We start from the raw sequence: 121896 nt of genomic DNA on the forward strand, positions 1-121896 counted from the left end.
ATATTATACAGGGCAAATCAATAGGAATACGCACATGAAATCGTTTTCCCCATCTCTTCCGATCTTCATAGCCATGCTCTGTTGTTGAGATTTCAAGCATATATATTGCTTTTGATTGTCAATTTCAACAAGAGCAGTGAGTAGTATACTTTAATATGTAATTCCAATTGGTCCAATGAACACACCCTTTCCCATTTGACATAGATTTCCAATAATACGAGACGTTAAATATATGAAGGTGGGGTTATGGGGGTTGAGGGGGGGGCTGTGGACATGACAGAGGGAATAGTTTATGTAAAAGTAAGAGGGCCTGAAAGAGACCAGAGGCCATTCAGCCTCTGATAAAGATCCTGCTAGGATCGAAACGTTAGGTCCTCTTACTTTTACACATTCTCTTACACAGGCCTTTTACTACTAAAAGCATCCTTTTTTATTATATATTTGGCTGATTAACTTGTTTATTCTAACAATTGCTGAAACCTTTCAGAATTTGGAGAATAAATGTTAAATCTGTATATTTTCTTACATTTTTTTTTTATAATTAATATTTGGAAAGATGTTACTGAACATTAAGTTACTAACACCATCTGATGGACTATAGCCTTCCAATAACTCTCATACAGCTTACTAAAGCTTCCCTTCCGCTGAGCAGAGAAGGTAAAAACATATGTAAAAATTCCAATTTAAGACTTTTACAGTAAACGATTCAAAAAAACATGTATGCCTAAATACAGCTGGATAGTACCGTACTTAGAGCGCTGACGTATCCGGTCGATGCATTCCAAACAAACAGAGAACATAACTAATAGCGCAAATATTTTCCAAGAATTATATTTTTTTGGACTATAGGCTTGTATATAGGCCTATACTGTATACACCTGACTTGTTGACGTTGATCAGTGTAAGACTTTTCATTTAATTTTTGTAGTTCATAAATAATTCAAGTTTTCATTAGGATTGGTATCAATTAATTTTCCTTTTTCTATTATGTCAATGATATAGATGTGTTGCAATAAAACTTATCATCCCACCCCCCCCCCCTTCTATTTGCCTCTCATATATTCTTTATATCTTTCTTACACCATATCAAATATAAGTTATAAATCAAATAGTTGCTTGAATGTGCTAAATTAATTATGGCCTTGAACCAATACTATATGATTGGCGGCTTAAAGGGTTTTGATCTTTCACTTCCTACAAGTGATGAGATGGGACTATATACTTGTACTCTCCTCAATTCGGCCGCGGAAGACCCCTTTCGCTCTGGTAATTAAATAATAGCTGAATTATTAAGTAGATCGGGAAGGTTATCTGTCACCTTATGTGCATGTCCGAGGCTAACACACGAAGTATGACAAGTTTGGGACGCACAATTGGGAGAAAAGGTGACAATTTTATTACGCGTAATTAATACCCTCAATATGGTCGAATTTCATACACAATGATAAAAAACGAACCCCGTGTGTTTTGTTTTCATCGTGCATACTTTATTAAAGTATAAAGTGTTATTTCTATTAAGTTTAACGTGGGTGTTAAGCATGATTTCACCACGCCCGCCGTTGAAGGTAGTACACATAGTGTCCTCTCGGAATCATTATGACGTATATATAGATAAATATATATATATATATATATAGATATATATATATATATATATATATATATATATATATATATATATATATATATATATATATATATATATATATATATATATATATATATATATATATATATATATATATATAGTTTGAGACAAAATAGTCGAAATTGTAAGACTCACACTGACTTGCATCTAACTTGCTAGTAGTGTACAAATAAATGAGAAACGTTTGTTAAGTCCTAATGAAACTATACTAATTGTATTACAGAATAGTGTATACTAGTATATACTAGGCTGTATGTTGTAACTAGGTAGCGGTGTATCAATGGTAGGAGGCTATGTAACCTGCAATTACTGCACGGTGCATCTCAAGAAAGTCAAAGGACTCAGAACCTCAGAAAGTCTTAGACTAAACTAATGAGAAATAAGCTATGTTAATATTCACGGTTGCATATATATTGAACTTATCAAGGAAGCGTCCTTATTGCTGAAGGGTAACCAACGAAAGTTAAATATCGACAGCGCATACTGTTGACACTATTACTTTATAACAGGAAAATTTAAGACAACAAATATGTCGTATTTCATATTGACAACCGCATAAATCATTTAACAGAGCATTCAGTGAGCTTAATGACTTAAAACACCTTGTAGACGGGTTAAATACATTCAAACGTTCACCGTCTCCAATTTATTGCACCGTATATTTTAACAAGTCTTACCTGACCTCCACCCCCCCCCCCCCAACCCTGTCGAATAATTTCTGGAGATAACGTATTTTGTAATTTCATTGGGTCCTAGAAGCCAGATACAGTTAAAAGATCGGTGTTAATTTATGTTAATCAAACGGGAAGACTCAATATAATTGACATAAGACGGTGTTACAAAATGCTTAAAATGTAAATGTGTGAAACTGTGTGTGGACAATGGTGCTTGTTCTGATATTTGACATTTTCCTTTCCGGAAAACCATTATTGTAGAAAATATATCTTTTTCCTAACAATTCCTTAATTAAAATCAATAATAAATTTGGTTATTGCCTTACGTTGTTGCAGAAGGAAGCAATATACTTTGTTAAAGATTTTAATGACTTCTAATGTAAACGGTTTATATTATTCCTGCATTTACTATACGTTGAATGGTATTACTTATATAGCTTCCCGTTTACTCTTTACTTTGGTATTAACTTTAGGCAGCTAGTTTGTTTTATTTCAGCTTCATTTAATTGAGGGTTGCTCGGTAAGCCAGAGCATTTCTTCCCCGATGCCCTCAGTCTCTGAAATCTTTGAAGCCATTTGTAGAACTTAATGAGGATAGTGATAAATAATGATAACAATCTATACGTCTTATTAAACGCACTTCATATTACCGTATCACTTAGTTTATCTAAAAGGTCTTGTGCCCACGAGCGACCTCTATAATTGGAGAACATTCCAAAAGAAAGATGAAATTCATAATCTTCCTGCGATCGCAGTAAGACACAAAACATCTCAACTTTTTGTTCATTTTCCGTATTTACATAGATAGACTATATATATAGGCATATATTGTAAGCCTATATTTATAGGCCTATATATAGGCCTATATAATATGTATATATAAAGGCCTGTATATATATATATATATATATATATATATATATATATATATATATATATATATATATATATATATATATATATATATATATATATATATATGTATATATATATATATATATATATATATATGTATATATATATATATGGAAAAAAGTGTGGATACCTGTGTATAAAATATGTATAAAAATGTTCAAAGTTGCAATTTAAAAAATCTCGTCTGTTTTTCAAAACAGAGTTTGAAATATTAGAATTCCCCATATGGTTTGTAAACAATTGGGACAAAACTTTTAGAACTTTGTTTGAGTTCTTTGACTGAGTTTGCCCTCAGTCTTGATTACATCAGCTTTGGTTTCGTAGAAGGCTTTAAACATCCTATTAATTTTCTTCTGCTACACGGAAAAGAATATTTCATTTTTAATTTAACAAGATGATACAGACCACCGGATTCTACATGTGTTTCTTCTTACTATATAGAAGTAGAACATTTTACTTTTAATAAGAAGAATTAACATTAATCATCATTCTGTATCCGTCTTATATATACTTTCAAGAATTATGTTTTTATTTTAAGATTCTTTCTATCTGTTTAAATATGCAGGATATAGAATTTCATTTTATAAATAAAATATCTTCTTGTTCGTTTTTTTGTTGTTTTGGTAATCTTGAAATTCACGTATGAAATATGAACAAAATGGGGGTTATATATATACAGCTCAAAATAAGATTGCTCTCGATTTTAAAGTACATTCGAAAAATATAATAGAATACTTATTGTCGTATCAATATTAACATTATCGTATTCTAAGGGTTTTTTAATGGTGTGTGGGGGTGTGTTGGTTGGTTTTAGCTTTTGGACATACATACCCTTTCACTTATATCAAAGCTTTATTCAAGACCTGAGAAGGTCACTGCAGGTGGACGTTTGAGGTTTTAGGCCGAAAGAGAACATTTATGTTAGGACAGATGAGAGACAGATCTATATATATATATATATATTTAAATATATATACAGGGTTATAGGTAGGAGATTGTGAGTGCTGGTTAAATAAATTTGCGAAGCGTAGCGAGCGAAGCTCTCGCATCTCACGGCCGGGGGTCCAGGGGCCCGCTTAAGGGTGATTTTTGCTACTTTTCAGATTTACAAATTTTTTTTTCAGATTTTTTTCAGATTTACAATTGGTAAATAACAGAAAAAGGTGACGTTATTAGCATGTTTTACGGCAAGGGAAAGATAAAGTTTTTACTTTTGTTGTATTTCACAAGCATTTTACTATTTTTTTTTTTTGTGCCGGCCAGTGGACTGTTTATTCACTTCCAATGCCGGCCGGCAGGCGTGAGTGGCGGTTACCACCGGCCGCCGCCGGCCAGCGTGGCTATAACCCTGAATATATATATATATATATATATATATATATATATATATATATATATACATATATATATATATATATATATATATATATACATATACATATATATATATATATATATATATATATATATATATATATATATATATATATATACATATATATATATATATATATATATACATATATATATATATATATATATATATATATATATATATATATATATATATATATATATATACGTTTGGGTATCATTTCAGTATAGGTGATATTGTTGAACAGATGTATTTCCGTCGTGTAATGCCTTGGTATTGAAACTATTTCGATTGATGACCCCAACTTTTTTTGCGGCCCTTCAGTGGCGGATGCAGCCGCCTAGGAAAGGGGTTTACGGAGAGGAGATATCCGCTTCCCTTTGACAAACTCTTAGACTAATTAAAGAAACCAGTGCAACTGTTTTAAGTCAGGTCATTTTAAGTTGAAGGGTTGCCGCCAGGTCTTGATTTCCACAAATATCAGCAATTTCCATATTACGTCCCGAATTATTTGGCGACATTTCCAAATATTTTCGCCACCCTATAAAAAGTGTCGCGACTCACACGTTGAATACCACGGGCGTAATATATCCCGCCACTTAAAGGGATGATACATGTATTTAAACCGTGTTCAATGTTTCCCGCCACCTATATCTAACCAACAAAGTTTCTCACTATTTCACTCTTCATTGCTGAGGTCTTTGTATTCCACAATATCACCAAACGAACAACGCAGATGATTGGGCACCATCAATGTTTAGGAGGAGGAACAATACTCGTTTCCTGTAACTTGTGAAGCTTTTGCATATAGTCATCTGGGCGTAGGTGGGGCGTCATCCAACCACCCCCCCCCCACCACCCTACTGTGCCTCTGCCTGGCTACAGGTCTCAAGCCAAACTAAGTTTCCGTTTTTCGAATTTACAATTCACCGTACATGTGATGTTACACTAATAAGCTCCCTCAGGTTGACGGAATTTATAATTATGGAGTTATGTGGGATCATGTAGGGTTGAATTATAATTAATATATAATTATTCAGTCTACTCAAACATTAAGCTTAACAAAGCTTAACTTCTCAGTGGGAATCATGCCATGAGGGTGGTAATAAAATATTTGTTATATGCATGGATGAATATTGCATGGACTTAAATACTATATATAAATGTTGTGGGCACCAAAAAAAAGACATACAAAATAACAGAACAGTTAAAAAAATAAGGAATAATAAATTTTCTTTTGGACAGGATTTAGGAAAGAAAAATTATCACTGTAATGCATCTTGCAAAGGTTTAAGACGGTGATAAGATGTCACTTCAGATAAGTTTACATAGTCAATGAATACCCAGTGAATTTGATGTAGTAATATTTCCTATATATGTATATGACATAAACTTGTATACAGCGTTTCATGACAGCATATATCCGCCTCTGTAAAAAAAAACCCCCATTAAAACACTCAATTCATATAGTCCGAATTTGGGTTCGGGCTGCCCTGGATTTATCATGTCCCGGATCTGGTTTGGCTGTGTTCGGACATCCGGCATTTCTCGGGCTAGGCCCGATTAGGCTGCAGTAAGTTAGACACGTCAGGTACGTTGGCCCCGACTACATCCCTGACTGACATTATAAATTAGGCAGAACTTTGTGCCGAAAGACATACTTCCTGGCATTTGTAAGCACGTTACTCTATTACGATGAGAAGTATAGAACCATGGTTATCTATAATATTAGATATGCAACGGAAATCAAATCCATTTAGAAAGTTAAAAGAGTTTGTAATTTTTTTATTGGTGTAAACCTAAACTTGTTAGTCTGGAGCCACTTTATACAACAGCTCCTTGAAACCATCAGCCAACATTTGAGCCGATTGAGAAAACTTACAAACCTTACTGAGTGTGTGAACAATCATATTAGATCTCTACGGTCATCTACTGAGCGATTGTGTTGTAATCTTATATCGAATTTACATAAGCGTCCTAACTTTAAAACGAGGGCGCCGCAAACCTTCCGTTGAAATAATTTCGTTTCATCTTCAGTGCAACAGTATAGCCGATTCCGTTTCCTGTGTGTAATATCGTATCTATATAGCAAATTCGCTTTCTGTGTAACCGAGGGCCTCTCTTAATGTATTTTGTTTAACATGCTGTAATGGAAACTCTTTTACAGCATTTGACGTCAGGCCTGTTGCAGTTTATATAGGCCTACCATGTATGTATTAATATTATATAGTTGTCTGACGTCATCTGTTCACCAAATCATGTCACGTATCTGTACAGTTTGCACTGAGTTGTTTATTTAGCTACCTTATATCATGTAATGTTTGTACTTTGTCTAACTTCCGTTTTCTTCGTTCTTATTTGCTCCTTTTTTCTTTCTGTTTTTTTTTTTTTTTGGTTTGGTGGAGGGGGTATTTTTTGGTATTACATTATTTTTGTTCAACTGCTTGCTTTCACAAACACTTCCCCTTTTTGACATCTTGAGGGGAAGCCTACATATGTATAAACACGCGCACACACCCACACATACACACATACACACACACGCACACATATGTATACATATATATAACTAGATATATATATATATATATGTGAATATATAAATATATATATATATATGTGATTGTGTGTGCGTGCATGTGTGTTTGTTGAGAGCCTTAACTGGATCTAACGCTGATAGAAAGGCCCTAGTTATTACGTACCGTTATACAATATACAAAAATAAATTAAATAACCTCATTAATGACATGTTATGACAAATTTAAACTACATACTCTCATTTTTCCAATGAAAATGATTAACCTCGTCCTTCACAGTTTTGTCGATTTGTGAAGTGAAAAATACACCAACAGTCATAAAATTAGGTTAAAATATATCATTAAACTAGGGCCGAGCTGACGTGACTGTAGCTGATAAATCAAGTAGATTTCATGCCTTTATATAAATACAAATGAGAATCAGAATAATTGAAATATTGGATTCTAAGCTGAACAGAACATATATATATAAGATGCGATGATTTTTACTAAATTACAAAATGCGATCAGTTTCTATAGGCCTATCAATTTCCTTATAGGTAATATACGTCTATAATATACTATGCGTTATGCTGTGTGTCACGCAAGCGATGCCAGCCAATTTGGCGTTTGCTAGGCGTTTTCGAGTTAATGATTAATTACTGAACATTACTTGGGTGGCTCTCTCCTTATATTAATAGTTGGGTCATCCACAGCCGATTCATTTGCTAGTATACAATACTATTGTACTGTTACATGACAACAATTAACGATATTATTTTATCAAAATATATCATTGTACCATGTAATAATGTATGCAACAATATTATTGTGGATGTTTTATATTTTGTTTTATTATGATCCAATATTGTTGTATGATACTATGTGCATCGTCTAATATGCAATAATATTATTGTGAATGGTTTATATTGTTTTATTATGATACATGTTGTTGTATGATACCTATTTGCATCGGGTGTCAAACAAGAGGTATGATTGACCCTCGTTTAAATGCAATGTTAATATTTGAGATTCCGGAAAAGATTATGACTTATGGAGATTTACATATAACAACGTATTTTGATGCAATAAATATGATAAGAGGGGCATATCATGAACTGCAGGTAGAAGATAGACTTATTTACATACATCAAAGACAAGGTTTAATAACATGGAAGGATCTCTAACGTATAAAAGGCTTGAATAAAAATGAAAACGTATACATTAGACGTATATATATATATATATACGTCACCAAAAACAGAACTAGTATTGTTCGATACAGGTGACAAACGCCAACAGTGGAATTACGACCTTCCTTACCGGTTTCGAACCTCTGGACATACAATCAGCGTCCATGGCCTTGTTGGTTAGGGTGTCCGCGTACAAAGCGGGAGGCCCAGGTTCGAATCCCGGTGGAGGCTGGAAGTTTTTTCACTGTTCTTGATTTTCCAACTCATTACGATTTTCATTTATATATATTCATTTGCCTTTGTCGTTTACCTCCATTTCATTAACAGAAAGTCTGTCCAAAGTATCTCTTTCGAGATCCGGCTTTAGGATTCACAAATGATTTTCGAGTTGGTTAGCATCATGTTTGATCTCTAGAGTAAGGCAAATTATGTCACCAAAAACAGAACTAGTATTGTTCGATACAGGTGACAAACGCCAACAGTGGAATTACGACCTTCCTTACCGGTTTCGAACCTCTGGACATACAATCAGCGTCCATGGCCTAGTTGGTTAGGGTGTCCGCGTACAAAGCGGGAGGCCCGGGTTAGAATCCCGGTGGAGGCTGGAAGTTTTTTCACTGTTCTTGACTTTCCAACTCATTACGATTTTCATTTATATATATATTTAAATTATGAAATAAAATTAGTAACATTTTATTATTAAATATGTGATTGATACTAATATTGAAAATTCCGTTCTTTCCGTTGGTATATAACCGACTGGGCTCGTTACACGTTGTCGTGTACGATCAGCGAAGACAGTAAAAGCGAGGTGTCAACCAGGCCCTTGCAATCAGTTATGTAACTAGTCATGTTATGCCGAGTGCAACGACACATTATACGTCCCTGGTATTACGGTTATCATTCTGAGGCGATGGTTTTGAAACGTTTGTACAGTTTGCATGTTATATTAAAGACTTGGCAGTTGGATATATCGATTACTAAAGGAGGTATACCGTATTAACCCGACCGCCATCCTCTGTCCAACATGTGATAAAGATTACGGCCATCAACAGCTTGCCCGAGCAGACGATCTGAAATGATTGTGTCCGGCCAAAATAGTATGACAAATTTACTAAAGATCAACACAGCCACAAAAGAAAAACACTTTACGATCGATTTCGTCCTTTTGGGACTCGTCAGGTGAAGGTAGGAATCAAGCCCCAGACACTCTACTGCGTATACGAATGAACGCCAGTAATATCTCAGCAGTGGCCGTGGTGGTATGGACTTAGGTCTGTAACACAAAGGTCTTTATATATAGCCTATATATACATATATACATAGCCTATATATCTATCTATATATAGTAAATAAATAAAGAACAACACATCAGAAAAATTCCACTTCACGACCGGTTTCGTCCTTTTGGGACTCATCAGGCGAAGGTAGGAATCGAGTGTCAGTACCACTCGACCACAGTGATTCTACTGGTGTGTGAATGTGTATAAACTGGCTTTGTATAACTGTTATTGAGGGCGTATTACCCAAGTGCTATGATTGTACAGAGTGCACCCCTAGTACTTTGGATCTGACAATTAACCAATGAAGTGATTGTAAAGTAAAAGTAATGTGACAAACTTTAGGAAGAACGTAAATCAACCGAGCCGCTCCATTAAGAACCATTTGAACTCTTCGAAGCTTATAATCAGGTAAACCAATCATGAGTGCATTACAGTAGTCAATATGGCTAATTACAAAAGCATTAATAAGAGTGTTAGTACAGTCCTTATCCAGGAATTTTCTGATCTGACGAATATTATAAAGCTCATGGTATGCCCTAGAGCAAACTTTTCCAATATGAATGTCCATTGACATGTTGCTGTCAATGATAAACCCCAAGATTTTTTTGCACTATTACATGGCTTAATATCCACGTTACCTACTTTGATCATCTGAACCCGAGTCTTAGCAACTTGTTGACGAGTACCAATTAAAAGAAACTCAGTCTTGGAATCAATGATCAATAGCCTATTGCTGAGCATCCAATGTCTTATTTCGAAGATAAGTGATTGCCAGAACAGCCCGTTCCTCGGATAACAAAGAACCAGCATTGAAAGATAAATATATCTGTGTATCATCAGCATAACCATGTGCGTTAGGGAGGTGTTTAGAGACAATGACAAACAAATGAGAAACATAACAAAGAAAAAAGAATAGGACCGAGACAGCTGCCCTAGGGTACACCACAATTCAAAGAAAACTCTTTCCATGAGATATTTTCTATAGATACATGCTGTTTTCTGAAAGTCAGATAATTACCATTCCATTTTTGGGCATTATTAACACTACCAAATTGGGTACGCAATATGTTAACAAGAATATTATGGTTGACGGTATATATATATATATATATATATATATATATATATATATATTCTTATTATACAGTACTCCTTATTTGTCAATTATGTGTCATATCTATTTTCTATGTTTTTATTTAATAATTTCCTTAGGAATCATGCACTTGGATTTTCTTTAATTTATAGGAATAACGAAGTCGACTGACCCCAATGATTGAGATAACCTGTAGCATGTTTACCCATACTATATAGGCTACAATGACACACTTTCAAATGTCGTTCCGTATGACAGTAATTATGTATTCCTTTTAATTTAAATTATCATACATGGGACTCTCTATAATAAAGCCTTTTATTTGTTTATTTTTTTAAATAACTTTAACAAGACATATGCAAATGTTCAGATTTATACTGTAATAAAATATGATAAAATCATGCTCCCCCACTGATAATGTACGCAGTAGGTGGAATAAACATCTCCATAACAATTCACTTGCAGTATCGGTTATCTGTATACAAAGATTAAGACTTCCAAGGTGCACGGAAGTTCGAGACGTGAAAGGAGGCTGTGTTCGTCAGACAGCTGATGTGGTATGAAGCTCCGAGGGCGGTAGCCTGCGTGCTCAGCTATTCCATATACCGCCTACGGCGGCTAGATCAGGGGTTGGCAAGAAATTGATTTCGCAGACCTCAGCAAATTTTGGTCTGGACTATTCTTTCATTCCAATGTCCTTGGCGGGGGGTGGGGGTAACAATGTCCTTGGCGGGGGGGGGGGGCAAGTGGTGTTGGGCGTGGCAATACAATTTGACTGGGGGATCCCACCGCTGGTTACGCAACCTGTAACCAAAGGTAAATATCGCTTTTGAACCACCTTTGTTGAGCATTTTCAAACAATAAATTCTTCTGGTAAGGGGCCCAGATATATACCCATTCACTTTCTCCAACTTTTTCGGAAGCTTCTATACGCTACATCCTTAACTTCAAGTAAATATGTCACCCAACAACTAGCAGCTAAATGTATGTATTAAAACCAGCACACGTTATAGCATTTGCTTGCATATAACAAGTGCATGCCGGTGAACTTGGTTTACTAACGTGTAATTCATCATCTTGCTTCATTTTCTGTATAGTAGCTATAGGCTATAATTTCTTTGTATTGTTAACATCCACTCCCCCTTTCAACGTCACACAAAACATGAAAAGTAGCAAAACCTTGCTTACACACCTAATTATAGCGTAAATATGTCTCACGGTGCGCCATTTTTATTTTAGATTTTGACAGTATTTTAGCGGATGACCCCAGAACCCCACCCCATCCACGCACATATGAGACCGTGGACCAAATCCCTTTAAAGTGAACATCGTGGATCCACCACAGCGTACATGCAACATTTAAGGTCCAGCAAGCCCACATCAACAAAGTATAAAATATTTTTGTCCGTCCGTCGGCGAAGAAAATAGGTGAGAATGCTAACACAGTGTATCACCTCCATAATCATAATGTGCAGAAATTAGTACTCAGACAATGGCGCTACGGTAATTAGGTGAACATAGAGCCGTATATAGACAAATATATGGCTCTGAACAGGATCGTAAGTACGAAAGCCCATTAAAGCCAAGTTTATTTTGTTTGCCATAATGAGCTTCCGTACGTAAGTCTTCGCTTTACCGCCGCGGTGAACAATGGCAATTTGTTGGTCGCCGTATCCCCACTTTGTCTTCAACTTATGGTAATTTTACTTTGGTGGTACGAAGTTGGTCATAAAGTACTTTTTATTTCACTAAGAACTGCTTAAAGACACATTTATGATGCTTTCTGTGGGTTAGTGCTTATAATTCTAAATAAGACATCAAACTTCGAAACCCGTACGTGGTTCCTCTACTAATTTCAAGAATTTTAGACTAATTTAGTTGATATGGGAAAAGATTAAAGATTTTTGTTTTTTGTTATTGAATTAAATTAAATTAAATTACATTAAATGTCCCGTTATGTTAACAGATCCATACGATCACATCACATCATTTGTGCTGCAAGCGGCCCACCTCAATATCTGTCCTTAATTTCTCACCAAATTCCCATACAAGAATGGCTTATACCGTATCTTTATAGTATTTCAATCATATGTGACTCCATATAGAGACACATATCATATTTATGAGCATTAATCATACTTCTTTTGTAAACCATTGTTTTTGTGATTGGTAGTTAAATGTATTGTTCTTATTCAACCGCCGTGTAACCACTAGTTAACCTGGGTATTGTTCTCAATAAAAATCTGTATTATAGCGCTGAATGTATGAACAATAAAAAATGATCAGGCAAGTATAGGTTAAAAAATAGCTATGGTATTCTGTAAGAAGAGGATTTACGTGAATCAAAACAAAAGAAACTGATAAAGGAAAGAATACGGCACATAAGGCCTCGGAGTTAAAATGAAGGATTTAGCTTCTGCTGTCATTGAGTGGTGATGTAAAACTGTTTAAGGCTTGTAAGTAGCTATGGGGCTCAGACCTCCATCCCCATCACGGAGAAAGCTGCAACGTTATCATGCACATTTTTATTCACAAGAAAGGGACCAGAATTTTTTTAAATCAAATCAGCGATCTTTGTGAAGAACAACACCACAGACAGCTAAGATATGAAATCGTGCTCCGATTTGAAGATACCTTAGAAGTTTACAAGTCGTGTCTGGGAGTTGCCAGTTTGTAAATCTGTGATGTCATATAGTGCCACTAAGAAACATTTTCTTTGCTCTACGTTTGTCTTTTCATATTTGCAAGGTCGAATGTTAATAGTGTTGGCACTGAAACCATTTCCGTGATTAGTTGATAGTAAGAGGTTCCGTAGTTTAAAGTCAGCATCTGCAAAACCCAACTCCATTTACAGAAAATAAACAATGTAATAAATAAAGAAAGTGAAATCAGTAATTGAGGCACACGTGGCTCGATGATGTCATATTTAGACTTGATCAAGTCAAATCAGGTAACACCAAAGAACTATGGGTAACACTTAATCTGTGATATCTCCCAAATGGAATAAGACTTTGTTAGCTGTTAGAGAAAGTTCTACATGATGTCATATTTAAATTTGATGAAGTCTTGTTTTGGCCGTACGTGTCAAGTGACACTTACTCTGTGATTTTTCCCAAAATGAGTAAGAGTTTGTTAGCTCAGTATTTGTGGAAGTTTTACATGACTGTTATCTCCATGACGTAACCGATAAAGATAATCGGGTTTGTTTGCCGTTTAACTCATCAACGTACAGCCTAGTTGCCTGATTGGCGTTCCATTGTAGATAGGCCTAGGTAAACAAAGATTTTGTCTGTGTGCCTTGGGTAGCAAGGCCCAATCTCTTCACATAAAAATCAAGATCCCGGTTACAGTAGCGCTCCTGGTTAGTGGTCATAGATCAATGAGATTTAATTTCGGCCTAAGCCTAAACCACTTAGCATATGGAAGATAGGCCTACAGTATGCTAACGGACTAGCCAAGGCCTAAGTAATAGTGATACAGCTTCACACACTGATCAGTGACAACATTTGTACAGATAGAGATAGGCTAGGCCAAGCCTAGGTTCACTGCAACTGTACTGTAGTGCTGATCTAATACTCATAATGCACTGATACAGTGACACTCATAATAATAATAAACAATAAGTAAAGAACTAATGCGACTCATTTCAAAGCAACTATTGACACTGATGTTCTGATGGCCTATATTTCTGTAGGCATGGTACAAGTTTGCAATTAGCTGGGAATTGACTGACACAGTAACTGGATCAACTAGTGTAGTACTAGTAGCATGGTGACTTCGAAGTTCGGACACTTAAGACTTAAAACACCCCAAAACTAAATCTTCTGGTATAAATCACCGGAAAATAAACTTCATATGGTGGGAGAATTGTTTTATAGTACGATACACGGCCAAACTTTCTTTCCTGCAAACTGTTTTCACGTTGTATTCCAAGAAGATTCTTCGTGATTGTGGAACTGGTATTTCTTTGCTAGAGTATTGCGAAGTTCGGACACGCAACCCACAGTGTGGCGCTGGTGATAAAATTGGTGGCGCAGTTGCTTTTTCAGTAATTATAACTTCATATATCTCGGTCATTTTATTGACTAATATGTAAGTATTTTCTTGCACACGGGCCATTTTGGAGAGAAAATAACTGTAGCTTCGTACTTTTTGGTGAAATTTGGCTCTTAGGGTGTCCGAACTTCACAGTATGCCGAACTTTGCACTACTGACTATAGTAGTAGTACTAGCCTAGTTACAGTATGCTAGGCCAAGACTAGATTGAAATATTTTGTTTGAATGCCTGATTGGTCCAGCCTTATAATGTAATATCAAATTATAGGCTTAAGTTAGTAGCCTTAGGGTATTCTATGCAAAACAAAGCAACTAGGCCTTATCTGCTTGAACTGAGGTAGTTCTGTTGTTCGATGTAAAAGATATCATAGAGATATGCCTAGGGGGACCTAGGAATACATAACTTATATTCTGAGGCATATTAAGGCAACAGATTAGTTTTATAAGTACGTATGTTTATGTGCAAGGTTGTGCTTATAACTACTGTCAATGTTATTGTGTATTTGGGATGAGGGGTGAAAAGGGGTAAGGATTTACACCCCACCCCTGGATTTGGGGCTCATTCCTGGGTTGTTATCTCTCGTCATTTGGCTAAATAAGGGTTTCATCAGGAAAATTTATCGTATGATTGAGTAGCTAGGTACCCCTTTTTTAATCCACCATTGGGGAAATAAGCGCTTATGCATCCATTATTTGACTGAAGATCGATTAATTAAGTAAGACCACCGTAGATATTAAGACAAGGATCAGTATTTTGCAAAGTATCCAAGTTATGAGTAAACCAAAAAACTGCCTGACTTCTTGACTTAATCATATTGACCATTGCACTTCCAATATGAATTGATCATATATTCTTGATGGGCTCCAAGACGGGAAAGTCCTTTTTACAAGGTCCTTCCAACTTCAGCACAAAACAGGTGTACAAAAGTTCACAAAAATCAGAAATAAATGCTAACAGCACTGCACACCAATGATACACTGTACTGTACAACTCCAATAACCTCACAACCATGCAGTTCCTCATCATTAAGATTCCAATGATTGTCTAATTTTGCCTTGAAATCATTCAATAAAGTTGCAGAAACCTCAACCTCAGGTATAGAGTTCTATGTATTAACAACTCTCTATGCAAATATCTATGCATTCCGTAGATGTACTGTACTCAGTATACATCAGGTATGCAAGGGCGGCGGAACCGGGGGGGCACAGGGGGCACGTGCCCCCCCACTTTTCCTCAGGTTAAAAATGTGCCCTTTTTCTACATAAAAATTTAGGTGTCTCAAGTTAGCAAGAGGCCAAGGAACCAGAATGAACACTCGGGAAGGGCCGTTTTCGGCCATCTGAGGGGTTTGTAAAACCAAAAAATTTCTTCTACGCTCCGCGCCAACCGATGGTGGCGCTCCGCTCAGATAGTACGTGCATACAACTTTGCAAATCCTGGATATGCCCCTGACTTTTAATGAATTTCTGTGGGTCAAACTCAAAGCTATTTCGAATGGAAAAAAATTGTTAAAATATTAACAAGAAATAAACTCTAATTCGAAAGATTCCTACATTGGCAACTAGCATGATTTCACCTCATTTTGTCTCAAAAGAAAACTTGTTCCTTGTTTCCAAATTTGCACATTGGATATTGCAGTGCTAGTATGCATAGAGGGGGGGGGGGGGGGCGTTGATAGAGTAATGTGTATACGCAAATAAGATAATACAATAAAAGTTATGAAGGGTACTAAATATAAGGCTACATCAGTCCAATCGAATTTCTGCAAAGTGCCCTTTGATGTCGGTGCCCCCCCAGATTAAAAGTGCTTCCGCCGCCCTTGCAGGTATGCCTTCTGTCAATATATTTTTTGTTTTGAAAGACTAAATTTACACATTTCCAGTGGGAAATGAAGTTTCATGCTAGTTAAAATGGTAATTTGGCCAATTTTTTGGCTGTATTGCAAGATACAGTATCTACAGTATTTTTTTTGCTGCTACAAATTTAAAACGTCTTCCACTCGTATGTACATGATCTCTAACAGTTTTCAAGTGTTTTTCAAGTGTAATCACCTATCCTATCAAAATAGTCACTTTCACAATATGGTGTCATAAAATATTCATTTATCAGCCACATATTGTAGATTGTTATCATGTTGATTATGAAATCAAAACTTGAGCTTTTGTCAACACCTTGACATGCTTGTTGAGAAGAAAAAAAAGGAAGGCTTACTTCAGCATGACACTTAACCTATAGATCTTGTTTCTTTCTCCGTTGTGATTTTTTTATTTAAGGTATAATATTCCAATTTTTCTTTGCTTTGCTGTATTTGCACTTTATGTTCATGGTTTATAATAAAGACATCTTAACTGTTGATTCTTTTTGATACAAATTGAAGAAGTATGTACAGTATTCATGTGATGTTTTGTCTGAGTTATTGTGTACATAGATGAGAGGAGGGGAGTGGAGAGGGGGGGTGGGGTGAGGGGGAGACTATTCTACAATTTCACCTTGTATAGTTAGGAAGAATGCAGACTGCTTTCTTATTGTACAGTAATGTAGAATGCAGACTGCTTCTTCCTGTAGACTAGGGTTGTCCACCTACGGCCCGCAGGCCACAGTCCGGCCCACCGCAGGGTTGCGTCCGGCCCCCCAGAGATGCTCTACAGTGCGAAATTTAGCAGATTTATTGATAACAATTTGAAGCTATATAATCAATCATTCGAACTTTCTGGGTCCAAAAAACTGCATACAGGTCAGTTTGTGTGACACTCTCTCAGCGGAGGGGGGAGGGGTGGGGCGGCTGGACTTTATCCATCTGTTTTATCAGAAAGGAAAATAGATCAGTGCGCTCCGCGCGCAGTGCTCACATTTTGTTGCCTTGGGCTTCGGGCAAAAAATCGAAAAATCAAGCGTAGGGTTCATGCGGCCCCCTCCTTCATCATAATCATTCCATGTGGCCCTCCTCTGCAAAAGGTTGGACAACCCTGCTGTAGACAAACATTAGTATAAGAGACAACAACTATCAAACAAATGATAGCAGTAGGGGATGATCTAACATATATATATTATATTTATTACCCACACTAAGACTGACCTGCAGTAGGGTATGATTTTACATGTACATATTATATTTATTACCTACACTAGGACTGTTTGACTTTACTGTCTACCCAAATGAATTTTAAAGTTTGGAGAACTCTTTAACAAACTGCCTGGCAAATAAAAAAGCCTGTAGGTAGGTCATGTGCTTCATAGTTCATACAGTAGGCAGACTACAGATACTGTAAATGGTAGTTTTGGGATGAGTGTAACTACAAATAGTGATAGCTTAGAATTAATACAATCTGTGAAATAATAACTACCTTTCCTCTTTCAAATCTTTCTTTACAGATCCTAACATACTTTTCTTGCTCTCTGCTGCTGAGAAGGAGATTTTCATTGATCAATCCTGTTATAAAGGACAGTACAGTGATGGTACTCAGGAAGTGTGGAATATTCTTCATCTCTCAATAGAAGTGTCTAAAACTGCCACTGGACGTCCTTCTCTTAAAGGTCAAATGCATCGGTTCTAAATGTGAACAGAGCTATCAAACAGTACTTCTTTTGCTCTCCCGAGCGCTACATGATGAACAGGGGTTGCATTTGAAAGTTTTGTTTCTGCATGTAAAAGCTGATATTATGACAAAAAACACAAAACATAGTCAAAGCAGATTTAAAGTGAAGCCAAACGATGCAGTATACAATACATTCTGATTTATTCTGAGAAGACAACTAAGATGAATGAAGAGCTAATAGTCGAGTCAGTGAGAAAAGACGATTCAGAGGTAGGAGATGGAGGTATCACCAAAAAGGATGTCAACTATATATCTGAGAAAGATGACATCAGCCAACTGGGTCAACAAACAAACATGTCTGCCATTCAAGAAGGTGAGGACTAGCTATAGCACATGAAACAATTTGAGTCATAGATATGGATGATGTTAAAATATATTTGAAGGAAATCCAGAATTTAATGTTATTGGCCTACCTCTGAGTGGATATGTGTGTACTATGTTTGTGATTTGTTATTTCCTAGTCCAGTTATCAATTAATAAATTTTGATAGCTTCTCAACAATCAATGTTGCATTTGAACAGTTACAGTCATTTTGGGTCAGTCTGTTTGGCTTGGTGAAACACAAGAACTTTGCCAGAGAGCAGAAACTCATTTCTGTTGATAAGTTGATCAAATTGCCTGATTTGCTAAAGCTGAACCAATCTGAATGGATGATTAAGAAAAATTCCAACCCCAACGCCCACCACCTCAACACCCACTATCCCTAACCCTTCTCAATCCATGACCATTCTAGACCCCCCCCCCTCCATGACCATTCTTGACCTCCGTTCATGACTGCACTAGACCCCTGTCCATGACCATTTTAGACCTCTGTCCATGACCATTCTAAACCTCCGTCCATGACCATTCTAGACCTACGTCCATGACCGTTCTAGACCTCCATCCATGACCATTGCAGACTTCTTTCCATGACCATTGCAGACTTCTTTCCATGACCATTCTAGACCTCCATCCATGACTATTCTAGACCTCCATCCATGACCATTCTAGACCTCCGTCCATGCCCATCACCACAATGTTAACCTTTTGACTTCCTCTCCTGAAGTTGTAGCATCAAATGGGAACACCATCTTTGAGGACTAATTCATTCCTAATGATTCCTTTACAGAAAATGCCGGCAAGTCACCGACTTCACTGAAGAAATCAACAATGTTACCAACACCAGTCAGTGAAGAAACCATCACAACACTAAGCAGAGCTTTCATGCAGGCCTTTCAGCCTCATTTTGAGAATTCCAAAGAGTCCTTACATGAGCTGATGTGAGTATAAGGGTTCCAAAACAGATCATCAAATATTTCAAAATATGAAGAAAAAAATTATGAGGTGAAAGCCCACATCCTTTACAGCATGTTTTATTGAGAATATGTCATCTTGGGGGAGGTGAAGGGGGGGGGGGGGGTGGAAGAAGAGAGTAATTGACACCATCAATGACAGTTTGCTCTTCTTTACGACCTACTCAACCTGCAGTAGAGTATATTGTAAAGTATGAATTAATTTGATACATAGGTCTGCATTAGTGCAAGAACCTTACTGATCCCTCGAAGTCAAGAATGACCAAACTGAAATATTGCAGGGAATGTTACCGCTGAATGTTCTCGCGTAAATTGAGGGAACCACCTCTTTAAACCCATCGCTTTTCTGAGTCGGTTCGTTCTTTTAACCTTCCACAGACGCAATCAAGAACTCTTGTTGGACACGGTCCAGCAAGAAAATCAGAAATACGAAGAGAACCACATGTTAGAAGACGTAGATGAAACAGTAAGTGGCCTGTGTTCAATTTATTTTAATATATAGGAACATAGCTGTGAACGTTTCTTGTTGTACAGTAAAGCTTTCAGTAGCTCTCCACAGTGAATTTCTGTTTATATATATATATTGTAGTTTTATTTATAACCGTTTTATCAGTTGCAATGGTTGAAATAAAGTTGAATGAAATTAAAATGTTGAATGAGAAAAGGGTTGGTAATATCTTTGTGGATGGTCAGTCAGTGTTCCCCTCTACTGTCACATTCTTGTATTATACCAGTGCTCAGTTGAAGATGAAGGTGGGGGGACATTACAATCTAAGATACCTACAGCTGGGGGAACTGTGGGTTCAAGTCCTGGCTGGCTAAAGTAAGGATGTTATTTGTTATGCCGGAGAAATTCACAGCTTTCAAATCCAAATTGGTCTTCAAACTTAAAAAAGAAATCCGAATTGAGCTTAAAGTGTAAATATCCACCTGACATGAAGTAAAGTTAAAATAAAATAAAACTGTTAGCAAACTGCTTATCCACTAGAGAGCCTGTGTAGGAGAAAGTGTAAAAGTAAGTTGGCGTGACGTTTCGATCCTAGCAGGATCTTCTTCAGAGGCTAAAGAAGAAGATCCGGCTAAAGAAGAAGATTCGCCTTTGAAGAAGATCCTGCTAGGATCGAAACGTCAAGCCAACTTACTTTTACACATGAAGTAAAATTAACAGCCATTCGCCTTCTCAAACACCCCGATGTAAATTAATTGCCGTCCTTCCAGTTGGACATTCTTGTAGTAACTAGGTATCCTAACCAGTTTGGAGTCAAGTGGCAATATTAAATTAACACAGGTTTTGTGTTCAAGATTATTTGCCATAATTTGGATGGCTTTTGACCGTTAAAGGAATGAGTCGCCCTAATATGAAAAGGAATGAAGAAAACAGGGTACTGAGTCTCAATAGTGACAAGCATAAGAAATAAAGAAACACTGGAAGCACCACAAGGACACCACCACGTGACTTAAGATTCCTGCAGCCAGCATTTATTTCCTTGATGTCAAGTGGCATTATTTTACATGATAAGTTTCCCTAAAAGAAAATTTATGGCTTTTTTGCATCTTTGTACAAGTACAGACCTTTTGTTAGCTCCTTAATTAATTTCTTATACCAAAAGGTATTTAAATAGCAGAGATAAATTGATCATTTATGAGTCGTTTTGTTTCCTTCTTGCAGCTGTAATCACTTTTATGTGTTTCACATCTTACTTTTGTCTGATCATGTTTGCAGATGAAGAAAGCCAGACTTTACCAAACGAAGCTTGTAAACATCCGTAAAGAAATGATTCACCTCCATGAGCGAGTGGGAAAGCTAAAGGTCAGTTTTATTTTGTGTGATGATGAACCTTCCATTGCCTGGCAGGGAACATTTCAATGGAAATTTGTTGGGTTGCAGTTTGCTGTGGTACTGGGGTTGTAGCTTTTGGATTTTCTGACCAAACCCATTTAATATTCACAAAATAATGGATAACCCTTTGTAAAGGTTCTAACAACCATTTAGCAACTCGTAATATGGAGTTTCAAGTTTTTAAGTTCAGTAGAGAAAAATATTGTTTCCCATAAATTTAATGTTATGTTTTTGTACTTTTTGGGGAATGAAAGTAGCAGATTATGTTCTACGTCATCTCATAATTATTTTTATAACCTGATGTTACCAATGATATGGCCTTAAAGCAGTTTATTAATTTACAATGTTTCTGCTATAAGAATTCAAGGCATTTTCCCTATTGATAAAGAATTTTCCTTAAAATTTTGCTAATGGTGAAAAGATAATCTACCTGACAGCATAACCGATTACTTAAAGCAGGAACGAGACCTTAACTTAGCTCCAGGAATCGTGCTAAGACGAGTTAACAGTGTTTGCACTTAGCGGTTATCAAGCAAAATGCTACCCACTATGTTAAATGAGAGGAAGCTTATAGAATAAGAGAAGAAAGGGCTACACACAAATTATCATCATTTTGGGGACAAAAGTATTCTCCTTGGGTATTGAAGGATATAGAAGCACACCCAACTATCACATATGGCTTGTATGATAGAGATCTTGTAGATGAACAACTGCCTACATATCTAAGGAAAATCTTGTTCTGCTTGCCGGGCGGGATCAGAGTTCAAATGGGGCAGAGTTTCTGGGGCAGCCGGACACTGAGAAACCCTATGGTAAAGAAATCGTACAGACATTTTCCTGTGTCGTCCTGTTACCGTGGGATTGATGTGCCTCTCGCAATTCGATTTTGCAACAATTGCAGTTTCTTTCTTCATAGAAAAGAGCCCTAAAGCTTCAGAACCAAAGAATGAAGGAGAACCTGCACCGAGAGCAACAGAAAGAGCGTGAATACGAGGAAGACAGGTTACTGAAGGCCAGACCAGCTTCAAGTCAACCGGGTCAACCCCCACCATGACTGATGATGATGGCAAAGACAACAGAGAAAGGATAGTGCAAGACCTGAAAAAAGGCAGAACCAAATGTCTGTAACTAATTTCAGCAGAACAGCCTGCTCACTGTTAACTTCCTTCACTTGTGCATAGAACTAAAAGTGGTCGATGGTAAAAAAGTTAAAACTTGCTTCTAAGTGTATAAGAAGTTTGACATTGTTCTGTCTATAGCTTTCTATTACCAAATTGTAGATGATGTTAATATATAAATAGATATTGGTTTGGTTATTAGAAATGCCATGTTTTATGATGCCTTTGATAAATGAAGCTATTGACAGCCTTAACGAGTTACAGGTTAAAGTAAATACCCGATGAATGTTGCCATACATAGTATATAGTCTCTGTGCTGGCTGGGTTTTCTCAACAGCTGTATTAAGGTTTTCGAGTTATCATCACATTGATAATGACTTCGATGTTCTTCGTGATGTTAATATCTGTAAGACTAGAACCAGATTTTTTGATGGTCCTTAGAAAGTTACCAGTTTTTCTTTCAATGGCAAGTGGGGGTATCTTTGATAAATGTGACTTAATTTGTATAAATTGTGAATACTACTTTTTTTTGGCTGCTTGGTATAATAATGTAATATAATATATTGTTGACAATGTCAAAGCAGCTTTGTTTTTAATATGCCTTCACTGATACAATGTTATGTTATCAAACGACCGGATACAGCTGAAAGTGAGTAACAGACACACTGATAGATTTGCTTTCATGAGATTAATTTATCATTTAATTAATCATTTACCATTAGACGTATTAGTAAATATGACACATCATGATAACAGCGTAAAGTAGCTCATTTTATTTGACTGCAGACTACAGTAGCTCTACTAATACTGGCAAAACCTACACCATTCCTAATTTATGATCAATGAGTGACGTGACATTTTGTTATCAGCCGAAGTACCTCTTATTTGACAGACAACTCATTATTACACTTACCTTGCCATTGAATCTTCTAGAAGTTGCTTCACATCTTGAAATAATGAGGAATATTGCGATTTATGTTTGCTCTGGAGGTATGTTCTCTGCGGTGAAGAAATGATATATTGAATTTTTCTTTAAGAGAGATTTTTAGCAAATTTACAAATGAAGGCTAAAATGGCAGGGAATAAACACATTAAAACATTATTCAGTGTCATATATAGCAAAAATTGGTCAAATTGCTGAAGTGCAAAAGATGTTTAGCAGGGTTTTAAGAGACCAAAGTCCGAGCCTTCAGAAATGCTACATTAAATTTGAACACTAAATTATGTCCCGTTTATTATGTAAATATATGTACTTTGTTGGTAACTACACAGAAGATGCACTTAATTTGTAATTGTAATTTGTAATTTGTGTGTGTGCTATTTGATAAGAAATTAAGACAAAACTGCATAAGAAAAGTGTACAAAATGGTGCAATTTTATGTAATCAAGATAGTTATTGTCTGCAACTTTAGCTAAGAGATATTTGATGTGCCATAAACCTGTGTTTCATAAAACAACAAAAATGGGAATATATAAATTTTGATCAGCTGCATTCCATTTGTCACTGGGCATTAATTAATAATTTCCTAAATCGTTAATATTTGGTTGTAATCGCTATGATGTATACTGTTCATTTTGCATAGCCCAGTTTAAAACGCAAAAGTAAGTAACTTCACTAAACATCGCCTTTGAAGACGCTACAGTAGGTCTATTATCTACTCTTTGGTTAGTGACAGCCTTAAAATTTACTTTATATTTAGGACCCTCACCTCACTGCCAGCACCCTAAATGGAATGACAACCCTTAATTTACCAGCAAAATCTTGACTTAGACAGAAGCATGACTTTACTGACATGACCCAAATTTATTGGTAAGACCCTGACATCAGTGATAGGACCTTTTAATTTAAATGTGACACTCAACAATTGTATTTGAAGGGGGTGGGACTGGGTGAGGGCATAGACCTCGCCTCAATTGTCAGTTGGGGGATTTTGAAGGAAGGATTAGACTCCTTCAGGGTGCCGTTCTATCAAGGTTCATGCCCTGACCAAATTCAGTATATAGCGGTTTATCATACTTGTAACCCCCTCCTTTGCAAACCATTACCACAGGAAGTTTTTTGTAAGAGGTGTAGTGAATCGAATGATTAACTATGCATAACTTAGCGAAGTTAATCACAGGAAATGAAATGCACAGTTTAGCATCCAACTTGGTGTGAAATGTCTGTATATTTTGGTATCTTGTATTAATTGTTTCTACATATAGGACTGCAGTTTTCATATTTTCACACTTTGGTGTAACATTAAAATTGCAAATGAAAAATGTCAAGTATTTTGCACTTAAGTTTTGCACTTAAGTCAAGAAACAGTTCAAACTTGAATCTAATTTGTGGTCCATCATGGAATATCGCATTCTATTAAGAAAAGAGGTTTATTTACATTCACTTATCACATTTAAAAAACAAATTAGAAATGCTAAATAACGAGACATCGATTGAGCAGTTTGCCTTGATTGTTGAACATGTCTTTGGTTATACAGTATGTGCAAATCGGTCGTCATTTACAAGCATTAAAATTTGAAATTCACAATATGTTACCGTTGTGTCGTTTATTGTTTTGATGACTCCTAAAAGCTTGTATGACAGGTCATAAACAAGTTCACAAACATGGTATGCTGTCTTCACCTACATTCATCATGCACGCAAACTTCTACCCTTTCCATATCCGCCATGACAATGATGGTACAGGTCTTACTTAATTGTCAGTTGTCATCACAATAGAGGACAAGGTGTCAGCGGTGGGGCTGGTACAGGCGGATGTGCCATCAGTTTTGCGAAGACAACCTCAAAAGTGGCTCTTTTCATCATAACAAGGCAGTGACCTCTTTTGGTACCAAAAAGTACCCTCTTCTATTTTGTTAATTCAAAGTGCCCTTTCCTTATGGGAAAAGTGCCATTTCGTTGGGAAATTAAGAAGGGGTTAATAAGGGTTTGGTGTTGGAAATGACGAACAAGTGTGAATAAAATGTTCTCTGTAGCAAAATTAAAGGTACAGAAAATGTAGAGTCCATGTTGGTAGGTTTTGAGTTATCTTTGTGGTTTGCCGTCAAATCAAAGGCCCCCTGCCTTCGCAGTTAGTGTGCCCCCCCCCCATCAACCAATGTATACGTCAAAAAGGGCATTCTGAGGCATCAATTAAGGTCTCTATATATGTAGCTCTAAATGCAAGGTTGCGCTGATAGAAATACTACGTGTGGGGTTGCAAAGTGGAAGGAGGGTGTACAATATACCCTCTTACAGTAGGCCTATTGGTCTTAGTCTTCACCCACTAAAAGCAGAAATCCCTACTAAATCTTCCCTCCCCCGACTCACCGGAAGGTGGGGACCACCCTCGCCCCACTTTGCTCACACCACTGTCATGTATTTCATTATAAATGCTGCCAAACCATTACGAATCTCGAATCCAATAGCTGTTCATATTTTTAATAGTTAGGCAACCTAAGCTTGCTTCTGTACTTAATTACCGTATGGTAGGTAGGCCTTTAAATAACCTAGTACTACTATCGTATTTCTTCAAGTTTGCGTGCTCTTTGCATATGACGCCCGGTACCCTTTAAAAACAACACCTTCAAAATAAGTTTGTTGAAAATTGTTGGCCTGTGGGTTAATAACCATAGCGATACCATTGTTTTTGGTGTGGACCAAAGGTCAACAGAGGTCAAAATGAGACATTGATAACATGATATATTTCTAAATAATTGTGACTTTGACCAAAGCTTAAATGCTAATGACATATTGCTATTATATGATTCGCATCATGTTCAGCAGGCTTTGATTGGGTTATAATTGTAACATTTTTAAGTTGAGGTCAAGAGAGATCAAAATCGGAAAATGAAACATTACTACTACGGGTAGAGTTGGCATACCTTGACATGTGGCTGTGCTATAATGAGTGTAAGATCCTAATTTAAAAACAAAAATTAGTTTTATGTGTACATGGTTATTGTGTACCTCATGATAAGTGGGTCGATCACACACTTGTTTCTAAAATGGAACTTACAATTCTCCTGACGAGCAGTACGTGCCTTTTTATTTTCCTTTTTTCTACATATACGAGGCTAAATTATCGTTACGCCATGCGTTTCGCTTTTTTTTCTAGATGTTGTAAAAACAAATTAAAAACTAGAGATTTGTTCCTGTTATATGTCAACAGAGGGTATCTTGATCAAATGATCCCACTTGGACAAGTCTTTGAGTAAAATAAACGTCCATGTCAGAAGTATCGAACGGCTGTATTACAAAGACTAAGTACATTCTACTGGCGCGGCTGCCTTGGAAACAGTCATTGTATACATACAGCAGTACTATGGCTGGAATAACATTAGGCTATTACTGCAGTGTGTTTTCCTAGGAAAGTCCATGCCTAGCCTAATATTTAAATTCATATATACAGCTGTGCTTTGGGGTGATATAGGCTTTGCATATATTGTTACGGAGTTGATACAGCTGATACATGGACGTTAACGTTAGGTTGTCCTACAACTGTGGGGATTTTATCCATTGGCAAAATATTCCATAAAGCTTGCATGAAACAGTGTTCTAGCTGCAGCACTAACGTTAGAAATAAGACTTTCTGTGAACTTCATTAGGTCATACTGTGCCCCAACGAGTAACGTTCTATCAACCATCATCAATTCTCAGTTATCGGTGTTGCTGTCCAATATTAACGTTAGGCGATAAATTAGGCTAACAGTAGTAACACTTGCCTAGCCTGCTGTTGCAGAACCGTACTAGGCTACCTCAAAAAGACTAACAGACAATCCATAAAACTTGAGTTTGTTAATCAGTATCATTAACGAGTTTCTTCAAGTAAGCTTTGACACATAACTTAATATTTTAAAGGGCTAACTTCATTGACAGCTGCACGTACCTACGTAAAGAAAACATCAACTGCTCCAGAGTCCACGGTTAATAAAGCCTGCAGTCTAGCACAATGGTAAGAGAGTACAATTATCAGATAGGCATTCATGGCCATTTTTTCTTCATCTTTTTCTGCCCCAATTTCATGATAAGTGAGGCCAATTTATGTGATCCTTGTTTAATGTTAATATAGGATAGGCCTAGGCATAGTGGCAATGATGACCTTCCTGATTTTGCTTAGTGATTTAGTTCTGTCAAGGAAATGGAAAGAAAACTTGCCCAACTTCGTCCATTTGTTTACCGTGTAGGCTTAATTCTGCCTAAAGGGTGGAATACTACACAAACATTTCTCAAAAAACAAAATTGATGTTTCCTTGTTTCACTACTCATGGCAGTTTAGCAGGTTTCCATAAAGGCTTCGTAGATTAAAATTGCAATTGAAAAATAGTGGTTACAATTTGACTTACCAATAGTACCCTGCAACTATTCCTACACTGTCAATCAGTGCAGCTACATATTTAATAGTGTACACGGGTGGCCATACAAAGTTAGTTCACCACCATGCACAAGGCTAGTGGTCAAATATCAGAATTAAAGATTGCGGAGTTGTGCTGAATCATCAGTGCCATTCAGAAATATTTCTGTAGTTGGTTGGAAATTCATCCTTCTTCTCATTTTCATTATTGAGTGCTACAAGAACTAGGCAATTTATACAGAAGTTTTGACCAAATGCCTTAGTGTACAGGATTGCGTTTGATTACCAAAATATCATCTTGTCATATTGATGTGTACCATAAATGGTCTAATGGTGCGTAACTGTTTGGCCTAATTAGGCATTTCTATGCCAAATAAGCATTTCATCAAAGCTGAATTCCCTAGAAATAGGGATTTAAGGTAAATGAATCCAAACAAAAACTATCAGGGTAACCATAATGTTTGAGGGTGTGTATCCAGAATAGTAGTACACTAAAACACAGCTGTTAAGAAAACAATATCACAAATGTCTAGCCATGAATATCAAATAGCCTCCAAGGCCTGTTTCTTACAAGATGACACTATTTCACATTAATTTCTCATTGAGTAATAACATTGGTTTGAGATTGCATTCATGAAAACACTTTTGTTTACAAAAAGCATTGAAATTTTATTATCACACATACAGACCACCGTCAGAAGAAATCTGACTCATGCTCAGCAGGAGCGTCAAATGGCAGAGACTAGAAGAAAAGATGACCTGCGAGATGATCACTTGAAAAGATTATCTGAGGAGAAAATTTTTGGAGCAAACATGGCAAGCGAGGAACGAGTTGAAAACAAAAGACACATCCGCAGAATACAACAGGAACAAATGGAGAGGGAGATTGAGGACTCTCTGTTGAAGGTAACATTTCTGGAGGATGTGGGATGAGGGGATGTACAAGATGATAATGGGTTGAACTTGACTGTTTGATTTATGACTGTTTGAAATTTGCAAATTTGAAGAAAATGTCAAAATATCACTTTGCCGGCAAATTTGCAAAATTTCCAACAGTCATAAATCGGAAAATTTCGAAGCAATGCAGCTAACATTTTCACAGTATGCTTATTTTATGAAACTCTAATCATGCAAGGATGGTAGTTATGTTTGGAGAGGGCTGAACTACAAACTTCTCCAAAATCTGGTGATTTGACATGGAATGAACCTTTTGTAAGATTACTTAGTGATCATCATGCGCTCAAGCACATTTTGTATGTACACATGATTAGTGGTCAGTTTATTTAAGTGTTGCATACCCCAAAAAAAAATTACACCAAGAAGTCTTGATGTGATGTACTTGCAAACTGTGCAAAGAAAAAGAATCTCCAGATGCTTCAACTAGTGTAAATGTCAAATATTTTGTGATCCCTTCTGAAGTGTTTGATTTGATCGCCAGCTTCGGGTTCTCCGATCTCTCTCTACAGGGGCAGCAACAAAGAGCTCAACACGAGCAGCAGATGGAGCAAGAAGAGAGAATAGCGAGGGAGATGCAAGAGATGAAGTTAAGTGAACTTCGTGTCGAGAAGATGAAGCAACAAATCAGACAGAATAGTCTTGAATTGAGAGAGTTGGAAGCACAGCTGAAAGCAGGTTACATGAACAGAGAACGAGCTGCCCAGATTGCAGAGAAGCAAGCTGCTAAAGACGAGAAGACTGTAAGTAGCTGAATATAGATAACCTTTTCTTACAGCACATTAATTTACTACTGAATTTTCTGTAGAGGTTTGTTACATTTTAATACACTTTTTTTCTTGTCTAGCTTGATAGCTTAAACTTTGCAACATGTACCAAAAGTCTGATAAGGATATATAAAACAGTCTGCCATCTGTGACTATATAGTCATGTACCAGAGTTGTTCAGTCGACTCCTGATTAAGGACCCTTTCAGCAGCTGCAGGAAGTATTCCATTTCTGTAATAATTTGGCCATTTTGCATCGGCTTTTGCAATGTAAATACTGGATATATTGTTCGCTGTGTACACGTGGACAATCCTCTTGTCCTCTCGTCTAGCCTTCTTTGCATCATTTTTATCTCAATACATTACATGTATAGAGATATTGTAACAGTAAGTGGGACTCTCTCTTCTCTTAAAAATTTTTCAGCGTCTTCATATAAAGTTCTTTTTCTCTGGAATTTTCAGAGCAAGCATATATCATATAGGCCAACAAAAGTTACTATTTTTTATTCGAGAATTTTATCTTATTCTATGACTTTTTCACCGATTTATGTCCAAATCGGGCCAATTTGGACCGAAATACAGTTTAAACAACCCATTTTTGCACACGCTCCAAAACTTATGTTTTATGAAAGAGAATAGAATAGAATTGTCTGTCAACAGTGGTATCGTCTAAGATAGGGTCCTATGTATTATATATTTTATTAACATTTTAAACTTTCGTTTGTTGTTTACAGGTAGGTATTAATAAGAATTTTACTAGCTGTATATGATATTTTGTGGCTTTTATTTGCTTTATTTGATGTTTAAATGAAATAAAATGATTTTTCTTTCTTAAAACAATACTGAGCTGCCGCCCCTACTTTTAGTAAAAAGGTCCGTTTTTGATGATTAAGCCCCGCCCCCAAGTCTGTTTTGTAGCAGATTGGCTATGACTCATGGCAGCTACATGTTAGATATACGAAAATGGCTACCCTCGCGACCAATTGTCTGTACTGTAGTTAGGTACGCCAGGTGTAGTTTATTGCATGCTAATTACATATTATACAAATTCTGTACTGCTGAATTCTACGTAGGCTAATGCATTTAATTTATATTAGGCCTTCGTTTTTGTAACATTCATTTAAGGATAGTACTGGTGTTCAGGTAGCTTTTCAGAGCAAGGGCCATGATAAGTTTGTTTGATTGCCCTTCATGTATTTTGTATAATTACGTATACACATTCTTGTATTTCTGAAGGCTACTTACTGTAGGCCTAGTGCATTTAAAAAAAATATATATAGGCCTAGGCCCCCTAGGCCTATTAGGCTTTCAGTGATAGCCACATTAGCATTGTACTGGTGTTCAGACAGCTTTTCCTAGGAAAGACCAGGGTAAGTTTGTTGATGGGTACGTATAAAAGAGGAGCCGGCCATAGCATCACAACTTTTATAAGACTATAAAAATTGTATAAGGTTATGTTTTATTTATAAGGATGTAAGATGTATAAGGTTATAAGAAGTATGTTTAGCTTTCTTTTGAACCTGTAATGTTTGACATCAAATGTATAAAGAATTAAAATAAAATAACAAAATGGAGAGGAACTGAGGTGGCTATTAGGGGAGGAGGAGGCCACCCATCACTTGCATATAAATACTTGTAATCTTCTTTTACATTATTTTTTTCCAAGTCATAAATCCATGAAATCTTCATGTCAGAAAAATTGAGATGGAAAAACGTGGGTTGTTTTGATATCTAGAAGTGGACACAGTTTTGATGGTAGTCACCACTACAGTCTACAGTAACATACAGTAGGTCAATAGGCCTAGCTCTCAAGGCAGGCATCAAGAATATGGTCGAGTTGTTTGCCTCTTCTAATTTGGCCGTTGTAATTGACGTCAAACTATATGACCAAAAAGTCCAAGATGAAGGATACCACATAAAAAACAAGTTCTTAAATATTCTATGACATTACTAAACCTTGCAACGTCGTTCTTTCGACTAACAGGCAATGAGCGCTAAAGGCAAGACTAGCAGGATAAAGTGTAACCTGCAGAGACTATTCGTGGCAAAGTAGCAAAAATGCAAGTTATATATTTGTTGTACCATGATTGATATTGATAATTGTAGAGACAGAGCAAAGATTTGAAATTAGGAATCAAAATTAAAACTTCCAGTATTGAGATACTGCATCATTGATGCTCTTGTTTAATAGTGATGCTAAGAGAAATGTATTTAATTCTATGGTTCTGCCACATATAACTTACGCTGTCCCAGTATGGTATCACTTTTTATCACAAAAAGACAAACTTAGAATAACAAAGTTTTTGAAGTATATTTCTAAAATTTTGAGTTTAGACTTCAACTCCCTATTAGACACTGTAAATGCGACTGCTGGAAATGAGTTCATTCGGAGGGCAAACACAATTAAAGCAGACCAAAACCATCCTCTACATTCTTCATTAAATAGTATGCTAACAAAATCTTGCAGAAATCTAAAAAATCAACACATCTTGCTAAAATACAGAATACATTTTTTTAGAAACTCATTGATCTATCGTGCTGCAATATGATTCTTTCAATCTAAGCTTTTGGATGCTTTGATTTAGAGTAATTTTATGAATCTTATATCATCTTAACATCTTATAACATCTTAACATTGTTTATTATTAATATATTTTATGTTTTTACTCCTTTCTATAAATATTTAATATTTATACTGGATTGAATAAATTAAATGATATGTTGGTACATTGTTATTTTGCACTCAGGCCAGAGATGCAGAGATTGCTCAGCGGATAGCAGAGGAGAGTCACAGAGCAGACGAAGAGCAGCAGCGGAAGTTACAAGAGAGATACGAAGAGAGCAGACGGTACCAATCGGAACTTGAGAAGCAGCTCGAGGAACAGGAGCAGCTCAAACAGGAAGCGTACGAGGAATTCCTCAAGGAGAAGTTAATGATTGATGAGATTGTGAGGAAGATACATGAAGAGGATGCCAGGTACGTGGTAGCCCGAGTTGATCGACGACTGTATGGAAGGAATTAAAAATAACATTCGGTCCTGCTAGTATTTCAATAACCATTCTTGTAGTTTGCAAAAATCAATAGTTTGAAAAATAATATTTTTGTTAAGTTTTAAAAAATAGAAGTTTTATCCTTAGTTTGAAAAATAATATTTTTTGATAAGTTCAACTGTTTAAACAACTGAATGGTAAATACCTCTGAAAGCAACGATGACAGATTAAAAGAATCCTGGTTTTCTAGATCAACTGTTGAACAGGCAAGGTGGAACCACTCTAAGCACTGACTACAATATTATGAGGTCAGTGTTTTGCTGTAAGCCCCCTTTACACAAAACACAATTAATCATAACAAAAAAAAATACAAAATAAAGGAAAGTAACTTAGAGGTACAAACCTAAAGGCAGAATAATCACCATTGTATATAATAGAAGGATGATCCACACAAAGGGAGGAGGTTGAAAAGACATGAGGCTTAACAAAAGTACTAGTTGTGTGGAACTGTGTTGGCCTATACGAGAAAGAATACTGGACGCCATTTTGAATCACAAGTCCTTTAAGTCTTTGGATGATCTTACTTTTTTGACGTACTCCTTTCCGTTCATCTTGAATTAATGCAAATATTTTACCGTCCTTGGTCCATGCAGTTGTTACTTTAGGGTGGTCTGTTGTAGATTTCAGTAGTTTGTGATTTTCCTTGGTGAGGTTTGATAACAATCCCGGTTCCTTTTAGCTTTAGTCTATTCCTGATGACTAGGTCCCTTGCTTGGTAGGATGTAAATTTTTACGATGATAGAGCAGTGCTTGTCGTTGACAGGGGCTTGTCCAATTGTGTGTGATCTGTCGATGTCTTTTTTCTCTATGTTGACTTTTAATTTTGTGTTGGCCAGTGATAGGATTAGGTTTGTAGTGTCCTCATCTGACTAGGAAGTCCAAAGATACGTAGGCAATTCCTCCTAGAGTATTGTTCCAGGGCAATTTGGTTATTTTGGAGGTCCCGGCATGCTAGTGAAAGTTCTTCCATAGATGATTTTACTTGGAGAAACTCAGCTTCCCTTTTCTCAAGGTTTTGTTCGAGATCAAAGATTTTTGCCTCCTGTTTTTCCTGTTCTTCCGGTATTTTGGATAATTGCTCTGTCGATGCAGTTTGCCAGCATTGTATCGAAATCGGAGCTATCGAATAACTCCTTCGATACATCTTTCATGATATCCTTGGCTTCACGTACAGACTTGGGTTTACCGGATTGTCGATTGTGTCTACTTCGTAACATAGTGGAATCGGTACTACCTCTATTAACGTTGGTCGGATGAAAGGCCGTCAAAGTTTGGGTGCAACTGGAAGGGACCAAGTTAAATCAAATAAAGTAAAAAGAAATTTTATTTTGACAAGAAAAACTCAATTTGAAAAATAATTGGAGAGAGTTATCAGTGAAATAGATGTTGACTTAAATAACATATTAATCGCAGTGCACTAATGACAGATATAAAGCCGGATTCATTGTTTGGTGTTTGCATGAAGCTAAAAGAACATTCTGTGACACCAATTGTAACGGAGAGACAACAAAACCATTGTAATCTAAACTGATTACGATACCTAAATGTTACGTATTTGGCTTTCTATGTGAAAACGATTCCATAGAACAAGTCTGTGAGAAATGGCTGATTGCTACTTGCAGTGCAGTAGGGTGCGCGACCTTAACTTTGACATTCTGCCGCATTCCATATCTGTGCTTTTGTGTAAATTATGCTACTATATGACACAGTTGCATATCCAGGAAGATGGGTAGCTCTGTTACTTAAATGAATAATACTGAATCAGAGACAGACCATTATCATTAGCAGTGAATTGATCAAATCATGTTTTTGATCATTTGAATGTATGTATTCATGATTTCAGTTTTATATGAAACATTTGCATGAAAAGATAGGAAATAGGAAATATTTTCCAAGCCTCTGATATCTCATGCAAAGATAATGTTAATCAAATGTGGAAGATATGACAAGGCAACTATAGTCTTTTTTTTTTCATTGTTTTTTTTATAAGTTTTGTTTTGGTTCCATATTATCTGAAATTGAAAGCATAAATTGTCATAAACTGCAAGTAAGATAATGCACCATTGGTTTGTAAATACTCTTGCTACAGAATCTGATATCCTACATGGGTTTGAGGATTTCGGCCACTTTGTCATTTTCGTAATTGCCAAAATGCTAGTTTGGTTCTTTGACCTTTGCCACAGAGACAAAGCACAAGTTCAGAAATTTACCTATGTGTAATACTTTGAGGGATATATTATTAACACTAACTCTGCATACATGTGTGTTAAGTGTAACGTTCATCTAAATGACAAATATAAACCTTTTGAATGTGCAGCAAATAATAAGCAATTATCCTAAGAGCTATCGGTAAATAACAGTAGCCGGTTATTTGAAAAAGTGATGGTCTTGTTTCGCAGAACAAAAGGAAATTGGAACTTACTATCAAATATTAATACTGGTCTCATGTAAGTATCTCTTCAGACATGTTTGACACCACAGTTGTTTCTTTTTTAACCTAGGGAGAGAGAGTTGTACTACGAAAAACAAGCCGCAACCAAACGTTTCATCGACGAGTCTTCCATCGCACGGGAGGAATGGAAGCTGAGAGAGAAAGCACGTCTGGAGGAGGAGAATCACCAGATACTCAAGTTTGCCCAGATGCAACAAGCAAGAGAGGAGGACCGTATGGAGAACCAGAAACTCAAGGAGGAGCTGAAGACTAAAGTACAGCAAAATGTAAGTCACAGACAGACAGATGGAATTATTTTAATAGCACTTTGCACATCAATTTAATTTTTTTAGATAAAAAACCAAATAAATCACGACATATAGTTTTGCCAAACCATATGTTGTGATTTATTTGGTTTTGCCCATACTTAAAAAAGCGGCTATGTACATTTTTGTATTTGTTGAGCTTTTCCATGGTATTTTGAATAAGATTTCCCCATGTGATACTTGATAAATTATTCCCTCAACCCTTCGAGAGAATAATAATCACTCAAAATCATTTCAATTTGGTGGGAATTTTGTCACTTACATTTGACATTTTACCAAAATGTTTACTATAGATAACCTTCATTTGTTTACAGCGGTAACGCTTCATTTGTTTACACTAGTTAATCTTTGTTTGTTTCCTATGATTAACAAGTCATCTCTCTACGAAGTATTATTGCAAGAATGATAAACTTTTGCCCATGTTTGACGTTTACTGTGTCATGTCTAAGGGAGTAATTCAGTGTTCAAAATTTCTGAAGCAGTTTTGAAGGTGCACAAATTGGTTTCGTAAATAAAACAATATGCAATATGTATCATTTTACATGCATAGCAACTTAAGTATTTGCATTGAAATTTTCCAATGCGATACTGGATAGATAATTCCCTGTGTCTTACAAAAACACATTTGATGATATCCTTCTGTGATATCCGATGTCGTTACATAAATAAATTTGTTTTCAACTCTAGTAAATATTATGCATCGCAGAATTTGAAGTATCTTTCGAAATGACTTGCTATTTCTACTGATAAGTACTATATGGCATTCTCTCACAGTATTTTCATGCCGTTGATTATGTGGGTTACATTTGTGATCTATTACTTAATATATTTATTTAATATGTTTGTTTAATATATTTTTTTATGAATCTTTCAACTCAGCTGACTGAAGATATCAGGAAGAAGCGAGAGTTTGAGGATGAGATGGAGAGAGTGAGGCAAGAGTTGTACTTGGAAGAACAAGAGGAAGCTGAGAGGCAGAAGGAAATGGCCGAGATCGAGAGAAGAATTCGACAGAGGCTAGAGTTACAGCAGACGTACCAGCAACAGCTTCAACTCAAAGAGTATCGTCGCCAGGCAGAACTGAAAGAGGAAGAAGAATTTAAGCAACAAGTAAGTAATCTTTCTTTATTAAACTGGAATTACAATGCCTGTCACATTAGAGCAGTGGCGGGTCACCTTTACCTAGAGGGGGAGGCAAATATTTTAAAACGTAGGCAATTTGGGTGGTAGGCAATTTGACACTTATCTTAAAGAGGGGAAAAACTATGCCTCATTGTTAGTTGGAACGTGAAGTGAACTAGGGATGCAATTGACAGGGTTGTATAATAACTACTGGAGACACAGTGGTTGGGTATGCAACCCAGCTTTCGTCTTTGACATAACTTGAGCTGACAAACTAGTGTCCAGAATACATGAGCCATTTTCTGCCAAATTTTATATGTTACAGAAGAGTTTTTTGGTTCTCAATGACTGCTTACAGGAAATACGATTATTAAAAACAAAATACGAGTAAAATAAATACTTACACATGAAATGGAAAATGGTGGTTTCATATTTATGCAATAAGAATTTGTACACAATTAACGTATAATGGATCCAATACAGCATTGGAATTTGCTTTGTTTCTGTTGTAAATTGAAATGTAATAATCATTTCATAAAACCTTAACAGTGCTCAAGAAATAAAACTATAATCATATTCTGCTGCCCATTTCTAGTTCTATTTGTGTTCCTACTGAAGCTAAATGAAATCTCTGTGTATTAACTTTCCAGATGCTGTCCAAGTTTGCGGAAGACGATCGCATCGAGCAGATGAATGCCCAGAAACGGCGCATGAAGCAGCAGGAGCACAGGAGGGCAGTAGAACAGCTTATCGATGACCGGCGTGCACAGTTCGCCAACGATCGCGCAAGGGAACTCCAAGAGAGAGAAGAGCAAGAAGCACTCGAACGACTTCGTCTGCAAATCATCGAAGAGGAACGGAAGAGACTCCTGCAAGAACACGCCTCTAAATTACTTGGTTATCTTCCTAAGGTAAGTGCCCCATTGAATTTGAGTGAATTTTGTCGCAGGGAAATGCATATGCTATGTTGGTAATGTCTGTGCCTTTTTATCATCCTTTTCAAGGAGCAAACTCTAACCTGTGCAAAAAAAGCGCTCTCAGGTTATCATTATTTTGTGGTCCCACTGACCAGGTAGAGAGTAGATATGCAGAGAGTAACATTCACTAGGAGATTACTGACTAGTATTTAAATATCACTAGAAACATTCATTTATCATTTTCTGGCAAAGTACAAGGATTCTTACAGAGTGATTTAGTCAAAGGGTGGCTTAATTTGAAGCCAACTGTCCCATTGAAGTCTCAGGCATAAGTCTTTTCAGCAGAATATCTTCCAAGACATGCTCTTACCGGGACATCAGACAGTGAACAGTGTAACTCTAGGTACAATGATTAAGAATGGTCAGTCTGTATATACAGACCTACTAAAAGTAGAGGCATGTAACCTAATAGCTGCCTTACTAAACTGAATCTAGTATGCATATTCAACAATTCACAAAGGGGTAGGTTTCTGTGAAGAAGTAATCTTTTACATTTTGCCCATTGATATCACATCAGAAAAGATCAAATTATGGAATCAAGATTTTGAGGAATGTGATTAGGTCATAAGCTTCGTAAGGTAGCAACATCCGAAAGAAAATTCATTTCTATGATCAAAAGAATATATTCCTGCCCCATATGTACTGATATGAGTTGCTAACCTAAATCTTATATTGATTGATTTATCTATTTATAGATAATAAATCTATTTATACTGCTCATACTGTCAGCACAAGCACTTTAAGCATGACATGAGTTTATGAAGGGAAAAAAATCGCAACTGGGTGTGGAGTTGGTTTCTTCTGTCACTGAATATTCATAATTTCAACTCCTCTTATTTGCCATCCAGGGTGTTATTCGAGACCAGAGCGATCTGGAACTTTTCGATGACGATTTCAAGAAGCGCTACACTGAGAGACAGACGGACTTTTTTGAGGAAGGAGATTGGAAATAACCTCTTAAATCAATTGCACCTCCTCAGACCGTCAGATCAGGTCAACCTTCTGTACCGCTGTTTATTGACAAATTCCATGAGAGAACTCTATTTCCCTTTTGTTAAATCATCAAAGTCCATCAGATGTAAGACATTAAACATTAAAAGCGATATTTGACATTTGTACTGAGTAGCTTGTGTCATATCTGTGTATATTCTATTTCTTATCGTCCAGTTTGAAATTTGTTGGTCCTTTTTTTTTGTGCTAAAACTTTTAGAAAATTATCAGCTATTATTAAAGTTAAGGAGCACAGTAATTAAAATCATCAGTTATTATAAGGAATCCAGTAACATATGGAGTATGAAAATTTAAAGACATGTGCCTAGTAAAGTAATAAATATTGATTAATATTATATTCTACAGACTACACCTGGTGTGGAATAAGTGATATCTTATAGATACATATGCTGATGGAGGTTATTGGTAGCACTGATGTAAAAATCTTATTGGTAATGAAAATCTGTTTGTTGCACAATGTACTTTTGTATGCACCTAAAAAACAAACTTACCAAATATATGCATTTAGAAACACCTGTTACCAATGTATGCATGTAAGAACATCTTCACCAAATGTGTGGTGGCTATTTATTAAATGACTCAAGATTAATCTTAAAATTGCTTTGATTCAATGCTGTTATATTGACATTCAGTTTGTAAACAACCTGGGATACCGTACTCAATTGTAAATTGACTGATGGAACGATGTTACCAATGGCGTAGGAACCGGGGGGGGGCTGGGGGCGCCAGCCCCCCCAGTGAAAAATTTGGGGGGAGGGCGGAAGTATCATTCCGCCCCCCGCTCCGCAAGTCAGAAAACCACTTTTGCATTTAAGGCCAGGTGAAAATGCAAAATTCTTTACAAAATGGAGTGGGAGTTGAAGTGTGCTATATTGCACCAAATTGCATCTGAGGCCACCTGGAAATGCAAAATAATTCCAAAGGGGAGGGGGACACCCCCTCCCCTTAGACCCTCCCCCAGGCTGGCCATCAGTCTTCAGCCCCCCCACTCAAAAGTACCTTCCTATGCCACTGGATGTTACTGTAGTACACCATAACTTGCATAGGCAAATAAAGATATGTATTATTCCATTAAAATTTGTGGGACACAAAAGTTTATGTTTGACAGCAAACAGTTCTTTTCTTGCAACTTGAACTGACGAATGGTTGAATCCAGATATATCTCTGAGTTAGATTGAACAGGATCAATCAATCAATGTCATGAGCTCTATGAATACTAATTCCATAATCCTGCTCTCTGTTACTTTGAGATTAACCAAAGATGTAGATGTTGTACTATGTATGATATCGAAACTGGGGGGGGGGGTGGGTGGGTTTCGGGAACGTCACATGTCACATTTTGTTGACATTTAAATATTAGCTACTGCCTAAACCTGAGTTTGGTACAGGTAAGTAGTGGTAACATTTAGCATGCTATGCACTGCTATTTTGGTAGTAATTGTCCGGTCCATGGACCACTTCCTTCCAAGAAGTCCTGGAATTGGCTTGGCTGTTTTTGTTTCAATCAATTCCAGTAGTAAAGACTTTACTAATAACAGTCGGTGTTATGATCAGACACTGTCTTGATAAGATTACTTTCGTTTCTATTCAGATTGATATATTTTTTCCTTCCATTTATGAGGCCTTTCCTCCGCCCACCAAGTCAGAATGTGCCTAAATAGATGCTTACTTCATTAAATCTCATCGTCTCAAGCGTTTTCATTCAGTGGCTTAGCGTCCATACAGTCAGGGGGCGGATGCCCCCCTAACGGACTCAAATGGACTGCTGGCGCCCTTTTCAGCTCTTTTTACTTATTCGCGATTATTGACTTTTTTATTGCGGTCTCATCTACCGATTGACATTTGTCACATTTTGTTGGTGTAATATGGTGAAGACACCTATTTATTCTTCGTTTATCTGCAAATTAGCCAGGCCCGGTAAGGGTAATTTCCGGCGATCTAGGGAGTATCTTTACTCAAAAAATTTCTGTACGCTACGCGTCAACCTGTGGTGGCGCTCCGCTTAGATAGTGTCGAAAGCGCCCCTACAGACCATTCTCGCCCCTCCTGACCAATACCCCTAGCTCCGCCACTGATTTTATTCCCAGCTCAGCTGAAAGCGTTCAGCGTGACAGTGTTTTCACTTTGAAGGAATTTCCCGGAAGACGAAAATAGCGGGAAACTTTTCGGTACTAACAACGGGCGGTTCGTATACACCCTACAGTAAATTAGGGCTAACTACCGTTGAAATCAGTCCATTCCGAGAAATATTCACCGGATTTCAGGGGGAAGGGCGATAAGAGGAAAGGAAATGACGCCGTTATCCCACACATGTGTTATATTTTTCGCACTAGCAAATTGATAAACTGCTAAGAAAAGTATTGCCAATCCAAACAATGTTCTCCAATTTGAAACTTAGCTGAGCTTCTGCAGCGTTTTTGCACTTGTTTTGACTGCTGTTGTCACAATGTGTTCCTGTGCACATCTTGGGCAGTTCTATGGACGTGAGTTGACCTTTGGAAAGATTTTATTGAGGTGACAAATTCTTAGGTCGAGAGGATACTCTAGAAAATTTAAAAGTAACTGGATTTCCAAAACTGAGCCATCTCTCGCAATTCAAGTAGATAAGTAATTGCAGTCAAGTTATCTGACCAGCTTCTCAAAGTGATAACACTGACTACAGAGGTCTATTGTTGGAGGGGAATGAGGTGATAGGGTGGGGGGGGGGGTGGAAAGATCCTTCAACAGTTCTGCAATGTTTAACCGCGACATTAATCAGGCAAACCATCAATTTCAGTGTTCTAAGAAACGTCAGATCAATATTTTGAGAAGTACTTCTTAGGTTCCCATTCCTACAAAAAAATTAGGGGACGGCATTGGCCATGGCTACCCACAATCATGGAAGATTCCTATAACGATGAAAATGTGAGTGTTATTTCGTTAACCACTTTTAAAATACCCCGACCGGCATGTAAGGGGAGCTTTCATCGATTCTTTGGTCATTTACTTCTGATGTGCAACCAGGGCCTAAAGTGCACTTTGATATTTGATTTCGCGTCTCAGCGCAACTCAGTTTACTAGTAATTCCCCCACCACCTACACCCTAATTAAGAGAAGTCCTACATATTTAGCTCTCTCTTTTTCCTTCTGAAAGCCGAATTCAAAGTGGAAAACGCGATAGCTTACTACTTTTAATAATATCTAGAACGTACAATGGTGTAACACCCTCACACTGCAGTGTAACATGTCTGCATGTACACACTTAGTGGGAATTCACTTGGTCGTATTGATTCTACAAACCGAATTTTTAAGGGCAAGATGTAAGCTATCGAAAGCAAAAAGACTTTGGATACCCGTGACACAGGATATGGAACCATTCGCCATGTAATTGTAGAAGATATAGTGCTGTAGGAAACCATGACAGATTGTGATCGGGCGCCCCATTCTAACATGCCTCACAGCCGGTTCGTTTTTAACAAAGACAAAACATGAAAGGCTGCAAAAACGAAATCGATTTCTTGAAATCGTTTTAATATTTTATTCAGTGCCTATGTTGTTAATAGAGCCGTATTGAAAAGTGTTATAGTTATATTTTTATCGATGGAACACAAATTTCTCTCCTTATGTAATCAGTTTACCCTATACGGCCTACCAGCACCCCACCCTCACCCCACCTGCACCTTCTTCAATAGACACACACGTGTTAAGTATAAACTTGAACCTCCAATGCATCGTTTTAACAACAGCTTGTTTGTTCACAGAATATTCTGTGGTCACCAAATGCATCATCATGTTTATCTACAAAATAAGCCTACTATAAATATAAACATCGGGGCGGAATATATTACCGCTATTCAGGCTGTACCTCGGCAACACTATGTAACTATACCTTTATTGGACGAAATTGTTTTCAAGAGAACAATCAATAAATAGATCATTTTGAGTGAATATGGGGAAAAGGGGCTCATTCAGGCATCCATACAGATATAGACTATAGGACCTAGCGTAAGTCACGTGATGTCATTCACATTCAGGCTGATCTGCTAGTACCTGGTCCATGTGGCACCATTACGTAATTACTGTGAAGACTGTTTCTCCTGCATTGTTAAACGGTCGTAAATATGTTGGTAAGGATAGAAATAGTATGATTGCAACCAGCGATGCGTTCCACAGACTTTACAAGAACGAAACCACGACTGGCCGTACGGATCAAATCCTTTTGTTTTCACAGGGCGTCTTCTGTGAACATAATCCAAAAGTTGACATGCATGCTTGTCAGATTCCCAGACGGATTTATAGATTTTATGAGTTTGAACGTAGCCGTGGTTCTTCCATTCGAAATAACTCCGATAGAGAGATATGTTGGAAGCTACAGTATTGATATAATCTGCCAGGTCTTTAACTGAATTAAAGTCATCGGCATGAATAAAGGAATGAGGCGGGGCGACCCTTTCATAGTCTTCTCTGCTTGTTCCCATCACTACTGGTATTGCTTCATATTTCATTAAAGGTTCCCAAAACTTTTCGGTGATGTATTCATCGCAGCATGAATTCTCCAACGATAAGTAGAACATGTACGACCTGAAAGTGCTGAAACACCGCTTATCAAATTCATCACACCGCAAAGGGCCACATTTACCGTAGATGTCTACTGGTAAGAACCGCGATAAATCGTGAACAAAGCCAGTTCTATTCCACGTGCGTAACGGACAGTGGCTTGCTACCCAAACGATTAAATTCTCCTTATCGGTTAATTCTTTTGCACGGAAGGGCACGTTGACTGGATGCTCAAACGGTGTGAATGTACCGTAAGGAATCGGTAATTCTGAATCGGATCGAAAAGTACTCGACAAATTGAATTGGATATATCTCATATAGAGGGGTGGCCAGACTGGTATGACATTAATTGCTGCCTCTGCTGTAGACATTAGCCATAACTGTCGAGTGGATCTCTGTTCCTGGAGTTCTTGCCAATATTCGTACCGTTCAAATCCTTTACCGTAGGTAAACATAACCACATCTGCATTCTTACACGCAGTGACGTTAAATCGAGCATTTCTGAAAATGATTGAGTTATTCCACGTCGGGCAGTATACCTTACGAGGTAGCAGAGGAATCCGGTTATCGCGAATTGTAAATATCGCTACATCGACATCGCCAGCATTAACCTCTGTTATCTCGTTACTTAAATCTCCATATTGGACGGAATTCTTAACACGTTGTCTCAAACTAATCGCCAAATCTTTCGATTTATTATCCAGGTTGTACATTAAATTTATTTCTTTGAAATGAAACAAAAACGATAGGAGAAAGAAACAAACTAGTAGGAATGTCTTGAGAGCAGAATCAACACATTTCTGAGCAATTCGATGACAACATAATCCTTCCCGGAATTCCATGATTTAGTAAATAACTGTCGCACTGCCAAAACTTGTGGTTATAAAATGGCCATTGAATTCTATCCAAATACTGTACAACCTTTGGAACACATACAATGTGACTTTGAAGAGCAAGACTCTTTATTTATACATCTGAAATGTAGATTAAAAAAAGGAGAGAAAATAATTGATATTGCGCATTTAAGAAATGGAGTAATCGGTATACTGATCCACCTCATTTACAAGTAAATTTACTGATATATCGTTGTATTATGCATGTGATATTGTATATAGCTTGACATTTTCAATCCTTATAACATACTGTTCTGTAGTGTCTAACGTATATCAAATCTTAAAATTCAAGGTCCTCTCTCTGGCCACAATCGTTCATATGAGCTCTTATTAGCATGAAAAAACCGAACTAGATAAATCTGTTTCAAGCTGGTTAACTTAGTTATTTCAAACTGATTCGATCGAAAGATAATGACGTAACCTGAACCGACGAGAGTGGCTAAAATAACTTAAGCTTATCATGGGTCTCGTCCAATATTAATTAGTGTCGAAACATAGAAAGAGATCGGCAGGCGCGGATCCAGAGAGGATGTCACGCGTCTCCCCCCCCCCCCCCTCCTACCAAACAAATGTAAAAGTGTTTATTATACCACAACCACTGTGCTCACACATTGAGGAGTATGCTCTCAGCTTATTTGTAGAAAGTATATCGGCGTCCCTTGGGACCAGTGTATCGAATAAACTCTTTACAGACTATAGCCTATGCCACTTCTACATCTACCAACAATACACTTACCACAGTTTACATGTAAGAAAGTACCGTAGAACGAAAAGAGTCCATGTTTATTAATGATGAAGAAAGCTACTCCTGGTATACCCATTCCAATTCCTTCGAAACAAGTTGCAATTTCCTATTTTGATAAATCACAACGTGGATTTTCTTTTTCACCAAAGTGACATTCGCTGTTATATCTTCAGCCTAAAAGCTTAGGCGACATGAAGGGAATGGTTTATTATATCCGTTGATATCGGCCTACCACTGCAGCGTCTAATTCTCTGAACAGCTGGGAGATAATCACAGCGCTTCAGTTGATGTCCCTTGCTTATAACATTTCTTCTTCAATCAATAAAAGGACAGAAAGGTACATTGGTGCTTCTTCGGTAGTTTATCAAAGAAGTGACCATGCAGTCTTATCAAAGCATCAAGTCATCCAAGAATTGCTTCCTGTAAACGCTCGCCCAGTTCCGAAGTAATGTTAGTATGGGCAACAAAGTTACGTAATTCGTACTTCAACAAGGGAACTATAATTAGACGTGTTTATCTATATTTGTAAGTTCAACGGAATATTATAGTGAGTTGCGCAACTGTGGTATCAAGTCTTGAACGAGGTGTTAAGCGGACACTCGGGCCTATGAGTTAGATTATCAGCTCCTCCCTGATGCTGAAGAGATGTAGAAACCAGGGGGAAAGGGTCACCTCCTCCCCTCCTAATATATTTTGCAAAAATAAATGAAAGAAAATATTTTGAAAATAAATTTTGGAGGATACGATGTTCCTTTTCTGACGTACTTATAGTTATGAAACATTGGGAGATATTGTAACGTTTTGTTCAACTGGATAAAGGACAGCTGCAGCTTATAGGGTACGGGACGGTGGGAATGGATGGATGGAGGAACGTTGCTGAAAGGGCCACTTTCTGTAAATGAAATGTTCCCTTTTACAATTTTGTAATGTAAATCTCCCTTTGTTGTTTAAATGAGACCTTCTGTTAAAATTCTGTAGAATGTGCAGCCTTCTGTTTGAAGAAAATAGTAATTAAAGAGTGCCGTTTTGCTGAGAAGCGTTCAAGTCCATCACTTTTGCCGGGACTTTTTGAGTGATTCTGCACCTTCATATCACAAACGCCACTCCTGACCTCCCCTTCCCCCCATACCCCCTTCCCCCCATACCCCCAGGTCGAACTCTTAAGTTTTGCTGTAGACCTTCGCAATTAGTGCACAACTGAGTGTGTGTTCACTTGACCAGTCAATCCAGGCACGTGGGCAAGCGAGGACAGATAAACCAAGGATGGGTGGTCAACGATTTAGTTGAAGGGTCTATGAAACTTGAAAAACTTCCTGAAATGTTGTCGAAGGCTATACATATACAGAAAACAGCGTTGAATCTGAATAGGCATATAGAGAAGTAGATCTGCGTTAACCTTTACTCCACTTGTTGGTAGACATATACAGCTACGACATGCTGAGCAGAATCTCTAATAAAGAGGTATTGAAAATTTTATCTTAAAAATCAATTTCCAGCAATTGCATCAGTTTTAAAAATTAAAAAGTTATTATTTTCTTTACTTACTTACTTACTTATATTCCGGGATTTTTTTTTAAACTAAATACTTTTTCAGCTCCATTTGTCATACACCCTCATATAAATTGATAACAATTCACACGAAGTATGTAAAACAGACAGACCTTGGCGATCAGATGTAAGCAAACAAATTTTTTATGGAGTGTTAGCTCAGTGGTTAACACCGGTGCCTTCCTGTCATAAGGTCCCCGGTTCGAGACACTCCAAGATTAATGTATGTCGTCCAGTTACAGAGTTGTTGACAATTTACAATTCATATAATCATGGACGTTAAATATGAATCTAAGAGATTGACTTCGGTCAGCTTACGGCTTTGATAAGCCAATGAGGCTTTTTCGTGAGTTCCTGCTTGCAGGAGGATCTAAATTATAAAATACTGTCACCTTGCAGAATGCCCATTGTTACAGCATTTTAACATTCCAAATGTAATACAAGGAAGCTGGAATACTCAGGAAGTCAGATATCTATAGCGTCCTGGAATGACAAGTATAAGAACCTTTAACCTCGTTTGATAGAGTCGGTGATAATCACCTGCAAAAACTCTAGGACACTTTCAAGCTGCAGTTTCCGTTTAGTCAGCATTGGCCGACTTCAAAATTAACCAGAATGCTGCACATAGTACAGAAACAGACCCACTCTGCGAATGTTCAAAATATTTAAGACAACCCAAAGCAGGTGTTTAAACCGAGTTTTATAGTTTATTATTATTATTATTTATTTATTTTATTTTTAACTCTAAACCAAAATTCCATGATAGCAATATATTTCATTAACTGTGACAAATCATGTTTCATTTAAAGTAGTCAAAAGAAAGTAATTTTTGTGACATTCTCAAGGTTGTTTCTGAAAGTCGTTTAGCTCCACATATGGCAAAAGTTTGGGTTAAATATGAGGCGACGAATCGGAATGTTGAGAATTTTATGATATTAATTATCTGCTCATTATCCATGCATCATTAAATGCAAAACAAATCAGAGAAAACATCCCAATATGATCAATTTACTTTCTTGTGTGAAATAATACTCGATTGGTTTGAGCCTGATCGCCAAGTTCCAAACTCAAAGACTGTTTTGATATAAAAAGTGCGAACTTTCTCCCACAGTTCATTTCATCTGAGTTTATAGAAGGAATGCATAATGCGTTTTGTTTGTGGTGGATTAATGTACCAATGGGGTTCTTAACAGCCGGCTCGAGGCCCAACGCTCGGCCCGTGAAAGATTTCATCCTGCTTAGTCGTAAAGAAGCATTGACCCTTAATCTTGTACAAATCGCTGGTATGTGGACCATTAAGGGTACAGTACGCTTGAGTGGCTATGCGGACCGTTAAGGGTGCAGTATAGGCTTGAGCGCCCTATACAGGACTACCCTGCATATTGCTCTAATGTTAGATAGGAAAAGTGAGACTTGAATTCTGTCTGATCCGCGGCCAAACTTGCATCCGATGTTTTTACTGTGGCGCTCTTAACAAATTGAGAACCCTTGATGTATATACCTTATATGTATTCTACAGCTTATAAAGTACGTAATTCATAATGCATGAACGAATTGCAAACATCTACATACCTTTAATTAAGTTATCGTGAAAGTTATCAGAGGTTCTGAATTCTTATTCATTTATCGACAAGGACTTTAAAGGTTATAAGGTAAAACGTGATATACCCCCCCCCCCCCCCTCCCCTACTCGTCGTAGGCGATTGTAATAAATGGAAGCATACCACAAAGATTATGCTCAACCCCCAATATGTTCACTCTCATAATAAGTGTTTAGGAACACCTATTGCAGTGTATTTGCTTTTCATATTATATTTAAAAATAATCAAATGTTTATGCTTCTATGTTAAGAAACTAAATCAGCAAAGATGATATGAATCATTATATGTAGCCCAGCCTTATGCAATGTTGCATATAAACACGCCGTATCCAACGTTATAAATCGAATATATCCAGCTATAGGCCTTATCCGACGTTTTTTATCGACTATATCCAGCCCAGCGTTACCCAGTGTTATATATCCAGCTTAGCCTTATCCCATGTAATGCATCCATTATATCTAACCTAGCCATGTCCAATGTTATTTATAACTTATACCCAACGTTATGTATCCACGGGAGGGAGTGGGGCAAGTGAAAAACCTAAACATTTCCCTTTTTCATAAATTCGGAGCGTCCTGTTTTGATAATAAAAGGAACCATTTCCCATAAGATGTCGGATTATTTTGAGGTAGCTTTGTGATTTCCTTTCTCTAATCGAAGCCACGTGTGTTTCGTTCACCTTACCCCCCCCCCCACCCCCACACCCTTGATTGAACCCTCTTTCATTGCCTCTGGTCAGGAGCTTGGTAAAAATTGATTTACTTTTATTCCAAGTAATGCATCGATGTTTAATAAAAGCTGTTTTCCAAACTGTTGTGTACAATATTTTGAGAAAGAATTATGCTAAGACTACAACCATTGAAAGTTGTTATTCTGCACCCAAAAGAATTATATATATATATATATATATATATATATATATATATATATATATATATATATATATAAATATATATATATATATATAAATAGACGTTCTAGGGACACTCAAAATACGGCTACGGCATTATGTTGTGTAATAATAATAATGCATATAACTTCTTAGAAACATTATTTGGGTACCATGCCTCACAAGTTTCAAAACATCGCTGATGGTTTCGTCAAAAATTGTTCATAATGGTGAATGCGCTCTCGTATAAACAATACATTTAATCTTTACCAAAACCAGCCTCTGGCGAGATTAACTTTCTATTTTCAATCAAAACAAGTCAAACTAAAGACCGTTTGAATTTTTAACCCTGAACTTGAACTTACGCCTTCCATAGACCAATGTGTGTATACATGTGTGTGTGTATAATCAGTAAAGGTTTACTGTTCACAGCAGCTCATAGCAAATTATTGGGATTCTGCATAGAAAATTAAAAACAAGCGACAAAATATTCAGACCTAACATTTATCGCCTGCATGTGTTTGTTATGGGCAAAAACAAGGTGTATGCACACGGAAACCAAATCAGTAACGTAATAAAGTATATGTAAGCAGTAGTGTGGTCTATATGATAATATCGAGTACCGTACTATTTAGGTATCAGGGGTGGGGTAAGGGTAAATGTGAGGTTAGAATGGGATGTGTGATAAGTTCGATCAACAGACTTGGAAGCCATGGGAGTTGAATCAGTTTCTTCTTGCGTTAGGTTAGGTTTGCAATTTTACCAAAACGTATGCAGTGTATCTATCGCTGCGTGGATCAAAATGCGATATCATCCTAGACTTTTAGCGACAAATGAAGGTTTAATTCGTAGGAAATTGACTAGTTTAGGCACTTTATTCTATTCTGAACATTTCATCCCCCATTGATGTATAGAAAAATTCGACTTGAATTATAATATCTGAAACGCCAATTGTCTTATCACGCATGATAATGAACAATATACATTGTTATGGTATTTCGGTGTAGAACAACATTAAAAGATTCATGAAATTCTACATATACAGATGCTTTAAGCAATGCCATCAATAGTGAAGCAATATATATATATATATATATATATATATATATATATATATATATATATATAAATGAATATATATATGTATATATATATATGTATATGTATATATATATATATATGTGTGTATATATATATATATGTATGTATATATATATATATATATATATATATAGTTCTGGTTATATATAGTTATATTTATAGTTATATATATATTTAGTTTTAAATTAAATTCGACTTGAATTATAATATCTGAAACGCTAATTGTCTTATCACGCATGATAATGAACAATATACATTGTAATGGTATTTCGGTGTAGAACAACATTAAAAGATTCATGAAATTCTATACAGCTGCTTTAAGCAATGCCATCCATAGTGAAGCAATATATATATATATATATATATATATATAAATTAATCTATATATATACATACATATATATATATATGTATATATATATATATATATATATGTGTATATATATATATATGTATGTATATATATATATATAGTTCTGGTTATATATAGTTATATATATATTTAGTTATATATATATAGTTCTGGTTATATATAGTTATATTTATAGTTATATATATATTTAGTTATATATATAGTTATAGACAAATTCAAACTGTTGGCTCGCCATTAGCTCGCACGGTCACGGTACTGTAACTGTGCCATCGTTATTGGGAGGTAAAAATGTATTGTCAGTTGTAGCAAATCACGTGGCACATTAGTCTGCATGACACGACATCACCCTAGTGACCTCCCCGTCCCCCTCTTCCGCGCCGAAGCCTGCCTCAGGGCCAGACTGTTGCATAATTCTTATCGCAGCCAAATACAATCAAATATCCGTTTCTTCTACACAGAGATTTTCATCGTGTTCCGAATACATAAATGTATAGGCCTACTTCTCCTCTTTTCTTTACACCTTCCTTCTTCTTTTGTAGTTTGTTTTTCCTGTTTTTTTGTTTTTGTTATCACCGAATGACTGTGACGTCATGATCAAGGTTACTGACTTCAAAAGAAAGTTCGATTAATCTGGGCATATCATGAATTGACCTCCACACTTCCACAGGAAACGTGACATAACCGAATTAATGTACGTAACATATGGGAATACTGTTATAGTAATGTCGGAATTCTTCACTTACAATCAGAGTTAAAAAAAAACCAAAATATACTCGACTATCACGTCAGTTATCATAATTTATAATACGAATATCGGTGAAAAGAAGACTCCCTGTGGACGACAGCTGGAAAAAGCTTTACATCTTTTCATATTTCACTCAAACTGTTTTTCAACTTGTTTTTAAGGTCAGGCAGGTTAAATGTTTGAACGTCTTGTAGAGCTGGCGTACGGTTAGTCAAGAATAATCCGTGTTTACTGCTAACTTTGCAAATGTCACTGTTTATAACCCGTCTATTCAGGATAGTACGTATCTCATGTATTTATAGCATTTGCAGCGAATTCTTGCGACTTAGCGAGGCTAATGGTGCAGTTCCCTACATCCGTATGCATACGACTCGACAAATGTTAACTGTCTGATATAAATCGGCTAATGGTTTTACCAGAATATAATGTATAGTTATAGAAGGAATTCGTGTCATTTTATATAGATACCGGCACGTGTTGCGGTAGACCGTAAAATTTTCAGCACTGTACAACGAAATCTTAACCCGAAGATATCCTCTGCATGAGCATTTATTATTATTGCAGAAATTCGCATCAGCACCACACGAAATTACAGCTAGTTTTTTTGCAGATATTACTGGATTACTACAGATTTCCCACCACAGCTATAGGATCGCTGCTAAGGTGAGTCAATATATACGGGATATGCCTACTTATCTGTTTCTATATATATACATATATATATGTATATATATATATATATATATATATATATATATATATATATATATATATATATATATATATATATATATATATATATATATATAAATATATATATACTTTTCGAGTTGGTTAGCATCATGTTTGATCTCTAGAGTAAGATAAAATATGTCACCAAAAACAGAACTAGTATTGTTCGATACAGGTGTCAAACGCCTACAGTGAAATTACGACCTTCCTTACCGGTTTCGAACCTCTGGACATGCAATCAGCGTCCATGGCCTACTTGATTAGGGTGTCCGCGTACAAAGCGGGAGGCCCGGGTTCGAATCCCGGTGGAGGCTGGAAGTTTTTTCACTGTTCTGGATTTTCCTTCCTCATTACGTTTTCATTTAGATATATATATATATATATCAAAACCTAAGATAAAGATATAAAAAACTAAGATGAGAAATCTTTCGTACAATTTCTTGGTTCAAATTTGCAATTTAAAGAATTGAATTACTATTTTATATTATGTGCCCATTTGGTACACTTGGCAAAAAGATTTTCAGTCTAGACATAACATGCTTTGCAAATGACATTTCTATAACAAACCACGAATTTATAGGTCATGAACTATATATAGGCCTATGGAAAAACACAACTTGAAAAAACAAACTCGTATTGGGGATTTGGGATATGATCTATGAGCCTAACAAAAGACTAGGTATAGGCATAGGCTATATGATGAAATTATAACGTGTATTGCAGAAGCTGGGGTCTCAATTTATTTCCAAGAAGAGCTAAGAAGAAACATTGGTTGTAGCGAATTGCCAGAGAAAACCCAAATCTCACGATACGTATATAGATTGACGGCAATGTATAGCCAGTCCTACCTGTATATAGGTTGCACAAGACTTACCAGATAAAATTGTTGGCCGATATTTGGGACTATTAAGGTATGTAGTTTCAAGTTAGATAAGTTTTATGTTAACCAACCCAACGTCAACGTTTTTGTTGCACGAACAACAGCAAAGAAACAAACAAGGATGCATCATCAAGCTGCATGCTCATGCATCATCTTTTTCATTTTCATCCTTGTATAGAAAATATGTTAAATCGCCCACTGTATAGGATCCTCTGATGTATAGTAATCGCCCACTGTATAGGGCCCTCTGATGTATAATAACCCCCCATATAGGGTCATCTGATGTATAGTAATCGCCCACTGTATAGGATACAAACATATACTTGAAGTGCGTCTGTGATAAACGAGTAATAAACTCTTTAAAACTGTTATCGCTGATTGTAGACTCGGAATCGGCTGTGCGGAACTCGGACCCGGAATCAAATGACTTGGACCTACTGCAGACATCTGCAACGATAATCACATATAGACTTTGGCTTACATAAGTTTTCGTTCATCTAGTTTTAAACACTGTCTATCTGTCAGTTATAGTCCAAAGTTCAAAAGTTCCGTCTAGCCAAGATTTCGTTAAATATGATATCACGAAATATGATAAACCGCAACTAAACCTTAAGAGAAATGATTCCTTATTATTGCTCATTTCCAGGTAGGATAGCTACATGATACTATATGGGGGTATTCTTTGTCACGGTACACCTGTCTGATAACTCCGGCAGGCGTTGATACGATGATCGTGAAATACACCGCAGCTCCCGTCAGGGACAAAATCACAAGTTAAATTCGACATCGCTCAGAGGGTTACAGCCGTTTGACAAATAAAAAACCTGAGCTTCACAGCGGGCATACGGTGTGGATTCTCGACAATACACCCTTCCTAGCTAGGCAGCCTATCTACAGAGTTTGTTTGCCGTTTCACGGACAAAGATAGACCGCATTTTACGAACCTTCAAGATAAAGACTAAAACTGTCCGAATCATCAAAGGTCTTTCAGCTGCAGGTTTACACTCGGGGTGAGATGGTGTCCACACGGTTGCTACGCAAAACAGTTGCCTCTCTGGTGTGTTGCACGTTCCTCTTGTGGAGCTTATATTGTGTTCTTACTTCCGGGCTGTCGGACCCGGTTAGTGGGTCATTACACGCTAGAAATGATCCAGAGATCGAGAGCAAAGACAGTCGGGCTGGGTAAATATTATGTTTCATTTTCCAATTTCATAATTGCTAGTTTACTACGCGGCCTTCATAATAATTGCTGAAAAAAATATGTATACAAATCACTTTTCTGTTCAACTATTGCTATTCCTGTCTTGAAAATCTGAGTGCACTGTAAACATGTTATTTTGAGGCCATCAAAGCCTTTGCTTTCTCTATTGCAATTGAGTTTTGTGTTGCTTGTGAGGAACTGACCAATTTGGACTTTCAGAATAGAGGTTATCTCAAAAGGACAATTTTAGATCTATCAGTTAGGCTTCGCCATGTCACTATAGCACGCATCCAAATGAATTCAGTATAACTTTGTGAAGCTTATTGTATTTTAATATTTGAGAGGCTGAACAGTGAACATTTCTTTATTTCATGAATTAATTCAACTTCAGAGGGTTATTCCTCAAAAAAACAATCATTATATAGATGGCAGTGATTCTTAACAATCTAGATTGAAAATGAATTTAAAAGCTTAAAGTTATCCTTTAACGGTTGATCTAGGAATTCTGAAAGAACGTTTCAGTTTCCACATGTTGTTCCGGCCCTGCACAAACGGCCTTCCTTACGGTTCCAGTATTTCTCAGTAAACCTGGCTTTAGTATGACCTGCAATTACTTCCAGAGTTAATTCTCAGATTTGCTTTTCCTTGGTAACGGAAAATATCATAAACATTAACGGTATAGCAAATAAAAACCAGCTTGTTGCGAAATCGCTCCATTGAAGTTCATCAACATAATCAAAAGCATGCAGTATTCGAATACTTCCTTCAAGTTTCATACATATGATATGAAACAAAATGGTTATACAATAACCTGCAAGAAATAACGTTCTTTAAGAACTTTACCTCTCTTTGATTTTATTTTCGATATTTCCGATCAAACGCGAGGTCAAGATTTTCGCTACAACTCTTTTTCAAGGACATCGCGTATACTTGACAATAGATTTGTTGGTTTCCTGACAAGGAATTTCTTGCACTGCATAAAAGAAAAACAGAAGGTTGGCCGAGCTTTAGGACTGTGGGGGAGAGGATAAATAGTTGAGATTTGTTTCGATATGATTTTATCGGTATTCGTCTTGATATTAACGATAGAACTGACTTTATGTCGATTTGTTTTGATATGTCATATTCCAACAACAAAACATGGGAAATTGTATAATGTCTATGTTTTTTATGCTTAGCCAGTTCTGAACATATGCCACATTAAAAACATATGGCTATCTCGATGATGGCGTTGATTTAACCGACCAAACCTAACTGTTAATGTTATATGTTATATAAGTTAATAATAATTCAAACAAAAGTATTTAACTGCATACAACTGAAATTTCGCTGATGACATCTAATACCATTTGGTAGTAGCACATGTTTTAATGCAATGTAAACATGTTAGTGAACGTTACAAAGTGTTATGCGTGTGTTATTCTTATAAACATACAAACTCTACCCGGGGTACACCTTACAGTACAACTTATATGCGTTAGACTATAGGTAGTCCAGCCAATTCAATCATTGATCGCATGAAGGGAATTGCCCAAATCAATAGAACTCGCATCGTGTATTCGTAGTGCAGTGACTTTAAGCGGTCAGTGACAGATTAAAATTATTATTAAGATTGAGCTGGCAACAGTCCTTATTTTTAGCATGTCCGGATATATATTTCAGAGATACACCGCAGACAACAGCAGTTGACCTTAGTTTACCTCTTTATGATGTAAATAAAAGGTGAAGGAACGACTGACGGTCAAGGGTGGGAATCATTTCAGAATTATCATCCATCGCTGACCTGTGACTTTACGATAATTTCCTTTTGCCTGCTAGGGTCAACATTTCACTTGACCTCGCGGCTATATGAGGGATTTAAAAAGAATTGTATCGCGTAACAATGCGTTAGTTCATGTATTTCAAATATTGGCGCATTCGGTGTTAACTCTGTGTGTACATGTAGAGCGGGGAATGAATGTGTAAGTAATTAGTCTTAATTCCGGCCATGTAGAACAATTGACTTATATTCTCTAATGCGGAGTTGTATTATCGTGGTGACAAAAATTATCAGCAACACTGCACCTTTAACAGGCATATATATGCATGTATCAGGTTCTTGTTCTCATTTTAGTTTCACCAATTGGTTCTTATTTCTGATTTGTTCCACCATAGAACAAACTTAAACAAAAGTACTACGGAAGCCTCACTGGCCATAGACTATGATAGAAATTAAATCAGACACATTCGAGAAAACTCGGGAGGGAGGAGAGAGAGCGAAAGAAGGGGGTGCAGGAGGGTATAGGGGTGTTTTTGTGGTAGTATTGGGAGGTGGTTGCCATGTTGGTGAGTTTAAAACGCATTATTTAGTAACAATATTGATCACCAATGTTGTGCACTTGTTGCAATGTCTACGATGTTTTTTTTTTAAACTTCTTATACAAGGTCCTCATATACAGCTGATGAGTACAGTCTTTCTTTCTTCTATAGGCTATATTGTGCATGTACTGTTAAACTGAACGAAAATAGCCGTGCAAACTTGTTAGCATAGCGGGAAGGCCGGTAATTCTGTAGTCCAGTATATCACAGCTTGGAGGCTGCCAAGCTGGATGAAAACACTCCGTTTGGCTCCGATCAGACAAATCGAGACAGACAGCCACAACAAATCATTAAAACGAAAATCACAGGTGCAAATTAGAGGTTTACGCGCGTGTAAAAGGTCAAATGTCGAATGGCTTGTTGGCGTTTCGAAAGTATACGTTTGTTTGGGAGAATATTCACATCCCATTGAGAGAAGACGAAAAACTGTGAGCTCGTAAACCGAAAACGAAACGATACCGAACCTGTTTAGGTGCGAGAGAATGTTAACAGCGAACTATATATGTCTGTTTGTCTGGTCGATGGACCTGCACTATAGTTTATCGTTACAGCTGAAGTTGTTCCATAAGAACTCCCTGGTTACAGTAACGACTTTATGTAACGCCGTAGATCCTAGTACATTTGGCGGAGTGTATAGCCTAGTGGTTAACGCCGGCGTCTCCCAGTCATGAGATCCCCCGGTTCGATTCCCCGCCGACAGCAATGTGTGTCGTCTGGCAAGGGTGTTGTTCAATAACAACTTCCCGACATGGACGTTAAATGGATGTGTGCCGAGAGATTGGCTTCGGTCAGCTTGCGAGTCTATAAGCCTCCATGGCTTCTTTCGCGAGTTCCTGCTTGCGGGAAGATCACATATACATACATTAGTAAAAGCAAATGTGTTTACTGAAAAGTGAACGATGAATCGTCTTATTTAAAGGCATTGAAGACTCGCCCCAAACCGCGTCCCCGCTCTGAAAAAGTTAACTTACCGTTGCTTGCAATTGAAGTTTTCTTCTTGTCGCTACAAAATGCAGACAGAAATGAAACGTGATACCTTGTTATCTTTTATCTAGACCTGAGATGTCCATCGCTGCTATGTACACGGTGTATGTATTGACCGTAGCTGTATGTATTGACTGTACACTAGTGTCAAATTATCGACGGTAGCAAGCTGTGTGTTTATTTTCTGGGATCAATGGTGGTGTCTAACACTTCTGTTACGCCTCATTCGAAACTAGGTCAGATTACCGGTATGAGACGTTTCTTTGTGCGCGAGTCTTCACACCCTTTAAAAGAGGTTAAATGCACTGTGTGAGCCTGTGTCCGTAACGATCAATCTTTGGGAGAGTGAATCATTCTCTTCAAGAGAGGGAATTCTTGCAAATTCAGCTTCTTGAACGTGGAAATATTTACTACCTTGCATAAAAGTGACAGTACTTTTTGCTTCCTTCCTTTATAAATATCCAACATTTAGACACTATAATGTATTGCCTTTTTTTCGCTAGCAGCTCAACTTTCAATATATGACACTGCAGTATGATGTATGTATAATACAAAACAAAGCAAGAATTGTGGCTTACATTGCCATCAAACTGTATGTACTGTTGCCATAGTGATGTATCTGTACTGTCCTGAGGGGAACTTATACCCCCCCCTCTCTCTCCCGTAGCTACTACAACACCGGTTCTTAGCGTGTATGAGAACACATTTGTCCGTCTAACTGATGTTCTTTTACCTCCCCCAAGTCCATGATCTGTCTTCATTACGACGTGTTGAAATACGCCGTGCTTCGTAAATTTTGTCAAGGTTGACTTCAAGCTATGCCATGGTGTGCTTGTGGCATATCCGTGGTGTCTACAAATCACATTACCCTTCGATCAATAAAATAAGATTGTATCCGTTGACATTTCAAGTTCATCGATGACACGCGCGACAGGTGTCGAGTTGGAAGCTACAGTCTTCAATCATTAACTCAAACTGTTATTTCTTCCGACTGTATAAATGAGGACCAGTAAAAAATTGTAGTCTGCAACGTTAGCTTATACCACTGCAGGTGACATTTTAGATGGCTGTCACCTTACGTACAAAGTTTTAACAATAACTACACGGATAACTCTGAACTGCCGTATGGCTAAAACTAAAAGCAGCTATATTATATATATATATATAAATCATACAATAATTCAGGCGCCAGTCCCCCAACTCTGAGGAAAATGTATTCAATGTGTGGAAGTGTCGCATGGTTACGTTCGAATCATATTTTTGTCTGTCTGTTTCTCTGTCTGTCAGTATATGTGTGTATATGTATGTATGTATGTCTGCCAGTACGTGTATGTATGCCTCCGTGGGTGTATGTATGCGTGTATGTATGTGTATGCGTGTTTGTTTGTATGAACGTATACCTGTATATATCTCCGTCACTCTCCTGGAAATATGTCACGACATTTCATTCTCTGTTTACAAGTTTCTTTCTTGTTTTCTTTATTCGTAGGGGCGGTGGCGGCGGCGGTTCTCGTCATGTACAAGAGCTCAAGGCTGATTACGAAGAAGCTGAGTATTCATCAAGTGTTCAGGAAAAGGCTGACGTGGACGCCATCTTAGAGAAGCCTTGGACTTTTAACAAGTCCGCCGCAGAGGCGTCTAGGTAGGCTACGTGTCGCAGATGGGATTTAAATCTTCTTATTCTTGATCAAGTGTGGTAATATTTTAATCTCCAATATTACCGGCAATAACGTGTAATCGCATTGAATTTTTACACAATTGTAAGTTCATTTCCGTTAACTATTTTTTCCAGCTCCGACTTCGAGCGTGACAGTTGAGTGTTTATATAAATAGTTTATTCTAAAAAACAAAATCATCACATTGACAAAGGACTATTGCTATTCATTTGTTATCGGTACGGGTACACGAATCAGTCCCAGGTAGGTAGGAGCTCTGGTTTGAGGTGTGGGATGCTGCAGGGCGCGACGGGGGGGGGGTGCCAGGGAGGTGCATGGAGGTTTGGATATACGTACACAAATTTCCGTGAATTTGACTCCAATTTTTAAAATTATTACTTTATGTGGCATACTGAAAATAATTTCAAATCGTAAAGCATTTTTGTCATATTTCGTCATAATTTACAAGAAAAAGAAAGAAAATACCTTGTTTTAAACATTCATGTTATGTTAATTTGGGCTTAACCTGTGACATTTCTGGTATTACCATAAACAAAATTGTTTTCCTCGCGTCCAGTATTTGCTATCATCAGGTCTTGCAGGTATGAAAAACGTTAACTGCAGTTATTCTTGTTTCCTTTCTGGGTTTTTTTTCTGTTTTTGTATTGCTTTCAGCCTTTCGCAAGCAATTTAGTCAATCCGTTGTTGTTTGGATCCATTCATTGCGGGGAGCTGTTTTCTCGTTTTTGTCAGTTTTAACCTTTGGGTCAATTTGTCACACGACTGGTGACGTCATAAAAGAACACTGCACTGGGTTTACAAAAGAACCGCATTAATTTTCAAATTCCATAACTTTTGCGTAGGTGGTAGAGACTAACCTACTTTTAATATTCCTTCTAGTCAAATGTTTTGATACCGGGGAATTAATTTCGATGGCTGAGTCTGTTATCCTCAGGACTCCATGCTTTGTGTAGACAATACTTAGATCGGATGGATCAGGAGATTAGTCAATGCCCACATTGTATATGTATTGACAACATTGTTGAAGTTAGAATAGGAAGTTTGGGGAAATAGGCTGCATATAGCAAAACCAGACTCCGTGTAGGCCTACTGTATTGTTAAAGGGTGTGAAGACTCGCGCACAAAGAAACGTCTCATGCCGGTAATCTGACCTAGTTTCGAATGAGGTGTAACAGAAGTGAAGACACCACCATCGATCCCAGAAAATATCACACACAGCTTGGTTATTAGACACTAGTGTACAGTCAATACATACAGATGCTGTCAATACCCACAACACAGTGTACATAGCAGCGTGGGGGAGGGGTCTAAGAGGAGGGGGTGTCCCCCCTTAGAGCCCCTCCCTTTGGATTTTTTTTGCATTTCCAGGTGGCCTCAGATGCAATTTGGTGCAATAAAGCACAATTCAACCCACCCACTCCATTTTGTATATAATTTTGCATTTTCACCTGGCCTTAGATGCAATTTGGTGCTCCAAATGAGATTTTTTTCTCATTTGGAAATGAAAAAGGGGTTTTCTGACTTGCGAAGCGGGGAGGGGGGGCGGAATAATACTTCCGCCCCTCCACATTTTTCACCGGGGAGGGGGGTGGCGCCCCAGCCCCCCGGTTCCTACGCCCTTGTATGTATAGCAGAGATTTACTTATTAATATTTTGTATCTCTATTCTCTCTCTCCCTCTTGATTCTCCACGTTGATCAGCAGACAACGTGACAAATATGACAAGGGTATTTATTTATTTAATATTTATTTATAAAAATTTATTTAAAGTTGTTCACACTAGGTAAGTCGTAAGTTATAGTCTCATGGCCCTCGGAAACGTTAACATTTGACATGAAAGCATGTAAAGCGAAACCAGCGAAACCTAACAACAAAAGGTTAACAAGAAATAAAACTATTTCGAAACGAGTAAAATAACAAATAAAACCAGTGACTAACGATACTAAATAAACAGAAGGATACAGGCTAAATGAAACAGATAGTTTATGGAGAATTTGAAAGCTATTACATTGTATTTGTTACTCTCACTTGTGTGAACATAGGCGGTGAAATATTTACGATTAAACATATTTCAAGGGATGGAAGTCATTTAAAGAAAGCATCTGGTTGCTATATGTGATGTAGATGCAAGAACAACAAGCCAACTCAGTAAAATCTTCAGTTGTTTGTGAAACATCTGTGTTCTGATGTTCTTTTCATTCAAGGCCGAAGACATGAACAAGTCTAGAAATGACGTCATGGGGCCGCTAGAGCTGGAATTGTTAACAGTACTTTATACACCACTTACTTAATACAGAAATAAGACACAATGACATACCAAGCCTTTACAAGCAACAGCCCATAATATTCATTTTGCGATGACGACGGTCTCCAAAGATTAAAGGAAAGATTTACGAAAAAAGCATCTTTTTTTTCTCCGACATGAAGATTAAACTTAGTTTCGAGTTGCTTTGTCTTGCTTTATTTTGCAGAAAAGATATGTTCACCTTCTTCAATCCGTATAAGATCATAACGATGACGTCAGATGACGCAATCGGTGGCCAATTACAACGGTTTTATCATTCCAAAGCGATACCGATTGTCGATGTACCGCCAGGGATACGTCGCTTGCTACCAAGGAAACAGCTTTTCCGTGACGTTAAATACCAGACATGCGCAGTGGTCGGTAACGGGGGGATCTTATTGAACAGTTCCTGTGGAAACTCTATCGACGCCAACGAATTTGTTATTCGATGCAATTTTGCAGAAATGAAAGGATTCGCAAGGGATGTGGGGATCAAAACAGATGTGCTGACATTTAACCCTAGCATATTGGATCGTAAATTCAATAAATTAAATTCTAACTTAATGAGGACAAAATTTCTGGAAAGGTTACATAGTTATGGGAAGTACGTGTTATGGTTACCGATATTTTCGCCACATGTTCTTCCTATAAGTATCAGAACTGCTTTGACATTTTATGAGAGGAATTCAGGAAAGCTAAAAGACGTGCAACTTGCGTTCCCCGGAAACGTTCTTCCAGAAATTCTTGAGTAAGTACAACGACAACATATTGATTGACTCGTTTATAGGCAAAGTGTACTAGAACAGGTGCTCTAAGCAATAAATCCCTCCCTGACTAGAAGTATCTTCTATCTTTTGCAAAGTCATAAGTATTGCTTCTGCGTGAAATTCTAATGACCTAGAAATTGCTTGTTTTCTAAAGTATTCCAATTGATTATTTAATCTTTCAAATTATTCCGAGACATACAAAGGGGGCTATATCTTACAGTCGACGACATGTTTCTATGCCAGTGCGAGATTCACATCCTATGGGATCGATATTATGTGCTTGCCCCCCCCCTCCCTCCCTCCCTCTCCCCTCCAAGAACAAAACTTACAAAAGTTGGTATGCCGTGCGTGGAAGTGTTCACGGGGTGTTTTGACCCTGGGGCTCCCTTGAACTTGGGGTCCCATATAGCACTCTCCTCACCTGCCTTTTGGACTACCCGGAACTGCTTTGTGAGCAGGGAAGCGGAAGAGGGTTGAATTGGTGTGTGTTGGGGGAGGCCGGGGGGTGGGAGGCTGATGGAATGAACTTCGTTGGGAACGAATTTCGAGGGCAGTATTACATGACGGTACTGTGGCTTGTGGGGGCACTGGAACATTACCTAAATTATCAAAAGTGCACTTGTAATATACCAACGAACTAGAAAAAAAAATCACTTTTGAGTAATACAAAAAAAAAATGTTTTACTTATGAAATGGAACACTTTCAGGTTTTCGTAACATTGTCCCGTCCTCCGCAAGGGAGATGCTGTCCCTCACTTCCTATATGAGAACCAATGATCTGAGGATGACAGACTGAAATGCGTTTGAAAGTTTCAATTAATGGCCTTTATTTATAGTCTAGTGGCAGCTTGTAATGATGACATTGATGATCATAGAAGTAATTCTTCAAGACTTGGACTATTTCTCATAAATGCATGGCAAGCAGAACGAAAATTTGATTAAAAAAATAAGAGAAAATGTTATGTTTCCTTTTCTGTAATGATGGAAGTAACTCATTAAGGACCGACTTTGTTTTCAGCTCAGACTCCATGAGCATGCATAGAATACTGGTAATATTGAGATTTTCACTTATCGCATTCTAGAAGCTAACCTTTAACGCTAAAATGTTCTATAAAGTTAGACAATCATCACAAGAAAACATTTTCTTAGGACCTGCAGTGTAGCCGACCACTTCCTTATAAGCCTCCTCTAATATTCTTATTTAAAGAACAAATGACAGAGATTATTATTAAAATTATTTTTCACATTTCTTCTCAGTTTCTGGATGAGTAAAGGCGTTGACGAGGAACGAATCAGCACAGGCCTTTTAATGTACATTATAGCCAGCACAATATGTGACAAGATACAGTTATACGGCTTTTACCCATTCCCCGAGTACCAAGATAAACCAATCCCTTACCATTACGAAGACAAATTGAATAAAAATATCACCAATTCTGAATTTACTTCGAATTTTCGCCGGTTTCATCGATTACCCGACGAATTCGTTTATTTGAAAAAGATGCATACTTCGGGAGCATTGCAGCTACACATCGGAGAGTGTCTTGGCTGAGAGACTGCCAACCCATATGATACCGTCTGCAGGTGCATCATGATGTCATCTGGAAGTTTGGATGGTGGCCGTGACAACCTACGGCCCGACAGGCACAGCATCTCAAAGGCCACATTTCCTTCGCGCCCAAAGCCGGCTGATGTACTGGATTTCTTCGCATTTTAGAAGTTTTCAAAGTACGGGGCCCTTCATCAGTATAGGGAAAATAGTGTTGTGTCATCGAGAACTTTATCCCATTGCATTTGCACAGGGAGCTGACATGATGAGTGATGGTATTGATTTGTGCTATGCTGCCCTCTACTTACAAAATACTTCATTATTACTTGAGGTAACGTAGTATAATCCCCTGGTATTTCATATTGCTTTTCTTTTCGGGACCCCCATTTCCATCTTGATCATCGTGGCGACCCATCCAGTGGATATTGTGACCTGGGGGAAGGGAGCTACGGGGAGGAGCTATCGCAAGTCAGTTAACGTTTATCACAACTACTAATTATAATATGCAAATGAGTTGTTTGCAAGTTTCTTCAACTAATCGATAATTTCTTCATGTAGATTGTACATAGTCTAAACTGCACAAAACTGAGTTGCCTGGAATTTCATCAGTGAGTTGCGAAGCCCCAATACCACCCCGCCCTCCCCCCGCATATAAACCCTGATTGGCATACCGCCTCCCATCCTCAACTTCTTTTAGATATAATTGCACGGATTATCAACGCACAAAACCATGTGTGCATTATTTGTTCATTCTGTTTGGAACAATGAGCAATACAAATCTCACCCTGAACTTTACATAGTCAATTAATGGAGTCCACTTTAAAATAATTAAATACAAAGGACAACAACTGACTGAAAGCAAGGATACATGCACTGTGTAGTTTTCCAATCGCATGGTTGTATCTACAACCATCCATGGTATGCAACTCTTGCCAGGCGGACTGCTTGCCTTTGTATTTTATGCATACTTTAAATGTCTCCTTTGTATCGTTGGTATTTCTTTTGTATGTGACGTTGAATTGGTTGTAACAGTCAGGCGCGGCGGAACGGGAAAATTATTGGGGGGGCTAATATGTGGAAACTATCTAAGCGGAGCGCCACCATCGGTTGGCGCGGAGCGTACAAGAAAATTTGGGGTTTTTCAACCCCCCCAGATGGCCGGAAACGGCACTTACCGAGTGTTTTATGCTGCGAATACCTAGCCCTAAAACATGGGTCTCAAGCCTGCAATTTCTCAGATTGCACGTATAAATCTGTAAAAACATTGTAATTTGTATATTCGATGGTGTTTTAAGAGAGTATACTCGACGTGTACTCGCAGAGACGTTTTTGAGTGTAGTAAATTACTACTTGCAATTAAATGCAATAATTACAAGGGCGTCGGAAGCTATTTTTGATTGGTACGGCGGTTCAGAGTGTGGCCAAATATCATAATTATCGGGGGACATTTGGTAGGTCAAACTACGCTACGCGCCACCATGGTTGGCGCGGAGCGTAATGGAGAAAATTTTGAAAATATGCCTCCCAGATTGCAGGAAATGGCACTTGCCGGGCTTGAAAGCAAGACCCCTGCCATGCCAGAGTAGTCACATTTAGCCTACTTGCCGTCATCATTATTGAAAATCATTGAAACATATACCTCCGAGATTTTTTTTTCTCCATTTTTTAGTCCTACTTTTTTTTGCGTCGTGAATATTGGTCCGGCGTTCGGCGGACCTGCCCGTACCGGCTCCGACGCCCTGAATTAAATAAATGTCATAAGAAAAAACAGAAAGCATTTCTTAATGTCAACAAATGGGTAATTCCAAAACCATGTGCAGTTGCCAACAAATTTCTATGACCTAGCACTGTCATCATGTCATGAATGCATGTACCCTATACAGTACAGGTGAAATGCTAATATTGTGTTTTTGTTCGTTTAATAATTGATTGCGTTTAAAAAATAAAGCCATGTTCCACGCCTTGCGTGTACTCGTAGTGTAAACGCAAATGTTCATGAGTGTAGCGTTTAGCTTATTACCCTCTTATTTAAAACACTAATATTCGATGAGGCATGATACAGACAATCAATTATCATATTTAATTATTACACCTATATGTAGTATACGTGTGCATCGGACAGATCGACAAGTGTGCATTAAAAAATGGGCAGATGTACGTTTCGGAGCCTTGGTAAATATTGGGGGGGCTTATCATGCTTTTGCCCCCTCAACTTTTTCATTGGGGGGGCTGAGCCCCCCCAAGCCCCCCCGGTTCCGCCGCCACTGGTAACAGTAGGCAGAGAGGGAATGGCGGTGGCTGGCGGCGGCCACACAATTCAAAATGTAATAAACGGAGAGTAAACGCCCAGGTTGAGTCAACTTATTATTTTGTCATGTGTAGTATCTGTTCCCTTTCGAGGGAAATGGTGATGCACACCCGACGATGATCACACAATCACAGTCCCGATGCAAGGGGACTGGGGCTGAGAGCGGATCAGTCGTTTGGTAGTTTGGTTTTCGTGCCCAGGTTCTATCCTGGGTGACTGTTTCTTAAAAAGTATTTTGTCTAGAAATTCTCGATGATTCTTGCATATATCCTTGTACGCGTGGCCAATGAGGTGCGAGGTAAGCCTATTTCGAATACGGATCTCAAAGACTACGTATATAGTCGTGAAGGAGTTACAACCATCACCCTGTTGTTCAACGGTTATTCAACTTTTCAAGAGAACTTTGAAACATGGTAATAGTAGTCGGTAAGTTGTAATGTATAACCACCGTTTTAAATCTAGATCTTTGGAGAAATGACGTCAACATAAAAAGAATCAACGATTGAGTCAGATCAGAGTGAGTAACAACCGTTTATGGACTTTGACACTACTACGGGCTTTGCTATGGTGAATTCAATTTTTCGCCCAAATTCATTCAGTAGAAAATAAGACGAGGATCCGAAAGTGTGACTTAAGAAATTTAAATATTAAATAACATTATTATCAAACAAGACCGCCGAACAAAATAAGAGACGTTAAAATAAATGGACATATTACTTGTAGAGGGCGCTAAGTTTGAATGTTTTGCCCTGCCTGAGAAGGTTAAAGAGATAGGACACCGAAACACTGTTTATTACGGAATGCCAAATGTATCAAAAATGTCCAAAACTATATAAGCATGTCCAAAAAAATATAAGCATGTCCAAAAAAATATAAGCATGTCCAAAAAAATATAAGCATGTCCAAAAAAATATAAGCATGTCCAAATTTATATAAACATATCAAAACTAATATAAGTATGTCCAAAAATAATATGATCATGCCCAAAATAATATGAGAGTGTCGAAAAATTATATGAACATGTCGAATGTAACTGCTAACTTCAACTTTTTAGTGAACATTTTGGCATCTGAATTCACGCCATCTGTTGCAAAATATCCAAAAAAATATAAGCATGTCCAAATTTATATAAACATGTCGAAACCAATATGAGTATGTCCAAAAATAATGAGAGCATGTCCAAAATAATATAAGAGTGTCGAAAGACTATATGAGCATGTCCAAAATATAAAAAAGTGTCGAAAACTAATACAAAAGTCTCGAGCGTAACTGCTCGATTCAACTTTGTAATGAACAGTCAGGCGTTTGAATTTTACGCCATATGTTCCAAATATCAAACTTTTTATTTTGGTATGCTGAAAACAAAAACACCATATCCAGCGTAACTTAAGACGATATACAGTTCATCCATTACCGTATTAGTGTGTGTGTTAATATTTTAATGATATTTCGATCAAGAACGATTTTATTTTCGAGGAAATATTAGTTGAGTTGTTTCGTAGCGCGAGTGATCAACCTGGCCCCAAGGTGCTGTAACTATCAGTGAGTTTAATACGAAGAACCACTGTGTCCAACATTCCACGAGGTTTAATCAATAATATGTAGTTGGCGAGTTCTTCCCACGTTTCCATCTTGAAATTTAGTTAAAAGGTGAGAGTGAAGATTAAACGTTGAATACCCCTAACCTAGGCTTATTTTTTTTTAATTCTGGGCTAGTGTCCGACTTCGCCTGGTAACCGTAATTAAGTGTCACAATTTTCCGTTAAAAAAGTAACACAGTATAGTAGTTCATTTTCACTGCCAACGTACGCATGTGTGATAACTACTGTACGTTGTTAGCGCTTGTGCATGTTGTACGTACTTTCGCACGTGAACTTCTTTGCCTTCGCAACAATATATGAATAATCTCAGCACCTCTAGGCAGGGCGAAACCACTCACATTACGTAGGGATGTAAAAAGGAAAAATGTTAGGTGATGGTCTTGTTTTTACATATTTTGAATTATTTGCGTCACAAAAACAGAAGACTGTTTCAATAATATATTGTCATAATGATAACCATTGTGTCAGTTGATACAAATTACCTCCAAAGAAGGTATTGTAAGCTAATTTTTTTTCGACATACCAATATAAAAGTTCGATATTTGAAACATTTGGCGTGACTTCAAACGCCAAAATGTTCATAACAAAGTTGAAGTTAGCAGTTACACTCGAGACTTTTATATTATTATTCGACACTCTCATATAATTTTGGGCGTGCTCATATTATATTTTGACATACTTATATGTGTTTGGACATGCGCGTATTATTTTGGACATGCTCATATAGTTTTGACATGTCTATATAAATTTGGACATGCTCATATAAGTTTGGACATGCTTATATTTTTTTGGATATTTTGCAACATATGGCGTAACTTAAAACGCCAAAATGTTCAATACAAAATTGAATTAGGCAGTTACATTTGTCCCTCTTGTATTATTTTCGACATTCTTTTATTATGTTGGACATGCTCATATAGTCTTTCGACACTCTCATATTATTTTGGACATGCTCTTATTATTTTTGGACATACTCATATTAGTTTCGACATGTTTATATAAATTTGGACATGCTTATATTATTTTGGACATGCTTATATTGTTTTGGACATTTTTGAAACGTATGGCATGCCGTAGTTTATAAGCTTTCGAGAATTACTTCAGATCCACCCACTCCCGATCCACCCACTCCCGATTGGCTTCAGGAATACCAACTTCGGGATCGCTTCTCGGCCATTGGGATGGCTAAGATTATGTAAAGTATATACCTTCCCTTTCTAAGAGAATCATGATACACACGTGTCGATGATCTCGAAGTCTCGATGCAAGAGGATTTCACTTTCTTGGCGACTTTTCTTAAAATATACAAACTTGGTGACATAAGAATATGACACTAAATGTCATATTCAATACGATCATGAAGGTCAGATGACTGAACCTATCATGACACATTGTAGTACGGAGTCTGTTCTTAATGAAAATAGACGTTGAGATTTATGAATTTAGATATTAGGCCAATCATGTTTGCCTGCCGACGTTGCTCTTACAATGGCAGAAAAACAACCACTTAGCTGTTTCTATCATTCAAAGATAGATACAATTACAATTGAATATGGCTTGCGTATATGTGGATGACGTAAAACGCGCGCAATATGATTTTGAATCATGATACGTGTCATCCTACATTTCCTTATACTTATTTCATGAAATATGTGGAGGCCCCTTGTTGTGGAGGCCCATGGGCAACTGCCCACGCTGCTTCCAAGATAAGATAATGGGGTAAAATACCCTACTGATTATTCAGTCATTAACTGCAGGCAAATTACAGACAGTATCGACAGAAATTTAAATATTTATCGACAATCGTTCTTAGGCGATACTTCTGTTTCCCCGGCGAGAGGCCCTTAAAAAGAAAGAAAAACTTTCATCACATATTAGAATGTACCCTGACAGAAAGTAAGAACAAGTTGTGCTATAATTAAATTTAAATATATTCCTTTTTAAAAGGTTTTCATGCAACATTACGCTCTCTTGAGCAAACTTTAAGTCTTAGACACTGACCATTCACACCTGACTGCGAGCATGGAATGACTAATGAGGCGATACTGATGTCACCTGGATGTGTTTGCCTTGCATAATGAATATATGCACCCTTTTAAACATTTTTTTTTCTTCAAAATGCAAGCCAAGTTAGGTAATTTGTGCGAGATGTGACTTTGATTTGCGAGCGCAAAACACATTAAATCCACCTTAGACATCCCAACAAAATGGACTCTCCGTGGATTCTGTATTTGAAAGAAATCGTCACCTTGTAACGATTTTTTTAAACGTTTAAATAACTGCCACTAACAAAAATAAGGGCACTTTTCATTGCGAAAATGGTAAGAGAGCACTTTCCTAAAAAGATATTGGCACTCCAAATGTATGAAAATGGGCGTTTTGTTGCTTTTTAAAAACTGGGTGGTATGTTCCCCCTCCCACTCCTCCTTCCCTTCGTATCCCTCCTCCGGCTCTGGGTTAAGACTATATTTCCAATGATTAATTATGTATTTACTCTTGATCTTTGCATATTTCTTCTTCTTTTCATCATAACTCGATGGTAGGGATAAATTAAAGAATGTGCTTGTTAACTGTCTCATCACTCTATTGTATTTCTCTGTTTGCTCTATGGAGATGATGACCTCAGCATTTTGCCCTCCTCGGAGGACGAGAGGGAGGGCAGGGTCCTCTGAGAGAATGACCTCCTCATCAACCCGATCTGTGACCAATCGTGCCTATAGTCGTGCCTTTAAGAAAATCCGTCCTAGGTACCCTACTTTTTTCGTAAAAAAAAATGAGCCATTGGTCGGGTAGGGTACCCCAGTGTTTACGGAAAAAGTTGGGTTACTAGGGCGGATTTTCTTAGGCCAGATCTGCGTAGTGGAATCCCTGGCTGGTCAAAGTCAAACTAAGACTAGGTTAGTTGATGAATCGAAATTTTGTGCAATTATGGAACAACATGGTCAATGAACTGGTTGATGTCATACAAACTTACTGGAAACATTGCAACACAATCCTTAACCCAGGGGCGGACTGGGTCTTAAAACCGGCCAGGGCATTTTTCACCGAGACCGGCCCACTGGCATTATTCATTGATATGTTACCTACTATAGTGTTTGCCGTCCTAGCTGGGGCAGGGGTCTAAGGGGTTGTCCCCTCCCCCACTGAGATTTTATTGAAATTGAGGAATGCCTAGATGCAAAATGGTGCTATATTTCTAAATTTTGTAGGTTACAATAATCTTTCAAAAAGACCCAAAAATAATTTGCAACACTTGATTAAACTGAGTAAAGTTAAAAAAGGTAAACAAAAATAGACAAAAATATATGTTTTAGACTGGATTTTATTTAGTTTTTCAAGCATTTTGTGACAACATGCTTGAAAAGAAAAGAAGAAATAAAAACCTAAATAAAATCCACTAAGACATATATGTTCAATAACACGAGCACATTTCATGTCTACGAGAGTAAGAGCCTATGCAGTTTGTGCTTCTGGCATCCACACCATCAATGATAATTTTAGTGTCAAATTTGGCCAAGATCCCTATTTTCCACAGACATCAACATGAACGCCTCAAGATGTTCGTCGACGACTAACATTTCGTCTAATTTTGATAACCAAACACCCTATTGTATGTGGGTTATTTTTATTCATACATAATCTCTCAGGAATTAGCTACTGAGTGATATCCAAATAGTCTAATAATATTTTACCTTTTTTACTTCGCTTTCTGGTGGACCAGGTGCAGATTAATATAATCTGTATTCTCTACCAATGCTATGTATATGTCAGAATGCATTGGCCACCGTACTTGTATATCTTGTAGTAAAAATATTAGCACGGACGGGTTGCCAATAGCACGTTCTTTTGTTACGAACTAACAGACTAACTAACATGGTGATTTCATGAGCTGATTCCCACAGTTAAAAATATATTTCTACACAGCCCGTCTGTATTCTATAAACTTTTGTGAAAATGGGCTGTAATTTTACCAGGCTCCCCAGCCCATCGGCCCACCGGCCCACCGGGCATCGCCCAAATGCCTGTGTGGCCAATCCGCCACTGCCATAACCCCTTCCCAATAAATATAATTACGTACTCCTTGTGTCTGGGATACTTTTAGCCGAGTTGGCGCCCCATATATCCGAAACATCGAAAAAATGCTGAAGAAATGATTTGATTGGTTCTGATTAGTCAGGGTTAATATTGCCGTTACACGTCCATCAGACTATGCATCTTGTTTTGACCTAACGTTAAAAGTTAGATGCGCATGTGTATGTGCATTTTGTTGGTGTCATCTATGAGTGGTTAGGGACGAAGCACAGATCGCGGAACCCCTCTCAATGAAATAAGTTCACGGAAAACATTTGAAAATTGGAAGTAAGCCATATTTTCCCTTTCTTTTCGAATTTACTCGCTTTATTGGTCACCAAATGGGCCATTTTTTATTTTCGTTTAGAGTCGTATAGTAAATATATGATCACTGTTTTCTGTTCAGGATTGTTTACAAGACCTGTCTAAAGACAAAGTAGCCTACTTAGGCTACCTAACCTGTTAATACGCCTAGGCCCTGGCCTAATGTTAGGACTATATTTGTGGTAAGTTCTAGGGCCTTCATATGTAATTATTGGCTAGGGACAGGCGACAGTTACAGTACAAGTACTCAGTGCCAATTGCATCTTTCGCTGTGGGTCGCTGCAGATTTAACATAGCCTAGAAAAATATTGCCAAAACAGTACTGGGACTATTATTAATTATGAAGCAGGCTGAGCAGAATGCATTGAGAATTCACTTGGGTCATCATCATCATGGGCTGAAATACTACTCTTCGTTTTAATGCAACTACAACAAATACACAAGAAAGATCAAGAAAACATGCAATAGGGATTAATAACATTACACGTTTCCTTAGTTCCGTAGCAGTAGACAGAGATAGTATGCCATGTTGAAAGCTACATGTTCTGGGTCCAGATACAGTTGGCATAAATGCAAGTATTACATGTTAACTTGTTTTCCATATCAGGTAAACTTGCAAAACTTGAGAGAAATGTTAGCACATCCTATATGCAGTGAAAATGGCCATTTTATCTCATATCAAGTGCTGTACTGCTTTGAATTGAGGATGTGTCGTGATTGGTTCTTAAATCTTAATCAAAACTTGTGATGAATACTGTGGATAGAACACTGTGGAGTTATTTAAGCCCAGGCATTCCTGAGACTCATTGGCCCAAACATAAATAACGTCAAATTTATTTTATCATATTTGTTTATAATTTGTATTCACTATTTTCCCTTTAATTTTGATCTTAGGTCAGGCAATGATGGCAAGTCCAGTAGCAGGAAGAGAAGCATTGCTTGTCCTTAGAAGTCTCATCAAAGAATTGAGATATGTCAAACCAGGGGTAAATATTATATAAATGATGAATCTTAATGCACACAAGTGTTTAAGTTTATAGGTGCCCCCCCCCCCACCACATCCGCTGGTCCTACTGTATTCCCAGTGGCATTGGTAGCAAGTGTGAGCCCTGTTGCCAATTTTTGTTGCAAATTTATGATACTGTTTATGATATGGTAAAACCTCTTCTTCCTGTCAGTGATCCCATCAACTTCATGATTCTTTCAAACTGTTGCAGAGCTCTCCACGGAATCTTATGGCATACCAACACATCATGGAACAGTACAGAAGTAATCAGGTCACCTCTGAGAAAGTCTGCAGAGCACGAGAAGAGCTGCTTCATAAAGCCAGGTCATATCTCAGCCTACTGCAAGGAATCCGAGAACATGAGGTACAGCGCTAGGAATGATGTTTCTTTGTCGTGTCAAAAATTTAGTTTGATTAGTGTAAACTGCTATTGGATGATTGAAAATTTTGTTATATATATTTGACAAGCTGCATTTTGCATCAAATTCGGTATCTGAAATCTGAAATATTAGAATTAAAATTAGACTGGCAGTAATTATATTAAAAGACAGCAGTCTAGATATTGACACCAATTTAGAGCGTCACTTTAGGCACTAAATTAAATAATACTGATGTTTTAGAAAGTTAAAAAGCACTGCTCTCAGTCCAAGCTGCATTTCTAATATATGTTCTAGAAGTTACCCTTTATACAGTCCTCTTATGCCATACAAAGCTGAATGGCAAAACGTCAAGAGTTTATGACCTCAAATATCATGTTTACAATGCTTTACAAAGTCAAAGACAAATGGTGTTGAATGTCACCCAAGGGTGTTCTGTTGTTTATATAAATTGTTACAAATATGTACTGGTCAAGTTATTAGAATTTTAAAAATAATGGTTTGACATTAACATTTAGACCAATACTGAGGGGCTGACATCATCATTATCAATTGAACCTTAAAAGAGCATTCCAGAGATTTGGCATATATTGAAGGAGTATAACTTGAAAAACCCACACAGCTAACTACTTGCATACTTACTTTCCATTTTGCAAGTGTACAATTCTGTCTATAAGTCATCCCTTAAGGTTAATGAGCAGCAGGACACTTTTCATAACAGTATCAAACTATTTTCCAATTTTGTTACTTTTGTTTTATATAGCCATTGAAGTGACACATGTCTAGTCAACCACATCCTTATGGGTTCTTAATACCCACAACATGATCCAAATCAGCAGGCCAACATGTCGCTTTTAGAAATGTCATAGTCAATTACAAGTACTAGTATGTATGTCATTATGCTGCCTTATTATTCTGTATTATTCTATATTATTCTGTATTTCAGGCTCTGAACCAAGAATACAAAGGCAGAGAGAGAACATTGGAGGAGAGTGCAAACTTAGTCGGTCTTCGTCTTCCAAAATCTCCCGAAAAGGACTGATTATCTCCATCTTGTATTTAATCGAGATTGAGGCCCTTCCAAGAGTCGGGTGATTCGCAAGGAGAGATCCAATCTGTGACGAGGTTCATGCACTGTTAATGCTGCAATGCTTCATTTCTGGAGAAGTAGTGGATGTTGAACCATTAATTTAATTAATTTACCTCCTAGTGGTCAAAGTTATGGATTGGTTATTCTATTACTGTTTTGGAAGATGAGAGGGAGGGAGGGGGGGGGAAGGGGCTCTTAGGAGTTTGTTGCATGGGGGGAAAGGAAGGTTGTGAAAAATTAACATTGGTAGACAGTAGAGATGGAAATTTGAAGTGGCCTGAATGAACATTACCTAGGAATAACCTCAAACTCCTTTCAGTATGGAGCAGTACTTATTCTATAACTTTTGATGGGAAACTTTACTGAAGAGTTTTTTGGTTGTTGTTTTAATTTTAAAACTTGAATGTTTAGTAAAGTCTATGATAGGATCGAAAACTTAACTTATGAGAAAATATCTGAAATTTCAAGTTTGGCTTGTTTCATCTCTGATCTCCCACCTCTTCTAGAGTGCAATTAAAAATTTCTTTCTTAAACAACTTTAATTTAAGTTACCTAATTTTTGTCTGTTTTTGCAAAAATAATGACCAATCAAATATCTTAATTCTACATTGAATGAAAAATTAGATTCTAAACCTTTGGATCAGATATCATTGTGATATTATACTTCTGTGCAATCATTAAAATAAACATCAAGACGTGTAAAGCAATTTTAGATCTATGAAACCAGAGATTCAAAACTGGCTCTGAATTGTTTGGTCATTCAAGTTTTGACCATAATATTGCTGATGTCAAATGATCAGCCATGTTCTTACACTAATGTATGTTTATTCATATCTATATTCATATGTCTATTCATATCAAGCCTCTGTTGACAAAATATGGGTTTTGCTTCACAAAGGTGATTCTTCAAAAGTATGTTTTTGGAATTCACTTGTTTACATGATCATTTTTCCTCCACATACAAGACAGGGTTATTGTACTTAAAGGTAGTCTGTATAGGCCCCAAATTATAGCATGCTGTATTTGCTAGAAGTTTTCAAAAAGTACTTTTCCTGAGGGTCTTTGTTCTAAGACATTCTAAATGAACACACAAGATGACTGAATATCCCAGTGAGGTACATTTTGTCCAAGTTTTAAGAATTTTGACCACATTTGAATATCTGGCATATTTTGGGCCAATACAGCATACCTTCAATTATGTGGATCAACCTACGAAGTATGAATTTCAGGTTTACAAGCAAAAGTTTAATAGAGACAAACACACACACACCCTGATGCATAGAAACATCCCATGTGACTGTGTACAATTCTTTTGCAGTTGCAAGGACTCAGTAAGGAGAAAACAAAGATTATACATGTATTTTTCTTTTCTTGTTGTAAAAAAAATGTAAACTTGGCAGTAAAGAGTGATTAAGTATCATAGCTCACTTGATTAACAAATGCCATAGACAAATTCTAACACAAAAACAAGCTAAATGATGCCTGACCTAGTTCAATTTGACCTCATGACCTGCCATTTGATATGAAGAACTACAACTGGTCATTGCCACTAGTTCATAGGTCATTACAATGAAACTGTTTAAATATGACAAAAAACAATTGGCTGCATGATGCAACCACATCCTGAGAGCATGTTCCTGGCAAAGAAATGAACCACTAAAAGCTTGGAGCAATTTGAGGCTTTCTGGTGTGAAATCTATCAAGCTCCTTTTCCAAAATGGAAGATTTACATTGAAAAGGAAGACATAATTTAGGTATTAAAAAGTCATTATGAGTTGGAAATGATTTTGTGTTCAAGTTTTTAACTTATTGACATTCTACTGACCAATTGCTGTTTATGGTGGTTCAAAAATATCCATTTAAAAAGTAGCACAAACTGTTGTGGCCCCAAGCTGTCCATAACCACTGCATAACCAATGATAACGGTAATGTAATGAGATAATAAAACCTTTATACATTCTTGCCAATTTATGACAGTAAATGTCATAAGCCACATCGTCACAGCATAGAAGATACAGAAGCTCCTGCTGGACCATGATGATGTCCACACACTGAACCAAATGTATGAATCAAATCCTGAAAGAAAGTTACAGTATCATGAAATCTTCATAAATTGACTGCTATTCAAACTTGCCATAGACGACAAGGTAAAGGACAAAACTACAACAAACAAAAATGATGAAAAAAACAAACAAATATGGCTGCTACAAGTCATTCTTGTCTTTAAAAACAAGCTGCAGGTCTTTACCTGAGATTAGTTACTGAGCTTTGAACGGAAATATTCTAAACAATCATTTAAGTTGGGGTACATACTATCTAGTTGGATAATTTGACATAGCTACCTGCAGCAAACTTGTCACTGGAGCTTTTTGCAAAATAAGTTGAACGATAGATGCTCCCGTCTCTTTGATGACTAAGAGGTATACTTCTTTGTGATTCAAACCAGATTTGAAATGCTCCTTGCAAGGAAGGAAATGTTTACACAAAGTAAAATATGGATGGCCTATAACATAAACAAAAAGTTCAGTAAATATTCTTCGTTGGCCAATGATGTGGTTGTTCACTTATGAATTTCAACAACATAATTAATTGTCTTGGCTCTGCATAATTGTCTTCTTCCTGCTCACACTCTCCAATGACAAGTTCTGCTCCTTGTGTTGGTAGTACAATGTCCATGTGGCTTTATAATATAGTCAATTACCATGACTACCAACCAACCGTACAACTGATACACTTCTCATAGGAGGAGAACTGTAGTCTGGGTTTTGTGATAAACCTCGATGTATGTAAATCTGCCTAAGTCTCTGTTATACAACTTGGATTCATAGTAGAGGCTTGTAACGTCACAATCTGTTTGAAGTAGTAGTAGTGTCATTACTATGTACACCTTTGTATCCTCCCAACAGTTCAGGATGGTGGGGGGGGGGGTTGTTAACACAGTCATATAGGAGCCACTCTGGTCTATAACGTGGCCTCATCCTTTGATCATTGTTGAGGATCTACTTCTTCTTGCCCCTTCTCTGTTTAAGACTTGTCCAGTGTTTCTCTCTGATTTTTGCTCTTATGGTTGTTACCCGTTCCATGTTTAGTCATCATCTTCCTCCTATGAAAACAGAACAAGTAGTGTGTGGTGAAACCATATTCCCTCAGTCAATCTTTCCTTGCAGTACACATTTGGGTTCTACTACGAAATATAATTTCAGATTTCAATTTGGAAAAAAATCTCCATTGCATGGGCACATGGAAAGAAATGTTGAAGCGGTAAGCAGTGTTGACAAGAAAATTAGATATAGCAAACTCTTAAAATATGCTGTTTTTAGCTGCTACAATCTGTTTGGAACATTTGTACAAAATACACATGAATGGACTTAAAAATGTATTTGAAATTAAGTAAAACATGGAAATTACACAATCAGGTTACACTTAATGGATGCAGTGTGAACCTGCAGCACTCAGACATGTAACAAGGCATGAAAATCAAGACTATATAAGCGTGATGGAATTTTACACTTCTTCTTTTTAATTTTTACACTGAATTAATTTAATGTTGTACTGATCTGGCAGAATCTTTCACTATGACAGCAGGTACCTGCAGGGAGAGTTTATAATGATTGAGACTTTAAGTTCATTATAAGCTGGAGTGATACAGCACTAAAATAAACAAAGAGATGACCAAAGACTGAAACTTACCCCAGAGGACATGCATTCTGGACAGTACCACCCATAACCTCTGACCTTTGGGTTTTTCTTGTAAGGAGGATCAAGACATCCAAAGTGGTAGCACTTCTCACACTCATCACAGCTAGAATAAAAAAGTGAAAGATAATGATGATAACATTGGTTAGTTGGTTTATCAAAAGCAAAAACTAATATTATTCCAACTAAATCAACTTAACCTGCAATTCTTCATCCACATTCTATTTTTGTTGACCACTGGTGACCTCAAATTACCTTTAACCTTCACCAATTTTTGCAAATCCTACAAAGAACTCACTAAATTGCTCCTCTACATACCATGTATGAACAGACAACAACAAGCAGAACCACTACAACGTTCGGGATCACCTTTGGTTCAAATAGACACCAAAACATTACCGCATATCAAGTGCACCTGTTTTAAATTTTCTACTAGGCTGCATAATTTACCTGAATTGAAGCCATCATATCACCATACCTGACTAAAGTCTTCAAAGTCCCGCTAGTGTTACAGATGTTACACAGCTTATCGGTGGGCTCTTCTTCTTTGACTGATGTTCTCGTCGTCCGTAGGTAGGATTCTTCCTTCTTTATGAGGACAGATGGAGACGTCTTTGATATCTGTGACAAAGGAGAACAAACAACTCAAACTTTCTACCGGCAAACAAAAATACTAACAAGGTTGCTCAACTGAAGTATCGCTTTTAAGGCTACTCAGTTAACAGGACAAATGTCAAAGGTGAACAGTGATATTGCTCCCTTTACTCTAATAAGAATACAATAAGCCTTTAGAATTGTCATAATGACAGAAGTGAAGTTCATTACAGTCTAATAGACTTCCTTTTTGAGGGAGGGGGTGGGAGGAGGCAGGTGGAATAACAGACTTTAATTTACAAGATGCAGATGCCCTTTCTCTTGTGACAGTCACTTGGTGACTTCAAAAGTCATGTGGGCATGTCATGACTGTCACCTTGACTGATAAAATACAATAGTTAAAACACAATATTTAAAACACAATATTTAAAACACAATAGTTAAAGCACAATACCTAAAACACAATAGTTAACATGAAAATAGACATGTGTTAAGTTGCGAAGCGATTGGTGGGCAATATTTCATCGCTAAAATGTGCTAGTTATGAGTGGTGAAAACTATATGTTAGTTTGAATATGAATATTACTTTCTAAAAACCTACTTATGATACTTTTCAGTGTCTGATTTTGAACTCATCAATATTACCTTAATTGTTTCTGGATCTTTCATCTCTGTCTCTCCTTTCTTTGATCTTGTTCTCTTCTTTTTTCGACCCTTTCCCTTCAAGAGGGTAAAATCAAACAGAACAAAAAATATCACAATCGATTTATTGAATACTTAATTGATATCATTAATTGATTATCAGGAATCACCTGTCCAAACTGATCCCAAAGAACCTACTCTATCCACTTCAATCTCTCTTTAGTGAATATCCCTGTGAGTGTTCTGTTTAAAAATTTTGCTTAAATTTAAGTCACTACAGATATAGAAATTTGTTATTGTTCAATTCCATTTTACTTCTTTACTTATGACGATGGGGTTGTGCAGGGTAATGGGGATGCCAGTTGAAAGTACAACAGAACATGGGGAATCTGAGTATTTTGATTTAATATCCTTCAATTCAATGAAGGTTCCATAAATAGTTGCTAAACTCAGTACTGGTTTTACTCTTGTCCATGTAACATACCACATTGGCATTGATATGAGTTTTCAGACATTTAATTACATAAAGGAGAGTCTATCAGTCAAAGAGATCTACAAAAGATGTAATATAAATCCAAAATAAAATGATCAAAACATCTAAACTAAACAGGAAGGAGAGAATATGAATAAACTTCTTTTTACAGTCTAAAGTAAATATGTTTGCGTGTCTAAAGTAGTATGTCTTCACGTATGTACAATATTAATAGTTTTTCAGTTAGACAATTGTGTTCATAATACATACTTGTGCCCTAAAGACAAAAAAGTGGTGTCTAGTGACAAACTGATTTTTTGTAGTTTTGTAGTAGCAAAAATTATCGAGCCAATTCCAGGGTTGTAGAATCTTTTCCTTTATTGTCTGTTTATTATAAAACTGGGGTGTGTTTTGCTACGAGAGGTCTTATAAACATATACAACCATGGAGAAGCACCTGTTAGCAACTCAAGGTTATCACATACCCTCACGCCTGACCTTACACAGATCATTCCATATTAATGTTTGTTTTCTTTTTTGTGGTAATTATAAACAGTGGGAGGTGGATTTAGCTTGCAAATCCGATCAGATTACACTGTAATTCCTCAGTAAAATGCAAAAAACTAAATAATAACATAACAGAGTATAACAACAAACAAGGGAAAAAATACCATGAGATAGGATCTAAAAAGAAGGGGAGTAAACATGATCCAATCTAAGGAAAGAAATGCAAAATATAGAAAAACATGTGTACCCATTAAAGAGGAACTCCCCAAAATCATTGTTAAAAAAAGGTTATACCATCAAAAGTGACATACCATCTTTTTCTTCTGAACTACCACCACAGGGGTGTACTTGGATGGTTCCTTAATGGCCCGCTTTACCCTCTTGATAGCCCCCTCTGGCAATGAGGGCATCTCATCATCACTTGAGCTCCCAACACACTGTGAGCATTGCCTGTGAAAAGTGGAACATGGTTTTGGAAAAAAAACTTTTGTCACATACTTTGTAGCACATGGCAGTCAACATAACTGCAGTGGAATTTTTATCGGAAAGATTACTGACGAACAACGAAACAACAACAGGCAAGAAAAATCCAAAATCAAGAGAATGCTGTGATGTACTCTTCTATCATCACTCTGTGATGTATCCAACTATCACTTCAAGAGATGTTATGTCTTCCAAACTAGAAATAAACACACATAGTGAGAACTTAGATGACGACTATCGCAGAAACAAAAACTTGAATCTGAGACTCTGTGTTCTTAGTTTGTTCTTGTTTCAGTTAGCCTCTGAAGAAGATCCTGCTAGGATGGAAACATCAGGCCACTGTGTCTGTGATATGGAAAAGCTGTAATATTGTAAAAAACTACTTAAGAAATGATGTGGAGAATCCCAGTTTTCATGGTGAGTTACATAAACTACCCGATTCCTGTCACCCTCATCAATATCAAGTAATGTTTTACAGACCGCTCCAATAAACAAATCTTGAGTGCATGGTACGTTGAAAACTACTCGTTGCGAGAGTTCTCTTGTATTTACCTACTTAGACACAATTTGTCATGATGGTTCACTTGGTATTTACATTCAAACTAAAGTTCTAAGGGTAACTTAATTGTGACCCAACCAAACCAAACCAACGCTAACCCAACCATACCAACCAATCCTAACCCAACCTAACCAAACCAAACTAAATCCAACCTTACCTTACTAAACCAAACCTAACCGAACCAAACCAAACCAAACCAAACCAAACATAATCAAACCAAACCAACCAAACCTATGCTAACCCAACCAAACCAACCAATCCTAACCCAACCTAACCAAACCTATGCTAAACCAACCAATCCTAACCCAACCTAACCAAACTAAACCCAATCTAACCCAACCAAACCTAACCAAACAAAACTAAACCAACCAAACCAACCCAAACCTAACCTAACCTAACCCAACCAATCTATCCAAACCAACCATTGAACTTCATAAGCTTAAAATGTAAAATTTTCTTTGACTCTACATACCATCCTGCAAAGGCTGTTTTCTTGGGCATCCTAGTGAGAGGCGGATCCAGGCATCTGAGATGGTAATGTTTCTTGCAGGTATCACACTGGAGGAGTAAATGTTGATCGTGGGTATTCTTGCAGATCCCACAGCTGTTAACAACACATGTTATTAGAGGAGATAAATAAATACAGTTTATACAAAACTTTGGGAAATGTGAAACATTTCTACAATCTGGAAATCCTTGCGTCCCAATTACACACAGAGTCAAAGAGGTATCACCACTGCATATATACAAAATTCAGCAATTTCATCAGGGAGAAAGTATCTCTTGTGCTTAAAGATATTTTAATTTGCTTTGTAACTATACAGCAGAAGGTACAATATTTACCCAGAAAATGTGTCACAGATGCAAAATTTAAAGCAATGTCACAAACTAGACCCCTCAGTTATGGAGTGAGTTAGCAACTGGATCTCCATTAAAGCAGAAAAATTATGCCCACTTGCCCTCATTCCCCTCCCTCTCACCCCCACAAAACAAAGACACACATAACATATACTTGGTAGTCATGTAATGAAGGTTTGTGGTAGTCATCTAGCCAATTTTGGAAAAAAGGGAACCTTTTACGATGTCAAAACATTTTAAAAAGGTAGCTAAATTCCTCTCACATGGGCAGTTTCTACATCTGAAATGATCTTTACTGACTCGTTCAAAATTAGCATGGTTTTTGGCAGTTAATACCGTATCTATGCACAACATTTTTAATGATAGAAAAATGGATGTTGTGAAGCATTTTTAGAAAGACATTTGGCAGCCAAAAGAAATACTGTTCAAGAATCACTTTTGCTGCCCACTTGATGCTTTGAGCAATAATTAGTAAAAATGGGAATAGAAAACAAATTGGTTATTTAATTATCAGAAAACTTGACTGCAGTGGCTTTGCAATCCATGCTGCACTGAGTATGTGATGTGTAATATCACAGCACCAGCCATGCAGGGTATGTCATATCATCAACTTTACCCCTGGCATCTGCCTTGTATTTATAGTACTCAGGGAAGCTCTTAACCAGTGGTTCTCAAAGTGGTCCTTGCCGCCCCCCTGGGGGCATTGGGAAGCCTCAGGGGGCGCTACAGGGTACGCAGGGAGTAGGGGGGCGTTGGCACTAATTTGGGGGTCCCTGACGATTACGACACAACACTGCAGCGATTTAGGGCACAATAAGGCATCCAGGGATCTGGGAAGATAACTTTTGTTGAGAGAAAATTCATCATCTTGTAAGGAATGTAGGCTATTTTTAAAATAATATCTTCGGACAGTCTGATTGCTCGCTTGAGCGGCTGACTATGAACAGTAGGCCAACGTGAAAAAAAATTGAGAACCACTGCTCTTAACAGTATACAAACTATAAATTATAGAATAAAGTTGACTCATGACTCACAGATGGATGATGGTTGGACTTCTCACTTCTGACTTCTTTGGCGGTGACCTCTTAATCTTTGGTGATCTCAGCACGGACGGAAGAGGGAGTTTCTGGCCTGAAATATCTCGCAGCATCTTCCAGTACTTCTCTGCATCTTGTTTGAGCAGAGGGTTGGTCGCACGAAAGACGTCTACATCTGTAGAAAGCTGGAGAAGAAGGGAGAGTTGACCAATCAGATCTCAAGTCAAATGTAACCCTTCCAGGGGTTAACATGAAAGTTCCGAAGTCCAGGGTCAAAAGACGTAATGGAAGTTAATGTCATTGGATGTGATTTTTCATTTTTCACTGTATAATTCAGACTGTCTAATTGGTAAATGCTATTCCCCCAACCCCTGGTTCTCTAAGTACTTCACATGCTTTTGAAAATTTTCGCTGACAAATGTTACAGTCATTTATTTATATATGTTTGCAACTTTCGTAATTTAATTTCAACTGTCCATTGCATTGTTATGGCCTCCATTCTTCTTTAAGTCTCTTCCCATGCTTTTTATGAGATGAGTTTCATTGCAAACTGTTAGGGAATGTATACTAACCAATCTGTGGCCTAATTTTTGTCCAGACCACAACAAAAATAGTAATAATTCCAAAAACAAACATGTACAAGAAAAGTTGATCAAATTACAATACAAAAGTACAAGGACATCCAACATTTTTTGTACAGGAGTGACACAAAGCCTACAATTATGAAGGATTTTATCAAAGCTATGTGGCATTTATGATCAGGCATCCTTAATTCCAACTTCAAAACAATGGGAGATGAACAGTCATCCATGGTAAATTTAAATACCATCGTTGACTCACTCCCATCTTGGTAGCAAAGCTTCATATCCCAACAACACAACACAACACAACATGTTATCATGATGGGATTTCGGCAAACGTGTATCTGTTCCTTGCGCTGTGATATAAATTTCTGGAAATTTTAGACTTTGTTATCCTCTTATGGAAACTGGTTCTTGTTATTCGTCTAACTTATGATCTCTCTAAGTTAAGAAAACTGCTTATTTTCTGCAAAAAGGAGGTATTCTTGAAATCATAAAGAGCTGGTTTTTACCTTATTGTAGAAGTTCCTCAGCCTCTGTTCCTCTTTGTTTAACTTTTCAGAGTGCTTGATGAGTTCCTTAAGTTGGCTCTTATAGTTTGACAGCCTTACGTCTCGATCTACCAAGGCAAAGAAAGATGACAAATAACGTACAAATAAATAAACACTTAACCAGAAAAATTATTTTGATACAATGAAATCCAAATCCCATGAGACAGCCCATTCCCCTCCCTCTACCCACCCTACCCAATCCCTGACCTGAATTGTCACCCTGAGCAGTTAAATCCTGAGCAGGCGGAGTGTATAGGCTACTGGTTAACGCCGGCGTCTCCCAGTCATGAGATCCCCGGTTCGATTCCCCGCCGACAGCAATGTGTGTCGTCTGGCAAGGGTGTTGTTCAATAACAACTTCCTGACATGGACGTTAAATGGATGTGTGCCGAGAGATTGGCTTCGGTCAGCTTGCGAGTCTACAAGCCTCAATGGCTTCTTTCGCGAGTTCCTGCATGCAGGAAGATCACATATACATACATACATACATACAAATCGGGGTGTGCACAAACTTGATCTTGCTGACCACAGTTAAAAGTTAAAGATGTATCTATTTCCCTTAACTGAAGTGGAAGTGCTATATACAAGAGGTTATGGTCAGACAGCTTGACATACACATTATCAAGCTGTTTTTCGCAAAATATCCCATCATGGATAGGCCCCTATATACTACATAATGTTCTATGGAGGGGAGGGAGATGAGGGAGGGGGGTTTAACTATGCCCTGTGAGGTAACTGTAGCAGGCCTACCATCAGTGTATTTGTCAGGCTGTATATAGTTTATCTTAACATACGAAAAACAAAGGTCTTCTTTACCAACAACTTAACTATGACTTTTTTTATCAGAGTTTTTCAATGTTTAATATTTTATCATTACACAACATCGCACGAACAGAACAATTTTCCTCACCAAGAAAATAATTGACAAATTCTGGGGTAAACCCTGGCTGGACGTGCCACTTCCGCTTAGGATCCGTTGCATTTCCTGCGACGCTTACGTCGGACACGATGCCCATCAACTCGGCCTTTCTCATCAACTTTCTACAGGCAGAGGCACTGGTTGTCAATGCACGGGGCACCTTCTCCGTAGGCACCCACGGGGGTGGTCGTTTACCCTTCACCTCGGCGTACCGGCTTCTGGATTTATCAAGTTTGTTCAGGACCCGCTGCATGGCAGCTGTCTCCACCTGCTCTTGTTTGATGCCGGCCTTAGGGTGACTTTGGATGGCTAGGAAATTTTGGCGTTTGTACCTCATGATGGATTTATCGACGTGTAGCTTGCAGTAGGCATAAAAAGGGTCGGCGATGTGCTGTGTGGAGGAAAAGCAAATATACGGTTTAAGCAAACAGTTTCCGACAGTTTTAATCAGGCTAATGTATTTTTCAATCTTACTTTTACGTAGATGAAACAATTCATGTGGATAGCACGATAAGGAGTGCCATATGCATCAAGTGACTGAAATTTGACAGAATGAAACAAAATGTGCATACTGAATAAAAGACCTTAAAGGTGGTGTTTTGGTCAGCAATTGTACCAAACTTATTTTCCTAAAACGAGGGTGGAAATGATCAAACTTAGACAACATCTTCAAGATTTGTATTGTTTTTGACTTGTTAATACTTCATTTTTTGCAATGAAGCTTTACTAAGAAAGGTACATATCCCTGTGTTTTTATGAGATTTAAATATTAAACACCGTAAAATAGTTGATTCATGTCAACCCAAACCTAGCTGTTGTCATGATAGAGGAATTACTATAGAGATCGTGTAGTCGGCGAAATGTAGCAGATCTTTTAAAGTAGTGTTATATTTTAATTTTGTTCACAAATTTATGAAGTGTAAGCTAAATTTCGAATTTGTTAATTTTACGACTGCAATTGATCCACAAAGACAGACTCATATACTCCACATGGCGAGGCATTTAGTGGCCAAAACCAAAGGCGATCTAGCAGGCACTAATGGTATCATTCCTTTGGCCAGTTTCAAAATAGGTCATTTCTCCCTTGATGATAATCACAGCTTTCAGCAAGCAGGTGTCCAACTTGGTTTGGTCACTAAAGGTCCACTTACTATTTGATACAAGACTTCTATAACAGTGCTTGTCATTCATTGCTGACTCAGTGAAGTTTCATTTCAAAGAATAACAAAAAAAAACATCAACCATTTACAACCTTTCTCAATTATGATTTTTGACTTTGGTGTGTGGTTAAAATACTACCATGGCCAAATGTCTGAGTGACCAATTTGCAAATCTGGGCAGGTTTTAGAAATGAAAATAATGATCCGTTGGTGGTGAAAACAATACAGTACTAGTAAACGCTGCTGGCAACACATCACATGTTTACTTCTTTAACCCATCTTCGCTACTCTTTCATATTCTATACACAGCAGATCAAATAATAGGTAACTAAAGGAGAAAGACAAATGGAACATTTTTATTATTAGAAGGATAAAAGTGACCTCCAACTAACCCTCTCTCCCCTTCCCCCAACTGCACCCCCCACCCCCCCACCATTCTCCTCCAATTTGACCTCCCCAGAGTTTGAGGTGAAGTTCTGCTAATGGCTATAACATACAGTAATTCCAAGGAAACTTTGTATATGTTTGGGTTTAAGTTGAAATAAGAGTAAATTGATGACCACTGGAGATATAAATTGATTACATTAATATCAACATGATACAATGAGTTATAACATACCACTTCTGGAGAAACCTCAGAGAGCAGACCCATTCTTTGGGCACTGAAAAGAAAGGGAAAATTATCATTGTACAATCAGAATTACATGGCTTATCAATATTAACATGGCTATGAATATTCACATGTTTTTGATGAATAAATAAACAGTATGTTTACTTTAGAGCTTTGATATGCAAATTACTCCAGTGAATGGTGTATATAAACACAAGATACTGTATATTGACTACATTAATCCCAAGAAGAACTACTGAACTCTTCTGCAATGACAGAGCTATTACCGACAATTTCAAACCCTTGTACTATGCACAGCTCTACAACCGGTCATGACCAACAAACTATCAGACAGCTCTTAATCCTTTCATAACCAACAAATGATCGAACACATGCACAGGTCTAAACCATTTCATTACCAACAAACTACAGAACCCTCCTGCTACACGCAGGTCTAAATCTTTTCATAACCAACAAATCATTGGACCTGCGTGCTATGCATAGGTCTAATCCCTTTTATTACCAACAAACTACAGAACCCTCGTGCCGGCTGTGGCGGAGCTATATAAACTCATTAATGAAATACTGTCTATTTTGTAGTGAGATGAAGAATGTAGATGGGAAACTTTCCATCGTAATTTGAAGTCATACGTAACTAACCAAGTAACGTGAAAGTAGTTCTTGCACATGCCCGCATCACATCCGATGCAGACTCCAGTGCGACTGAAGCACTCCTCCTCACAGTAACAGCATTCCTGTTTAGAGAGAATGAAATTAACATCCAGTGACTGTGACTACCCTAAGGAATCGAAAAAGTAGTAAACAACATGGCAACAATCTTTACAATAAAAGACAAAAGTTGTCCACCCTGATATGCTATGAAATGCTTATTTCAACCAGAAAGCCAGCAAACTTGGTGATTCCTTGCCTTAGAAGTTTATACTGTATATGGAATCACCTGTTTGATAGAGCGACTGAGGAAAATGTGTCCTGAAGTACCAGAACATCATACCAGATAACTTGGTCATTGCAAGGTATTCCCCTTTAAATATAAATGTTGATGACAGATAACAGTCATTAGTGGAAGTGGAAACCCTCTCAGCCACTTAAAAGAGGAAAGGTCAAATCCTATGTAAGTTAGTGACCAGTGGCGTAGGAAGGTACTTTTGAGTGGGGGGGGCTGAAGACTGATGGCCGGCCTGGGGGAGGGGTCTAAGGGGAATTTTCTGCATTTCCAGGTGGCCTCAGATGCAATTTGGTGCAATATAGCACACTTCAACACCCACTCCATTTTGTAAACTTAATTTTGTATTTTCACCTGGCCTTAGATGCAATTTGGTGCTCCAAATGTGATTTTTTTTTCTCATTTGGAAATGAAAAAGGGGTTTTCTTACTTGCGGTGCGGGGGGGCGGAATGATACTTCCGCCCCTCCACATTTTTCACTGGGGGGCTGGCGCCCCCCCAGCCCTCCCGGTTCCTACGCCCTTGTTAGTGACACAATAAAGCCATTGATCATAGAAATAATTGCATTTGCAAGCTTACAATTGCAATTGGTTAAGTGTTTTGTGTCACATTAAATCCCTGAGGTCTGGAATATTGAGAATTCAGAGCAGTTTAAGATATTGTGCAGTAATATCTGATTAAACTTAGATACAAATGACATCTTAAACAGCATCTTAAACCTGTACCAATTAAGTATGGTGAGAGCATGGATGTATACCAAGATAGTGAGAGCAATGAAATATTACCCTGATATGGTGTTAACTTTTAGGAATTATAACTTAGCTTCTTAAACATGCAAATCATTCTCAATTTTCATGACAACAATATCAGTTAAGATCTGACCAATTATGTGCTTTCCTGTTCAACATGTCCTTGCACAAAATGTCACGCTGAAACCCAAAGCTTATCACAGGCCACATCCCCAACTAAGAAGAAAGGTTTTCAGGCATTGAATTCTGCTAGCCTTTAAACAACCATTGACTTTTTAGAAACAAATTGACAAATTAGAAATCACAAATTGAAAACAAAATTTACCCAGCTACAGTGCTTTTAATGTCATAACTCTTCTCCCCTTGTTGACCTCAAATGAGCTTTGACCTTCACAAAGAATCACTGGACTCTTTTACTCATTATATGAAAGTCATATACCAATATGACATCTGATGAAACTGCCTATCTCCTGAAGCCATGTTCAAAATTTTCAGAGTGTCACCTCTGATGACCCCAAATGACCTGTAACCTCCACCAAAACAAGAGCATTCTTGTACTCATTATAGAGAAGCCATAGCCATACATACCAGCTTCTGCAGTTTACTATCTGGAAATATCACATTTACATAGTGTTCAAGTTTTGACACCCGGTGACCGTAAATGAACTCTGACCTAAATCAAATTGTGTACAAAGTTACAAACTATACAATACACAAGGCTATCATACCATGCATATATATGCATGCTCCTATGCATGGTAAGGAGCTCATATATACATGAGCTCCTTTCATGTTCTGGTTCTGGAAATAAGGCACTTTTGATATAATCACATTTTGCGCAATGCTGACCCCAAATGACCTTTGACCTCTACCACAAAGAATAGGGATCGCTGAACTAATTACAGGAAATCCACATGCCAAATATATGAACTGCACAGGCAACCTTCCTTGAGATATGTTTACAAGATTTTCACACTTTCTTCCCTCTGTTGACCTCAAATGACCTTTGACATTCATGATAAACACTGTATTAAGTTGTAAATATGCAACTATTTTGATAGGTTTTGATTTGTTAATGCATCAGAACTTTTCTACAAAGTTGAATAACTATTAAAGATTTGACTGAAGAATTTTTATTTTTACCGACCTGTATTAAATCATAATACAAGATACAAATAAAAATTACTCACATACATAAGAGAAAACTTCAAACATCTCTGATATATGATAAACTTATCCAAAACTCTTTGATGCTAAAATCTATTAGCAGTGCAATTCATTACTTTGACTAGTTAGGTCTCAAAAAAAAAAAAAGTCCTAGAGGCTGTTTTCCGATATCTCTCGCAACCTTTTAATCTTATCATTTTGACAAATTGTGGTAATAACTCAGAATTACAAATCACTCTTTTCTACATTGTTTTGGCTTTTTTTTTCTTTTGTGGTCTAATTTGTAGAACACTTAACAATTATGTCCAGTAAATTGCTACTCATTTGCAAACGATTTCATCGGCTAATAACACACATTTATTGAATGGTATCTACTCAAGTTACGTTACTGGATTCATCACATTTTTTTCAAATTTTCAATACAAGGCATTAATGGCATATATATCAGATATATCAGAGATAACTATGTAAATGTCATAGTCATTACAACTCCTTTCGTAAAAGTAGTAGTTGAGGACAAACCGACCAAATTGATTATCCATTTCTATTAAAATCTTTTCTTTTTATTGGGCAATAAAGATCTCACACTTGTGCAGCATATGTAGTTTTGATTAGCTTAAAAGGGAAATCCGAGTGGTTCCCATTAAATGAAGTGTCCTCAATGTGTTACCTTAGAGGGGGGCTTTTATTTTATTTCTTTATTTTTTGTTATAAAGCAAACATGAGGTCAGTTTTGCATAATACAGTATAATAGAGATCGTTAAAACATCATTTGTCTTTGATAATCGGCCGTTAGCAAGGTCAGCCCTTTGATTATCATCGCAGCTGATAAAATCTCTACTTTGAGTGGGGTTTGTAACTTTATGTTGTTCTACACAAAGTATTAAATGTTTGAATATATCATGATAAGAAACCATCAACTTAACTAGGACATGAACAACATGTGGAAAGCTTCAAATATATTAAATCACCTGAAATTTAAATGTTATTTTCTTATATTGTTCCTCCTTATACAGTAAACCAGGGGCAGGCAACCTTTTTGAATGAATGGGCGAGATATAAGGAGTGAAAAATTGACTGGGCCGCACCTAACCAACGACCTGCTGTTGATTGCAAACCTTTGATTCGGAGTACTTTCAAGCAATAGGTGTGTGTACTTAATCTGTATTCACAAAAACTTAATGTCAATACAGTACAGTTGATAATTAATGGGGATAATATGCCTACAGTACCTCACAGCATCAGTAGTGCCGATAAATTCTAAGCAGCTAGCTCCTTTTTTGTGATGATGTAAAATAGATTTTTTTTTCTTGAGACACCTCACGGGCCGCAAAAAAATCACTGGCGGGCCGCATGTGGCCCGTGGGCCATAGGTTGCCCACCCCAGCAGTAAACTAACCGTTCAAGCAGGTGAAATTTATGTCTATTTCCAGGTACACATCTGCGATACTGCTTCCTAAAATGTACTCTACTTTAAAGTCTTATTTCATGATTTCACCAATGAGAGATGATTTTCCTACCCTTGCTCCCCATTTCGTGGGATTCATTTCGGAGAGGGTAATCCATCTGAGCTTCTCTACATCACCAAATGCAACACCTGGAATGTACAGAGCACACACAATGTGTACCCATCTGAAAAAAAAACAACAAAAACAAGGAAAGAAGCATGTTACTGTCTCATAAACATATTGATGATATTTGCGAATAAAAATATGCAAAGAATCTATCGATTGCAGTGAAGGTTACACCTGACCATCTTTACTTTTTAAACTGATGTATTTAGCCGAATAAATCATGAACAAAATGGAAATTTGATAACATACACTGTTGGTAACACACTTTTCTTCCCTCAATATTTTTGATAGGCATCTAATTTCAGATCGCCTTATAGCAAATGTAAGAAGGAATCTTACATTAAGACTCCAAAATTTGTTATGCAGCATGAAGGGTTATGATCATATTACCCATGATCAACATTGATGTGAGCCCTTCTGCTGACTAAGGTCAACTTTGATAAACGTTTGAACAGCAGGAGCGACCAAAAGATAAAAACACATTTGTGGAAAAGTGCTGATAAAATTGGAAATTTCAATTTCAATGCCATTGTTATTGACTGTTTTTAAAAATAACAAGAAACAGTTGTTTAAAATAATTCAAAAAATGGTAAAATTACTGGAAAAACTTAAGATTCTAGAAGCATAGCAAAATATCAAAATTTTGAGCAGAATTAAGCTATAAATATATCTTCTAATAAAATTGTTAGATCCTGATCAAGACAAAAACATGAAATAGAACGAGAAAATCATAAAAATTCACCTCCCAGCATCTGTCTCCTTGAAAATACCTCCAAGATTAGGACATAATTCACACGGCTGTAAAACAAAAGTAAGCGAGCAGAAAAGATAGGTTTTAATTATTTGTAATTCTACTCTATCTCCCATTATCATCAATAGAATAAATCTCATTTTCTAAAAGTTTACAACAGAAATTTTCTTCCATCCCTGGGTAAATAGGATGCAAACTGAACAAATATTTCTTGTTTATTATTTTATTATTGGATATATGCTGCTCCACATCTAATACGTGAAGATCAATCTTTACCCGCTGTTCTACTTAATTAATCCTTAATCTAGCGGTAAATGAGGCCAACTATTTACCTTGTTATACATTATTCTAGTTTTCTAAAAATTTCAGAAGTTCTTTTTTTGTTTCATTTCAATAATAAGAGGATCACCAAACAAATCTTTTCTTGATATGTGGCGGCTTCAGTGAAATTTCTGTTTCAATCTCTCGATTGGTCCCTTTAGTCGCCACGGTTTTAATAATTCATCCTAAATCTATAGCAGCAAATGAGACCACTGGAAACCTTACCTTATCATTAATGAATAATTCATGCTTCAGCTTTAGTAAGATTTCCACACAAAAACCAAAGTACTTATGTATTAAATGGATTTTGGATTTTACTATATGTGGCATTACAGTCATTTTGAAAAGTATTCAAATTGTAGGCTGGAGAGAGTCAAAACTAATTCATCTTGAATCATATTAATGTTTATCATTTCCCAAAACAAGGTACAAGAGATGTAAAAAAGTGCAAATATTCACAAATGGAAAAACGTAAAATACAGTATATAAAATGCTACCACTAATTTGGCATAGATTCGATTGCATACATAAAATATATAGAATGCTACCACTAATATAACATAGATTTGATTGCACCTATAAAATATACAGCATGCTACCACTATTTTAACATCTACAGTAGATATGATTGCATACATAAAATATATAGAATGCTACCACTAATATAACATAGATTTGATTGCACCTATAAAATATACAGCATGCTACCACTATTTTAACATCTACAGTAGATATGATTGCATACATAAAATATATAGAATGCTACCACTAATATAACATAGATTTGAGTGCACCTATAAAATATACAGCATGCTACCACTATTTTAACATCTACAGTAGATATGATTGCATATATAAAATATATAGAATGCTACCACTAATTTAACATAGATTTGATTGCACCTATAAAATATACAGCATGCTACCACTATTTTAACATCTACAGTAGATATGATTGCATACATAAAATATATAGAATGCTACCACTAATTTAACATAGATTTGAGTGCACCTATAAAATATACAGCATGCTACCACTATTTTAACATCTACAGTAGATATGATTGCATATATAAAATATATAGAATGCTACCACTAATATAACATAGATTTGATTGCACCTATAAAATATATAGCATGCTACCACTATTTTAACATCTACAGTAGATATGATTGCATACATAAAATATATAGAATGCTACCACTAATATAACATAGATTTGATTGCACCTATAAAATATACAGCATGCTACCACTATTTTAACATCTACAGTAGATATGATTGCATACATAAAATATATAGAATGCTACCACTAATTTAACATAGATTTGATTGCACCTATAAAATATACAGCATGCTACCACTATTTTAACATCTACAGTAGATATGATTGCATATATAAAATATATAGAATGCTACCACTAATATAACATAGATTTGATTGCACCTATAAAATATATAGCATGCTACCACTATTTTAACATCTACAGTAGATATGATTGCATACATAAAATATATAGAATGCTACCACTAATATAACATAGATTTGATTGCACCTATAAAATATATAGCATGCTACCACTATTTTAATATCTACAGTAGATATGATTGCATATATAAAATATATAGAATGCTACCACTAATATAACATAGATTTGATTGCACCTATAAAATATATAGCATGCTACCACTATTTTAACATCTACAGTAGATATGATTGCATATATAAAATATATAGAATGCTACCACTAATTTAACATAGATTTGATTGCACCTATAAAATATACAGCATGCTACCACTATTTTAACATCTACAGTAGATATGATTGCATACATAAAATATATAGAATGCTACCACTAATATAACATAGATTTGATTGCACCTATAAAATATATAGCATGCTACCACTATTTTAACATCTACAGTAGATATGATTGCATATATAAAATATATAGAATGCTACCACTAATTTAACATAGATTTGATTGCATAATAAAATGTATATAGAATGCTACCACTAAGTTTTAAGGTAGATTCGATTGCATATATAAAATATATAGAATGCTACCACTAATTTAACATAGATTTGATTGCATAATAAAATGTATATAGAATGCTACCACTAAGTTTTAAGGTAGATTCGATTGCATATATAAAATATATAGAATGCTACCACTAATTTAACATAGATTTGATTGCACCTATAAAATATACAGCATGCTACCACTATTTTAATATCTACAGTAGATATGATTGCATATATAAAATATATAGAATGCTACCACTAATTTAACATAGATTTGATTGCATAATAAAATGTATATAGAATGCTACCACTAAGTTTTAAGGTAGATTCGATTGCATATATAAAATATATAGAATGCTACCACTAATTTAACATAGATTTGATTGCATAATAAAATATACTGTAGAATGCTACCACTAAGTTTTAAGGTAGATTCGATTGAATACATATGGAATGCTACCACTAAGTTAAGGTAGATTCGATTGCATATATATAATATACATAGAATGCTACCACTAAGTTTTAAGGTAGATTCGATTGCATATATAAAATATATAGAATGCTACCACTCAGTCAAGGTAGATTCGATTGAATACATATGGAATGCTACCACTAAGTTAAGGTAGATTTGATTGCATATAAATACAGTATATAGAATGCTACCTCTAAATTTTATGGTAGAATCGAAAATGGAGAGAGGTACGAGAAGGGAGCAGTACAGTACCTGCAGAAAGGTCATAACATACAGTAGCAGTCATCATGCGGAAGCCCTGATTTGCTTATTTAACGTTAACCTCTACAATTTCCTGTTTACCTAACATTCGTTCACAATATCAACAATATGATCTTAGTTTTGCGGTCAGCACCCTTTGGCTTTTCTTGACAGGAGTTCTTTATCCTAAGATCCAAGTACAGATAAATAAATTTCAAAATAAATTGAAACAAACCGGCCTCATTTATTCTGACAGGAGGTGGATGAATTTATATCAGTGCAGCAAGTGGGAGTGATTTAAAAAGAAAAACTACTTTTAGGAAGAAAACATCGTCAGGTTAATGGTGGCATTGCTAATCTTTCCGGACATTTCGTGTTTCAATGTTCAGAAAAAGAGGTAGTATGTTTTATTCTTAGGATATCTTGCAAACATCCTTATAAATCACCTTGGCCAATGAGATCACACTTATTGCCAGGATGTACAATGAAAAGGTCTTTGGGATGATTGGTAATTCTTGGAAAATGTTTTGATTTATACAAAACAGGCATTACTGATGGCAAAAACAAGTCCTTTCAAATGAAAATTAATGAGTTATAATCTACAAAATAAGATCAATGACAACACTGTTTGCCATTTATGTTAGGAAAAAATATCTTGTATGGATGCAATTATCAGTACGCAAGCGGGGTTGCCAAAGGTGGGTTAGATGTTTTGTTTTTCAAAATTAAGGTTAATGTAGGCTTTGATGTACCCCCCCCCCTCCCCGATAAACCAGTCATTCTCCTAAGAGTTGGCTAAAGGCCTCAACCAAAAGAGATCAAAATCGTGCATATTGATAAAAACCAAAGTGTGTAAAGTATCCGGTAGGTGGAACCCCATTTTTTTAAATTTTATTTTAAAGCTGTACAAAACAAAAATAAATCAAAAGGGTAGATAAAGACAGAGGTGGGGAAGTGAAAATAAAAAAGGGGCAAAACACAATTATAAAACAGACAAACATGAGACATGAATTTTGAAAACCAGTTTCCAGCTTAGAAGTAAACTTAGTATCCAGACAGTTCTGCTCTGCGCAAAATGGCTTATTTCTAAAATAGATCGGTTGCACCTGAGGCTCAAGAAAGCAATCTCTGGCATTTTCTTAAAGAAAAATAAAGTACCCAACGAAAAGAGATACTTGGTACTACGCACAAAACTAAATTAAATTCCTTTGCATTGCCTTTACATTAATGACCGTGTCAAATTTATTGAAGTATAACCATCTTTCGGTAAATAGACGCCAATTATCATGTAAATTATGAAGAAATATTGAATATATTTCTTTTCAGTTTTACTCCCACAGTAGTAACTGCATGAAAGGTCCTGGGTACTGGGCCTGAAAGTTTGCCGACCACTGCCCTAGGATACAGGACAAATATTAGTAGTGCAACATGTGTCGTTAGATATGCTTTAATGGCACCAAAGAGTCACATACTTTCAAGCTTCAATTTCCCAAAAGTTTGAAAACGTTTCAGAATATCGATAGTAGTCAATATAAATCTTGTGTCAAGTTTTCTGTTCACAAGTTTGCCAAATAATGACATAAAAATAAAAAGGTGTAGTCTTTGCTGAATGTCATTGGTAAACATGACACAAACATTCTTCTTCTTGCTTCACTTTATAGTTCCAAGTTCTTTACTTGCATGACATCACTCTAATTTATATACAACACTAATGTTGCACTTCCCACTCACTCGGATATTTTTACTGGTCCATCGTTACATTTTCAAATGTTATCCTGCAAATAAATTTCTACTGACCTATAACAATCTGTGCCATCAGCTGCTGGCTTTGCATATAACCTAGTTGTCATAGCAATACTTTGCCCCATGTGTACTCTACTAACTAGGTTAGACTTGCATGCAGATAACATCTGCTGCTTATCAACTTTGTTAGGTCTATAACATTTGGCTATATTTAAACCAAAGATTTTTGTAGATATGTATACGCCTACAGTAGAATTATATATAAACATATGTATACGCCTACAGTGGAATGACGACCTTCGTTACCGGTTTCGAACCTCTGGACATACAATCAGTCCGCCTACAAAGCGGGAGGCCCGGTCTCGAATCCCGGTGGAGGCTGGAAGTTTTTTCACTGTTCTGGATTTTCCCAACTCACTACAATTTCAATAGTACATATATACATATATATATATATATATATAAATATATATATATATATATATATATATATATATATATATGTATATATATATATATATATATATATATATATACATAAATGCCTTTATGCCTCCCCCAATCCCCAGTCCCTTCCCTTTGCAATATGCAATTGGAGGTATACTCACTGGATTATTCACTCCAGCCTTACAGGCATCACAAAACCAGGGCTCAGTGGAACTGTCAGTCTCAACACTACTCACTGATTCGTTGTCAGACAAATTTTCACCATAGCAACCTGCGAGAAGATAAAATTGCTATTTAGTAGGTGACTAGACAACATGAAATACTTGGCAATAGACAAGTTTGCCTGTAAGACAGCTCAGAGAAATACAAAATATAAGGACAATCTGATATCGAGAATTTTTGGTGGAGTTTTTGTTGAAAGAAATAATATTTTGTTCTTTCGTATTTATAAATACTGTAACTCCTTTTTTCTAACAACGGTGCATGTGTATCTTTAGATCTGATGATTCCAATTTTTGCAACAATTGCTCAGAAAATATAATTTCAGTGACAGGAAATTGTAAAGTAATGGTTGTATTTTATGCAATTTCCAACAATGATTATCACAGAACGGTAATTAGCAAATTGCTTGTTCTCACGTTAAATTACAAGTCCATCAAAATCAGAAAAACAGAGAAAATCACCTTTAATCATTAAATTGTCCAATTTGATTCACTATGGGATAATAAAATATCCTTTTCATTAGTACGCATATAGGTCACCCACCGCTCATGATGAGATCAAAATATTTTTAATGGAGGAAAGTGATTACAGTACCTCTCTAATAATAATCCAAGTGAGAAAACACACAAACAACTCACCACAGAACTAATGAACCAATTGGTCTTTGATCAATGAGGTATTAAATATTGTTGAAAATTGCTTTATAAACTGGTAAAGGAGAACTAATCTCCTCTCAAGGCTTAAATTGTTCATAAACAGCTACCAATTTCTTACCTTCATGAACAGCTATCCCACAGTGGTCACACTCGATGATCTCATCAGTATCTTCACTAGAGGAAAACAGCAAAATGATATTCCAGAGAGAAAATTAAATGCAAAGATATTAAAGCAGAGGGCCCAGAAAAAAAGACAACAGCTTAAGAGAAAAATTATTAGCCTGGAAGTGCGTCGATGTGGACGCTGTGCTGTGATGTGGTGTGATGTGGACGCATACAATGTTAACCACTTTGAATAGTTTTAAAGGGCAGACTGAAGTATATATGTTGATTGAAGACAGGTATCTAAGGCATGAAGTAAATATGTTTTACACATCATTACAAGAAATGGAAACCTTAGAACTGAAATTTGTAACATTTTTAAATGCCCACATTTTATTTCTGTAAGGAAGGAATGAAGTACATATTCAGGGAAAAAGTTAGTTTTCAAAGTTTGTGTAGCTGTTTCGAGGGCTCAGAATTTTGTCTTTTATAAAATACTATGCTTCAGGTGTAAAAAATTGCTAAACATCTTTCCACTTGTATATAGCTATTTGACCATTTTATATAGCACATTACACATCTGATACTGAATCAATTATTCCCTACACTTTTCACATACTGTATCATGGTAATAATTAAAAAGTTTACAATTGAAATTCTAAACATATACACCCACCCTTGTTATATGTTTAAATTTGTTACATAACTTTTCCAGCAAATTCAACCAATTTTTCAAGTAATTATCAGAAAGGTGATTGTAATTGAAGGAAATAAGACAATCTAATCTACAGAATGTATTTCGCAAAATGAAGTAAATAAAACCAATACTACTCTTAAGGTTGCTTACCTGACTTCACCTAGGCAAACACTACAAATAAGGAATCTGAGCTTGTCAGCTGGGTTCGGATCCTCTTTGCTGCTCTAATAATACCAAAAGAACAAAAGGGAATCTTTATTCTCCAGTGTTTCAGATTACTGTTATGTACATTATTCAGGTAAATCTTCACAAATCACACATCAAATCATCTGCATACTATTTTGTCAGGTCCCTTTTTCAATCAAATTGTAAGAAATGGCAAAAATTTCTCTTGAAATACTGTACCTTCCCTGGTCCCTTCAGGGCTTCATGATATGAGATGGGGGTGTGATCTTTTACATACTGGGTCTTAACAGTACTGCTACTCCTTACAGGTAAGCCCCCCATGCCCATCCCACCCACCCCCTCTCCTACCCAAACAGAGGTGTAGGAACATGACCAAGTACAGCTTTGATATTTCCATTAGGCCGAGGACAGTCCAGAGGTCATTATGGCCAATGAGGTACATAACACAAATCCCTTTCTCATTAATAATTTCTTTGCTAAATATCTAAATTTATTTATTGCAATTCCCAGCCAGTTTTTCTGTTGCTTGATTTGTAAACACTGACTGTACAGTATATAAACAGTAAAAAAGAAAATGTGTAGCTTTTGGTACAGCGAGGGGAGTAGCCAATGTCTGGCCGATCGGGAAAGTTTTACTCCCTCTGAATTCTTTCCACTCCTCCTTCTCTGTATATGACATTAATACGACCCTCGTTCTGAAGAGGAATTAATCAAATTATTTTCTACAAATTCCTATCCAGCTGAACAAGCCTTCCCAGACCTCAGCATTGACTGTGTAACATTTATGGCAGAAACCTCAAGGATTACTATTCTTTTAATCATGTTTCTTCTTGATATTGTTATCAAACAGATTTAACATCATTTTTCTTTATCTTCTTTTTAACAGCTCTCAATCAAAACTGAATTAAAGAAACATCTAACTAAGAATTGTTCTTTTTAACAGCTCTCAATAAAAACTGAATTAAAGAAACATCTAACTAAGAATTGTTTTTACGATGTTCAACATTTATGCAACCTGGGAAAATAACTATAGGGTTATAGCCATTTAAGAATATAATTTGCGAGTGCCATATAGAGAGTTCCAATAAAATGATAAAGCCTTTATGAAGGATAAAGTCATTATGCAAATTAATTTGACAACATCACATTATAGTAATATAATTTACATAGAATAAGATTTATGCAACATGAACTGTTTTGTAATTCATATTAGAACAACAACAATTTTTTTTTTGTATCTTTCAAGGGTAGATTAATAATTTTATTGTTATTGTCACTGTTTTTGTCAAATTTAATTTTGACTTTATTTTATATCCTCATATTCAACTTACAGTAATACTATACTTCTTTAGCTGACTAAGTAAATGGCAATGAAATAAAGGATAACAAAATTCTTATGACAAGGTGGTAGCCAGCCTTTCTGTATTATTCCCAAGATGTATTATGTCACACACATGGTGTCTTCTGTTACACAAGATATACCCAGCTTTGAGAGAAAAATATTAAAATATATTTGGACAACTGCCAAAAACAAAAACAAATCCACAGCAATAAATACAGCAATTTCAAAATGACATCATTATGTAACATGTGACTTTCAATTTTTCGTGTTGTATAATCTGACTTATTACGATATTTCTGTAACCAGAGATGGGTTTCCAAATGCTGAATCTAAAATATAAAACCTTTTAACATCTAACGATGATAAATGATCTAAATGATGGTACTCGTTTCAATGCAAACATTGTCTGCATTGTACTGAACCGTCAAAATAAGAAGAAAAGAAGGAGAGAAAAAGAGAAAAGTAGGGAGCTGCTCCCTGTATTTGGAGAAGTTAAAGGCACCCTTAATTCTAGAGACACTATGACATCACAGATTTACCCCTCCCCCCAAAATGACACCATTCAGACTTTATAAACTCGGGTATCTTCCCACATGAAAGCAAGATTCTTGTTAACTTTCTGAGAGCTTTGTTTAACAATCACAAATGAATTTTTCAAATATGCTACATACCATGGTTGGTTTTGTGCCACCTTTTTGTTTGCATTTTCATGTCAAGACAATTTGCTAAGATGTGCTTCTCAATTTACATATTAAATTAAACTTTCATGCATATAATTTTTTCATGACTTTTTTTTTATCTCAGTAGAAGAAGGAAAAATTAACAGAGGTTGTGTCTACTTGTTGTTCCAGTGAATAAACTCTTTACAGTATGAACTTGGGACCTACTTTTTCGACAACCTCCACAAGTTCATTGTAAGGTCATTGGACTGACCTCGTTTTAATTGACATGGAAGAGATTCCTGACAAACTAATCTCAGGAGTATTGATGCTCTTACTCTTGTTGTTCTTGGAAACCCTCTCTTCATCTATGGTCTGTCATGCTGTGTACGCACCCATATTTATCCATGTCTATTTTTCTTTAATTTAAACTGACCCACCTACAAATGTTATACCAATGTGACTGAACCAGTTGATAGAGGTCAAAGTGAAACCATCAGATGATAAGAGGCAGCTAGATGATGAGAGGCAGAATCCATCCTCCAGGGTACAACAAGTACTGTACAGTATACCTGGTGCAGACATATCATATACAACTCTTGAGATAGAGTGTTTCTGAATCAAATGCAAATTCGGGAAATTCAGTCAGCTTGTTTGTATTTTTTTACAGTACCAAAACCAACCTGATCATTACTTAGAGATAGAAGGTCATTTTCAAGGTAACACACCACGATGGGGTTTGCCTATTATTTAACGACATTTGATATCTGAGTAGGTAAATTCAATCCATCAATTCCAACTTGAAACTTGACTTCTCATGTCAAATGACAGATATTGAGTGAGATGTTGGTATCCTCTCTACTTCTATACTAGTATTGAAACTTTACCATAGTCAACTTCACAGTGGTTGTTTTAATGAGATGGGGGGGGGGGGGGTGGTCATGGGAGATCAACAATTCTGTCTTTTAAATGAAGAAGGTTGTTTTTAGAGCACTTATGGGTGAAAATAGGATGAGGGTCATTACTTTTTCATTCTGTTACTCATAGAGCATTGTTGCATATTGTCATAAATCTTCAGTCGCTGTATAGTTGTACATGTATAATGATTTCTGTGAGCATGACATGTTTTACACACTCTTCCCTCCACTGCTTAAGTTGGCTCAAGGTCCTGTAACTAGAAATGTGAGTTCCAATTTCTAGCTTTCGGACATGATATCCCATTAAATTACATGTAGAAGATAATGATATGACTTCCAGCACATGTATCATTAAACACACATCTCACCTCGAAGGGAGTTAAGTTCTGTCAGACCGCATAAAGGCTTTCTTTCAACCGGAAAAAGACATTATTCTAACCCAGCACCTTTCTTTTGTAATACTAAAAAAAAATCATTTCATGTTCACCGTCTTTCAATAATATATCACTTCTTTTTGGCTAAAGAGTCCTTAAATCATATGACTTGATGTTTTTCCCCCTCCCCCTCACAAATGAGATTTCTCTTGGCCTTCCGTAGAGCTAATTTTATGCCTCCTTGTACACACAAAGTAGGTCATCAAATGGGAGGTGAACAGACCTTTCCTCCGTCATAGTTTAAACAACATGTTTTTTTCTTTTTCTTTCTTTTGACCTTTTTATTAAAAGCTTACCAAGCTGTCCTTTTAACAAACACATCTTAAATTGATTCCTGCTTGAAAATCCCTAATGAATAGATGTTTCCACAGAGACCATCAATTCAATTGACGTTACCTGACAGAGAATGAATTATCTTCTTCTTCTTTTTGTTATCATCTCTCTGTCCCTCTCTTGAGAGAAGCAATTAACTTTTACAAGTTCAAACCTATGATGCAAACAACAGATTGTAGGCCATTTTGATTGAGATGTATTTACAAAGATATCTGGAACAGCATACATGTGCAGTCACCAAGACCAATACAGTACAAATTGCTTCTCATTTTACTTCGAGAGTGGAGTAGAGGGTGCAGTATATATATATGTCTGATCCAACCAGGTGTGTCTTTGGTTTCAAATATTTGACCCTTCAGTGCAGTTCACTTACAAATTCTAGATGGTTGTTCCATTTAAATTTGCATACATATTAGATTCACCATTGAGTGGAAGTAGATCTATCAGGACTAATTGTGATGATGAGATGTACACTGATGTACAGTGCCATTTAGAATGTACAGTATTTATTAAGAATAGGAATAAGTAGGGCGGGCAAATTATTAGAGATCAGACCCACATACACAAAAGCATAAATTGCTAATAAAAGAGAACAGGTCCACCAAATGTGGAGCTAATTGAAGTGATTAGGCCGACCCAAAAGAGAAGCTAATAAATGAGATATGGTGTTAATGATATCTGTAGTTGGACTACTAATATATATATATATATATATATATATATATATGTATATATATATATATATATATATATATACATATATATATATGTAGATGTTCATATAAGTATCTATATAAGTCTCACATCACCGGTCTCAACAAATACAGGACCCCTAAATAACTACCATTTCAACAAACATATGTAATCCGTTCTTCCTTATCTTTGCTCCTTAATCCACTTCCTGTATATAGTCATGGTTTACAGTATATGGTTCTATTTCCATCAATGCCACTTACACTTATCAAGCATCACACTTTCATTGTGTTACATTTTCTAATTTTTATTCCACTGCCAAGTATTGCTTACAAAGGTCCCAGGGTGACTGAAAATTCCAATATATTTTCTAAAACATTACTCATTAAGGTTAAAGTAAGGCTCAATATGTAGAGACCATATTCAGTATTCATTAGTAGCCCAACTACAGATATCATTACCAGCATATTTATAAATCAAAGATCAACGGACTCACTTTTAAGTAGATCTATCTGTAGAAGACAGATCCACCATGAAGAGCTATATATATCTTTTGCTGTAGATATCAGCTCAAACTTAACTTAAAAACTTATGATAACTTAAGGTCAGATCCACCAATTAAGTAAATCTAATTGTAGAGACCATGTTCACCAAACGTAGACCTACTTATAAATTTGGTGAGATTAGAACTGCCATTTGTAGCTCCCACAGAACTTAGATATCAGATCAAACCTAAAATAGATATTATTAAAGATCAGCTCCACCGTTTGACCTTTTATTAGAGTAAATCATATTATACATATCATATCTACCAAATTTATCAAAGTAAATTTATCAAAGTAATTTATCAAATTTATCATAGTAAAACATATTATACATATCATATCCACCAAATTTATTACTTTTTCTCAGTAATAAATGGAGATGAGATCTCAACATTTTATGTACAGTAGCTCCAACAGTTAGATATCAGATCAAACACAACTATACTGTACATAGCTAACTGTGGGGATTATATAATCATATAATAATCCCCACTGTGAATCTTAGGATGAGAATAATGAGATCCACCATAAGTTACCCTCTGATTATATGAATGAGATTCACCCTATTTACATCTGAATACAGTAAATAGAGATCAAATCCACTGTCCCTAGCAGATCCTGATGTAGAGATCATGAACTCTTCATATCAGAGAATAAGTCGCAGTGGACATTTCAGCTTGTTACTTTTCACATAATTTTTCTAACATTCCAACCCATGTAACAAGAATTCCATAATCCAACACGCAACTATATGATATGATATGTTTATCTATGAATGTATATGGTTCCACTACCTTAACACCATTTAAAGATCAAATGCCAATGCCTCTCATGGAATGTTCAAAACCCCAAACTGTTTTAAAAAAATTGAGTTTCTTTATTCATATTTATTCATTTATTCAACTTGTTAAAATGCCCTGATTAACTGTAGCAACATCTTTCCTTTCCTTGAAGGCATTTCCCTTATATACAAGTTACATCCAGCAACCTTGAAGTACGAGACAACAAGTCCAAACCCTTTGTATCATTGTCTGGATTTGCAGTTTGTAGCTCTGTACATATGTTGCACACTACTACCGTAGACTGAATTTAAAATGAATTCCAAATTGATTCAAATTTGAGAAAACAATGAAAAACATAACATACTGTACAGTAAAGTTTTCTTCCCTTTTGGCAGCAGTTCTATGGATTCGGTTGCTAGGCAAATTCTTTCTGTGATATTTTTACTAAATTAACTTTAATTAGTAATTAATGAGTCTGTTTGATCCTGAAAGTTTATCTTGCCCCAGACACTTTATCACAGAGAAGTTTTCGATTTGAATTTGCTTAAACGAGAAACGAGATCCACCGATAAAATTTGAAAAGGTCTATTCTCACAAGTATCTCGGCAAAATCTTGCTGCATTTGGGAGAGACTGTATCAGGATTGTGTCATGGGGCTTCTTCCAGTTTGTGAATGTGTGATTTTATTATAGTGTCATTTGACAGTGCAAACCATTTGGGTATTAATTGCTATTATTTTACTGTTTTCTTAACTGGAGTAACACTTGGCACAAATTTTTGTGGAAAAACTTACAGACTAGTTCTGTATGAAACAAAAAGGTTATATTTTACATTTAATACAATACCATCTTGTCAAGATCGCAATCTGAAACATTAAATGTCAACATAGATTTGCCATCATTCCTTCATACATTATTACAGGTACTGTACCAAATGATTTGAGAGTCCTCGGGTGCAAATGTTATGAGGAGAAAAAGATAAAATCAAGATGAAATGCATATACTAGGGTGATAAGGTGTGTGAGGATGATACATAGAGCAACTGTAGTGCCTTTTCTACTTCATCAAATAATTTCCATTTCTCCTGCTGGCAATATTAGCGAACAGGTTCCACTTTAGAGAACCGAAGAAGCGATGATAAAAATAGTTTGTAGCAAAAACAGGTAGATACATTATATGCCACTGAGATGGACAGCCCCTGCTCGCCTCTCTTCCTTCCTGTCATTTCAAGACCAAAGTATTATAGAAGATGACCCCAAAATGAAAGGATAGATATAGATATCTAAAAAATGTTAACAACGGATAGTTTTATACTAATTTAGACATTATTATATAGTGGGGTTTAACAAACCATGAAAGAGATTTAGATGCAATCTGTACCCCAGGAACTTGACATTTTAAAGAAAGCCTCAAAAAGGTTCACTTGTGAAATGGTTTAAGTTTTTTAAACTTTGAAGTGCAATCGTCATGGTCATCAGCAAATATCCCCCTCTACTGATAAGAGCTGCTACAGTCTCTTAAAGACCGTGTAACAGCCAACACCGCCACCTGCCGAGTACAGTCGGAGAGGGTACACACTCGTAACGGTTCATCCATTCACATTTCTCAAGTGGTCAATCTCCCATCTATATCGACATGATTACCACAGAAGCCATTACCTGCGTAATTTAAGCCCATCAAGAACTGATAAAGAGCGTGTAAATCTTACAAGTAGTTTCCCTCTTAGAAGATTCTGCGGATAGGCCAGCCTCTGCTCTCTAGAAAAGTCTGCCCTATTATTTCCCCTCTTTGTGAAAATCTCCTCAGGGAACTCTCAAATCAAATGTGGACATTGAAGGTCAGTTTATAGTGGATGTCCCCGCATCCATTGAATTGATAGCAATCTGCCTGAAGCACTCTCCAGTCGTTTCCGACCAGCCAAGTTCTATCTACATGCAGATAGCTTGAAGTGACGGCCAAACTGGATATCAACACTTATAAGAAGGGGGGGGAAAAATCCATCAAAATACACCATTTCCTCGAGGAAATGAAGCAGCAAATGACGCGCCTTCCTTTCTTTTTTTTCTTTTTTTTTCCCCGCAAAGAGAAAACTATCGAGTTACTCTATGGAGTTGACCTTGCAAAATTGTGATGGAGAAAGGACATTGCAATGAAGACGACAATGACTTTAACGCAGATCGCAAAAGTAAGTCTATAACTTAGATTTGTGAACACGTACAGAAATGCTGTACTCAAATCTGAAGCCAAAGCTAAATTAATCAGGTCACACCTTCGGAGTCTATGCATGCCAAGCTCTTCAATACCGCCCTTGTTACCTTTCGGGAAACATACCAGTTGTAGTTGCCCTTTTTCTAATGGAAATTCAACTTGACATCCAGTGCACAATTTGCCAAATTTATGAAACATGATGATGATCATGTTGATGATCATGATGATGATGATGATGATCCCAAAATGATTGAGTGTAGGTGTTTGTTTAGATTGCACTTTTAAAGTTAACTTAAGGTCGAGCTTTTCTTCACTCCCGACACTGTGAAAAATGTCTGTATCACCGCCAATGAATTTTAAATAGTGCTCGTATCTCTTGCAGAAACTTTGAAGGTCAAGCCTACTGGTCTCAACGAAATGCTGAATCACCCTTCCAGCTTAGAGAGTACAAACATAATCGGCAAAACTACGGCTTCGATAGCTGACTAATGCACAGTGCTTATAAAAAAGATTAAAAAAAGGTTGATGAATCAGAGAAATAAGGCACTGGGTTTAGTGCATGCATAAAATAGACATGCATGTTAGCAACAATGAGCTCTATCCATGGCACTGCTTATACAGATCTATTATTCATGCAGCAGTCTCAAATGATTTGCCAAGGAAATGATGGAAGGGATTTGGAAAGTGGTTTGCGGGAACCAGTGACTATTTTTAGATTAATACGTGTAAATGTTCTAGATAGTCGAAAGTTATTTGCTGGATGAAGCACCCATGTGAATATCCAATGAGCTGTGCAACTCACGTACTCAAGTACTAAAAAAAAAATAGGTTAATTATACCATATGCCTACTGTAGGTTGAGAATTTAATGTTATCAAAATGTACACCAAAAAAAATCCATGAAAACATTTGAAGTTGCTGAAGGGAAGTCTCTGCAAAAAATGTGTTCATTTCAGCTTCTCTCTCCTCAGCGACTGAAATCAAATCCTGCAAATTTCATTATCGGAACTACATCCTCAAGGACATGGCACAACTGTGCAATGCTGTGACCTAGTTGGAAGAGACTGCTTATGCCTTACAACACTACTACTATCAGGCAAAAACACACATTAAGCTCACAAAATTATGTAAGCCAGCTAGCCCAGGGTTATCTCTTAGACTCGTCGCACAGTATCGTGTTCTGGGATACAAATCATACAGTGTTATTACCCTCAACACAGCTTCATTAGCCCAGTGTTAACTCTAAGACTGGTCGCACAGTATCGTCGTGTTCAGGAATATCGTACAGTATTATTACCCTTAAGAAAGCTTCATTAGCCCAGGGTTATCTTTCTAAGACTCATCGCACTGTATTATGCTCAGGAATGTTGTACAGTATTATTACCCTTAAAATTCATTCAAGAAAATTAGAATGAATTGAACAACATTTTTGGAAGATTTTCCTTTCCAGTAAACTGTAAATGTACAGCATACATTTGTTGTAATTGGAAAAACCAATAAAAAGTGTTAAAACAAGTCCAAACACTGGACAAAAACTAAACGAACAATGTATTGCTCATGAAAACATACAACATCCGAGGTCAATCCATGCAGAGTCAACAGAGATGTTCAGAGATGGTCTCAGATTTGGCTGATAACTTATGATTCATTATGTGTTCCCGGAAGTGTCAAAGGTAGAAAATGGGGGGGGGGGGGGAATTGTGTAATTTGTGTTGGAAACTTTCTGGTTGCTAGGATACAGCCACAGTTAGCAACCAAAGTCATGTTCCATTGACAGTTCTTTACCGTCCTGTAAATTATTGGATGGTACCTTTGTTACACAAGAAAAAAAAGGTGTCAAAGGTACAAAATGGACAACCAAAATTGTGTTGGAAACTTTCTGGTTGCTAGGATACGGCTACACCTAGCAACCAATGTCAACCATCTTCCATTGATAGCTCTTTACTGTCCTGTAAATTATTGGATGGTACCTTTTCTATGTATGTATTACAACTACTGTAAATATTGTCTTTAAGTAGTTTATAGTTAGATCCTGTGAACTGAGAAAGATGTAGTCATTGAAGTGCCAGACTTCCAGTTAAGTCAAGTGCCAAGAAGTTTTCTGCTTCGTGTCACAGCAACGGGGGTGGTCAATCTGGGGGAAAAGTCATCATTTGTCGACGTTTCCTGGCACTACATTTGAGATATCTAAATATATGCAGATATGGGTGACAGTTGCATGGCAGTAAAGCCATATTGTAGTTGTAATAGAAAACATTGGCAGTGAAACTACACAGGCCCTGTATTTTAGAAACAGTGCTCTTTAACTTCGACCATCTCACTTTTACCCTACTGCAGCTAGAGGTCCAGTTTGGTTCTGTTGCTTTAGTTTAAGTTTTGCTTTATATGCCACAATTTTAATAGACAATTAACCATATGTCAAAAGTTGTGTCTGTTGTGTTAATTAACCATTTCAACTGCTAGAGAATCATAACTTTCACGAATATGGGAACTCAGATAGATGTTTTTGGCAAGCCCTTTGCAAAGCAATTTTCTCCAACTGTAGTGGTCAAGTGCTTTATATTGCAGGGGGTACTATTCTTAGTATTCTAGCATCTGACTGTGAATAAAAAGCAACCTCAAAAACCAGTTTTATCTAATATCAGTGAATTATTTTGGTTTTTTATGGTCAATTTGATCACTAATGAGACAACATTGAATCTTGTATTTTTACCAAAATGAGAAGAGGTTTGTCAACTTTGTCATGGAAATAATGATCTAATACACATGATACAAATGATGATTTTTTCTTACCCACTTCTTGAACTGCCAAAAAATAACAAAAAGTGAAAACAATAACCTGTTCACAGCGCCTTTGTGAACTTCTCTTTCCTTTCAAAGAAACCACCATGAATGTGCTTGAATTCCATCAAACATCTAGTTCAAGTATTAAACAGCTGTGATCTTAACCCATCTCAAAAATTGTTTGAAACATGATGAGGTGTTTATTAAAGGGATATTCCAGCAGAAGAATTTCATCATTCGATAAAACTTGTTTGACAAATCAACAATATTCGTCAACAATGATATTATAAGAAAGAAAGTAAAGCTTTTGAAGCACATCTACCGCGATCATAGACCACCAACTGTGATCTACATCCAGGTGCACAGTAACAGAGGATTGAAATCCTCGAAATAGTTTACATTCAAGCATCGTATCTCAGCTTGTCAAGTAAAGAATGAGATATTGTGATGGGATTTTCAGCTAAGAATGTATAATATTTTTCCCCATCCATGTAACTGCCATGTGCAGCGTTTGACATCAAAATATCCCTACAACCTGCTTATATGGCCATGGAGGAGCAGAGCAAGGCTAAGTAATGTAAACATGAAGTAAAGTCTGCTTACCAAGGAAGTGTTTCTACCTCTGACTTGCTGAGCTTTGGCTTTTGCGATCAGCTGACCGACAGAGACATCCTTAGCATCAGATCCTGACATTTCTTCTGAGGCGGGTAAAGATTCTATATCCGTTGTTCCTCCATCCTCCTCATCATCCTCCTCCTCTTCCTCATCTACACCAGGGACCTTCTCTTCATCCGACTCTGTAGAAATATAACATTCTTTATTCAATATCAAGTACACAATTCTAATGCTCGATCTGAGGTCTTTAAATTTGATATAGCAAGCTTCTGCCTGGTTTTCCAATACAACTTCAGCAAACATCTAATGAAATAGGAAATGTATCCTTACAAAACAAAACATTCACAAAAATATTTGTAACAAAATTGTTATTAGCATTGTTCTATAAACACCACTGTAAGTCTAGGCCTATGCAGGCTCATTGTTGTGACTTTTGTGATAGCAACATATTAAAACAGAAGACAACTATACTCACAATACTCTACAGAGAAGAACTCAATACATACTGCAATTAATAAGAGTTACTTTACAATCAAAATGAAAGAAAAGAAACATTGATTATGGTTTACAAAGCCAAATATCATATGAAGCCTTGGTCTATTTATACACTTTTTATGTTTCTGGCCGCCAACCAGTGTGATCATTTTACAAACTACGATATTATTCATATCTACTCTCTCATCAGCCACAGCACTGCAAATAGCATATTGGATGTAAAATCACAGACGTCATTTTGACAAATTTTCCGAAACTAGTACATGTGGTGTGTTGAGAAACCTGTAGAAAAGTGGTTGTATATTCTCACAGCAACTTTATTTGAACATTTTAGTTTAAAGTTGTTTTGCAATATTTACCACAATAAAGAATGGCTAATAGTCTGTTTACTGAATATTAATGTGCAGTATTCACTACATGCATTGTTTGATTGGACAATCTCAGTCCAACACTGATTCACCCTTCAAACATCATATCAACTTATTGCATTAAGACATTATAACACTTCGCTCTCTAAGAAGTGACTGACAATACAAACAAATAAATACTAACCTTCCTCATCATGTTCTTGAATCTCAAAATCACTGTCGTTTTCACTGTCGCTTAAACCAAAGTCGACTTGCAGCAGATGGCGTTCAACTGGCTTAACTTTACGCTTCTTCGGATCCCTTTCATCTGCAAAAATTAGAAATGGAAGAACCATCAAAATGTGTCTCACTCAGGAGAGGACAGAACTGAGGTGTGTACAGTATACCGTTTCTCTCGTTGAATGTGAAAATACCTAAAGGCCAGTTTTGACCATTTCCCAACGAGGGTTACACCCATAAAGTAATGAGCAAATTTGTTCTGCGAGATAGCCTTGTATTCAGACCTATCTCACAGGATGATATTATGTACTAAAAGAGTCATGTTTCTCTAAATAACAAACCACCTTACACAACAACTCTTAAGATTCTCTTATAACTAATTTACATCTTATAAATTGGATAAGCACATTTTACTTAAATATCTTTGCATTTTCCATGATGAATATTTTGACAGGTTTTGCTGTGTACACATGTATATATGTTGACCATCTCATGTATTTGCATCATTATACATTCTTTCATGATGTGACCCGTCATGCTGAACGCACATAATAATGTTCACACACTGAGGTGACTCACTCTACGTTCCTGGGCCTAGACGTCAATACTGATCCTATAACTTAGTTTAAGGTTAGTCTTGACTGTTTTTGTTAAGACTATAAACTTTAAGGCTTTTACATTTTGGTTTTGGGCTGATGGACTGAAAGTTTTGAATGATGATAACTTGGAGATAAGCTGTTACTTCGGCCTAGGCTAGTGTAAATTTGTCCAACAACCACAAGGGAGAAATAGCATACATTCTGACAGACTAAAAGCTACGACGTAACTTCTGGAGATAATAGCTGAGGCACACAGCGTTAGGAATAGCCAATTCCACGAAACCTATGTTTTCCTCAATTATAATGCACAGGTAGACCTAACGTAGGCGACTGACATCGTAGTTTGAGGTCAGCCTTGGATATGCCTAGCCTACATCATGTTGAAATAGCGTAGTGTAAAGCAGCATTCACTGTGTTTGTGTGTTCTGCCGAATTCTTACGTTTGCATACATGATAGAGTGGCCTTGCTACTTACATAATGCTTTAAATAAAAATTGAACTTGTTCGGGCTCATTTTCTAAATCTGGAGCAACACGTTTGTGCTTCTTTGAAGAACTCTGTCCTTCATTCTCTCGAGACATCTTTACTTCTGCTCGGATGCTCCGAAAGATTCAGCTAGCTCTCCGCGGCCATGACAGCGGATTATGTACCAGATTGAAGCTAACAAACAATAAGACCGACGTGACGTAAAAACGGATCATCGTTTTGTAGTAAACTTACAAAATTTATTGTTGTAGCAAGACAGTCACCAGAAGTCATTTCTCGGAGAATCAACTGAGTTTAATTTTTTTTTTAAAGTAAGCAAGCACCATACAACAGAAAAAAAATCAATGACCAGTGAAAGAAAAGGGATTTACAAAAAACGTGCAATTTCACAAGACAGGGCTACAATGATAAAATATAAACTAAAATAATATACTGTAGTTTATAATGATAACATGTATTTTTTGACAGATGTCATAATGGCGGCTGTAAAGGTCACGTGGTCAAGTCCAATATTTCATTCTTTTTCAATTCAATTCAATTCTCCAAACTTTATTCCAATCTCTTTTAATGAAAATTGTATTTGTTGTGTAGAATAAAATAGAAATAGTGGATTGACGACCAGAAACTCGCCGATGGAGCTTTTGTACGTATGCCCCTATGCAGAAGATAATAGAATAAAATAATGAGCATACATAAATCAAGAAACAAAACAAAATAAAAGAAAAAAAGCAAGACAGAATAGAAAAATCAATGACTTTTATAATAAGATTATTTTTCATAGGTTTCTTAGGTATTTAAGGTGTCGCAATCTATGATATCAATCGGTAGTGAGTTCCAAAGATCCCCACTATAGCCTATAAGCCCAAAATACTGACCTAACATGCACGTACAACCAACTTTGTGACACTTTTTGTGAGTGTTCATAAGCTGGGACATAGCGGGCAATATTAATATGCAATCTAGTATTTTTATTATTATTATTAATTATTATTATAATTTGTAGTATCGAATAAAGTTAAGTGATAACAAATATAGCAGTTATTGCTTTCTGAGTCTTAAAGTTGAGCCAATTCAAAGGACCATAGCTGAATTATCAAACAATGCCGCACAGAGTGAACTCAACTAGTTCTCAGAAAAGTGGGCCAAAACTATAACTATAGCTCACTCCTACTTTCGAAAACGGGCAACCCCTCCCTCACGCTTGGCCCGTACCCTGCAGTGTTCCTACGCCAATGGCGAATAGCATTGAAAAGGTTAAAGATATAAAGTTATGTTGTAGGAACAAGTATATTCTGGACATTGGTTTCTGATAGAAATATACATGCAGCACCAGACTCAGGCGCGTAGCCAGGAATTTGCCAAGGGAGGGGCGAAACTGTAGATTCGGCATTGCAAACTACCAGAGCCTTATATAGAGAGAGTTGCGACAACTGAAATTTGGGCGCCATTTTGGGGCCAAATGGGCAACATACAGTATGTGTGGGAATGGGCGTTCAGGTGGATAGGGGAATTTTTCGATGGCATTGTAGAAGTGTGAGCGGGATTCTGGGTTTTATTTTTGGCCTGATAATGTTGTGGTGCTTTTGGGCGCCGAGGCTGTGTAAGTAGGGCGTCGAGTGTCGAACGGGAGGGGGGGGGGGAGGGATTGGCTGCGCTCAAGTTCAAGGGGATGAGGTTGGCACATTTGGAAGTCCAAATTCAACAGTTGATATTCTGGTACGGTAAAATTGTATTATGACTGGTTATATATCATATTGTAACACATATTGCACAGTTGCGGAATAATGTACATTCTTCCATTGTTGCCATGGTAACCAAACAAAGCCTGTGATTGGTCAAAATTGGGATTAACTGTAACTTGAGCTAGCAATGGCTGATGAAGTTGATATTTGGACATGTGACTGGTACTGACATGGTGCACAGAATCATGAAGCTAGGTCTTTGAAAATTGGTTGCTATGGTAACTAAATGGACCAATCACATCAGGCTTGGGGCGATTACATCTGAATGTAATCGATTACGATTACTTGAGAATGTATGATTACGATTACGATTACAGCCTAAAGTTGAAGTAATCGATTACGATTACATTGTAATGTAATCGTGATTACAATCATGATTACATTGTGGTTACTTGCACAATCCTCTGCATATCTGTTTAATATAACTCTCTGCCGGGAAATAGGGCAATGAAATAGGGCAAGGGAAGGGCATTTACAGTATATACGGACAAAATTGTGGAAGTATATCTAGAATTCCTACCAGGCATTACACATTTATGCCTTAACACGTTTAAGATGTGTAACCCATAAGTCCAGTAAAAAATACAATTTAAACAGACAAAGAGTAAACAGACAAATACTAAAGTAAAACAAATGAAGATTTTCATGCAACACTTTATTTCAAATGTATGAAATACGAATAATAAATTGCAGCTGACAGGACTTTAATACCATAATATGACCCAAACTGGGTGCTGTAAGGAATTTACACTAATCTGGAACTCACATCGCAAATATATGGTATATGTGAGTAGGATATTTCAGCGTTATGAGAACTAAGCTGCTGCTGGAATTTGAAAAGATCTACTTCAGAATATTTTTGTATGAGAGTCAGGCTTTTATCTACGAATTTTATGTCTAATAACTTGAAAAAGCTGCATCTATATACTATAGGATCCAAAAAGTCAGAAATTCTTCAAAATACCAATTGAGCCTCTATTACTAGGCATGGGCTTCTATTATTAATGGATAAGGTAATCGTGACCAGACAACACCCCCCGGACAACCCCCCCCCCCAACAGAAGCATAAATATGTTGTCAGAAGTCGAAAATTAGAGAAGTTTTCTTTTGGGGGGGTTGCTGGGGGGGGGTGAGTTGCCCGCCAACCATGGTAAAATGCTAGGCCTAGGCTCAGTCAAATTGAATTTCCTGGGTTATGTCCTCTTTTGCTTGGAACTGCCCGGTTGTAAGAATATGAATTAGGATCTGTATACCGTACCTATGTATGACATGGACAAACATGATTCCTGAGCCTAATTTGGCCTATGGTTTTCAGTTGACTCTGTTAGTTTTACCTGCTATCCTCTAACAGGACACAATGTTCTAGGAAATATTTTTACCTAGCCTACAGTGATATTTTAGTAACCTAATTTTTCAATATTATTTCATAAAAGATAGTGGAGTTCTGGACCAGTTCAATTCAAATCATCAAGTGCAAAGCAGAATGATTAATCATTTCAATGGTCTGCCAGATCGCCACCCAAATTTTCATAAATAATAATCCGAACAAGCTCATGACACAATGGAGCCAAGCAGTTTTTCATTAGGGGGCTAGGCTAGCCCTTGGTGATTTGTATTGCACACTAGTACTGTGCTTCGTAGATCCCCGATTTGTCTTGCCACGCTGGAGCCTTCAATTTAAGGAATATACCCACTAAACTTTGCAGAGATATTTTTATGCACCTTATAACAGATCTCATCCCAACATCGCAACTTTCTTGATCAGAACTTGTTAAAAATAGACCATTTTCATGCCTGAAATTTATGCTGTTTTCTGTGATGTTAACTATGCGTGTATGTACACTGCACAGTGCACCATACATAGCTGTAAGGACTGTCTGGTGTAACCCACAGTCCTGGTTAAGGTTATATGGACTAGGCTAGGCCTAGTGTTACGAATCTTAGTTCATTGTACTACTAGGCCTAGGTGAAGTACTCACATCACAAAGTTTGTGATTGGAGTTCGCCTTCCAGTGAAGCCTGTTTACTTTTGCCTCCCATGTTTTCCTCCTATCTAGGTTTGTTGGGAATCTGAAAAGTTTTGAACCGTTTTCGGGACGATTTGAACAGCCCCACGCTGAACAGCCAGGCATTTTGTGATGGCAGCGCAGATGTTGACTGCTCGAACGTACGTTGTTGTCGATCATACGGCCAGAATTAGTTGGCCCCAAAATGTTGCCATGAGGTCACGTGATCGAAAATTCCGGGACCCGAGTTGTCGCAACTCTCTCTATATAAGGCTCTGCAAACTACCTAAGCGTAGCGCCACCATGTGTTGGCGCGAAGCGTACAAGAAAATTTTGGCTGAAAATGACTCCCAGATCGCTGGAAATGGCACTTCCCAGGCCTTGTAAGTTGCATCTTAGCATTTTCTCTTTTGAAAATACTAGCGATATCATAAAAGTATTAAAAAAAAAATTATGCTCAAGGGGGGGCGGCTGCCCCCATTTCCCCCTCCCCCCTTGGCTACGCGCCTGACCAGACTGAAGTTCTGAGCGTTCGTGCCGGACAGTCCTTTTTATACCAGGGAATTGCTCAGGCTGCCTTGACTTAACCTAACCGGGAAGACGGTTGATCGTTAAATGATGTTAATTGGTCTAAAACAAGTGTATTAACAGGATATGTGTGGCATTCTGAATTTGCAATAATTCGTTTGAAATAAATCCCCATATAAAGCAAATAAAGATGGAAAGATGGCTTATAAAAAGCTAAAGATCCAAGAAATATTCGTTTCGTAATACAACATCTGCTTTGATGCCCAACTTGGGGTGCATTGATTAAAAAGTTTTGAGATGGAATCAGTACCCTTTTTTTGTGATTTTCAATATCGCCCTCTTATTAAATCAAATTAACTGGAATATGCCCGAGGCACCTGACTTCACAAATGGCTCTCTAATCTTTAAACTTTCATTTCCATAAGTCATGCTTTTAAAATGAGCAACTGAGAGAAGACCTTTTCACGTTATGCATTAATCCCTGATTCTGCGGTATAACATTGAGTCGGAATTTCAAAGGTCAAATTCTATTTTCTCCATTAGGCTGTTTGAAACACGACACAGTCAAAACTTATGAGCCACATTATTATATCTAACAACCGAAAACTACTTAAAGAAAAAATCGCAGGGCAAAAAAAGAGTTTTTTTATTCTTCCGTTTTAAACTTTTCACTATTTTCTTTTCTTTTTATTTTATATCCATGTTTGGACATGTAATTAACAGAAAATCACTTGGATTAACCTTAAATTCAATTTAGATAATGATAAAAAGTAGGTCACATACAATCTGAGCCACTTATAGGATTTCTACTTCTATATGTTTCAAGAAAATCGATTTAAGTTCACCGCTGATCTAGGCTTGGTGTCCATTAAGACTTCATCCACTGTATATGTTTACTAAATGTAGCCATTATGTACGGTTAATCAAGGTTTGACTATTATATAGAACTATATGATATTAATGGATGCATGATTGGTAACTGTGATGAATGTACGTCATTACAAACAAAGTTTACACTGCGCTATAAATATAACTATTAGTGTTTGCTATCATAGAAATACCTGTATTCAAATGTGGATGAATGTAGGTATAGGCTGTGTGCTTTCGTCGTGCAATATAATGTGTATGTGTATGTCCATATTGCCATAGTAGGCCTATATATGATGAGTCAGTAACGGTTTGGTGCTAGTTTGACCAAAGATTTGAATAAGGTAGATACCCGCATATCAATGAGGCTGATCATCCAGAGAGGGGGACCGAGTGTACATGCCTGCCCGCCCTCCTTCTGAATTATATTAACACTAATGTCACGTTCAACGTTCCTGATATAATTTAAAATGTTTGTTCACTTGACTTATTGTTTACTTTATGAGTAATATTGAGTATTTATGCTGGAAATATTGTCATTGTTTCATTGTCGTTATCATTGTCAGAAATCAGTATAGTTTATATCAATCGCTTCAACATTTCACGATAGTAAATATTAACATGCAAAAACGACACCTCGGTATAAAGTCTTTTTAGGGACTTTCCCCCTCTTTAATTTTCGGGGCCAGTGTATTTTTTTTTAACTGTAATTGTGGTATTATGGAACGAAAACAATCAAGAAACATGCGTTGTATATATAATGTTTGCATATATCCCAACAAATCCACTAAAAGAACCCATGCAAACTGAAAGCACGTTGGAGAACGGGTCCGTGAGTCTGTATAAAAGAGAGAGCCATTGGTCGAATCATCCGGGATTTGGTCTCCATAAAGGTTGGAGTGAGTGGTTGGGGGAGGGGGGCAGAACTACAACATTGAAAAGGAGTTGGTAGTGTGTTTTTGTCCGTTGCAGCTAACATGCATATAAAGATTGATAGCTAGAAGGCTTTTCTACCCTTTGTCGATATTATATAAATAACATATTTAATCTCCATAACGTACTGATTTAATATTGCCTAGACCTTATAAGTATTATTAGTTGGATTGTCAAAACAACAATCAAACAAAGAACACATTAACTCACTATATTTATAAAAACAAAAATACCTGTCCATTTTGTAACATGAATACCGTCTAAATTAAAATGTATACCTTTACAGGCGGAAGTAATTGAATTTAGAATACAAAACAATAACTGGTTTAGCCTTCAGATGTCAAATTAATCATATACAATCAATGTGATGACGTACAGGAACTCCTTCAAGACTGATATATATATATATATATATATATATATATATATATATATATATATATATATATATATATATATATATATAGTTATAAGATGACCAGAGTACAAACAAATCGCAAAGCCATCATAGACAAACTTTCAGACTTCAAGGCGAGGTGGGGCGGTGTAGGGGGGGGGGGAACAAGGGAGGTAAACTGTGAGAGAGGACTTTCGAGAGGGAAACGAATTAGATGAGGTGATAAACAATGTAGCTAATTGACCTACATATCATTTGCATACAATAGGGTGAAAAGACTTGTTTCATTGTTACGTCACACAATTGCATAATGCAAGCATGCGAGATTGGATAACACAGCGTTTATTGCACGCGGCATACTATATCCGACAAAATACCGAGATTACAATGCACCACAGAGTGTTTTGAAAATTATCGTTTCTATCGGAACAACGGTCTGACTCTCTGTCCCCTTCGTCTACCCTTTACTCGTCTACCCCCCCCTCCCCAATCCCCATACTTCCTACCGAGTCCTACGTAAATTCACTCACTCTGTCCTGAATCGTATAACATATTTATATGATTCAAATTGAGCTTCAGTCTGCATGCACAGCGCCAGTGAAATCACGTGATGTTGTTCGTATTATGTGTAAAATGATCTGCAATAATATATCGCTATAAACAATCCTAATGCATTTGGAAATCTGCACCAGAATTCTTAAAGGAGTGTATAGTGTTAAATAACTTTCAAACACTGGAAAACTGGAATACCTCGTTATACTGCATCTTAGTGCTGGATTATCCGATAGGTAGATATGGCCCCAATCTCACGGCCCTCCAGGTCACGGGCCTTCGTGTCAATTCCAGGGAACTTACCAACCATCTACTAACTTGATAGATGGATGGATGGATGGATGGATGGATGGATGGATGGATGGATGGATGGATGGATGGATGGATGGATGGATGGATGGATGGATGGATGGATGGATGGATGGATGGATGGATGGATGGATGGATGGATGGATGGATGGATGGATGGATGGATGGATGGATGGATGGATGGATGGATGGATGGATGGATGGATGGATGGATGGATGGATGGATGGATGGATGGATGGATGGATGGATGGATGGATGGATGGATGGATGGATGGATGGATGGATGGATGGATGGATGGATGGATGGATGGATGGATGGATGGATGGATGGATGGATGGATGGATGGATGGATGGATGGATGGATGGATGGATGGATGGATGGATGGATGGATGGATGGATGGATGGATGGATGGATGGATGGATGGATGGATGGATGGATGGATGGATGGATGGATGGATGGATGGATGGATGGATGGATGGATGGATGGATGGATGGATGGATGGATGGATGGATGGATGGATGGATGGATGGATGGATGGATGGATGGATGGATGGATGGATGGATGGATGGATGGATGGATGGATGGATGGATGGATGGATGGATGGATGGATGGATGGATGGATGGATGGATGGATGGATGGATGGATGGATGGATGGATGGATGGATGGATGGATGGATGGATAGATGAGAACACTAGTAGCGGTTACTCAGAGTTTCATGCATTCATGCATTGTACATCGCCTCTCTAGTTCTCATGAATATTTGTGCATGATGCTGTAATTTGAATAGCATGCATGCTGCTAGTGAAGATTCACTTAAGCAGAGTTAAGACGTAAAGCTGTCTTTTGTTATTTAGACAGGCGCAGATTCTAAAACAGTATTTCAAAGTATTTAAAAAAATCTAAAATGTTATATTTGGATATTCCCAGACCCCACCCTCCCCTTTACATTGCCACACCCTCCCCTTTATAAAAATCTGGACCAGCCCCTTTCAGTTACCTCTAAATCTATTTGGTTGTTTCTTGATACAGAAATTTTTGCTCCATGAAACTTAATGCCATGTTTTATGTGTTTTGTCTACGAAAAAACATTTCATGTTTACGGCTATAATTCTAATACGATTCCGTTATGGAAAAAGATGACAGAATATATATATATATATATATTATTTCAGATTCATTACCTGTCCTTCAATACTCCACCAGGCTGGCCAAAATTAGTTTTCTTTAGAAAACTGCTGAATTGATGATTGCCGCAAACTCAAAGCAAAAAAATGTAACTTTAACGAAAGGAATCCGATCCTCATAATACATCAAGATAAAAGTGTCACTTAAGACACCCCCTTGCTTTCATCCAGATTCTTGCTTGTCAGCAGTGTCATTGGACGCCTCAAATATCATTGAAACTGGGCAAGGACGTATGGCAAGTCGGTTTGGTCTTCATCCCCAAATTTCTTGAGCAAAATCTAAACTATATATCTTTAGCAAAAAACCCTTTCAATAAAAAAATAAAACTGAAAAATGGATATAATAATAATGGATAATCAAATAATCAAACTTATTCAAATATTGGCTCACAATACGTATTGTGTATATACGATTTTGCTGCAGTCGATAAAATGGTAGTCTTAGCCCCACCAAAAAAGGTGTTTGACTGTTTTCTTCTTGTCGCTACAAAATGCAGACAGTAATGAAACGTGATACCTTTTTATCTTTAGTTGGACCTGAGATGTCCATCGCTGTATCGTTTGTACACGGTGCTGTGGGTATTGACCGCAGCTGTACGTACTGACTGTACACTAATGTCTAATTACCGACGGTAGCAAGCTGTGTGTGTATTTTCTGGGATCGATGGTGGTGTCTAACACTTCTGTTACACCTC

The 121896-nt window shown here is 36.9% G+C and overlaps 6 protein-coding genes across 12 annotated transcripts; 4 read left to right on the plus strand and 2 right to left on the minus strand.

The window, feature by feature from the left end:
• The first annotated feature begins 13915 nt into the window (after positions 1-13915).
• Positions 13916-25128, plus strand: LOC139966430 (biogenesis of lysosome-related organelles complex 1 subunit 6-like). Of its 2 annotated transcripts, none has more exons than XM_071969412.1 (6): positions 13916-14058; positions 18127-18663; positions 19459-19609; positions 20021-20108; positions 21366-21452; positions 22399-25128. In XM_071969412.1, the coding sequence occupies exons 2-6, from the start codon at positions 18513-18515 to the stop codon at positions 22534-22536; spliced, it is 615 nt and encodes a 204-aa protein (XP_071825513.1). In that variant the 5' UTR covers positions 13916-14058; positions 18127-18512; the 3' UTR covers positions 22537-25128. The 2 variants fall into 2 exon arrangements, with proteins under 2 accessions (XP_071825513.1, XP_071825514.1); XM_071969413.1 differs by having other exon boundaries at positions 22384-22413.
• Positions 25129-26872: 1744 nt separating this feature from the next.
• LOC139966431 (meiosis-specific nuclear structural protein 1-like) lies at positions 26873-40249 on the plus strand. Its single transcript, XM_071969415.1, has 8 exons — positions 26873-27534; positions 28621-28839; positions 29400-29630; positions 32401-32630; positions 35206-35422; positions 36341-36571; positions 37234-37494; positions 38409-40249. The coding sequence occupies exons 1-8, from the start codon at positions 27532-27534 to the stop codon at positions 38511-38513; spliced, it is 1497 nt and encodes a 498-aa protein (XP_071825516.1). The 5' UTR covers positions 26873-27531; the 3' UTR covers positions 38514-40249.
• Positions 40250-41763: 1514 nt separating this feature from the next.
• Positions 41764-45129, minus strand: LOC139966009 (glycoprotein 3-alpha-L-fucosyltransferase A-like). Its single transcript, XM_071968649.1, has 2 exons — positions 44737-45129; positions 41764-44081 (listed from the first exon to the last, which is right to left on the minus strand). The coding sequence occupies exon 2, from the start codon at positions 43947-43949 to the stop codon at positions 42627-42629; it is 1323 nt and encodes a 440-aa protein (XP_071824750.1). The 5' UTR covers positions 43950-44081; positions 44737-45129; the 3' UTR covers positions 41764-42626.
• Positions 45130-51059: 5930 nt separating this feature from the next.
• Positions 51060-63762, plus strand: LOC139966433 (alpha-N-acetylneuraminate alpha-2,8-sialyltransferase ST8SIA3-like). Of its 2 annotated transcripts, none has more exons than XM_071969418.1 (5): positions 51060-51665; positions 53261-53797; positions 58654-58799; positions 61304-61864; positions 63141-63762. In XM_071969418.1, the coding sequence occupies exons 2-5, from the start codon at positions 53630-53632 to the stop codon at positions 63433-63435; spliced, it is 1170 nt and encodes a 389-aa protein (XP_071825519.1). In that variant the 5' UTR covers positions 51060-51665; positions 53261-53629; the 3' UTR covers positions 63436-63762. The 2 variants fall into 2 exon arrangements, with proteins under 2 accessions (XP_071825519.1, XP_071825518.1); XM_071969417.1 differs by having other exon boundaries at positions 51061-51665; positions 53261-53796; positions 58647-58799.
• A 2252-nt stretch (positions 63763-66014) lies between these two features.
• Positions 66015-74676, plus strand: LOC139966434 (protein FMC1 homolog). Of its 5 annotated transcripts, none has more exons than XM_071969420.1 (4): positions 66015-66166; positions 72631-72722; positions 72954-73106; positions 74066-74676. In XM_071969420.1, exons 1-4 carry the CDS (start codon positions 66151-66153, stop codon positions 74159-74161), a joined length of 357 nt encoding a protein of 118 aa, XP_071825521.1. In that variant the 5' UTR covers positions 66015-66150; the 3' UTR covers positions 74162-74676. The 5 variants fall into 5 exon arrangements, with proteins under 5 accessions (XP_071825521.1, XP_071825522.1, XP_071825523.1 ...); XM_071969421.1 differs by lacking the exon at positions 66015-66166 and adding an exon at positions 71547-71700; XM_071969422.1 differs by lacking the exon at positions 66015-66166 and adding an exon at positions 71567-71700 and having other exon boundaries at positions 72636-72722.
• Positions 74677-75558: 882 nt separating this feature from the next.
• On the minus strand, positions 75559-112857 carry LOC139966432 (PHD finger protein 14-like). Its single transcript, XM_071969416.1, has 19 exons — positions 112663-112857; positions 111554-111676; positions 110495-110688; positions 99161-99234; positions 98330-98385; positions 97495-97604; positions 92074-92129; positions 91278-91389; positions 87538-87632; positions 86887-86929; positions 85099-85498; positions 84150-84256; positions 83054-83241; positions 81634-81765; positions 80431-80569; positions 79145-79219; positions 78384-78526; positions 77900-78011; positions 75559-77312 (listed from the first exon to the last, which is right to left on the minus strand). Exons 1-19 carry the CDS (start codon positions 112766-112768, stop codon positions 77295-77297), a joined length of 2283 nt encoding a protein of 760 aa, XP_071825517.1. The 5' UTR covers positions 112769-112857; the 3' UTR covers positions 75559-77294.
• Positions 112858-121896: the final 9039 nt, after the last annotated feature.

The sequence above is a fragment of the Apostichopus japonicus genome, chromosome 4, assembly GCF_037975245.1.
Source record: "Apostichopus japonicus isolate 1M-3 chromosome 4, ASM3797524v1, whole genome shotgun sequence".
Classification (NCBI taxonomy): Eukaryota; Metazoa; Echinodermata; class Holothuroidea; order Aspidochirotida; family Stichopodidae; genus Apostichopus; species Apostichopus japonicus.

Bases quoted from the DNA above. Each gene is read 5' to 3' on its own strand.
- LOC139966009 (XM_071968649.1), bottom strand. From the start codon at position 43,949: ATGGAATTCCGGGAAGGATTATGTTGTCATCGAATTGCTCAGAAATGT.
- LOC139966431 (XM_071969415.1), top strand. The intron at 29,631-32,400 runs GTAAGTAGCTGA...TTTTGCACTCAG, and splicing joins CTGCTAAAGACGAGAAGACT to GCCAGAGATGCAGAGATTGC. The intron at 35,423-36,340 runs GTAAGTCACAGA...CTTTCAACTCAG, and splicing joins AGACTAAAGTACAGCAAAAT to CTGACTGAAGATATCAGGAA.
- LOC139966433 (XM_071969417.1), top strand. From the start codon at position 53,630: ATGGTGTCCACACGGTTGCTACGCAAAACAGTTGCCTCTCTGGTGTGT. The intron at 58,800-61,303 runs GTAGGCTACGTG...TTTATTTTGCAG, and splicing joins TCCGCCGCAGAGGCGTCTAG to AAAAGATATGTTCACCTTCT. The intron at 61,865-63,140 runs GTAAGTACAACG...ATTTCTTCTCAG, and splicing joins GTTCTTCCAGAAATTCTTGA to TTTCTGGATGAGTAAAGGCG.
- LOC139966430 (XM_071969412.1), top strand. From the start codon at position 18,513: ATGAATGAAGAGCTAATAGTCGAGTCAGTGAGAAAAGACGATTCAGAG. The intron at 18,664-19,458 runs GTGAGGACTAGC...ATTCCTTTACAG, and splicing joins CATGTCTGCCATTCAAGAAG to AAAATGCCGGCAAGTCACCG. The intron at 19,610-20,020 runs GTGAGTATAAGG...AACCTTCCACAG, and splicing joins GAGTCCTTACATGAGCTGAT to ACGCAATCAAGAACTCTTGT.
- LOC139966432 (XM_071969416.1), bottom strand. From the start codon at position 112,768: ATGTCTCGAGAGAATGAAGGACAGAGTTCTTCAAAGAAGCACAAACGT. The intron at 97,605-98,329 runs GTAAGAAATTGG...ATCTTCTCGCAG, and splicing joins TGGGATAGCTGTTCATGAAG to GTTGCTATGGTGAAAATTTG. The intron at 87,633-91,277 runs GTAGGAAAATCA...CTCTCTAAACAG, and splicing joins CCACGAAATGGGGAGCAAGG to GAATGCTGTTACTGTGAGGA.
- LOC139966434 (XM_071969419.1), top strand. From the start codon at position 72,263: ATGTTGAAAGCTACATGTTCTGGGTCCAGATACAGTTGGCATAAAT. The intron at 72,309-72,630 runs GCAAGTATTACA...TTTTGATCTTAG, and splicing joins CAGATACAGTTGGCATAAAT to GTCAGGCAATGATGGCAAGT. The intron at 72,723-72,953 runs GTAAATATTATA...AAACTGTTGCAG, and splicing joins TGAGATATGTCAAACCAGGG to AGCTCTCCACGGAATCTTAT.